This window comes from Castanea sativa, chromosome 7, assembly GCF_040712315.1.
Source record: "Castanea sativa cultivar Marrone di Chiusa Pesio chromosome 7, ASM4071231v1".
Lineage (NCBI taxonomy): Eukaryota > Viridiplantae > Streptophyta > Magnoliopsida > Fagales > Fagaceae > Castanea > Castanea sativa.
Genome location: NC_134019.1, coordinates 16,765,329 through 16,909,507, shown reverse-complemented (window position 1 = coordinate 16,909,507; position 144,179 = coordinate 16,765,329). Strand labels below are relative to the sequence as shown.

The window sequence follows — 144,179 nt, the reverse complement described above, 5'->3', positions numbered from 1 at the left end:
CATAACAGATAATTCTAAATAATTTTAACTACTATGATGGACAATAATTTTAAACATTGAATATTTTTAATAGATTACCTTCTTGTATTGCACATTACATATTAACACTACTTTTATATTTTAGTGTGAATGGTAGAAAAGTTGTTCATTTTTCTCATCCATTCCGATGGAATAATTAAACATGGCGAAAATGAGATTTATTACGAATGGTCACCTCCTTCTATGCTTCCATTAAGCAGGGTGTGACATTTGAAGATCTATGTGATAGAGTAGCATCCACGTTTCATATAAACAGAGAAGATTCAAAACTTACAATTTCGTATAAATTTCCTTTTTAATGTCATCCATATCTTGTGAATTACCAGTAAGTTTTGGTAGAAGATGATAATGGTGTCAATGCAATATTCGATATGTTAGACTGCCAATATGGTTTTGTAGGTGCAGAGTTGTACGTGGGTGTGGAGCCCATAAGAAGCCACTGAGATGTTTTTCCCATTCGATATGCCAATGAAGGACCGAGTGCATCGTTTAGTTATTCACATGGCGGACACTTTCATAATCCATATGCCACTCATACTGGTCATTATTCTGAAGATGTGGCTCGTTCTCCAATCAACATTGGTGGTGCTGACTATCATGCTCCATATACCCATATTGCAACTGAGGACCAACATGCTCCTTATCGGCCAATGAACACCAATGATGTTGACTATGATAACCCAACTGAGCATGTTGCACCAGAGTTTGAAGCTCAGTATGACCAAACCGCCACTCAGAAAGCTGCTAATGATTCCAATGATACACACCGCATAGCTGCTACTACTGAAAATGCGGTACATACATTATCAAAAAGGATACGAGCTATGGATAGTGATGACCAACTTGATAACGACAAGGTCCTTGATGATGTTGGAGATGAACAAGAGCTTCCCAATGAACCTAATCATGAAAGCAGTCCAGCAATGACGTTCCATCAACCTTCATCACTGAGTTTTTCACAGAACACGTGGGATAATATGATTGATCCAACCCCACCATTTGAAAAGCCCATTCAAAGTACTTGGGACCCTACCCAAGAGTTTTATGTGAGATTGCTTATTGCTGATAAGGATGAACTACAAGCTGCTGTCAAACAATATCACATCAAGAGGAACTAAACATTTAGTATAAAAGAGTCAGATCCAGCATGTTGGTCTGTATGTTGCAAAAATTGTTCTTGGCGTCTTCGAGCATGCTTCCGGGCTACACATGGGTTCTTTGAGGTTAGGAAATACAATAGTCCACACACATGTACGGAGTCCACGCTCACACAATATCTGAAAGTACATTTTTTACAAACCATCTATATAAAAAATTACAAACTAAGCAAATAATTTCCGATTAAATTAGGGGGCTGAGAAGCTTACTACAATTGCGATATGAAGTGAAGGAACGTAGGAATTATAGAGTGATACTTGCAAGAAAAGAAAGAAAGAACAAAAAAAAAAAACATAATCAAATAATCATAAATATCTTCTAAAAACAAAAGAACAATAATAAAAAATAATAACATTAATATAACCATATATAAAGCATATAATTAATTTTTATACCAACTAAACTTTAAAGAAAAAGAAACACAAATGTACGATTTATTGTACTAAATAAAAATAAAAATAATACACATACATATCTTTATTATAAACCAACAAACATATTAAGCAATATTTTTTTTTCAAGTAATAGATGTAATAACTGATAATAACAAAGTAAAATTGATTATAAAAATATCACAATAATACAATTTATTACAATTTTTTGTGGTCATATACTAATAATAATAATAAATAATATTAAATAATTTCAAAATTAACAAAACATATATGTAAATCTAATTAGAGAGTTTAGATGCTTACCACAATTGTGATATCAACTGAAAGAGTGAGAATTATAGAGTGATACTTGCAAAAAAATAAAATAAAAACACAATTAGATAATAATAAATAAATACAAAATAACAACAATACTAAAAATGTTTGTAGTCTTAACCATAAAAAATTCATTAATCTAAAATTTGAATAAAAACAACAACAACAACAACAACAATAATCATAATTGCTGAAGCAAAAAGCAAAAAAACTTACATTAACCCAAAATTTACAATCCTTAGTTGTGCATGATGAAGCAAAACAGAAGAAAAATTGAACAATCGGAAGAGATGAAAAGTAGAACTGTAAGTTTGTGAGGAAATTTCAGGAAGGACACTTGCCTTTTATTAGAAAGATGTGAAATAAAAAGGCAAAAAAAAATCACTTGTCACAGGAAGACCATAAAAAGTAAAAAGAATAAGAATCTCTGAAGATGGTTTTATTGGAAAGGATGAATGAAATCTTTTTAGGCAGAAAATAAGAATGGGAGGAAGAGGTGAATTGATTGGTTGATTGACTCCTCACAGGTACTTTTACAATATGAAATGAAAGAACATGACATATACACAAACCAGGTAAAAAAACTACTGAAAGATAAGAATATGTTTACTATATATATTTTTTATTTGGACAATATTTTCGCAACAAATTATAAGTGACAGGTTGTTGGTAGTTATTAATGTTGGGGCAAAAAAGTATCTTAGTATTAAGTTCAAATTTGAACTAGCAACAACTAACCACCTATGATTTGTTGTAAAAATATTGTAAAAATAAAAATGTTGTGGACGTACTTTTTTTTCCCTTCTTTTTCGGCAATGCTACTGCAAAGAATCTCTGCAAAAATCTCAGTTTTTATTTATTTATTTACAGTACACATCAATCATATTTTTCTTCTATAACTTTCTTTCATGTACTTTTTAGAATTTATGTACTTTTTTAGAATCTATGTACTTTTTTAGAATAAGAATCAAACACTCAGTGTACTTGAATTTGTTTCAGACAGACAGATAAGAATCAAACATTTAGCGTATTTCGGCAATGCCATTGCCACAATTGGTTTTCATTTTTTTACTTTTTTTTTTCTTCCGATTTTCAACAATGGCATTGCCACAATTTTTTTTTTCTTTTTCCCCCTATTTCGGCAATACCATTGCCACAATTTTTTTTTTCCTCTCTTTTCCCCCTATTTTGGCAATACCATTGCCACAATCTCCTTTTTTTTTTTACCTCTATTTCGGCAATACCATTGCCACAATCTTTTTTTTTTTCCTATTTCGGCAATACCATTGTCACAATTCTTCTTCTTTTATTTTTATTTTTACTTTTTCCCTTGATTTTCGGCAATGGGATTGCCACAAAACAAATTTTTTTTTTTTTTGCTTCGGGCACTCAAGCACGCACTTTGGGCATTGGACACTCACTCACTCACTCACTCGGACTGCGGCTGGAGCAAAAGGTCTTTCGGTAACAGTGTTACCGAAATTCCAAAATTTATCTCTCATACTTTTTCTTTTTTTCTCTCATACTTTTGTTAGAATTTTAGTAACAGTGTTGCCAAAATTCACTCTCTTTCCTCATTCCGCTAAATAACTTGGAACAGTACCTATAACAATAAAAAACTTAATTTTTTTGCAATATTTAGCCAAAAGACTCTAGATATATAGTCTCATATAGACATAAATAAAAAAAAAAAAAAAAAAATGAAGCAAAATGAAGAAGAGCACGGCCACAGTCTCAGTCACAGAACAGCTCTGTCTTTCTCTGTTGCACAAGTGCAAGACTCTCAAAACCGTGAAGCAAATCCACGCCATTATGTGCAAGACAGGCCTCGACACCGATCGCATAGTAGCCGGGAAGCTCCTCCTCCATTGTGCTGTTTCAATATCCGATGCACTTGACTACGCTCGCCGACTCTTCCATCACTTCCCAGACCCAGATGTTTTCATGTACAACACTATCATCCGAGGCTTCGCTGAATCCGATACCCCCCGGAATTCTCTTGTTGCATTCGTCGAAATGCGTAGAAGAGCATGTGTTTTGGATAGCTTCTCTTTTGCGTTTGTGCTTAAAGGGGCGGCCAATTATGGGTGTTTGAGAGGTGGGGTTCAGTTGCATTGTGGTGCTACGAGGCATGGCCTAGATACCCATCTTTTTGTTGCGACGACTCTTGTGAGTATGTATGCAGAATGTGGGTGTGTGAGTTCTGCACGGAAGGTGTTTGAGGAAATGTCTGAACCAAACGTTGTGGCTTGGAATGCGGTGCTTACTGCATGTTTTAGATGTGGGGATGTAAAGGGTTCGGAGGAAATGTTTGATAGGATGCCGATTAGGAATTTGACGTCGTGGAATGTCATGCTTGCTGGGTACATTAAAGCAGGTGAGCTTGAGCTGGCTAAGGAGGTGTTCTTAGGGATGCCTGTGAAAGATGATGTTTCTTGGAGTAGTATGATTGCTGGGTTTGCTCAAAATGGTTGTTTTGATGAGGCATTTGGGTTCTTCAGGAAATTGTTATGGGTGGGAATGAGACCAAATGAGGTGAGCTTGACAGGGGTTCTATCGGCTTGTGCTCAGGCTGGGGCGTTTGAGTTTGGAAAGATTTTACAAGGGTTCCTGGAGAAATCTGGATTTCTTTGGATGATTTCAGTGAATAATGCACTCATGGATACATATTGTAAGTGTGGGAACGTGGGCATGGCTCGATTGGTCTTTGAGCGAATGCCGGAAAATAAAAGCATTGTTTCTTGGACAACAATGATAGCAGGACTTGCAATGCATGGTAACGGAGAAGAAGCAATACAGCTTTTCCATGCTATGGAAGCATCTGGAATTAGTCCTGATGGGATCACCTTTATTTCTATATTATATGCTTGCAGTCATGCTGGACTAATTGAACAAGGCTGTAAATATTTTTCTAAGATGAAAGATGTATATGGCATAGAACCAGTGATTGAGCATTATGGTTGTATGGTTGATCTATATGGTCGAGCCGGTAAGTTGCAGAAGGCCTATGATTTTGTTTGTCAAATGCCAATTTCACCAACTGCTATTATTTGGCGGACTCTTCTTGGGGCTTGTAGCATTCATGGTAATGTCAAGTTGGGAGAGCAAGTGAAGGAAAGGCTTTCTGAACTTGAACCCAGCGATTCTGGCGACCATGTTCTTTTGTCAAATATTTATGCCATAGCAGGAAAATGGAAAGATGTTGCCACAGTAAGAAGATCAATGACTGACCAGAAGATCAAGAAAACTCCTGGTTGGAGCATGATTGAAGTTGACAAGATCATGTATACTTTTGTGGCGGGTGGTAAACAGGACAAGATTGCGGAAGAGGCCTATGAAAAATTAAGGGAGATAATCTCAAAGCTTAGGATTGAAGGAGGTTACGTTCCAGAGGTTGGGAGTGTTTTGCATGACATAGAAGAGGAAGAAAAGGAAGATTCAGTGTCTAGGCACAGTGAGAAGCTTGCTTTAGCTTTTGGTATGGCAAGATTATGTGAGGGAAGGGTTATAAGAATAGTGAAGAATTTGAGGGTGTGCAGGGACTGCCATGCAGTGATGAAGCTGATCTCTAGAGTTTATAGATTGGAAATTTTGGTGAGAGATAGAAGTCGCTTCCACTCTTTCAGAGATGGCTCTTGTTCATGCAGAGACTACTGGTAAGTTGCGACTGGAAGAATTTCCAGAAGGATATATCTTGCACATTGAGGAAAACAATTGAATCAATGTCTGCCTAGGATTATGCCAACTCTCGGATCCAAAAATATTGAAAAAGAAGAAAGAACCGAAAAAGAGATATTGAGCAAGAAGGCGACGATGAAGGTCTGAAGAAGAAGCCGGCAAAATATTTGTCTCGAGGTTTTTCTTTCTTGATATCTGGGGCAACCGGGTAAAAGGGATGGTCTGATGAATTTCTTTTGGGTTTCATAGGTCAATCTGTAAAAAATTTGAAATTTGGGGGTGGGGAAGTATTATAATTAGGGCGAAAAGTTAAATTTTGTGTGAAATATATATACTTCCAGTGGCGGTTTTAGGAATTTTTTCCGGGATGCTCCTCAACAAGCATAAATTACATGATCTAATAATAAAAAAATTTATATATTGACAATAACAACAATAAAAAAAAACGTAAATACATAAATTTTACAGTTACCTTCTACGAGTTTTCATATTTTGAAATCGTTGCATAATAGTCTTATTATCAATGGTACAAGCTACATGATTTTCTTATCAAGTATTTGTCCATAATTCTAGCATGTCCATAATTCTAGCAAAAGAATAAACAATAAACTATAAGTTTATTTGAAATATTAATAAAATTATTAATTATTGTTGTTTAGTTGTTTCATTAATTTGTTTGTTTTTTATAAACTATAATTTGTTATATTATTGTTTCATTAATTATAAAATTATTAATTGTTGTTTAGCCTAACATAATTTAATTTGTTTGTCTTTTATAATGTATTGGTTAATTAAATTATTAATTATTGCTTTACCCAATTACACTGCTTTAATTATTAAATTATTAAATTATTAATTATTAATTTAGCCTAACATAAAATTATTACACTGTTTTACCCAATTACCCGGCCCCATGTGCCCATCAGCCCATCCATCCCACTCAACAGACAAGCTTGCCTAATACCCCCAATCACAAGAGCCAACTGCTAATCAGAAGAGCTAACTGCCAATCAGAAAATTTCACAGTCACAAATCACAATAAAAGACAATTAAGGTGGTCTTCTGACCACCCCTGCCTTCAACATGGCGCCGCCACTGGTCTAAGGGAGTTATAGGGGTGGTGGTTATGGACCATAGAGTCGAAATTATAGCAGCAATGGTGGGAAATAGGTGTTGAGTTTGAGATTGTGGTGGCCCAACGTGTAGTGCAATATATTCTTGCCTGCGATTGGCCTACAAGATGTTTAAGAAGGGAGTGCAGGCTGGTTGCTGGAACGAACTACAATGGCGAAGACCTTTGGGTTTGGCAACGGGGCATCTTGATGAAGTATTGATGGGTTGTTACTTGTTAGAGAGTGGAAGTGTCAGTCGTGCCTGAAGCTGTGTGACAAGGCTGCTATAACATTGGTTCAATATGCTATTAAGGAAGATTGTCGTGGGATTTTGCTAGCGGAATGTCCTGATTTTATTCTCATCATCCTAACCTAGGAAATACCTTCTAAATTGCCTATTTTCTATACGACAAAAAGGTCACAACAAACACATTAATGCAAAACATCTCATTACTAGAAACATTTTGTCAACCTACAAACCTTTTTCCCCGCATGGTTTTGAAGCTTCGTATCAGATTAGGCTTAGGTGCAATGCCCTAAACACCCAGTGCAATTGCCCCCTCTCCGCTGACAAATTTTTTTTTACCACTTTCACTTTTTAAATGTTTTTTCACTTTATTTATTCAATGTAACCATATCATAGATATCAGGTGCCCACGTATAAAGAGTCAAATGAGATTCGGAGTTTGAAGGGAAGGAGGATTTTCTTGGGATTTCAAGAGATGGAATAGATAGGGCCTCACCTCGTCCACGTGTCTCACACTCCTAAAATATCTCTTTTATTTCATATTTCGTTTGAGATTGGAAATTACTTTTTTCGATTCTCAATCTCAGCCATTGAGAGCTATTACATTAGGTGCAATGCTCACCTGATCTCAATCATTTTATATAAATCTTAGCATTTTACAGAGTTAGAAAATTTTAAGTACATAAAGAAATTGAGTGATGAGAAACATGCAATTACATAATGTTACAAATTACCACATGATTCATTTGGTTATTATTATTATTATTATTATTATTATTTTTTAAAAGACTAAGGGAATCAAGTATATTGCATATGCTTTTGGCATCACACCATTTTTGGTAAAATTTGCTACTCTTTCTACTATAATTCCTACATGTCCGTATGAAAAGCATCAAATTGTACTGGAGGTGAATTCCATCTGAAGTGCTTTTGGACCTGATCCACAAAGAATTGAAAATTTGGAAGATTTTTTAGCAATCCTTTGTCTGAAACATCTCTAGGAGAATATTGCCGGGGAACATTTTTCAAATTTGACTTTCATAAGCTGTGAGCGATGGAATGACCCGACATTCATATTAAGAGTGATGCTGAGCTTGGGAATACTATAGAATTTACCATACAAAGCTTGTAATCTAGTGTTACTAATCATTTAAAATAAATTCAAATATTCATTTATTAGGTGGTTAAATCCATACCAATCATATTTATTATCAAATCAGTTTATAAGCTTTATATAGTAAAATTTGTAACAATTTTAACATTTTCCTTCGTATTAATTATCTTTTCAATTATAGACTTTCTTGTGTTAGTAACAAAATTTAATTACTTTCTAGAGAAACCCATTATGCTGGGATTAAGAAAACAAAAATGTTAAATGAAGCACATAGTTATTTAGATACCAGAGCATGATGCCATTTCAATGTGGGTAAGGTAAAAGTCGAAATATGGTTTTTTACCTTAAGTAAGTTGTGATGCAATTGGGTGAATTTAGGGGCATTCTGATGCATTTAGGGCTTAAGGTGAAAACTAATTATTTTGTTTTAGATGCAAAATTACTACTAATTAACATAAACCACGTAGAATTTTTTCTTATTTTAGAAAATTTATAGACACAAAAAATTTGACAAAACTTTTCACACTTGTTGATGTGACAGATTGATAGTGGTAAGTAAAAAAGTGATGTTAATGGTGGAGCTAGATGAGAACTAGTAAAAGTTTGCTAACTCAACTATTGTGAAAAATGTTTTGAATTTTTGTGTGTGTTTTTCCTTGGTTTTTTTTTTGGGAGAAGTGCAACATTCACAATATTTTTCACAACAAATGCTAGGTGTTAAGTTGCTTTTTGTTTTCTAATTGAACCCACTATTATAATTATTTTTTTGCCATTAATAATAGGCGATAACAACTTGCTACATAGGATTTGTAGTAAAAGTGTTGTGAAAAATATTGTGGGTGTAGTATTTCTCTCTTTTTTGTTTTTTTTTCATTTGATAAAAAAATATTATTTTATTTATTAGCTATAAATAACTTTATTGGTTAAAGTTTGGGGCATTTTTTTTTTTACTTGGGGCCTAAGGCGACCTAAGCAATTGCATCTAGCATTCAATCGGCACGGGGTGACTTTCCTGAGTCAGAAGCAAAATTTAATAACTTTGATAAAAATTATTAAGAAAACAAATGAAAAATGAAGCACATAGTTATCAAGACACTAGAGTATGGTGCCTTTTCAATGTGGGTATAAGGTAGAAGTCGAAATATATTAAGTTGTGATGCAATTGGGTGAAATTATCAACTTTTATGTCTTTAACCGTGAAAGATGGCCAAAATTTTGCATTAAAGTCAGTCAAGGCAAGGCTTGCTGGCCAAAGCCACTCCAGCCCAACCCAATGGCAGCCTCCTCCCCCTAATATAGTAAAGGTTAACTTTGATGGTGCTGTCTTTGGGGACTCTCATGAGGCAAGGGTGGGTGTTGTGATCCGGAATGAGCATGGGGAGGTGATGGCTTCGTTGTCAGAAAAAATTGCGATACCATCATTAGTGGAAGTGCTTAAGATGCTAGCTGCTAGGAGAGCTGCCATCTTTGCTAGAGAACTGAGCTTCAAGAATGTTTGGTTTGAAGGGGATGCCGAGGGGGTAGTGAGAAGCTTAAGGGATGGGGTCAGCTCAAATGCTTTTGTTGGGCACTTGGTGAAAGACTTTAGGTCTATAGTTGGTTTGTTTCAAACCTATTCTATCTCTCATGTAAGGCGGCAAGGTAATACTATAGCCCATGCTTTAGCTAGGGAGGCTAGAATGTCTATTCATTTACGTATTTGGATGGAAGATGTTCCTCCAAATGATTTGTCTGTTGTAACCAAAGATTTTTCCAGTTGAATATATTTTCCCTAACGGGATGGATTTCTCAAAAAAAAAAAAAAAAGTCAGTCGAGGCAAGAATCCCAGCCTTGTAAAGGCCTAAGGGGTTAATGGCCAAAAGAAATTCAACCCCAAGAAAAATATACTCCAAATTTCCACTATAATCTTCACTGTTTTATCATTACCAATAGTTGGGTCCATTGAGCATTCACATTAAGAATGACATATGTCATATGCCATATGCCATATGTAGAAAAAATTTAGTATAAAAGTCCAAAACTCCCCACACATTCAGACTTGTAAAAATCAACTATTGCAAAAATTTTTGTAATAGTGCTATAGTGCAATTCTAAAGGTAGAATTGCACGATAGTTCAATTCTAAAAATTAAAAAAAAAAAATTATTATTTTATTCACTTACTTTATCAATTCCTCTCTCTCATCAGGCTTTTAGGTTTTGGATTTTTGTTTTTATTTGGGTTTTGAGATATATTATTTTATTTTGTAGAAATATTATTTTAATGTGTTGTATTATAAAATAAAAGTTGGAATTTTGAAAGTATTGTAAAATAGTATGGTATAATTGATAAAGTAATTTTTTGGGATTGTAAAATAGGATGTGATAGAATTTTAGGATGTGAATGCTCTTATAAAATAACCCCTTGATGTTGCTACTCTGCTTGACATGATCCCAACATATTCTGGATTTCAAACTAATATTTCATGTATTTGTGTGTTTTTTTTTTTTAGAATCAATACCCAGTTGATTTATTTTTATTAAATTAGAAAATCTTCAACAACATAATTTAAAAGGTTAGGTAGAACATCCTCCATCCAAACTTGCAAAAGAAAAGAAAAACTAACCCCCTTTACTAAGGCATGGGCAAAATTGTTACCTTGCCTTCTAGGATGGGAGAAAGAGAAGGTTCTCAAGGAACCCGCTATAGACATGTGAAGTCTTTAACTAAGTGACCAGCTAGTGCAAGAGCAAGTCTCTCATAGACAGCTTTTATCACACCTGCAGCATCGCCTTCAAAAATAAGACGTTGAAAACCAAGCTCCACTGCAAACACAGCAGCTCTTCTTGCTGCCACCATTTCCAGTACTTCCACCGATGAAGGAAGGCCAATTTTCTCAGATAATGCTGCCATGACTTCCCCATTTTCATTTTGGATAACAACACCGACTCCTGCTTCTCCAGAATCAGCAAAAACTGCACCATCAAAGTTTGCTTTCATCTCACCTGAAGCTGGGGGCTTCCATCTAGTAGGGACTGGCTTCGGTTTCAGACCACGAATAGGGAGTTTCTGCTGGAACTTGGACATCAATGTAGAAGCTGATTCAAAGACCTTTTGAATGGGCAAACTCTGCTCATTACACCCCCGAATTACATCTTGGCCAAATAATACAATCCTCTTGCTGTGACATGCATAATGGAATGCCCATAATCCTCTGAGCCTCAAAGGGAAGAAATAAGGACTCAAGTAGATGGTGATTCCAGCCACCTGTATCCGAATCAATCGGCTGAGAAACTGTCCATTCTCCGGCCATGTCCACCTGTGGAGAAATAATTTTTTTTGACTATGATATATTCAAATTTTCTCTTTATTAAATTTTATATAATTTAAGTTTTGTAGTAACCACTCTAAAAAAAATTCCTAAAATTCCTAGAGCCGCCACTAACTGCAGGCTGCACTTCTATTCATAGTTAGTCACTGTATGCTAATGACTCTATGCTCTGAATTGCTTATGTTTTTTACCATATTCACTGCTTCGTCCCTGTTATAGAGAATTTGGTTTCTCAAAGTCTAGATTGTTTCCAATGTGATGGCCATTTTAAGGTAGCATGGTCAGCACTATTTTTATAAGATCTAAAACTTGGCCAAGATGATCTAAAACCATCTTGATAATATCAGAATTGTTGGTGATGTTTAAGTGTTAGTTCTCAAACTCCAACTACTCCTAATCCATATGGCTCTGGCCACTATGCAATGTGAAAGAAAAGCTAGAAATCTTTTGAGAGTGAAAGAAAACTTGTATTGCAGGAAGACTGAATTGCTTAATTACATTATTAAGAGAACTCTATTTATATAAGCACAGAGAGGAGAGAAGAGCTTAGCGTGTAAGGTGGAGTTTGTTATAACAGACTTAACAAACTAACCACCTGATACACGTGTGAATTAAATGCTAATAACAGAAACTTATAAGTGAAACGATGTGTTTTGATCAGAATTGGGCTTGGGCTTTGTCTTTATTTCTGGACTCACTACTGGTACTGGGATCATCACTGGGCTGTTGGCTGAGGCTCAGATAGGACTATTCTTCACAGTGAGAGAAGATGTCTATTATTGTTTCGCTGGCCTCATTACAAAAGGAACAAATACTATCAGTATTCAGCAAGTTACATTCTTTGATTTAGGTTATCTTTAGCGGTCAACAGATTGTACCCAATTCTCCATAGCAAAATCTTTACTCTTTCATGTAACCTCAACTTCCATAGTTTTTCCCTAAAACATCATTATTTGCATTGTCTAATTGTTTCTTGGCTCACTCTATAAGCCGATTTGACATAGAAACATGCTTTTGGATCTTTAAACCACACTAGTTTGTCCTACATTGGCATTAAAGGAATTGAGATTCTCTTGATAGCCTCAATAGACTCTGTATCAAAGAGATCCATCAAGTTGTCTTCTTTCCAATTATGGGTTCTTGGGTTGATGAGGCTTGACACCATTAAAGATTTTGCCGTAATTGAGTCATCCTTTGGTATTGGTTTCAAACCATCCTTTGGTATTCCTACATCTATTGTAATCCCATCCCCCACCATGTAACAGATACCTTTGACAACTTCCCTTTTTGCATTCCCAATTGCTTTCCATATAGGTGATATTGACTTAGCAAGACCTCTTCTGAGTCAATCATCTCTAACTTTATACTTGATTCTCAACAACATTATACACAAGCTATCCCTTTGGATGCTACCATCCAGGTCAATATTTCAATTAAGACAGTATTAAAGCCTATTGTTTTTCTTAAGCCAAGACCCCAACCTTCTTTGGTAGATATAGTTTATTCTAGGACTTTCAGGCTAAGTTCCTGCCATCAGAGCTTTTTGGATTCCACAAAAACCTTCTCATTAGAGTATCATAGTAGTTACATGCCTTTCAAGGGACTTCAAAGGTGGACATGGTGAATAGAGAAAGGCTTGAACCACTTACTTGATTATAGTGCATCTTCCTGCCTAAGACAGGCACCTTTTTTTTTAATAGGACAGGCACTTGATTCTCCTTCTTGTCAATCTTGCCTCTAGCTTTTCATGGAGAAACTTGAAGTCTTGAGTTTTGGCTTTGTGGTGACCAATATGGCATCTTTCTGGACTATTCATTTGTATGATTTGCCTCATTGCTCTAATTGTTGGTTGCTGTGTGGATTTGGAGAAGATCATTTTAGATATGTTCCTATTTAACCTTTAGCTAAACCAGCCATATTATTTCTCCCTGCATTCATTTATTTGCCTACCCTTTAAAAAAAAAAAAAAGAATAACCCTTCTAAATGTCTTATGTCAAAACACATTGCCGCGTGTGTGTTAAAAATACATAGTATTCTCAACAAAAAAAAAAAAAAAAAAAACTCTCTTGCTACAATATGAACAGGTAAGAGTAAGGAGATATGGATGGGTCCTCTTGGTCAAGACCATTAGTAGATTAAGATCCCCCAGTCTTTCCACCATGGTCCATTGATGAGAATTGCAAAGGAAACAGAGGAAACACACTCTGATGATGTCCAGTCCACAAATCTGCCATTAAACCCAAAATTTCCCACTACAAGACAACCCTTGGAGCATTTACATCTACAAAATTTTCTGTCTATTTTAGCATAAGAATCTATTTTTTATTTTATATACTCACTTTTTAAAACACCCCGCATCAAATTATCTATTTTACACTATATTTTATTAAAATATCAATTTTTCTTAATTTTATTAATTGTTTATTTTTCTTCACACACAACAACCACCATCCAATCTCTTTCTTCATTCTCAAGAATAAACAACTAATTGCAAAATGAATAATGTCATTGTAAATTTAAACAGTTATAGTGGCCAAAATGGCACAATAACACTGTTCACTGATATATATATATATATATATATATATATCAATTTATCACAGTTTCGAAAATATGTAAGGATCTACCACTTTTTGGGCACTCGAGTTCATGGAACTTGAGTACCATGATACTCACCATGAACTTGAGTACTCAAAAAGTGGTAAATCCCTACATATTTCCGAAACAGTGGTAGAATGATATATATTTCCGTAAACAGTGGTATTTAGCCATTTTGGCCCAGTTACAGTAGCAAACTTGTAAATTTACATAATCTGAAACTCTCATAATTTTTCACTTTAGCACAATATTTAAATAAAATTATTATATTTAGTTCAAACTTAACCAAGAGTGAAATTCTATTTCTCTAATAAATCCAACTTAAACTCAAACTCATCATTATCGTTTTTTTAAATAAAATTATTTTTGTTTAATCAAAACTTAAGAAAGAGTAAAAAAAATTATTATTTTTAGTTCAAACTTAACCAGAAATGAAACTCTATCTTTCTAATAAGTCCAACTTAAACTCAAACTCATCATTATTATTTTTTAAAATAAAATTATTTTTGTTTAATCAAAACTTAACAAAGAGTAAAACTCTATCTCTCTAATAAGTTCAACTTAAAATCAAACTCAAAAGTTAATAATCTATATAAAAACAAAAATTATGATAGAACTCAAAAAAAAAAAAAAACTAAGGTTGCGTGGGTTTGGTTTTTGGGTTAAAATTTCTACTAATTATTTTTTTATATTGTACATGGCAAATAAAACCTCTTTATTTTTTTGGAGAAAAATCAAAGATGCAACATATATCTTCCAACTTAGGGAGCAAATATTTTTATTTGGCATGTTATATATAAATTTGTTGAATTTGGTTTGGTTTTGAAGTAAAATTTGAGGATTCTATAAATTTTAAAGTATTAAGTATTGAAGTTTTTGGTATTTGCGTCTCAATAGGTTAATCTTGTTTCTTCACCTTAAATGTTTTTTATTTAGGTTTATGTGATTTTTGTTTTCTTATTAAAAACTATATTATTTGTTAATTAATTATTTGTTTGGATTAATTTTATTCTTTTAAAATATCTATTTACTCATTTTTGGAACTTTTTTTTCACAGTCAATAGTTTTTAGTTTTTCTGTGCATCTTACTCGTTAGCTACTAGATTTTTAGGTAAAATTGTAATCTCCAATTTTAACATGGCTTGTGAACGTCCAATTTTGTAGCCATTATTTAGCTTAGTTCACTCATTCTCACGACGACAAATCACACAACCTCAAATCAACCCCCCAAAAAAAAAAATCAAATGCTCTTTCAGTCCACAAAGCTCAAACTCAGCCAACTCTTTCAGTCCAAAACCCAAACTCTTCCACTCATCCTCTCTTTCTCAAGAACCCTCACAACCACGACCAATGAATCACCTACTAATAAAAACGACGCCGTCTCAAACAACGACCAATACTTCGCCGCAATCCACCACGTCTCAAACATCGTCCGCCGCGACTTCTACCTGGAGCGAACCCTCAACAAGCTCTCCCTCCGCGTCACCTCCGAGCTCGTCTTCCGCGTCCTCCGCGCCTGCTCCTCCTCCGCCACCGAGTCCCACCGCTTCTTCAACTGGGCCTTAACTCAGCCCAACTACCACCCCACCTCTCTCGAGTTCGAAGAACTCGTCAAATCCCTCGCTCGCGCTCGCAAATTCCAAACCATGTGGGACCTCGTTCACCGCTTCAACAAATCCCAATCCCACTCCTTCTCTCTCTCCCCCGAAACGGTGTCGTTCCTGATCGAACAGTACGGCAAGCACGGCCTTATAGACCAAGCCGTCGAAATCTTCAACAAATCGCACAAAGCCCTAAACTGTCCCCAAACTATTGAAATCCACAACTCCCTTCTCTTCTCTCTCTGCGAAGCGAAGCTCTTCCATGGCGCCTACGCTTTGATACGCCGCATGGTTAGGAAAAACCTCGCCCCGAACAAGCGAACCTACGCTGTGCTCGTCAATGCGTGGTGTTCGGCTGGGAAATTGAGAGAAGCACAAGACTTTCTCGAGGAAATGAGCCGAAAAGGCCTCAATCCACCAGTCCGCGGCCGCGATCTCCTCATGGAAGGCCTGTTAAATGCAGGCCATCTCGAGGCAGCCAAGGATATGGCAAGAAAAATGGCGAAACAAGGCTTCGTGCCCGACCTCGAAACTTTTAATTCGTTAATCGAATCGATCTCCAAGTCTAACGACGAAGAGGTCGAATTTTGCGTTAGTCTTTTCAATTCAGTGTGTAAATTAGGCCTTTCTCCGGATATTAATACGTATAAGATTCTGATCCCCGTGGTGTCGAAGGCGGGGATGGTGGATGAGGCGTTTAGGCTGTTGAATGATTCGATTGAGAAAGGGCATAAGCCGTTTCCGAGCTTGTATGCGCCTTTGATAAAGGCAATGTGTAGGAGGGGACAGTTTGATGATGCGTTTTGTTTCTTTAGTGAGATGAAGGTGAAGGGGCACGCCCCGAATAGGCCTGTGTATACCATGTTGATAACAATGTGTGGGAGGGGAGGGAAGTTTGTGGAGGCAGCTAATTATTTGGTGGAAATGACTGAGTTTGGCTTGACTCCTATTTCGCGGTGTTTCGATATGGTTACTGATGGGTTGAAGAATTGTGGGAAGCATGATCTTGCTCGGCGGATCGAGCAGTTGGAAGTTAATATTCGGGGCATCTGATGTACATGTATTATTGATTCAAGACTTGACAATATTCAATTTGCCTACATGAATTGTGGTTGAATTTTCGGTGTTTAGCAATTTTTACAAGGATTTTTTTTTTTTTTTTTCCTTTGTGGGTTCCTTGTAAAAGTTAATTTCTACAATGAATTTGCTATATGTTACTAGAAATTTTTATTTTTGTGAATGAAATGATACTCTACTTGCCTTTTGTCATTTCTCCAATTTGAGCTTAAGCCTTTAAGATTATATATCCGCTTGACGGGAGGTTGATTTTTAAGCTACAGAATGTGTTTTTGTGGCAACAAAGGAGGAAAACAGATGAATTTAGCACTCTTTACATGATATACTTGATCCAACTGTGGGAAGCATGAGGGGCAAGCTTGAAGTTCACTTTGGAGTACATGTGAAAGAAATTGAAGGTTGTAATTTCTTTTTCAAAAATCACTGTTTGATTTAATTGAGGCTGAAATAAGAATAACTCTAGTAAGTAATGCTGGAAATGTAGTTTGATGCTTGTTTATGATCTGCTACGCATTTAGTCTTGGTGATGTGAAGTTCTTTTTCTTCTCAATATTGACATACACAAGTAGTTCCAACTTTTAGTTCCAACTTTTATTAATTTATACCTCTCTCTCTCTCTCTCTCTCTCTATTAAAAAAAAAATTGTTAATGGCTGTTTTATTCAAAAAAAATTTATCTCTTTTGTGCTTTGCCTTTTTTTTTTTTTAGTAATAAATTAACATGGGTCAGTTTTTCTAGACCAGAATTCTAAGGTCAATGACACTAGATGCCTTAGTGTCTGCAAGAGTTGCCAGAGTGGCTTGGTTACTTTGAATAGTCCAAAGCATTCACTTCTGAAATAATCTGAACTAACCATGCCAAGGAGTTCTGCATCTCTGTCCAATTGCTACATAGATACAAATATTAAAAGAAGAAGAAGAAGAAGATATTGTATTAATGAATTGGAAAAAGGGAAGAGCAAAAAAATGGTTTTGCATTATTTCTTTGTGAAAGTGAATACTATATCTCTTTTCCAGAACAAGATTCTGTTCCTCAAACAGGGCTTGTTGAAGTAGTATACTCAAATGAACTCACAACAAAGTATCAACTGTAATGGCTTCCACGCACGAGGAGCAAGTTTAAAGTTCACTTTGGAGTATGTGTGAAAGAAATTGAAGGCTATATTCCTTTTTCAGAAGTCACTATTTGCCATACACTAGTAGCTCCAACTTATAGTTTCAGTTTACGCTACAGCGGAAAGTGTACCTCTCTCTCTCTCTAAAAAATAAAGATGTGATGGTTGTTCTATTTAAATCTGTTATCTATTTTGTGCATTGCCCTTATTTTTTTTTAGTAATAAATTGATATGATCAAGGTTTGTAGACCAGACTATATGACAGTAGATGACTTAGTTAATGCAAGAGTGGCCAGAGTGGCTAGGCTACTTTGAATACTCCAAAGCTTTCACTTCTGAAATAATATGAAGTGTGCCAAGGAGTTCTGCATCTCTGTCCAGTTGCTTGATTTGCTTCATAGATACCAATAGTTAAAGAAGAAGATATTAGAGGTATTAATGAATTGGTAAAAGAGAAGTTACAAAAAAATAAAAAGGATAATAATAAATAAATATAAATCTGTAAGCATTATTTCTTTCAGAAAGTGAATATCTGTTTTCCAGATCAAAATAGTCTGTCCCTCAAATTGGGTTAGCTGAACTAGTAAACTAAAATAAACTCACAACAGAATATCAATTGTAAAGACTTCCATGCACATTGAGTGGATGAACCTAAACAATATGCTCACATAGAAGTGCATGTTATATATGTTGCCCTGTAAGTTTAAAAACAATACTTTGCTTTTATGTAAAAAATAAAATAGAAGAAGTTTAAAAACAATACTAATTTTGTGGCCTGAAGAACTGCTCTTTGAAATCTGATACACAAGGCTTGGTGTCTTGTCACTTGTATTTATGCCAAGGAGTTGACATGTATTTATATCTCTTTTATATTACAGTCTCTTATGTTTTGTATTAAGAATGTGTTAATGATCTTAGCTGGTTAGTGGATCGCTCTTATCATCCAACTTTTGAGAGTTCTTGCAGATTACAGAGCTACTAAATTTAATTTATGGTAGATGGCAAAGAGGCTAATGCAAGTTGCAAAGGCAGAAGGCCTTCAAGTTAAAAACATATGGTATTCATGCCTAAGGGAACACAAGTGCTCCGCCTGCTATCCTCCGATATTTCACAAACAGGAAAAAATGGGGGGGGGGGGGTGGGCGTGACACTGTGACAGTGGGGATGGTAGTCTTTCAGTATTCTGTTGAAACTTAATTCACTGGTTAGTAAAGGAGATGGGGGCAGAAAGTTTTTTCAAATTGAATCAAAAACTTTTGAAATTGTCCAAGAAGAATGAGGACATACTTATGGACTTATGTTTTATAGAACAGGGCAAGGTTTTATGTGAAATTTGTTATTTGGGAAAGAGGGAGCAACCTGGCTTCAGTTAGCTCTCATGAATTTGATTGATTGAACCAGGATCAGAGGTTTCTGAGAAGCCTTAGAGAGACTGGCAGAACTTTATTGATTCAGAAAGGTCAAAATGAAGAGTTATAATTTATGTGTCAATTTGTAGGAGGCAATACTTGGGGAACACAGATAACACCAAAAAGGCGGAATTACAAGGAATGGAAAGATTTCAGCCAAACATATAACAATTTGGTGGTTCTCGAATTTAGAACACAACCTAATACTTTGTTTGGCTTCTTGAACGCCATTAAGCCCAATGAAAGCAGATTCAAAAGACCATTTGTTCGCCTGAAACCGTGAGCTAAACTACAGTTGCTGAACTTGGAGTTGGGGAAGGTCTGTACTTGGGACTTCCCTTGTGCCCCACTTTCAAGGCAAAAACAATATGCAATATGGATTTCATTTTGAAAAAAAATGGAGTAATGCTGGTTGGCAGGGACTTCTATCTTTGGAGGTAGAGGTGCTGTAATTTTCTTGATTTCTTATGAAATATGATTCACAACGGTTGGTGTCTTGTCACTTGTGAATTCAAAAGATTAGAGTCTCTCTAATCCTCCTATGTGTTTGTTGTTATTTCCTATACCAGTAAGTGTAGCTCATCATATTGATACTCACCGCGCACCCTTGGTGCGGTGGGGTGTGGGGGGACAAGAGCCGGGGTTCAAGTCTCCAGGAAGAAACTTCACACAAATATACACTTAAATTAGGCTAGGGTAGAAGTTCTATCTTGTAAAAAAAAAAAAATATATATATATATATATATATATATATCATCATATCGATGAGTTGCAACATGATTTCTTATGGGGTGGTGTAAGTGATGAGTTTGAGTTTAACTATGTCAATTGGACTAAAATTTGTGAACCTACGCAGTGTGGAGGGTTGGGCATTAGAAATCTGCTAACTTTTAATCAAATTCTTTTGGGAAAATGGCTTTGATGGTTGGCTATGGAACGAGAAGCCTTATGGCAAATCGTGCTGGAGAAGATTATGGTTGTATATAGGATACATGGGCTTAACCAGACACTGGCCTGATAGTGATTGTTTGTGGAAATACATTAGGAGAGGATGGGATAATTCTCTCCATTTATCACACGTGAGGCTTGTGTAAAATTTTGGCATGACATATATATAATGCTGAGATCAGGGTCTTAAGGAGGCTTTTCCAGAATTGAATCAATAAACTTGCGATAAAGAAGCCTCTGTGGTGGATAATTTGAAGTTTATCAACTTTGTTAGAGATGTGCAAGATCCTCTCCAGCAAGGGGAAGCCTCCATGGCAGTGTTCCATATTAATAGAAGACATATATGAATGGTTCTTATAAGTGATTGTGTAGAGGTATTTAAATTGGCAAGTGCTGCCTCCAAAGTCCTATATGAATGGTTTCTTTCATTACAGATGAGCTAGTAAAGAGGGGACGGGAGCATCAGTGCACTTTTAGAGACTATAATGATTGTCCAACTTTTGTTTATGAAAAATATGTACGTAACACTCCTTGCTAGTGCTCTATGGACAATGCTTGTAAGTAAAAGAAAAATGTGCAACATGAGGACTTTCCAAAAGGTCCTCTAGTCCTATGTACCCGTCTCTCTGTGTAATTAACAAGGGGGAAGGGGAAGGTGTAAATTAATTTATTGTTATTAGTGTTTCTAAATCTTATTGATATGCAATCGCGGCTAATATGACATTACTTGGGTATACTGTAAATACATAAAGTTTGGCTTCAAATATATTTGGAGCCAATGACTCTAACACCCACTAAAAAAGTTAACAAGATTATATTTTCAAGATATATAACTGCGTTAATTTTTTAAAAGGAAGTTGTAACCTTAAGTTTGGTGGATTTTTTTTTTTTTCTTCCTAGTTAAAAGAGGGTAGATAGATGAGGCAAATCTTATTATTCTCCTTGTTGAGACATTAATTCCCATACAGTTGATATCGTGATGTATGCTTTATTTTGGCAAATAGACGCCAAGGCAGACAAGGACGGAGACCGGGGGGGCTTAGGGGGCCATGCTCCCATAATTGATCTATTTTTCTGCAATATACTTTTCGCATTTTTTTTTTATTACAATTAATGAGTTGTTATACTTGTTATACTTCAAACTTCATTGAAGAAATTATTATGATTTTTTAGTGGAGTTTGTAGTGTATCTTTATGTTAGAACCTTATTTTCCATTTCTTGTATGTGTGTTTCTTAAAAATAAAAAATAAATAAAAATCCATTGACAAAATCTTTCTTATTTTATCAATATCTTTTAAGATTTGTTAAAAGAAATCAATAACTTTTAAATTTTAAAATCTATAAATGAAAAAAAAAAAAAAAAAAAAACAAAGAAGTACGAGTATAAATTAAAATGAAAGAACATTACCATTTCTTTTTAAAAGTGATAAAAAATATTGATAATATGATCTCGAATTCTTTATATAGTAATAATTCTTCAGAAAAAATAGTTTGTATAATGCAATTTAATTATAGGTATAATTATAAAACAAACTCCAAATTTTAATATTATTTTTAAGGGTAAATTACATATTTGGTCCTTAACTTTTACATTGTGTGTTAATTTGATCTCTGATCTTTTAAATGGGTTAGTTTGATCCATGACATTTTAGTATTGTGTTAAAATAGTCCATGTCGTTAAATGATGGATGGAAAATGCTGACGTTGCTAACGGCCAAAATAAAATATAATTCTCTTGCTACATAAATTGCCACTTGGACTGCCATGTGGCCTAAACTTGAAATAAATAAATAAAAATGCATGTGTAAACACATCTTCAATCTCTGTTTTTTTTTTTTTTTTTTTTTTTTTGCACTTTTTCATCTTTCTTGTAAACTTTACCTGGAAACAAACACATACAAAAAAACTCAAAACCAAAAGATTAAGCCCCTCATTTTCTCTTGGCATCCAAATAAATAATCCTCATAGCCATAGTCATAGATGCAATGCAACCTTAAAGCATCAAGTAGGCAGAGGAGGCCCCAAACCCCATTGTCTCTTAGGGTTAGTAGAGAGTCTGGGTTTGGGATTTGAGCATTGACAGTATTTGATTCTTAATTTCTATTGGGATGCAAAGAAAATGGCATTTCTTCTAAGTGGATGAGGCTTAATTTTTGGTTTTAAATTTTTTTGTATGTGCTTGTTTCCAAGGAAAGTTAAAAGGAAAGATTGGAAAGTGCAAAAAAAAAAAAAAAAAAAGAAGTTGAAGGATGCATTTACACATGCAATTGGTTTTTCTTTTTATAGTTCAAGTCATGTGGCACTCCACGTGGCAAGAAAATTTCATATTTTATTTTGGTCATTAGTCATGTCAGTATTTTCCATCTACTACTTAACGATAGAGACTATTTTGATACAATCATACAATACCAAAAAATTAAGAATCAAATTGACATGTTTAAAAGGCTTAAACTTTAGGGACAAAATATGTAATTTACCTTAATTTTAAATTAATCTTTATAAAATTCAGATGCTAAGATGTTCATTTTAAAATTTTAAAGCTAAGATTTAAAGCTATAACAATTTTAAAATTTTATAAATATATATTACTCAAAATAACATAATTTACCCATGTACTTGAGTTTTATCTAGCCACAAAACATCCTTATGAATCATAGATAGAATATTGACTTTAAAAACATGAAAATGAATTTTCATGTGTAAAAAACCTTAAAAGATAAACACAATAAAACACATATACCTTTTTTTTTTCTTTTTCTTTTTGGAGGGGTTTTTTGCATTAAAATATCACTTAGTATCTTTATGATTGCTCCATAAAAAATCTTTTACATGATTGGCCTTCTCTCTCTCTCTCTCTCTCTCTCTATATATATATATATATATATATCTATATATATGTGTGTGTGTGTGTGTGTGTGTGTGTGTGGGGACCCAAGGACTGAAGATGGGTAGCACCATCGTAGTTTTCAACTGTTCTTCTAGAAGGAGCAGCCACAGTCCGAGGAGTGAGGTGGTCTGAGGATAGAATGGAAAGTAGCAGAGCGCTCGTGGAGGATATAATGGGTGCAGATGGGTGCCTAGGGGTTGAATGGGATCTTTGTAGAACGTTTCTTGTAAAGTACCACATGTTCCTCCGCATTAAATGGTGGGTAACATCTTTATCAGCTGTATTAATAAGGAAGTGACCTGAACAGTGGATCCACAACTTGGCAGCTCCTTCCACCACCTTCACCAAGAGTCTAAAGGAACAGGTGTCTTAAGGAGGTTTGAGAAAGTTATAGATAGAGGGTTGGGATACAAGAGGCCATGAAATATATAAAGAAAAGAAGCTCAAAGATAAATGGAGGCCAGCAAGAATTAGGGATAAAAAATCACTGAGAGAAAGAGTGAACAGTATCCGTAACCATCAAGAACAATTGTCCTCGAGCAATATTGTAAAGAACCTTTCATCTATTAAATCCTTAGGCATTTAGACTTTCTTTCCCTATTTGTGTCCTCGGGCGAAGCCCACACTTGTTCATCCCATTCTCTATACAAATCTCTATTGTTTTGGGTTGGATTTAGGAACTCCAACATCATTGTTTTTGGTGGGCCTGGGCTACATAATTTCATACTCTTGCAATATATATTACTACTATTTAAGGAGCTTCCCTTGTTAGGACCGAATTTTTTTTTTCCAAAATAACCCTACACCCTATGTTTAAGTAGGGGCAAAATTTGGTAAAAATGCTTCTTTAACTCTCACGTAAAACACTATCTACAAAATAAAACCACACTTCCACTACACTCATGTTTGTTTTCAAACTCAAATTGCTTCTTCTTCAATTCTCCAATTCTCTCAATTCTGTGTTATTCTTCTTTACACAATTATCATCATTTTTTCTATTTGCTTTGCTAAAATTTGTTCACGGTATGTGTATGTCAATGTACATTAGTCTTTTCTATTTTAGTTTTCTAATTCATGAACAACTTCTTATATTCTAGAAACCGATCAAATATTTCAACCTCACCTTGAATTTCTTTCACGTATTTCTTCAAGGAACGTGCACTGAGGTGTTGATCTTCAAGATTTTCATGGGCTCTACCCTCCAACTCCAAGAGACTATTTGGACTTTGGACTTGAAGTGTAGTCAATAGCCAAAATGTAAGTATCTTTGATCACCTCTATTTTGGATGCTTATGCCTGTTGGGTTCCCTGTGTTACATTTACTTTTATGAGTTGCTATTTAGTATTTGCTTTCATGTATTTGGTTTATATTTGGTTTCCTTTACTTTGTTATCATTATCATTTCCATATCATAACCTTATCCTTAAAAAATAAAAATAAAAACTCTAACGCCCTCTCACGTTTTCTTTATATTCCTATTGTTTTGTTCACAACTTGTTAGAACTCTTTTGACATGAATATAAGAAAACATTATCAACTCATATTAGAACTCTTTCAACGTGAATATAGAAAACGTTTTCAACTCATATTAGTTGAAAACGTGAATATGAGTTCTTATATTCATGTTTTTAAATATGAGTTATATTTGAACTCAATCTTATATTCACGTTTTTAGATATGAGTTCTATTTGAACTCAAATTGAGTATTTTTTTTTTTTAAGAAAAAAATTTAGTGGAACGCTGACTTAGAGTTTTGGAAAAAAAAAATTATTCTTTTATAGTGATTTAGAGTCTTAAAAAAAAAAATTAACTCTCACGTTTTAACTATCTACAAAATAGAACCATACCTTTCTTTTTTAATCTTTTCTTTTATCTGGTCAGTTGGATGAGTGTTAATATTTTCTCTAATTAACGAATCTTTTTTAGAGTGGGAATAATATATATATATTTTGTGGTTATTGGGTTTGACTAATCATTTTAGTGTATGTGTTTTATGTGGTGCTCTATCTTCCTCCTATTATTTTTTTTAGTGGTTTTTCTTACATTTAAGCCTTACTCTCTATTTTTTTTGTATTTTTTCAGGGTAACATACCAATAATTTTGTTGGATTGCATAGTAGGCACATTAGATGAATCCGGGTGAGCGAAGTGGTAGTTAATCTATCAAGTAGTTGTTAATGACCATTTTTTGTGAATATCCTACCATATGAAATTTAATATTGATCTTTGTTTTTTTTTTTAATGTGAAAATTTTGTGTCTTCGCTTAATGATAGAGATTAATTATAATAGAACGGGAATAATAAAAATTACTTATCATATATTTTTTCCTTTTTTTATTATTAAAAATTGGTCTTTAAAAAATGGATGCTTATCTACAATGTCAAGTGTGTAGTATTAAAGAAATGGATTCCCCTATCCAAAAAAATAAAAAATAAAAAATTGTTTCCAAGTAAAACTTAGTGTGCACGTGATGAGAAACATAATAATTGTGGAAGAAATCTGTGAACTTGCTTTCATTCAGAATTGGAATGTGGTTATGGATGTGTACTAAGTGCCTATCTTTTAGGATTAAATAACTACCATTTTTAAAATTTTAATTAAAAAAAATTCTAAGTATACATTGTGAGAGTCTTTAGCATTTGAAATTTTTGTTATGGATGTGCTCTAACTAAGAGTCTTTAGCTACCTTTTAGGACTAAATGGCTGCCTTTTAAGATTTTTTTTATAAAAAAAAATTGATAACTCTCATTTTTTTTTAAATGATAATTATGACACTCAATTACTAGTATATCTTTTTATGTCAGTACAAAGTTCACAATCCAAAATAAATAATTTTCATTCATTAAACTTTTGGGCTTCAATTAAAAAAAAATAATAGATGCACCAAATAAATTATATCGCTTAATATTAAACTTAGAGAATATGTGACCTTATCAAAAGGTATTCTTGGTGCTTCAATAAATTAATACTATTTAAATTTTCTTTTACTTCAACTAAGCCTTAATCATATTTCTAGCTTTGTGAAAATTAAATCTGAGGGTATGACAAACATTGAAAATTACATATTACACTCAAAATCAACTACCAATCAATTTTAATCCAACCTAACAATTAAATAAATTTCTATACAAATTAAATCAAACAAAAAGCTATATGCACAACGAAAAATACACAAATGTATATATCCAAAACTAAGGTACTACACAAATGTATTCAAAAGTTACTAACCTTTCCGTATTCAAGGTGTTTTAAAAAAATTTAATACAAATTTAATTATTTTAGTTTTTTTATGTATTTTTTTACTAAGTGACTATCTTTTAAGATTATAAATAACTTCATATATAACTCCCATTAAAAATTATTAAGAAAAAAATTGATAACATGAAAGCCTTTTCTATTTAAAAAAACTAGCCTCTGAGCAAGCTCTCAAGCGCGTGCTTAGAGGCTTTTCTTTTCTTTCTTTTTTTTAAAAAGTTAATAATTTGCATAAATTATAATTTGGGATTACTACATTTTCTGATCACAAAAAAATATAAGAGTGTGATGAAATGCATAATACTCATCACACCGCAAATGCATAAAACTCATCACAACCCTAGATTTTTTTGTGATTGAAAATGTAGTAATCTCAAATTATAATTGATGCAAATTATTAATTTTTTTTCAAAAAAAAATAGAAGAGCCTCTGAGCACGCCCCTCTTAGAGGTAAATCTAGAGAATATATTAGGTCCAGATCTGGCATGAACTCCCTATTTTACGCCCTCCAATTGAAGTTGCCACATCAGCAATTTACTAAAGAATGAAAAATATTTGCCACAGAGAATCAAATCTCCAAAACCCAATTTCAGTAGAAACCCACCCAAAAGAATGCATCACCAATCTGGATCAAGTACTTTACGTCAAAACAAAGGGTGATATGGCAGATCTGGGACTAAATGGCAAGATTGGTAGTGGAGAAGTGAAGGCAACTTGGAGTTGGCTTGACAACTTGGGTTCACGGCAGTGGCTTGAATAGCTTGTTGGTTGCTGTTTGATGGGTTAGTGTCAATGGTTTGAAAGAAGTAGATATGTTTGCTAGGTTGTCGGCATGTGGGTTTGGATGGTGGTAGAATGTGTTGACAATGGAGGAATTTATTTTTAAGAAATACCTTATGGATTGATGACAACAAGCAGGTTAGGCAGCTTCTTAGTGGGTTTTTTTTGTTGTATCTGATTGGTGGTGGGATGGTTGCATCGGGGATGCATTCTTTTAGGGCATTCACATCTGGAATTTACAAAAAATTATATTTTACTATCTCAAAAGCTACTTTATCATTTATACCATACCATTTTACAACACACCTAATATTCCAACTTTTATTATACCATACTACACATTAAAATAATATAAAAATATTCTCACTTCTCTCTCACAAAGCACACTCATTCAACCATAACTCACAGCAACCCACGGATCTCCACCGCCCCACAAACCCCATCACAACCATCACACACGATCTTGCCATGATTCACGCCAACCATGCACAACCTCGCCGATCTCCACCGTTGCACCCACGAACAACCCATGACCATGACCTATCAAACCTAAAACCTAGCTAAACCCACGAACAACCCATCAACAAACCTCCATGCTAGGCCGATCGCCATGAGACCCATCAACCACTGTGAGAGAGACCCATCAACCACGCATGATCCACGCTGACCACCACGCACGACCTACGCCGATCTCCACTGTTGCACCCACGAACAACCCACGACCCATCAAACCCAAGAGAAAAGAGATACAGAGATTGATGAAGAGAGAGAGTCAGATATTTAAGGGTATGGATTAAAATATATTATATCGGTTTGCAATTGTGCTACAGTACCGTTGCAAATTGTATTGTAGCACAATTGTAGATTTTTTTGGGTTTATAAGTCCGGGTAATGGGGGTTTTTTGAGGCTTTGATGCTAAACATGCTAACATATGTGGGGATGGAAATTTAGATCTGACCTGCGGATACCCAACCCGACCCGACCTGACCCTAATGGGCCGAATTTTACCTGATCCGATAAAGAATAGGGTCGGGTATGGATTTTAAAAAAAAAAACCCGAAGTGAGTCCAAGTTGAGTCCAGGTTTTATCAAAAAAATCTGAAACCCGACCTGAAACCCAGCCCGGATAAATACCCGGTTATGTTAAATTACCAAAACCCCCCCTTATATATATATATATATATATATATATATATATATATATATATATCAATATATCATTGAGAATCTGAGTTTTGTAACCCTAAGTCACTACCCAACCCAGCCGCCCCTCTCATTCCCATCAGTCCTCAGCAGTCAGCAACCCTTCACGCCATCAGCTTCATGCCTCAGTGCCCTCAACCCCTCATGCCTCAGCCCCTCACAACTCATCACGCCTCAGCCCCTCACAACTGCCCCTCACTCTCCTCTCCCACTCTCGCTCACTCTCCTCTCATGTCTCGCCGTCAGCCTCTCTAATGCTTTCTGCCTCTCTCATGTCTCACGCCGTCAGCCACTCACAACTTTGACTCACGTCTCACTCACTCACTCTAACTCACTCTCTTTGCCGAAGAAGATGAAGATGAAATTCTAAGATTCTCGGTCTCACACTCGATCTCACTCTCTCATGCTCTCATGTTCTTCTTCCATTTTTTCTTTATTTGATTAGTGGGTTTGGGGATTTAGATTCTCTTTGTTTAACATGTGGGTTTGGGGATTTAGATTTTGTTGTCAAATTTGATGCTCCTTGCTTGTACTTGTTTTATATTTTGATTTCAAATGTATTTGGTTTATGTGAATAGTTTGATTTCAAATGTATTTGGTTTCTGTGAAAAGAAATTGGAATGGGTATGGTGGATTTGATTTGAGATTTATTTGGATTTGTAATTTGTGCTGCACTGCTGCTGTGATTTTTTTTTCCCAGGAAAACAATTTTTTTTTTTTTAAATTATTGGGCCACGAATTGGGCCACTGTTAGGGGCTGAAGATTGGGCCCTGAAGTGGCCTGGTTGGGCAGGGCCTATGGGCCCGACGGGGCAGGTCTAGGCCCCTGGAAAAAAAAATCCGTTTAATAAACGAGTCAGGTCCGGGCCATGGGTCCTAGCCCGCAGGTCGAGTACGGGTATGAAAAACCCGGCTCGAACCCGACCCGTTGCCATTCCTAAACATATGGCATTTGCAAAGTCCGGGTGTGAATACTCTTAGGTGGGTTTCCGCTGAAATTGGGTTTTGGAGATTTGAGGGTGTTTGGTAGGGGTATTTAAACAACAGTTTTCGTTGTTTAAACAACACAACACGTGTTTTCACAACACTTTTTCACGCACACGTGTTTTCAAAAAACTTATATAACGTAAAACAAAATTACCAAACAGGCCCTTGATTCTTTGTGGCAGATGTTTTTCATTCTTCGGTGAACTGCTGATGTGGCAACTTGCAATCGGAGGGTGTAAAATAGGGAGCTTACGCCAAGTCCAGACCTAATGTATTCTCTTTACTTTCTTTTTTTCTTTTTTTTGAAAATCTCTAAAGAGAAATCCTGATTCAGCCACTAGAGGCAACAATATTTGGTTATAACTAGTGTATCTTTTTTTTTTTTATCTCTTCTTTATGTTTTTTTTTTTTTATATTGTGTTTTATATATAATTGATGCGAATTTTTTTTAATTTGATTTAAAAAATAATTAGCCTTTCCTTTTAAGTAGTGGGTCATTCTATTTTTAAAATTAATTAATAAATAAAATATAACAAAACATTAAAGTGTAAAATTCCAAATTGAATAACAAAATGTCTAGCTTAATGTTATTTTCTTAAACGTAAAATTATATCAAGCTGTGATTTTGCAAAATATTTTCTACTTGATCATCCAAATTCCATGGGTACTTTTTACACTTTATTTAAGTTTATAAGTGAAGAATCAGTTGTTGCAGGTTGCAGCCTTGCAGGGTAGATGCAAATCCAGAGGAGCCCAACTCCGTTGCACACTGCATGCAAAATTGAAGAAGACATAAGAGTCAAGTGATACCGGTGTGGTGCCGACTTTAAGATCCTCCAACAATCAAGTTATAAATATTCTCGCTTCTCAAAAAAAAAAAAAAAAAGTTATGACTATTATCCCTCTAAGTTTTATTGGATTTTTCTCATACCTTGAGTACTTAACTCGCTGGATCCTCTATTTATTGGGCCTTTAGAGCGTTGATCTAGTCATGCTGATCATTTACCCTTGATACAAATAATGGGATTGAGATTTGTTGCAATAGCTAGGGTTATTGCACCATGCAATACCTTCTCAACAGTTTAGATCAAAAGTTAAAAAGTTAATCCCAATCTCAATTAATGACCTTAATCCCTTCTTTCTAGGGAGATGACATATTTTCATGATCTTCTCGTAAAAGATCCGTTATTTCCTTTTGTGGTTTTTTGTTTGAATTTCAAATTGGAGTGTTGGTGTCTTTACTTGGCACTTCGTCTTTTGAGGTTGTCTTTGTCCTTGATAGGTCATCAAATAAGTGGATGATTTTGTGCTTCATGAATAAGTGTTAATGTTTTAAAGTTTAAAATAGAAAAAGAAAAAAATTAAAACACGTGACAAGTTATGATGGCAAGTTATGATTGATGAGGTATGACGTGAAAAACAAAATTTAGTGAAGAGAATTTATATTCCGTTTGATTTGCAACCTAAATAGAATGTAGTCTTTTTGTGGATTGACTGAGAGTTTAAATGCCTTTTTTTTTCCCCTTTTTATTATTTTTTTCTTCTCTTATTCCCTTATCATTTCTTCTCCTCCACGTTTTTATCTGTACTCCATTACTCTTTCCAAAAACAACACCAAAGAACATTAAAGGTCTATTTATACCGCTTATTGCTGAAAAGTGAAAACTAAAAATTAAAGATATTGTAGTAAAATAATTTTTAAATGTGTTAATAGTACCGTAAGACCTAGTTTTAATGAAAATTTTGGTGAAAAAAGATGTTTGTGGATCCTGTAAATAGTGCATGAAACCTACTGGAAAACACACAAACGCAAACGTAGACGCGAGACGCTGTATCTACTATCACTAAATATAGAGGTTTCTATAAATTAAATAGCCATGAGCCCATGATGGCGATATGGTACTCCATGAGCGTATAAATTAATAATTATCCATCTGAAAAGTATAAAGCTATTCATCAATTTTTTTTTTCTCTGTCTACTAGTTCATCAAAGGAATCCAATAAGAATGAATTAATTGAAACTTATGCACGTAAACGTGCTAAAAAAGAAGAAGAAAAGATTTGACTCCAAACATGTTTGGAGCATGGTTATTAATACCGTTTCGGACCCCGTTTCGGTTTGTCCAGTGGAATAGAATATTTCGGTACCGGCCGATTTCGGCGTACCGTTTTAAGGTGTTTCGGGTTCCTAAAAATTAAATTATATATATTCTTGTAAAACATAAAATTGTCAATTCTAATAAATAAATAACTAAATTTCAAATAATACAAATCATTTAGTCTTAACTCTTAAGTCTTAAACATCAATATAACATCTATTTAACATCACACAATAAGAAAATTTACAAGACAATAACTAAACATCAAATAATACAAAACATTTAGTCTTAACTTTTATGTCTTAAACCTCAATACAACATCAAACAATAAGAAGATTTATAACAAGTCATTACTCATTACATAAGCCCATAATAATTAATAACTAATAAGCCAACAAAATTTATAACATAATATTAGTCATCAAATTTTTTTTTTTTTTTTCCATAGGCCAAATCATGTACCGGCCGGAATTCACATCTCGGCCAGAATTGGCCGGAATGGACCGGAATGGCCCGAAATCTGGCCCGAGGTGGAACGTTGGGTATCCTGGTACCGGTTTGCATACCGGAACGAAAAATTCCGGCCGTTCCGGCCGGAACGGAACGGAATCAATAACAATGGTTTGGAGCACTAGACTTTAACTACAAGCAAAAAGATGACACATGTTTTATTATGTACAATGTACATGACTCAATTTTTTTAAGGAAATATACATGACTTGATGTGAGACATAAACATTTATTTAATTTTTTGCAATCTATATAAGTTTTTAAAGAATCTTAGGTTTTTTTATATATCACGTATCTTACATCCGAACTAAAATTTAAGAAATTGGGAGAATCTTGATCCCTTCCCAATATATTCATACATACTATTCTTAAACCTTTTTAATTCTTGAGCCAAAAGACATTACAAGTTATTTTTTGTAATTAATAAATCTCCAAATACAAAATTTTCACAATCTTATTTTTTTCATAATGACTAATGTGGTACATAAATTTTTCATTATTAATTCATAATAATGAAAAAGTTATGTCAACAGTAGATGCATGTGAAAATAATGATACTCTAATTACAACTTTTTTATTTTTATAGTTCGGTAGTTATAAGACAAAAGAGGGGGAATTTAAAACTTTGATGTCTTGGATACCTAAAAGGCTACAAGACTCTTGGCACTCTAATCACAACTTTCCCCTTTGACAAGTTGTCAAAAATAATAATAATAATCTAATAATACTATCCTTTTTACTCTAAATCAAAAATACATTATCTAAAAGTTTAAATACCTTAAATAAATTTGGATAAATTTCATGAATTCATGCATTCACACCTCTTGAGTCAATCAGATCTAAGACTTTTCAAAACTAACCAATTTGGTCCCTAAAACCAATATAGTCTCTAAAACAGTTGAGAAAAAATAACTAACTATTTTGAAACTAAGTTGGCTTTAAGGATTAAAACTGCCACATGCAGTTTTGGTGTTGGCGTGTGAGTGTATTCTCTTATCTCATCCCTTTTTTTCTATGTGTGTGTGTGTGTGTTTATTAAATAAAAAAGATACTCAATGTTGTCGAGTCATTCCACATCGGTAAGGTGTGATATTAAGAAATGGTTTATCATTTGCTCTGCGACAATTGCCGCATATAGTTTTGGTGTTGACGTGTGAGTGTATTCTCTTATCTCATCCATATATATATATATATATGTGTGTGTGTGTGTGTGTGTGTGTTTGTGTGCATGTGTGTTTATCAAATAAAAAAAATTGGCTTTAAGGACTAAATTAACTAGTTTTGAAAATCTTAGATCTGATTGACATTAGCCTTATTCTTAGATTATATTAATGAAATTTTCCAAATAAATTTTAATAAGAAGAGCAGAACCATTGAAACAAAGAAGTGTTGATGTAAGGAGAGCGTGTGCACATGCATAAAATACAATAGAAAAAGTTGGCAGATGCACATCTCTAGCCCCTCCACCCCACCAAAAAAAAAAAAATTTGACACGACACGAGAAGTCGAGAATGTTGCAGTTGGGTTCGATTCAGAAGGTGCATGGGCATGCACGTGGCAAGCTTCCATTGGTAATAAGATTTTGTGGCATTTGGACCGATTATGCGAATCAACCTGTGGGCCCAACAAAAATTCTCGCTTTCAGGCTAAGAGCATCTACAGCAGTGGAGCTAAAAATTTAGCTTTTTAGCTCCACCAAAAGTTACTTTATCTATTTTACCTATTCACTTTACAAAACATGCTGCAGCAGTGGATCTATTTTAGCTTTTAACACAATAAAATAATATAAACATCACAATAAAATAATATATCCACTACAATAAAATAATATATTTATTACAATAAACAACCATCACAACTACCCGCAACCGCTACCATCGACTCTTCCACCGCCACCGCAATCGCTACCGCCACCGCCACCGCCACCGCTACCGCTGCCGCCACCGCTACCGCTGCCACCACCGCCGCCGATTCTTCCACCACCGCAACTGCCACCGCCACCGCAGTCGCTACCGCCGCAGCCACCGCCACCACTACCACCAACACCGATTCTTCCACCACCGCGGCTGCCGCCGCCACCGACCCTTCCACCACCGCCCAAATTATACTTATACATTTTTTTTTTTTACTAAAACAATTTCTCAATCATCATGATAACGTAACAATAATATTTTATTTTAACTCCAAATTATATATATACAAAACTCAAACTAAATTATGAAATAGAGGAACTTTATAATAAAACATATAAAATAAAACACATATTATAGCTGGAACAATGTAGTCCATAGATTACTCACATACATAACTCAAACTAAATTACAATAAAACTCACACACTCGCACAAGTTCCTAAGACTCGCCATGCAATTGCCATAAATGTTCAACAAGGTCCTTCTGGAGTTGAAAATGAATGTCTCGGTCTCTAATGCGTCCATACCTCTCAATGCATGACAGAAATTCATCATTTTGTTCATGTAACACTTGCATAGGAGGATTATCCACTCCATCAATTTGTTCATAATCCAAATTTACCACTTCATTATCATCCCGTTCATCTTCAACAATCATGTTATGGAGAATTATACACGCTTTCATGATCTTTTGGAGTGTTTCAAGATGGAAAAAGCGTGCGGTGTCCACGGACAATTGCGAAACGTGCTTGAAGCACTCTAAATGCACGCTCAACATCCTTCCTATGCGCCTCTTGGGTTGCTGCAAATAATTTTCGCTTAGGTCCTTGTGGAGATGGGATTGTTTTCACAAATGTTGCCCACTTTGGATATATGCCATCAGCAAGGTAATATCCCATTGTGTAGTCATGACCATTGATTGAGTAATGTACTGCAGGACCACGTCCTTCAGCAAGTTCATTAAATACATGAGACCGCTCTAACACATTAATATCATTATTTGACCCAGGTAACCCAAAAAATGCATGCCATATCCAAAGATCATATGATGCTACTGCCTCCAAAACAATAGTAGGCCCACGAATATGACCACAATATTGACCTTTCCATGCAGATGGACAATTTTTCCACTTCCAATGCATGCAATCAATTGAACCTAACATACCTGGAAAACCTCGGCGTTCGCCATGAGCTAACAGTCTAGCAATATCTTCATTGTTTGGTTTTCTTAAGTATTCCTCAGAGAAAACATCAATTACCACAGTAACAAATTTTTTCAAACTTTCTAATGCAGTAGTTTCTCCAATCCGCACATATTCATCTAGCAAATCCCCCGATACTCCATACACAAGCATTCTAAGTGCAGCAGTTATCTTTTGTAATGAAGATAAACCAAGTTTGTTGGCACTATTTCTTTTTTGGACAAAGTAAGAGTCATGAGCTTCTACCTTAGATTGAATACGGAGAAAAAGAGAACGCTTCATCCGAAATCTCCTACGAAATAAAGCGGGTGGATATACTGGCGTGGGAGCAAAGTAATCAAGAAAAAGCCTCTCATGGCCTGTTAAATGATTACGTCGAATAGAGCGACGACGTTTAGGTTGTGATGTTTCCATAACATGTTCTTCAATTATCTCATCCTCATCTGAGTCATCAAGAAGCAACTTGTACAACAAAGAGCGATTCATGGATGCAACCTTCAAGACAATTGAAAAACAATTATTACTATAGATCCAAGATTAAAAAGTCATGTGACATATTGAATATAACAAATTTACGCATAAGCCATAACAAATTGAATATAACCAAAATACTATAAAATACTTTAATCATAGCTTGCTCTAATTTCTATCAAAGCATCAGCAGCAACAACAACAACTCAGCAAAACAACAACAACTTGCTCTCATTTCTATCAAAGCAAAACAAGATAAACAATAAATTTAAAATTTTACTACCAAAATACTATAAATTTTAAGGCACTACAAAATACTACCAAAATATCATAAATTTAAAAGTTTACTACCAAAATACTTAAAGGCCTACAACCAAAATACTTAAAGGCTTACATAAGCCACTACAAAATACATAAAGGCCTAAGCTACATCCAAAATACAATCAAACCCATTAATTACGTGAACTTCGTTTTGCCATGATTTCCTCTTGGAGTTGTTCATAAAAAGCTTTTTGTGCTCCGGTCAAGCCACTTGTATCTTTCATCATGATTCTCTCCTCCTCTAACATAGATTGCATCTCAAATTTTTTCTTCTCAATCATGACTTTTTCCTTCTCAATCTTAAGTTTTTCTTCACTTCTTTCCTTCTCAATTGTAAGTTTTTCCCTCTCAATAACCATTTTTTCCTCTTCCAATCGAGTTGCATCCTCAATAAATTTCATTTTCTTAATCAAATATTCCCCTACATCTTTTCCGGTGGCTTTGTTCCTTCGGTTGGCTTTTTCGGCCTTCTTACCAATTGGCCTCTCAAGATTGCAACCGTCACCAAGTCCGGACCCACAATCCCCTTCGCCCCCTTCGCCAATAGATGTTGACTCTGGAGTTGGAGGCACGGATGCTCTTGATCTTCCATTAAGATTGGCAAACTTTGGTTGGTCCTTTAACATGAGCCAACAATGCTCAAGAAGAAAGGGTTTTAGGTGTATCTCCAAAAACAAAGCCTTCGCATTGATAATCTAAAAAAAAATATATATAACATGATTAGAATCTTCAAACTATTGATAAATGTGTATATTAACACTAATGCAATATAATTTATACCTGATCTTGTTCGGTTATACCACTTTTATGAAGTGCGTTAACTTTAGCTATGCACCCTGCAAACTTATTTGTCCTTTCACTGATCAATCCCCAACGACTTAACAAGGAGGTAATAGTACGTGTGTTACCGGATTTATTGTACTGCGTGAAGTATTCCCAAACTTTTTGACGAAATGTAGCTTGTGTTTGTTCATTACTGCTTACGGGATCAACACTAGTATTAAGCCATGCTGATACTAAGAGTTGATCTTCCTCTACACTAAAGTTAGCGCCCCGTTTTCCTTTTGTAGAAGAGGCATTCTCAATTTCAGGTGCAGAATCAGAAACTGACACAGGAGTATTTTGAGATGTTCCTAAAATTTGTGAGTCAATTTCTATATCCCCATTCATGATACCCGTGTAATATGGTAGGTCCCTACATGACTCCATGCCTCTACGTGACTACATAAAATTAGACAAAAAAAAAATGTAAAGTTCCTTTCACACAAAAATTTTCCAATCGAAATCATGGTTATGAAAAAAAATAAAAATAAAGAAACAGAGGATAGGATAAAATAGCACGTCATTGTTATCCATAGTAAAAAAATAGATTGATAAATGAAACATGCAATCAATTAGTCAATTGCATGACACATGCCTCTCACATCAAATACATGCAATCAATGATATCTATCATATTTCATTATTTAGATTAAGAAATCAATTGCATATATTAAGTAATCAATTGCATATATTAGTTAAATCCACTTGATGATTTTCTCTGACCAGCAAAAGGGTATTGCAATCTGGTCTCAACCAACAAAATCCCACCTTTAACATTGCTTAATAAACACCACCATCATAACTTCCATCCATGGAGATATGATATCCAACACACACATACACACACATACATATAGAGAGACCATTATTACTTGCAAACAGAAAAGAAAAAAATCCAGAATTGTGAACAACATTGTACAGAGAAAATTCCATACACACAAAATTCCATGCGGTTCTTTTTACAAACTTCATTTTGGTTCTTTTTTTAGTAATATCATGGTTATGAAATCCATATAAAATCCATAAATTCCTGCAAACAGAAAAATTCCAATCCATTCAGTACACACAGAAAATTCAGTCCAATACATTCTGTACCCACAGAAAATTCCATTAACACATAAAATTACCCTGCACACAGAAAATTCCCAATACAGTCTGTCCAATACAATTACGTTCTACCAATTCACAAATGTTCAACTGACTTGAATATGTACACACAGAAAATTCCATACACAGAAAATTACCCTGCACACAGAAAATTCCCAAATACATTCTGTCCCATACAAATTCGTTTTGCCAATTCACAAAAGCTGCAAACAAATATGGGCAGATTGTTTCATATATCCATTTGAGTACTTCTGAATAGGTGGAGAATGGGCTTCGTGCATTCCAACAGAAACTAGGTGGAGAATTCCTTCTTTTTTTGTTAGAGCATCCAACCCAAAAGCTTAAGCAAGTAGGTGGAGAATTCAACTGACCTGAAGTGAAACAGAGGGCTGATCGGCGGTGAGCTGAGAGGGTTGATCGGCGTGGGTCTGAGGCTGAGAGGGTTGATCGGCGTGGGTCGGCGTGGGTCTGAGCTGAGAGGGCCGGCGCGGTGAGCTTGAGAGAGTTTTGAGAGAGTTGAGAGCTTGGATCGGCGTGGGCTGAGGCTTGATCGGCGGTGAGCTTGAGAGAGTTGAGAGTTGAGAGCTTCGAGATGCTTGATCGGCGGTGAGCTTCGAGATGCTTGATCGGCGGAGAGCTTCGAGATGCTTGATCGGCGGAGAGCTTCGAGATGCTTGATCGGCGGTGAGCTTCGAGATGCTTGATCGGCGGTGAGCTTCGAGATGCTTGATCGGCGGTGAGCTTCGAGATGCTTGATCGGCGGAGAGCTTCGAGATGCTTGATCGGCGGAGAGCTTCGAGATGCTTGATCGGCGGTGAGCTTCGAGATGCTTGATCGGCGGTGAGCTTCGAGATGCTTGATCGGCGGTGAGCTTCGAAATGCTTGATCGGCGGTGAGCTTCGAGATGCTTGATCGGCGGTGAGCTTTGAGAGGGTTGAGAGAGAAAGAGAGTGAACTGTGAGAGAGAGAGAGACTTGCTTGTTCGTTCGGTGACTGTGGGAGAGAAAGAGAGAGAAGAGTGTGTATTGTTTTTTAATCCCAGAGCGTGTAAAATATTATTTTTTTTTTTAACTTTCAGCTACAGTGCTCATGTATCAATACATGAGCACTGTAGCGCAAAGCTAAAAAAATTTAGCTTTGCCTCCACTGCTGTGTAGGGGATTTTATGGTTTGAGTGGAGCTAAAATAGCAATATAGCTATTTAGCTCCACTGCTGTGAATGCTCTAAGGCAACGTATTACGTATCAAAAAGATTTTTTCTTTGCTTCTCAAAATAAATAAAATATTTCTTTTTCTGTCTTTTTCTCTTCCACTTCTTTGCTTATTAATAATTTTATATTTTGTCTCAAAGAGTGAGTTGATTTAGTAGTTTCTAAAGTGAGCATTTTGGAGCAACTCCAAAAGATTCTTTTTATTTTCTTTGCTTCTCAAAATAAATAAAATATTTTTTTTCTATCTTTTTCTCTTCCACTTCTTTGCTTATTAATAATTTTATATTTTGTCTCAAAGAGTTGATTTAGTAGTTTCTAAAGTCAGCATCTTGGGACAACTTCATAAGATTCTTCTTTATAATAATATGAAGTCAGATATTCAAAAAAGTCTAAACTCTAGATACTCTTGTTTGTCAAAATATTAATAATAAAATTGCATTCGATCACTCACAAAAAAAAAATTTAATAATTTTGCATTTGGGGTTTAAAAAAAAAAAAAACTGCATTTGGGATTTATCTCAAATATCAAATTTTCATTGTCTATATTCACCCTTTTAATCGACAAAATGGCTAACATGTCATTATATTTTTCTCTCTTTTTTTTTTCCAGGACATGTTAGTGACTTTGGGACCCAGAATATGTGGCCAACTTGCATCAAAATTGGCCGTGACCATTTTATATGGCTTACATTACATATCCAAGTCATCAACCTCACTTTTTCTGATCAGTGATCACCTTCATGTTTTTTTGCAAAAGGAGAATGGGGTAGAAGATGAGGTCTATTATGTGACTCCAAAATTTAGTTTGCATTATATATATATATATATATATATATATATATATATATATATATATATATATTGGGTGTAAAAGATACACCTTTGGCTTTGAGAAAGGAGAAAGGGTATTCAAAGTAGCATGGTGCATGTATAATGTATTTGCCTTTTTGTGTAACTTTCATGGTTACTTCCTCCAAAAAGCCATAAGATTATAAGGTTCAATTATTATTGACATATTCAGTTGATAAATAAATCTCAAAAATTTATTTTATAAATAGAGTAGTATATTAAATTTATGACATTTGCTCTTATCCTGGGAATGATACATATTACATAGTGACTGTGTTATAAAGGAAACATTATGAAGATAATTTTATTAAGTTTTTTTTTCCCCAAAATAAAAGTATTGCCCATCTAAAACCTTACCATCACTTGATTATTATTATTATTATTTTTTTATAATTCGATAAGCGGGGAGAGAGTATTTGAAATCTAGACGCCTCTATTTGAAATTCCAAAAGGCTATAAGGCTCTTGGCTATCCACACTAGATTCTATCTTATTAAAGTCTAAACTAAGGGTTGAAAATTGAACCACATCCATATTTTGTTGTCAAAGAAATGACTCTGTTTTTTCCTTGAAAGTATAAGCATGTTTCATTTTGACTAGTTATAATAAGAAGTCCAACTACGAATCCCACTTTCACTTACGCTTTGTTTGTTTCAGTATCAGTGTTTTTTGAAAAATGGTTCATTTTTCAAAGAACATTTTTTAGAAAACTATATCATTTTTCAATGTTTGGTAACGACCTTGAAAATAAACTTGAGAATGTTTTCTGGTGTTTGGTATGCAAATTTTTATATTTCCTATGTAATTTAAAACATATGTATTGTGTAAACCAACTAATGTAATCAATATAAATAATAATAAAAAACCAAGAATAAATTTGGTTTTTATACTAAAATTTTGACAATAGATACAATCAAAATTAGTTGTCAAATTTTCATGATCTCTACCACTCATCTTGCTTATATATATGGACAGAAACGTCCACACACACACATACATACATACATACATATATATATATATATCAACCATTTGTCTATATAAATAAAATTGAGAGGGGAATACATCTTTAATAAGTACAAATAACAATAACTTTTAATTGTCCACTCTTTTTGCTGGTATATTAATTGTCTACTAAGTAGGGATGGTAATTTTTTCCCGCCCCGCTTGACCCGCCCCTCCCTGCTTCACCGCATGCAGGTTTTCCCCGCCCCGCAAAGGTGATGGGGCGGGGATGGGGTGAGATTTTAGACCCGCACCACGGGGCTGGGCGGGGATGAGTTTACACTTTTTAGACCCACCCCGCCCCATCCTCGCGTTAATAAGGATTAAGTTGTAATTTTTTCATACTCTAAAATCCTGCTATTTAGACAAAAATATAATCAGCTTATTTTATTCTACCTAATATGATTCTACCTCTCTTTTCTCTCAAGCAAAGTTGGAAATAAGTTACCAATTTTAACTCTCTTTTTTGTCTTTTCATTCATGATTCATATGTCTTTCTCAACTTACTTTTCATCATTAACATAATATGAGATTTTTGTGTCATACTATGAGATTTTTGTTGTGACATTGTGTTGTTAAATATTTAGATAATATTATTTAGTTTTTGCTAAAAATTAGTTTGATTTGATAGGATAAATTTATTTATAATTTCAAGTATATTTTTAATATTGAAACATGTCATTTTATTTGAAAAAATGGTAATAATTATAGGGAAAATTAACAAGAAATAAAGTTTTACGATGTTTTCGCGGGTCTTCGCGGGGCCTTAAGGGGCGTGGATGGGGTAAGAAATTTTCCCCGTCATGCGGGGCGGGGCCGGGGATGGGGCAAGAAAAATTTATACGGGGCGGGGGCGAAGACCCCATCCTTCGGCCCCACCCTGCCCCATTGCCATCCCTAAGGTCAACTACAAGTTTTTAATATTACTCAAAATTATGTATTCATATAATGTAACTACATAATATATCATCACTACATAGTATCTGCATCATGTATCTGTCAACAAAAAAAATTATTCTATGTAAAAGCAATTTAGCCATATAGGCACCATATTTTAAATTTTCGGCTTTTACTTCATTCATTCATTCTTTCTTCTTTTTTATTTTTTATTTTTTTATCACTTTTATGTGAAAAAAAAAAAAAAAAAAAAAAAAACTTCTACCTGGAATCCATCAAACCAAAAATTTCTTAGAGAAAAAATAAAATCAAGTTTGAAATTCAAAGTAAAGAATTGGGATTTTGGTAGAGAGGAATGAAATAATTACTGCTGCAAATATGTTATCTTTTGCAAGTTAGTAGAGAGGAATGAAATAATTACTAAGCAATGAGAGAAAAAATCTACTTAGAGAACTGTGTTATAAAGGGGAAGAGAAATATGGAGAGAGAGTGAGGGAAAGAGATTTATGGAAGAGGAGAGAGCAAAGTTAGTGACAATGAGAGTGTAAGGAAAGAAAAATAAAAGGGAAGAGAGAGAGTGAGGGAGCGTACTGTGAGAGAGAGATTGTTTTCAAAAAAAAAATTTTGGAAAACAACCTATAAAAAATAAGCCTTCTTTTTATTAGGATTTTTCATTGACTAAAGATAGTTTTCCATTGGCCAGTTTTTTTGTGTGCTACCAAACACTGGAAAATGTGGAAAACTGTCTTTATAGAAAGTTTTCCAGCAAAACAAACAGAGCGTTAAAATTGAAAATCAACCTTTTTTAAAAAAATTGAGAAATATTATATATAATTATAATTTGAATCTATAATATTTGTTATATTATCATTATTCTTTATCATCAGATCAATATATCAATTGATTTTTGATATAGAGAAATTCAAACCAAGTATCCTTATTTGACGATAACAGTCTTTACTAGTTGAACTAACGATGACTAAGAAAAAAAATACTATTAAACTATAAGGACATAAATGAATAAATAAAAGAAGTGGGAAAATTACCAAAATACGCCACTCTTTTTTTTCTATCTTTTTATTTAAGTAACAAAGTGTTAGGAATTGTAGGGGAATGTATGAGAATTGTAGGGGAATTGACTTAATTCGAGTTAGTCACCTTCCGTAGAGAAATATTAAGAGAGAGGAAATGCACTAAGTAACAAATTGATTTATACTTTTTTTATATGTAATGTTGAATTACAATCATGTATTTATAAGAGATTAGTTCTAACTGTGTTTACTGAGTTATATATACTCAAATCCTAACTAACCCATCCTAATCTTAACTAACTAACTAACTAATTAAAGGGATTATAACCGTTATTATTTGATTCCTAACACACACAAGGGAAAGGGGATTTTTTTTTTTAATGAAAGGAAATGAGATTTTAATATAAAGGCACATCACAAACTCTAAACTCTACTTAAAACTTAAAAGATGCAACTCTTTGACATACATGGCTGACCTATTAGAACATCAAGACAATTGAAAATTAGTAGATATGGGTCATATACTCATATGGGATAAGAAGATAATTGGTAATAATCGCATCCTTTTGCATAGTTTTTTTTTCTTTTTTTTTTTTTTCTTTTTTTTTTTTTGCAAACAAGGGTATCTAAATCTCTTCAAGTATCTAATAATTTCCTTAGGGCATGTTTGGTTGACTGTAATAGGCGCTATAATGTAATAGTTTTTTTTTTTAATGAGCCGTAATGTAATAGTTATTCCTATAGTTTAGTTATTCTTTAATTTGGTTATATTTTTATTATAAGGAATAATCACTCCTTATGAATAGCTATTCTTCAAAATGAGGAATAATTATTCCTCTTTAAAAGGTTATATTAGCTATTCCTTAGTAAATGCAATAATTTCAAAACTTAATATATATTTCCAAATAAACAAACTTTCTATATACATCTAGCAATTATAAAAATAAAAAATCATAAAAATAACACATATCTCTCTTAAATTTAAAAATAACAAATTTTAAGGAGATATAATTGTATGAGTAAGATATTTCCTAAAATAAATGTTAAATTTCATTCTAATGTTATAACTCACAACCAAATTAATGAATAAGTTTAGTTATTACATTACAACACATTTTATTCTTAGTAATAAATATTACAATTCTTGTTATAATCTCCATAAAAGAATTATAAATTAGGAAATCTAGGTTTTTAAACACGTCTGTCCAATAACTGGAAAGAAAAAATATGGGTCTAACCTACTATGAAATAAGGAATTTAAGATATCAATATTCTATCTATCCAATATATATATTCTAAAAATTAAGGAACAATTTATTGGATTCCCACAGAAAATTAAATGAAATATATTATTGTTATTATTATTATTATTATTAATTATTGATGTCACACTTTCAAAGTAAAATTAATTTTTTACTAACATGTTTTTGCCTATAAATGTTTTACCTTATATATCATGTGTTTCTTTTTATATCTTGAGTATCTATATGTTTCTTTTCTTTAAATTAATGGAAAAGGTATAAATAATTTTAATGGTAAATTACTGTTTAAACTTTCAAAATGTTTTATTTAAACCTCAAAATTAAAAAAATAAAAATCATTCTAACCTTTTATCATTTTTTTTACACCCTCAAAGTGTCAAACATCTCATGATTAATTGGTTTAAATGAATTGACATCTCCCTATGTACAAAGTGCTTGAAGGTCTAAGGGGAAAATTGTTCGAGCTATGGAGTTAGCAGCATGTAGTAATTATCTCTCAAAAAAAATTTGAAGTTTAAATAAACTTGCCAAAAAGTCCAAGGTTTAAGTGATACTATTTGAAACTATAAGGTTTAAATGAAATGTTTTTAGAAACTTCAAGATTTAAAAGATACATTTTAAAAGGTTAAGGTTTAAATAAAACATACCCTACTTTTCTCAACAAAAAAAATAATAATAAAACATACCCAAAATTCTAAAGTTTCAAATGTAATTTACCCTAATTTTAAATTGTGATAATAGATATGTAAATATTAACATTTTATCAGAACAATATTTCTATACAAACAAAAAAATTATTTCCATAAAAAAATTTTATATAAAGATTACGTGTAGAATGATGTGGGAGTATTGGGTGGGGTAGTCATTTTTGCAACTGACCCAAACCTCATGCCTTATTTTTATAAAAAATTAACATAAAAAAATGATTTAACCACTTAAAATTTCAGTGAGTTTCAATAAACTCAATTTGTAAAGTTTTTTGAATAAGAGTCTTGAATTCAAATTCTGCCTACCATTTGATGTTTTTTATTTTTTATTTTTTTATTTGGAATTGGGGAAGGGGAAACTCTTTTTTTTAAAGAATACTAAATATTTGTAACACACACACAAGGAGAGATTGGAAACCTAGACTCAATGCTTAGTGGAATTTGATGTTTTTGATTTGATGATAAATAGATTATAAGTCCTACATTCAAATCTTATGGTTTCTAATAATAATAATAAATTTAGGGTAATAGCAACATTTTTTTTTTTTTGTTTGAGAATCAACGTAGTGGCAACTGGCAACTTGACAAGGAAGTAAGTGGAGAAATTTTGTCACCCAAAAATTCTATAAAAAATATAAAATAATTCACAAACACAATAAGAATTGCTTTATCCACAATAGTTTCACAAAAAATTATAAGTGAGTAGTTATTATTGGTTATAATTTGAATCTATCACTAAAATTACTTTTTTTTTTCTCATAATAATAACAACTTATAATAACTTGCCATTTAAAATTTATTATGAAAATTAAACAACAATGTCGTAAACATAATATTTTTAATTGAGAACCGATATTAGAGAAATAGAATAGGAAAGGGTTGTCGCAAAATTGGACACATAGACAGATCTCAATAACAGAAAGATCAAAGGAAAAAATCTTTACAGATTTTATATCCATCGATCATCAATTGAAATTTTTCCACGCGACGTAAGAAGATTTTAAGGTTCCATCAGTCAAAGAACTGAAGCAGCTCGGAGAGACAAACAAGAACAATGGTTCAATTTGCAAGGGACCCACTGTCACTGTCGTGCGTGTCATGCACGCATCCTTAAAGAGTGTCAGCTTCATGATTTTCACATAAAATAATAATAAAAAAATTTGCAAGAAAAGTATTAAAAGTAAAATAAATAAAAAAATGCTTTGAATACTGTGTTTTGAGACTCTCACAGTGTGTTTTTGTGTCTTTTGGATGCGTGTGCGAGTGTTTCACATTCATATATTTATATATATACATACAAAACAAAATAGATGTGTATTTTGTTTTTCTATAAGAAGCTATATAGGCTGTAGCGTCTCTTGCTCTCCAGCTTTAATGGCGTGAGGGAGCGTACAGGGTGGTATATCTACGGTCCCTTATAGTATAACCGTGTCTAATAATCCCTTCAATCTTTGCATGCTTCACCAACTCCTCACAAAAGAAAAACCCAAAACCCAAATGACATGAATTTTGTTGGAATGAAATGTAATTGAAATTTCTCTTCCATCATCACAAAAAAAGAAAGAGAAAAAAAAAAAAAACCGCCATTACCCAGATGATAAAAAGTGGTAATCTCTTCTGGGTATTTGTTATTTAGTCAGTTTGAATCGATATCTGATGTGGGTTTTCTGATTCTGGAGATTGGGATTTTGTTTGGTTTGTGGTCTCTATCTGTTTGGTGCAGAGTTTTATGTGTATTGTTGTTGTTTGATTGTTTAATTTTTTGTTTGGAAGAGTTTTGAGATTGGAGAGAAGATGAAGAATGATAAGGAGCTTGAAATGTTGTTGGATGAGATCCCTCATGCAACATCACACAATATACATAATCATCAACACCATCATCATCATCATCATCCTCATCATCTGCATCAACAACATAATCATACTCATCTTGTTGGTCATGGCTTGAATGGTATGTATGTTGATGATCCTTCATGTCATTATAATAATACTAATAAGTATACATGTGCCTCCTCTCCTGTGAGTATGTTGTCTTTGCATTCAAATGGCTCTTCATCAACATTGTGCTCAGGTGGGAATTCTTTCTCTGACAATGGATCACCTACCACACCTCCATCGGAAGAGCTTAAACCCCACATGCCTTGTGGAAATTCTAATTCTCATTACCCAGATGGATTATGGTTGGATTCCAAAATACCCGTTTCATCTGTTAGGAATAAAACCAATGAGAGTTTGATTGATGAACTGAGTCTGTGTAGGAATCTTAGTAATGTGTATATTAGCAATGGGAAAGAGGATTTTTCTAATTTGAGAGATTTCTCGGTAGACCGGGATAGGCTTCTGTATCGTGATTGTTCTTTCAGTGGGAGTAATCAAACCACTATTGACAAACATGGGGACTATGACAATGTCAGGAGAGGATTTTCTGATTACATGAGATTTCAATCCCCTGTTCCATCAAATGCTATGAGTTTTGATGGTCAGATGAGTCCGGCATTGTCGGGATTGCAGCAAGAACATAACATGGGCAGTTTATTGGGGTCAAGGGTGTCCCCCAGACAGGCTGATAAGTTTTTCCCTCAGTTTAATTACTGCAATAGCTCAATGAATTTTCCATGGCAGAATACAAAGGAGCAGATTGATAACTATTACCTTGGAGGTAGTCCTGTATCCAATTTCACCACTTCTTTGAGTGGTCCTCCAATGGCTGAGTCTCTATCCTATGCTCAGCAAGACGGAATGAATTTGAATGAAGCAAGAGGTGTACTGAATCTGCTCAATACTCCTCAAATGACTAGCCCAAGGCCTCATTTGAGTGTTGAAAATGCACTGCACTTGGGCCTTCCACTATCCAGTGGGAGGACTAGGACACCTTTAAATATTAGAATTCCACAACCAGGTCTCGAGTCTCTTACTAGTGATGAGAGTTTCATTATTCAAGGTGAAGCTTTAAATCATTCAGTCAACAAGGGATTCAATCCTTCAAGGGGTCGGAGTAAGGTTGCCTTACATGAAATTGGTATGAGCAAGCGTCTAGAAAGGTCACAGCTAGATGGCTGGCACCAAAGTGCAAGGATAAATTTTCCATTCTCTCTACCACCTAAGTATAACTCTCTGGCAGAAGCTCAAGGATACATATATTTGCTAGCAAAGGATCAGTATGGCTGTCGATTTTTACAAAGGATTTTTGATGAGGGTACCCCAAAAGATGTGCAAATAGTATTTAATGAGATCATCAACTATGTAGTTGAACTTATGGTGAACCCATTTGGGAATTACCTTATGCAGAAGTTGTTGGATGTGTGTAATGAAGAACAGAGATTGCAGATCCTGCTTATGGTAACTGCAGAACCAGGGCAGCTTGTTAGAATCTCTTTAAACCCTCATGGGTAAGTCATGAGCATATTAAAATTTTCATATCACCTTTTTTTGTTTTGTTTTGTCAACATTAACATGTCTTTTCTTTCTATCAGCACTCGCGTGGTACAGAAGCTGATTGAGACTCTCAAAACAAGGCAGCAGATTTCACTGGTTATATCAGCCCTTGAACCAGGGTTTCTTGCTCTCATCAAGGACCTAAATGGAAATCATGTGATCCAGCGTTGCTTGCAATGCCTTAGTCATGAAGATAACAAGGTGAAGATTTTAGTTTTCTTTTAAGTTGCTTGAGTTTACACAATAGCATGCTAAACATATATGTAATATTACCATGGTTGGTCTTCAGTTTATAATATATGCTTTAGCATGTCTGATTGCTCATATCTGTAATTTTTTTAATATTTATGATCCTGATCATCATTTGCAATTTTAAACCTTTTCACCTTGCTTTTTTGTATAATCTGATTTACTCTCTCCACCTAACAAACATCCAATTTTGTCACTACGAAAGAAATGGAAATCCATATCAATTTAATTGAGAAATACTACAACATCTGTTAATGATTTCATGTGATTAGTTTATGATTATACATTGTAGCCTAAATTTCTGAAAATTCAATATCATTGAATCTATTCTGTTGCAATGTTTGGTGATGTTCTGGTCGTTATTGTGTGGAATGGGTGTGAATTAACAGCACTTAAACAATTTCAAGCTCACTTTTTCTTGGAAATTTCAGTCTTATTCTACTAATGGTAGATAGGTTAAACAATCATCTCTCAATGTTTTAAGCTTTTGTGTTTATCCCTTATTTGAATGAATGGTATTGTGATGTCATTCTTACATTGACTTTCTGTGTTTTATATAAACTAACATTGGTGCTAGCTTTCATTTTGAGGAACAAATAATAAACTAAAATCCAGCCAGATGTTTATTTAGAATATACTGAATAATAAAAATATGCTCATGAGCTGCACTAAATTTGATTTCCTCCAACCTTGTATAAACAAGCCTATGTATTTGTCTAAAATATGCGATTCTTGAAATAATTGATAACACTCCACTTTCCTATGTGGTGTTCTCTTATTATGCAAAATATTAGTTCAGAAACAGATATAATCACATGCCAAGATCAGTTATTGGTGTGAAAAACATAATCTAAGATAGTTGAGTTGCTACTCCTCTGCTTTCAATACATTTTCATATTAACATGTTTAAGTCATCAGATTTCACTAGCTCAACAGAATATCTAAATGACTGTGTGTATACCTGAATGGCCAGTGACAGTCCACTAGATTGCCATATTAAGAATTCTTTTAGTTCAAAGTAACTAGACAAACAAGAAAATTAAGTTAACCAATAGAGCATTTGGACTGTTTGAGATTATTATTGATTGATTGATGTAATGGGGCATTTGTACTTGCATGAAGGACAATGACATGCCTTATGGCTTTCTTCTAAGTGTGCATTGTTTTCTTATGGTCAATAATCATCTAGTTGTTCTAGTTACCTTATGGCTTCTAATCATGTTTGTTCCCAATCTATCACCACTTACACTTTCAATGATACATTTAACAACTAAATGTCATTTGAGAACAAATTATGATATCATTAATCGCTATTAAGGTGTACAATTTGGTCTTACCGAGCAACCATGAAAAGATCATGGCATGAGAGCTCACAATTTGGTTGCAACATATAGAAGACTCTACATTAATTTTTAATAATTTACTTGAATATTTTTTTGGCCCTCGCTAAAGTTTAACAACAACAAACCTTAGTCCCATACTTTGGTATTAGTCTCATGTATTCTTCTTTGCCATTCTATCCTATCCAAAATCATACTTTCCATTATCTTCTTAATTAACATGAACTATTTTACTACAAATAGTGTTATTTGGGTCTTCCTCTACATAATTTTCTTTCCCGCGAAGTCTTACAAGATTTAAGTTCAGATTTTAGCCATGATCTAGACCTAAGCTTTTGCAAACACATCAAAGCAGAAGTGTTGTAAACCAAAAAAAGAAGAGTATTTTACAATGAAGAATTCAGTGGCCTGGTAGATGGACCTTCAAGAAAAGAATTTTGTGAAGCATTCCTATATTGGTTCCCTTTTTTAATTTATTGCTAGGTACCACAAACCACTGGGGAATCCCTCAAACCCCTCCTATATTGGATACATTTCAAGCTGTTGAACCTTCATGACAGAAGTTTGTGAAGCATTCCTATATTTAATACATCTCAAGCTGTTTCCAATAATTGGAGAAGTAGTAGATATAAATTTAGCCATTGAAACAGAGCATGTCCTTGTCAGAACACGTGATATAGGATAATGGTTTCATATGAAAAGTAGTTTATATTTATACTAACAGAATCACCATTAGAAAATTAAATTTTACAATGGCTAGAGAAGGAACAACTATGGTATCTGTCCTATATTCTACTTGCGGTTCCAGCACAAGAGTTACTGGAATCCTCAAACCCCTCCTTCTATACTGGAAACATTTCAAGCTGTTGCCAATAATTGGTGAAGTAGGAGATATAAATTTACCCATTGAAACAGAGTAGGTTTTCATATGGAAGTAGTTTATATTTATATTAACACAATTGCCATTAGAAAAATTAAAATTTTCAATGGCTAGAGAAGGAACAATCACAATTTGTTGCAGGAATACTAGGATAATCATGTTTTGTGTTGATTAGTTTGGCAAAAAATTTGACTCAATCCTGCCATTTTATGATTAAAAGAAAAGAAGGAAAAGAAGGACTTTACTTTATAGAAATCAATGGGCAATACAGTAATCAGCCATATTTGGTTGAAGTGGTCAACTGGGCTTTTCCTTTGTATACTTCCCATATGTTAGGGTTGTTCCCCTTTACCTCTTTTCTTTTAATGGATTTTTATTACGTATATAAAAACTTATATGTATTTAATTGAAGTGGTATCTGCCTTTCAGGGTCATGTGCACCTAGTTTAATGCTCCTTTAGTTTTAATTTGTAGCCTGGTCACACCCTTTTAATGTGTGCCAGACATTGTGGGAATTGTAGTATCAACATAAAATGATAAAGAGCTTTTATCAATATAAGAAATGGAGCAGCTTAAATGCAACTGCCCTGCAAGAGTCTGCAAACAATCTAATTTAGTTTCTTAGTTCATTAGTCTAGTAAGGAATTGTATTAGATGTGGCATTAGAAAAAGGCAATTGCTTACCAGCAAATGTAATTTGCTTTTTGTACCAAGATTGAGGCATCTAATCTGTTTAAGCTGGCATGATCATTGATAAAAAATGCATGAAAATCAGAATGTATTTATTTTTTTCTTTGAACAAAGTTATAATAAGAGAAAAAAAAGCCTTTAGATGCAAAAAAGGCATGCCTGTCAGTGTTTAGAGCAATAGACTCTCTCCTCCCCATATCTGTGTGCCATTTTTAGTGGGAACAAATAAAATGGTGTTTAGACTCATAATTTGTTTGCCATTTCTGCATTTTCTTTAGTCATTCTTTCTCTTCATATAAATTTACACTTTCTTTCTTTTCTTAATATGTATCTGGCAGTTTATATTTGTTGCTGCTGCAAAGTATTGTGTTGACATTGCAATTCATCAACATGGATGTTGTGTTTTGCAAAGATGCATCAGTCATTCAATTGGGGAGCATCGAGAGAACTTGGTCACAGAAATTTCTGCCAATGGACTTCTGCTTTCTCAAGATGCTTATGGGTAATCAAAGAAAATATACCGCTCTATTAATATCACTCAAATGATATTTTTACTAGTAGTCATATTAAGAAAAGTTATTTTTTTCGAATATCAATAAATCAAATTCTTCTTGTTTAAGTTTCTCTTAGTGATGAAAATTGTATCCATATTTAACTGTCATTAACTCATGATAGTTTTATCAATCTAAAGCTACATATATATGTTCAAGCTTTTAATAAAATGGAAATGTGGTAGACATGTACACTTGAAATTTATGTTCAGGTTCCAGGTTTAGGAGCTTCTACATATGGCACAGATCTACTATTAAGCTAATGGTTGATAAATCACAACTTGTCTCAAAAGCTTAAGATGTTAGGAAAGGAAGGATTTAATCACTATTTATAAATTTAAAAAAAATGGTGAATTTAATCATTTAACTATTATTCTAATATTCCCCTTCACATGTGAGCCTGGACTTCCCCTCAATAAGCGAGCCAACACATGAAAATTTTAATTTCTTAAATGGAAGGTAGAGTGGGAATAGGGTTCAAGCTCAACATCTCATCTTTGAATCCATGATAGATTACCACTTGTACCAAAAGCTTAAGTTGTTAGAAAATGATGAAGCTAATCATTTAACTATTATTCTAACATGTTGATAACTAAACTTTAGTGTGTGTGTGTGTGTGTATTATCAACAACTTTTTTTGAATCGTTCATATTCCAATCCAAATCCTAATTTGTGTGTAATAATTGTGAACATTGTTGTCTTGTTAAAATCCTTGTAATAAAATGTCTTATCATAATGCAAACATATTTGGAAAAATTATATATGTAGCTTCAGGTTCATGATTTGGTTTATAACACAACCACCTTCTTATCTTTCTCTTCCCTTCCAACCCAACCTGCTCTTCTCAACTGTGTTTTTGAGTAAACTGAGCTTGTTTGGTAATTTGGCTAATTTGCTGTATATTTTAACAAAGCACCTTTTCTATTGGTGGCCTGTTCTTTGGAAGGAGAAATATATATAGAACTAGAACCTTGTGGTCCTCAAAGCTTATTGAAAATCAGAGGCAATTATTATTATTATTATTTTATTTTTGACAAATGAGGGTATCTAGACCTCTTTAAGTATCTGACTATTTCCTCGGGTGTATGCAGTCCCCCCATTCCACACACACACCAGGTTATTACAAAGAGGAGTCTCATAGGAGTGGCCCCAAAATGTTGGCAAGAGGTTTCGAACACAAGATCTCATGAAACCTTAGGAACTACTAAGCCAACAGTATCCATAGCTTGAGATTAATTTGAGACAAGTTGTGATTTATCAACAATTAGCATAATAGTAGATCAGTGGCCCCAAGATGAAAATTGTTTCCATATTTAACTGTCATTAATTAATGATAGTTTGCTCACCTGTTTCATGTAAAGTGCATTGGTGCAATATGTTTACCTTTTTGTGTGTGTGCGTGGTTCTACCCTTTCTTCTGAATGCAAATTCTGTGTTTTCTTTTTGGCAGAAATTATGTCATTCAGTTCATCTTGGAGTTGAGAATCCCTTCTGCCACCTCAAATCTAATCTCTCAATTTGAAGGGAACTATGTACACCTCTCGAAACAAAAGTTCGGCAGCCATGTGGTTGAAAAATGTCTTATGGTATTTAATGATGAATGCCAATCAAGACTTATTCATGAATTGCTATCTGTTCCTCAATTTGAACGGTTGCTTCAAGACCCACATGCTAACTATGTTGTTCAAACAGCTCTTCGAGTTTCTGAGGTATGGTAATCATTTGCCTGTTATCAACATCTTTTTTTAAGCAACTCCCTGTGATCACTCTTTAGTGTTGTTGCACATGCTCGTGTCCCCCCTCTCTCCTCCCTTGGTATACCGTATACTTATAATCTCTCTTGTCCAAATCTTGTTAGTCACATCTAAGACTTTGGTCATCTTTTCCTTTAATAATGTCCTGATTTTTCCTTGCAAACTAGGGTCCTATCCATAATGCATTGGTAGAAGCAATCGAGTCCCGCAAAGCAATTTCACGCAACAGCCCGTATTCTAAGAGGATTTTCTCGCAGAAGCTTTTGAAGAAGTGATGTACATTCTTCTCTTTTCGGTTTGAATTAGTGTTGTTATACGCCATTACTAGCATGTTAACTACCACTATCATTGCAATCATCGGAAATTCTAACTGTAAATTCTGAAGCTGGTAGCCAGTCAGAGTTTGTCTTCTCAGGACTTCATAAAATATCCTCCACATGCTCAGCTGAGTAAGGAAGATAAAGCAATTTTGCTTCCAGTTTAATTCTGGACATAATGTATTATTCTGTTGTGTTGTTGATCTTTGTGTTGGATATTACTATTCTGTTTATTGTGGAATTTTCACTGTATTTACTATTTAGTGTATAGAAGGTTAGGATTTGGCTGCTGATACTGTACACTATAATGCGGATGCTTTTTCAATTATTTTACTGCATAATGTTTATGCATGTGAATGCATGATGTTTGCCCTCTTGCACTTCCTGATTTTAGTAATGTCAATTTATTTTCTTGTTTGAGAAGAATGTAGTGGAAATATTGCCAATACTGAAGTGCAATTGGGGAGGGTGTCATTTGGTAGTTTGAGATTCTCCTTATATGAAAGTTCTGAGACTGTTCCATGAATGAAGCTGCTTGTGGTTGTTTTCTTCAGAAGCCCATTCAAACTCACTAACAAATCAAAATGCAGCTCTGATCTTCAAGAAAATCATATAAAGAACCTGGGAAACCAATCAAAGTCCCTAGCAGCCCCAAAATTGTGTTTTGGGAGTTGGGACTTCTATCTTAGACTCTGCAAATTTGAGTTATGCTAGTGCTTGTGCTTGTTGAAGTTTAACCAACCAAAATTTGCACAGTACCTGCTCAATTGAGCTTAAATTCATTTGATCTACCACTTGGGTCTGAACCTTTGGTAGAACTATACAAGCTCTCTTTTATGAAATGGTATATGTCGCATCTAGCATATGTAACCACCTTCTCACATAGGGGTGGGTAATATGCTTGTAAGGTCCACTCTTATGTGGAAGGGTGGTTATATATGCCCGACAAACAATGGGTTTTCTCATATTTCAAATGGTTATCCAATTACCTAGCATTGACTGACAAGTTGTTATGACCTCCACGGCCACATGAAGCACCCCTTCTTCTGCCTTGTGGTGCTATGGTGAACTAAGAGGTGAAAATGGATCAACACTCACAATCAAATGAAAGAGTGTTCGTCTACTTCGAGGAAAGACCTTAGTCTCCTATTGCAATTTCTTGCTAAGTTGGCTTCATCAATGGTCATATATATATAATGGGCCTAAATCACTTTTAAGTTTTATGACCCATAATGGATCAAGTATCAAAATTAGTAACTGTTATTTACACAAAATGGGCTATTAAGAGATAATCAATGGGTGGTTTAGTCAAAAAAAATTTCAAGCCCATTCGATTCTCCAAAAAAAAAATTCAAGCCTATTCTCTCAAAGCCTAATGGGCCTAGGGTGGCTAACAAGCTAAGACCTTGATCATGATCACCTGCCACTAAGCTAGAGAAAAGAAGAGATACAAGTCGTGTGCCCATGCCAAAACCATCAAAATGTATAATTTCTTTAAAAAAAACAAAAAAATTTGCTGACAGCCATAGCAAATCAAGCTAATTTTATTTTCTTGGTTTTAAATCATAGATCAACCCTATGTATTTTCGCAGTGCTAAAATGGGATGTGGATTTTGAAAGGTGTGAGTGTTGTTTAGATATCATTAATGTGGCGTTTGGTACATAGTAATATTTTAGGATTTTCAAGAATGTTTAAAGAATCTCATGTTTGGTTGCAAATTACGCTAGGGAATCAGATGCCAAGAAAATCTGGATTCCCCCCTTAAACCCCTCTCAGTAGGAATGTGGATTCCCTTTAAAACAGGTGGAAATCCAGATTCTCAAACTTAAAAGAAATTGTATTTTTTATAAATTGACAATTTTAACTATTTTTTCTTATCATTTAAGCAATTAAGATAAAATATAAAACAAATTATCAATATCTTTCCTCTTATCTTTATCTTTTCCCGCCAAAACAACATAGATAGGATAAACAACTTTGTTAATATATTTTTTAACAAAGTTCTATTTAGATTTTACGTATGGAAAAAAAAAAAGTTTGAAAGAGACTCTCCATTATTGTCAGGTATTTATTTGTATCTCAGATCTTGGTTTTGTTTAGTTTCTAGAAATATAGATCTAGCTGGTAGCTTCATCTGGTTTTTTTTTTTTTTTTCTTCGAATTAATGGCTTTGTTTCTAGATTCATATGTTACAATACATGTCAATAATTTATCCTATCTAGTGCTTTTGATGTTTGTTTTACAATGATACAGAATGTGTAGATTTTTAACAACCCATCATATTTGTATGCAATGATGGTACCAAAGTTAAAAATCTTTAGATTCTTGCTGCAGTAATGGCTATAGCTCAAAACTAAACTCAAATGCTACTTTTTTTTATTCACACTCTCGTTAAAATAATATTTCTTTCTTTCTTTCTTTTTCTATTTCTTTTTACTCAACCCCCAGCTATCTCTGTTTCACACTCATTCTCTCCTTCTCAAAGTTTGGGGTTGTGTTATAAATGTGGGCTTAGCACATGAGCTCATAAGAGTATTGGCATTGGGTGTGTCAAAATGATAAATTTTTAACATTTAACACATTAAACACCAAAAACTATATCTCATGAGATGTGTCAAATACCAAATAAATTTAGCATTTGCTACAGTACAATTCTACTATTGGAATTATATGATAAAAAATGCTAAAAATATTTCCTAATATCTTATTAAAATTTTCTCTTCCCTCAACACAGATCTATCTCTCCCTCTCCCCATCCCTACTTGTCTGCTTCTCTCTTCTCTCTCACTCTCTTCCTCAGCCACGCTCTCGATCTCAACATGCCAAGCAACTGGCCTCATTGCGTCATCCACCATGCCACTCTACTGATCTTGCCACGTCATCTACCATGCCATGCCACCAACCTCCCACGTCGTTTGGATCTCTATAGTTTAGATCTTCAAATCTCTTTTAATCAGCAGTTCTAGGTAATGACAGTGGTTATTGCAATGGTGCTTTTTTGGGTTATTGTTATGGGTTGATCTTAATGGGTTGTGATGGGCTAATTTTGGTGGTATGGCAGCAGGTGATGGTTAGGTTGATTTTGGATTTTGGTTATAGTGGTCAATGGTGGTTGGTGGTAGTTTATTAATTTTTGGTGGCGGTGGGTTTGCGGCGGTGGTGGTGGGCTATGAGTTTTGGATTTATTTGCTTTTTGTTATATTGTAAGAGTGTTTTTAGGTTATTTTAATGCGTTGTATGAAAGAATAAAATGTGTGATGTAGGTGAATTATAAAATAGTGTATTAAAATAGATATATAACCTTTTGATGTGTGAAAATATAATTTTATTTTTAGCACAAGTAATGCTGATGCTCAAATTTAGGTTGACACAATGAAGAAAATTTGATTGGCTTAATTCCCTATCACCAACTAGTTTTAAGAACCAAATTTCCTATGATTTTTCTAGTTATATAAACATCAATCTCTTCCTAATTCTTGTCAACTATGGTTTTTGTGTTCAACAAATGAAGTAGATTCTCCCATATTTTGGGTTGGAAACACAGCAATTTTTCACAATTTATTTTTCATATGTTATTAAGAATTTGAGATAGTGCAATGTAATTAGTGCAACATTATTTTAGAGTGAGATTAGACATTATATTTTTGTTTTTGATAAGGAGATAGCTTCTTAATCTGTTGAAGTTTGATGAATTATCTTTTCTTTTCTTTTTTCTATACAATCGTTGTTTGTTTGTTTTTAATATCATATAGGTTGGATTATGGATAGACGAATTTCATTTTGGTATGGCCAATCTAATAAATGAATGGAGAATTTTCTTTTTCCTTTTTAGGAAAACAAATGGAGACGAAAAAAAAAAAAGTTGATAAACTTCAATAATAGATTAATCCCTTTTTTTTTTTTTGGAAATAGTTACAATATGTTGCTAATTTCGCAACTTGAATTATTTTCCTGCTAGACTCCTAAATACTTTGTGCATAAAGAGGTGTCAATTAAGTTACAAGGTTTTTAGCCAATAATAGATTAATCTTAATAGAAAATAGGAGAGAAAAAAAGATTTTTATAAGAAAAGAAGTGATAAAGTAGTAGAGAAAAATTGATAAGAAGTAAGAACAAATGAGTTGCTTCTATCTAAGAAAAGTTGTGCAATTTGTTGCAGTCACTTGGCACAATCACAAATTTACTTATATAATATATGATATGTTATTATATGATATAGTAGATCTTTACCCAAAAACAGAAAAAGAAAACTAAATTCCTAAAATTTATAATAAATTGAAAAAAAAATGTTATTGGAGCTCTATTTGTTTTAACATTAACATTTTCTAACAAAATGAGTCATTTTCTAAAAATATTTCTTGGATAATTATTTTCTTATACTATTTGGTTGGCAAAGTCCTTAAAAATGAGACAAGAGTTATTTTCAATCATATTCATATGGTTTTTAAATTTTTTTTTTAAAAAAATTTAGTGTAGTATGAAATAAACATATTTTTCAAAAAACTTTAAAGAAAAATAATCTCTAAAAAACAATATATTTTTAAATGAAATTTTTATTTATTAAAAATAGTTTTTCTTTTTAACATATTTACTTTCATTCTAAATTGTATATAAACAAAACTATCTTTAATAAAGGTTTTCTTCGAAACAAGCGTAAACTATTTTTATTTTACAGCTTCTCTCTCTCTCTCTCTCTCTCTCTCTCTCTCTCTCTCTCTCTCTCTCTCTCTCTCTCTCTCTCTCTCTCTCTCTCTCTCTCTCATAAAAAATCAAGACATTGCACAAACACAAACAATATTCTTCTCTTCGCCACTTTTCCTCGCTACACACATCGTCTTGCACCACCACTGCTTTCCTAGACGATACATGTTAAGAACAAATGAGTTGCTTCAATCTAAAAAAAGTTGTTGCAATTTGTTGTAGTCACTTGACACAACCACAAATTTACTTATATTGTATATGATATGTAATGATATGATATAGATAATCTTTACCAAAAAGAAAAGTAGTAAAAATAAATTCCTAAAATTTATAATAAATTGAAACAAAAAATTGTTATTGGAGCTCTATTTGTTTTAACATTAACATTTTCTAAAAAGTGAGTCATTTTCTAAAAATATTTCCTGGATAATTATTTTTCTTATACAATTTGGTTGGCAAAGTTGTCAAAAATGAGATAGAGTTATTTTCAATAATTTTCATAGTCTTATCATTTTTTTTTCTTTTTGATTTTTAAATTTAGTGTAGTATGAAATAAACATATTTTTCAAAAAACTTTAAAGAAAAATCATCTCTAAAAACACAATATATTTTAAAATGAAAATTTTATTGATTAAAAATAGTTTTTCTTTTTAACATATTTATTTTCATTCTAAGATGTATATAAAATAAAACTATTTTTAATAAAGGTTTTCTTCGAAACGAGTGTAAACTATTTTTATTTTACAACCTCCTACCTCTCTCTCTCTCTCTCACTCTCTCTCATAAAAAATCAAGACGCCACACAAACACAAACAGTATTCTTCTCTTTGACACTTTTCCTCGCTACACACATTGTCTAGCACTGCCGCTACTTTCCTAGACAATACCTTATGGTTGTCAAAAATCAATTTGGATCCCATAATCCTAAGATTTTACGATCCCACCTGCCCAAAACGATCTAGATTTTTCAAGGATTTTTGCAATTGTTGAGGATCGATAGGATCGAACAATTGTGTCGATCTCAAACGATCCTGGTTTCTTGTAATCTCTTTTAGCTTAACAAAAGGCTCAATTAGACCCAAATGAAAAACAAAATTTCAATATACCAAGTTTTGCTATTCTAATATAGAGAAATAAAGTGTCAGTTGGATCCACATAAAAAATAATATCCTAAAAAAGTGTCATGTTTTGAGGTTTTTGGCATCTTCAAATAATGCTTACAAATGGATGTAGTGATGTATGGTAATTACATCAAACAAATGCAATTTTTTTGTTTTTTATGAATGAATGTATAATTTATGTGATTATTTAACATACCAATGTGTACTTTTTTTTCCCCCTTCAAATAATGTAAGATCTTATAATCCACAATCTGAACGTACGATCCACGATTCCATTTACCTTCCACAATCCTACATAAAATCCCGATTTTAACAGCCTTAAGAACAAATGAGTCGCTTCTATCTAAAAAAAGTTGTTGCAATTTGTTATAGTCACTTGACACAGTCACAAATTTACTATATAATATATGATATGTTATGATATGATATAATATGATATAGTAGATCTTTACCCACACAAAAAAAAAAAAAAAAAAAAACTAAATTCCTAAATTTATAATAAATTGAAAAAAAAATGTTATTAGAGCTCTATTTGTTTTAACATTAATATTTTTTGAAAAATGAGTCATTTTCCACTAATATTTCCTAGATAATTATTTTCTTATACTATTTGGTTGGCAAAGTCCTTAAAAATGAGATAGAGTTATTTTCAATAATTTTCATATTGTCTTTTAACTTTTTTATTTATCTAGTGTAGTATGAAATAAACACATTTTCAAAAAACATTAAAGAAAATTAATCTCTAAAAGCACAATATATTTTTAAATGAAATTTTTATTGATTAAATATAATTTTCTTTTTAACATATTTATTTTCATTCTAAAATGTATATCTGTGGGGGGTAAAAGTGTTTGAATCAACGTTTGGGCTTTTGGCCTGATTGATTGGTATAAGTCTATTTGATTAGAGCCTCTAGGCCCACAGGTCAGTCCGCACTATGGTGGTCCGAGGATTTGCTAAACGACTTAAAGGCAGAATTTTGGAAGAACTGGTGGGTAAAAGTGTGATCCAAGCACCCTTTAGAAGCAGGAACGTGTGAGAAATATCTGAGGAAAAAGCTACTACCACCACATTAAAGGCCCTGCATCTACCTTCCTGGCCGCATTAATGGAGAAATGACCTCTGAACAGTAGAATTTAGCCTTCTTGCTATTATTTGAAGACTTCAAAAAGGTGGTGGATGGGACAAGTATCTAAGAGGAAGATTTGTGTAACACGTGGATGAAACAGGGAAGAAAAAGAAGTATATAAGAAGACAAGAGAGGAAAGAAGAGGAGAATCGGCTTCTTGGCTGAAAACCAAAGAATTATAATCTTTTGCTTAAGAAAGGAAATACTATATAAATTGTCCTCGGCTTACGTCCAAGGAGGGTTTTTTATCAGGACCATCTATTACTTGTATAGACAGCGGCATTCTAACCTGTTGATCAACTTTCCAACATCCCGAACCTAGGTTTCAAACCCATACTCTACAAATTTCATTGTATAAGGCTCTTTGGACCTGAGTCCATCGCTTGTTTTGGGTCCGGGTACAAATTGTGCACTTACAATATCTTTAATAAATGTTTTATTCGAAATGAGCATAAACTATTTTTATTTTACAGCATTCTCTCTCTCTCTCATAAAAAATCAAGATGCCGCACAAACACAAACAGTATTCTTCTCTTCGACATTTTTCCTCGCTACAAACATCGTCTCATGCCGCTACTGCTTTCCTAAACGATACCTGTAAGTCTGTCTTTTTTTTTTTAATCATTTTTTTAAAAAAATAAAAATTCTCATTCTCTACTAGTTCTTCTGAATTTTGGTTATGTAGTAATATTTCACTTTCTTGGTTGTTTGTTTGATTAATTTACAATAATTTTTTGGTTCTCTAATTAATAAATTTTAAAAGTGAGGCTTTGATTTATGTTTCCTCAAAATTTTTCTTAAATTAGATTACATGTTTTTTTAGTATTTGTCCAATGTGTAATTTTTGGTCCAATTAGATTTCCAAAAGTGCTTATATGGTATGATATTACTGCACTAGACATGTAGTTCAATTTCAACTAGTATTAACCAATTGGTGTCTAGTTTGCTCAATTGTGGTCGAATAAGATATCTAGGGTTGAGCTTGTAATAGTACCCACAATTCAAAAGTCTCTCTATAGCAGAAGAATGAGCGTGTTCTTGAGAGATCTTGGGGTTGAGCTCTTAATGGTACTTACAATTGGGTTCTTTTTTGATTGTTTTGTTAATTGATGACTTTATTCTATTTCTTTGGATTCGTTTGTATCAATTTATCATCTCTGGCTTTTGTTTTGGTATCATTAGTGGGTTTTGCCCTTGAAGTTTTGTGTTTAAAAGTCAATTTCTCTCTTTCATCATTTTCCCTGTAAATTAAAAATCCTTCTTACCCCATCATTTTGCTAAAACACAAATTTTTACAGTGTTTTCTGTCAAATACGACACTTGGGGGTATTTTGCAAGTAGAGTTGATTGATTGATCTGATAGGTTAGGATGCCCTAATTTTCCCCTAGGAAGCATGGGTGCGGATTCGAGTTCGGGTGTGGGTGTAGATGCAATGCGGCGACACGACAATTTTTGAAAAGTAGGACACAGGTGCGGCATGATATGTTTATTAATTAATTAATTATATTATTATTTATATTTTCTATATATTACTAAGCATTTTTTTTCATATGATAGTAAACATGTACCAATTTAAAAGTAATAGTAGATAATAAAGAGAATTGAGATGATTTTAGGGTTTTTCCTTTAAAGTTTGTTGACAAAATGGGGTTTTTTGATATAGGGTGGGTTTGGACAGGGAGGTTGCGTCTACATTTCACGTTTCTGACTTTTTTTTTTTCCCTTGCACACAGATTTCAACAGCAGACATGAAGCACTGTTCACACTGTGTGTGAACAGTAACCGCACAGTGGTGCACTGTTCATGTACTTTTCAACTTTTTTTTTTAATTAAAAAAGGGACCTGCAGCACTATTCACATATTTAAAAATTATTTTACTACAGTATTTTCAGTTTTTAGTTTTTAGCTGTATCCAAACGGACCCATAATATTTTAAGTTTCTTTTTTAACAAGAAATTTGGCCCATATTTGACCAATTTAGAACTGCTTCAGACCAAATCGAACTGAATTGGGACGACTCAGGGAAAAAAAAATCGTCCATGGACGCGCATGCAACCACGTCTGCATCGCGTGTCCGTACAAATCAGACTCGAGTGTGTTGATCAAATCTACGCACCCGTGCTTCCCAAATTTCTCCTATGTTTATTTCATATATTAGATTGGATTTTTTCCATTAATATATATGGGGCTTGACTTGGTTTTGCTTTGCAAATTTTAGTCAACTATTTTTTTTTTTGGTTGATTCAATTAATTTTTAGTTACAGCTTTACAACGTTCTTTGCCATATAAGACACTTGGGTGTTTTGTAAGAAGAGTTGATAGATCAAACCGATAGGTTAGGATCGCTTGACTTTCCCCATATTTATCTCATATTTTAGATTAAATTTTTTTGATTGTTGTATTTGAGTTTGTATTGGTTTTGTTCTGCATATTTTTGTCATCTTTTTAAAAGTATTTGGATTCAATTAGTTTTTATTTTGGATTGAACTGTAAAACTGTTATGATTCCATTAGGTTTTTCCCATAATTTTCTAGTAGCAAAATATGTTGTTAGGATTCTTTTTTTTTTGGGTTGGGAGGGGGGGGGGGGGGAGGAGAATGCTTTCTAGTTAGTTTACCTAATTTGTATTTCTGTGGTTTTTAATTTAGTTTACCTCAAAGATTACATTGTTGTGATTTTGAGGGATTTGAATTTCAAATTATGATGATTCTGAAATTGGTCATTGCAATTTCAAACCGAGTTTTTATATATGGTTTATGATCTCCATCATTTTTTCCTACCGGTGTTTGTGGGTTTTGGTGTAATAATTGATAGTAGTGGAATACCTATAATGCTGAAATACGTATCTTAATTCTTGAAATTATAGGTGACATCTTGAATTTGGTTTTACTCAACCTTCAAATGTTTTTATTTTTTATAGTTCATTTATTTAAACCTACCATGTTTTATAGATTTCAAATAATTATAATTGATTAGAGCTATTGAGTTAAATTGAAATGTTAGGATAGCCTAATTTCCCCTTTGTTACTTTTATTTTAATATGAAACTATCTCATTTGTTGATGTTAAAAAATAAAAATAAAAAATAGCACAAAAACAGTATAAGAAGATTTTCAAATACGTGCTCTTTGATTCAAAAAACAAACGTTAAAATTACTTTTGGTCCTTTACCATTTTATAATAGAAACAAAAATGGATAATGCAACAACCGCACGACAAAGAAAGCGAATGATAATGTTTGAGTTTTTTTAATATTTGATTAAGTCCTTACTAATTGCTTGATTCTGCACATTACTTTTTATTATTCATGACTAAGATTTTAGATTATGTTTATCCGATTTATATATCATAAGTTGTCATTAGAATAAGGAAAATATTATAATAATTTCTTATAATAGCTTCAAAGTCAATATACAGTACAAAGAATGCAATCTAAATTTGAACTTGATTTAATGTTAACCATTTCTTGAGGCACCATTTAATTAAAGTGTCGATCATTGCAGGGCACAAAAGATGATTTTGTATGAGAACTTAAGAACAACAAATCCAAGAAAAATAGAGATAGCACAAACCTATTTTATAGATAGCACACCTACAAGCAGGCAAGGACATATAAGTAGCTATACAACTTGAACTGAACAAATTTTAAAGTATTTTATTTATTGTGTTGTTATGTTAATTTATTGTTTTCTAATACGTAAAATGTTCCTACTTGCGCGGGATAAATGCTAGTATAATATAAAAGTTGGATCCTTAAATTAGAGGATGCACGTAAGAGTGACACATGTTCTTTTGACAATTCATATAATAATGACACATATAAAGCTGGAAGGATAACGTTATGTGACAGATAATTATTGGCACATGTCAATTTTTTATTTATTTATCTATAATATAATATAAAAGTTGGATCATCAAACTGAAGAACATGGGCGAAACCAGGATTCAAATTTAGGGAGGCCAAAGTTCTTTGTTCAAAAATTTTAAAAAGTTAGAATATTAATACTAAAGGTTGACAACAATGCATTATTAGCATTAATTTTTATTAATTTTTTGTAATTTTTTTAAAACTCAATAATAGATATTATAATCAATAATAAATTAATGCTAATAATGCATCGTTAAAGTAAATTTTTAAAAGACACCAACTGATCCAAGTGAGTAGTAGATCTTTAAAAAAATAATTTTTTTTTCAAGGATTGAGTTAAAGACACCAATTGATTTAAGTTGCTAGTGATACTAATTGGTGTGTGGATGGAGTGATTAGTGGCATAGAAGTTGTCTTTGTGACTATAGGGTGGAGTTACTTGAGAGGGACAAAAAGCTTTTAAATGAGAGGTAGAAATTGGGTAGAGGTTATTGGGCTTTTGTGATTTGTTTTGCTAGGATTTATAATTAATTTGTTATATTTTTTTTAACTTAGACCGTGTCTAAAGAATTTTTTTTATTAGCTGAAATGTGAATTTTTTTTGTAGATTTTCTTTGTTGTTCGGATTTGTAAATTGTCCAAATGTTTAGCTAAATGTTTTTCTTGATATTTTTGGGACAACTAGACAAATGATGATTTGATACTTTTTTTCATTTTTGTTTCATGGGTTAGCTTGTAAATTGTTTGGAAGAGAAGGACCAAGTATATTAATTTTAGACTCAAAAGTATATTTTTTATGCTAATATATATACTAGGGAATTTTTTTTCAAAGGTTGGCCCCCCAGAGCCTTAAGGTAGTTCTGTCCCTACTGAAGGATGCACACGATAGTACACGTTTTTTGTGTATCGCACGGTTAGCGATTAGTTAAACTAAAAGTACAAGTATATTAGTTTCCATGCATCACAATAATAATAATAATAATAATAATAATAATAATAATAATAATAATAATTCTGATTAAAAAAAAAACTAAATTACTAAAATTTATAAAAAATTGTAGTAGCATTCATTGCATGTGTGTTAAATGCCAAATATCCAAACACAATCTCAAACTCATATTTTTATATTTTAAACAACTTTACACACATTTTCACACACTTTTTTCCTCACTCAAATTTCAAAAAACTACAAAAATTTCATCTCAAACTACTCTACCAAACACACCTTAGCATTTAGCAATGTAAAATATACTAGTGATTAGATTTTATACCCTAAAGTTTAAGAATTTGGATTTCACTTCCTGAAGTTTAAGATGTTTAAATTTTACACCCTGATATTTCAAAACATGAATTTTACCCTCTAAAATTTAGGATTGTTTGAATTTTACGCTCTAAAGTTTTAGAATATATTTCAAAACATGGATTTTACCCTAAAAAATTTATGATTAGTTGAATTTCACACCCTAAATTTTGAAACTTTAAAGTATAAAATTTAAATACTACTTCAAAATTTTACGAATAAAATTTAAAAACTTCTATAATAGATGGGTAAAACCTAAATTTTAAAATATTAAAATATAAAATCTAAACATCACCAAATTTCAACGAGTGACGGTCAAATTCTGAAACTTTATCGCGTAAAATTCAATAACCACGAACTTATTAATTTACAATTTACCCTATTTTTTATTCGAACTTTTCTCTCTTCCGTTCTCAGCTTTCTCCCACAGCCTCGCATTCTCAAGTCTCAGCCTCTCCTCTCTTCCCCTCTCTAGAGTACACCGTTGTCCTCGTCTGCCGCCGATCTCATCAAGCAGCAGACATCACAGCGCCGCCACGTCGCTCCCCCCGCCTCCGATCTCACCAGCTAAAATTTTGGTACCAAACAAAACCATCTAAAACTATTCTTATTTTACATCTCTCTCTTATTATTATTATTATTTTTTATTATCAAAAATAGCACGCCGCCGCACAAACACAAACGCAGTGTTCTTCTCTTCGACCTTTTTATAGTTCTTCTGAATTTTGTTTATTATTTCATTTTTCTTGGGTGTTTGTTTCATTAATTTACAATAATTTTTCTTGGGCGTTCTCTAATTAATAATGTTAAAAAGTGAGCCTTTTTTATTTCTGTTTCCTTAGATTTTTTTCTTAAATTAGATTACATGGTTTCTAGTATTTGTCCAATGTGTAGTTTTTGGTCCAATTAGATTTACAGGAGTGTTTATATGGTATGGTATTACTGCACTAGACATGTAGTTCAATTTCAACTAGCATTAACCAATTGGTGTCTACTTAGCTCAACTGATAAAGTCTCCTGTTGTGGAATAAATTATCTGGGGTTGATCTCGCAAGAATGAGCGTGTTCTTGGGCGATCTTAGAAACATAGATAGGGTCAAATACATTTCTGTTTAATCCATTGACCTGCAACTAGTTAGGAACCTGGTTGAGTTGGTTCAGGGCATCGCTCTTTGATGATAAGAGTCGAACTCATGTATAGAAAGTAGATAATGATTTGTATTGTTAAGTTGACTCATGCCGTGCGTGCTTATCTCTCTAAGTATAAGCTTTTGAATGCTAAATCTAGTCTCAATCTCTTGGAGCATGATCCCCCATTGCTTTGTGTGTGGTCTTTGTTTGAGTAGATAGATGCTTTTGGGTTGTTTTCCTTTACTGATTTTGCTTAATCAATGTACTTTTAGCGTTTAATTTTGGTGTTTTGTTGTACACTCCTTGTGTACTTGGGTGGCACCTTTTCAGCCTTTTTTTTAATGAAATTTTACTTTTAAAAAAAAAAAAATCAAGTCTTTATACCTTGTTTAAAATATTTATTCGCTTCAAATTCTCGACATAATTATAAATCCCATTTGGCTGGCTGCAATTGTTTCTCTGATTCCAAGGGAGTATACTTTTTTGTGCATTACACAGAGTAGAGCAGGTGCCTATAACTATAGTTAGGCTTGGCTGGCCTTTTGTAAGTTGAATAGGTTCATTTTAAACTGTTTTTAAATAGTTTAGAATAATTGAATCAGTAAATAGGTATTCTGTGGCTGCTGTAAGCATTTGATAGCAGCAGCCCATGCATGATATCCCCTTGGGTTCAAAAACTGTTTGTGGACTGGCGAGGTTAGGTGTCACTAATATACAAAATCTGTGTTACCTTACTCATCTGTAGTCCACTTCTTTGTTATTTTAACTTCAATTTCAGTGATTTTTATACAATATTATTCTGAATCTGATTGCTAGGCATAATAGGAAGAGCTAAAAGGGAAGAGTGAGGGAGCAATGAAGCTGAACGTGGACGCCTTGAGATATCTCTCCAAAGATGATTTTAGGGTTCTTACTGCTGTCGAAATGGGGATGCGCAATGTCTGTTTCTCTCTCTCTCTCTCTTTATTATTTTTTAGTTATTGTTTGTTTTGTTTTGGCTTTCCTTTCCATTATTTAATCGGGTAAAAATTATCCTTTGCTTTCAGCATGAAATTGTACCTGCAGAACTTGTTGACCGCATTGCCTCTCTCAAGTACGCCTTTCCTTCTTTTTTCTTCTTACAAATATTGTCTTTTTCCTTCTCAACCCCTTGCTTGAATTGGATTCTTAAATCCATAATCAGTGGGCTAATATTTCACTAATAAGAAACGTTTGTGAAGTAATATTTCATGCTCATTATATTTGTATTGTCTCTTCCCTACATGCAGGCATGGCGGCACTTACAAAGTTTTGAAGAATTTGCTCAAGCATAAGCTCTTGCACCATGACTCTTCCAAATGTGAGTCTGCGTGCTGCTTTTAGCTTGAATTGTGTAACATAGGTGGACCCAATTTATGTTTTGCTATCCTGTCTTATTATCTGTTCTTATCTGCTGCTAGATGATGGGTTTCGGCTCACCTACCTTGGTTATGATTTTCTTGCTATTAAAGCACTGGTTAATCGCGGAGTGTTTCTGTCTGTTGGACGTCAAATTGGGGTTGGAAAAGAGTCTGGTATTTTTTCTTATCTTGCTAGGCAAAACCTCTTCTAGTATATTAGCGGTATATTACTTGATTAATCGTTGCATTTTTTTTCTTTAAGATATCTTCGAGGTTGCCACGGAAGATGGTACAGTCCTAGCCATGAAACTACACAGACTTGGAAGAGTTTCTTTTAGGGCTGTCAAATCTAAGCGAGATTACTTGAGGCATCGTAGCAGTTTCAATTGGCTGTATTTGTCCCGGCTTGCTGCAGTCAAAGAATTTGCTTTTATGAAGGTTCTTCACTGTTGTAATTTAGCCATTTGTGTGCTTTACCTTTTTAATTAGATGATTGTCATGCCTATTGATGTTGGTTTCCCACTTGTGCTCTGCTCAATCAGGCCTTGGAAGAACACGGTTTTCCTGTTCCAAATGCTGTGGACTGTAATAGGCATTGCGTGATCATGTCACTTGTCCAAGGTTACCCTCTGTAAGTGTTTCCAATTCATTTTACTTTGAAACTCATATCTCAATTTGTATTACATGTTTATTTTCCTTCTAAATTAACCTTCAGATGTAAATTTCCTTACTACTTTGATGATTATGAAAACCCAGTCCATCGTGAATTTAAAATTATTTTATGTTTAATTACATGTTGAAGAACCATAGATAGAAAAACAGTCAAACTTTTTTTTATTTATTAAAATGTAACAACTTATAGGCTTCTTCATATTTTTAGGTTTAAAAATAGGCAAATTCTTTTATAGGTGTCTAAACTAGTGTTGCACATCCAATGAGCTCTAGTTTTATTGACACTTTCTTCCCTGACAAAAATGGAGGGTGAGATCGTGGTTTCAAGACCCATTGCGTGTGTGTAATGTACCAACTTTATATATATGCAAGCCAGATACACCAAATTTAAATAGAAGACATGTCCTAAAAACATAGGAGATTTCCTTCCAAACAGTACATAAGCATGGTTTTCTCTTACTCTAAGTTGTAAGCATTCTCCATAACCTGCATCATGCAGCATTGTCATTTCACATATGCAGACATGAGGAATATATCCTACAATCTCCTCAAATAACTTATTTTATGTAAGCCATTTGACATAAGTTATATTAATTATAAAGTTGTGCTTTCAATTTCATGTACTCTTTTATTTTATTTATAAAAAAATAAAAAAATTCTTTCATGTTTTGTTGATATAGCTATTTTCCTCCTTTTTCCATGTGATAGGAATCTTGACAAGTGTCAGTTGAAAATTCGGTGACATGGCATTTGTCAACAATTATTAACTGAAAATTACCATGAAAGTTATTGTGGTCAAATATCAAAAGTGCTGTAATCTCAGAATCTGATTTTTATAGTAATGTTACAATGGATTCCTCCTTGTCCTACATGTCCTCCCTTTCTCTCTTCTTTCCTTTGGCTCCTTGTTTTTCCTACTGTTTTGGATTATTTTCCTAAAGATAAACAACAACTCCATTGAGCAATGGGAGATTGCATCTTATCAATCATTTCTATCTGATGCAGTGTACAGGTTAAGCAATTGCAAAATCCAGAGATGGTTTTTGAAAGGATCATTGGTCTTGTTATTCGTTTGGCAGAACATGGTCTCATTCACTGTGACTTCAATGAATTCAATATTATGGTATGCAATTAAGGCACTCTGCAGTACCATTTCTTTGCATCTTAAGAGCTGTATAATTAGGAACCTAACAAGTGGTTTGCCATTTTCTTGTCTTATTTCTCAACACGTGTACTGGTTATTATTGCATTCATTGGATTGGCTCGTTGGTTTATATCCAAATTCTTTTTATCAGCTTCCACATTCAGTTTATTAGTGAACTAGTAATTATTTTTCAATTTTTGTGCTTTGTAGATTGATGATGATGAGAAGGTTACCATGATTGATTTTCCACAGATGGTATCTGTAGACCATCGTAATGCACAAATGTAAGAAAAATTGCTTCTTCCAATGCAGTATCAGTTATCATTTCATTCGTTTATTTCTGATCACTGTTTTTTCTAATAGCAAATCACTACATTTGATATATGTGAATTTTTTGTTGGAAACATTACTCTCATCTCTTAATATGTTCACATTTTTCAGGTATTTCGATCGTGATGTTGAATGCGTCTTTAAGTTTTTTCGCAAGAGGTCAGTAGGTGTTCTGGTGCAATCCTTGGATGCATTGGCTCCATTTTAGATTATTGGGGATTTTTTTAATTGTCTGAATTATAATATCTGACTCAAATTCTTAAGAGCTATTCTAGTTATCTTCTTGAGACAAGTCCGATGGATTTTTTGTCGCCATCTAGTTGATAGTTCTTGGAAATTAGCTTTTCCAAAAAAATATTGGGGCGTAAGGCTGTGTACCAATTGAGATATTATCAAGTGTAACGGGCATACATAATTCTCCCCCTTCCCAACATGGGGGTGGACCCTGCAAGCATGGGACCCACCCCAATGTGAGGGGGTGCTGTATATGCCTGTTACACCAGATATCAACTCCTACCAATCACCTCTATCAGACCCCACAGAAGTGTGAGCTTTTGTGCATTATTACACAAAAGCTCAACTGTTAATTGCTTTAGAATGTATTGATAATAGATTGAAGACCGGTGTTCTAGGTGTGTTGTGTAAGTTGGATGAGAAGGCGTATGACCATGTGAGTGAGGGTTTTTTAATGTATATGCTTCAGCGTTGTGGGTTTTCAGACAAATGGAGAAAATGGATAATGTGTTGCATCTCAACTGATAAATTTTCCATTTTGCTCAATGGTATACTTCTTTGGAAGCTCTAGGGGGATTCGGCAAGGGGACCCCTTGTCTCCGTTGCTATTTGATATTGTTATGGAGGCTTTGAGTCGTATGTTGGATGTGGTGGCCACTACTAGACAGTTCTCAAGCTTCTCTGTAGGTAATACGGCTGGTAACTCGGTGATGGTGTCTCACCTTTTATTTGCTGATGACTCCCTTATTTTTTTGTGATGTTGATCCTACGCAAATAGCTAGTTTGAGGGCAATTTTGGCTAGATTTGAGGAGGTCTCAGGCTTAATGATTAACTTGGGGAAATTTGAGTTGGTTCCTATTGGTGTGGTGCACAATATGGATGTTTTGGTGGGGATGTTGGGTTGTAGGCAATCCTCTCTTCCATTGAAATATTTGGGACTTCCATTAGGTGCTAAATTTAAGGAGTTGCCAATTTGGAATCCCATTTTGGAGAAGATGGAGAGGAGATTAGCAGGGTGGAAGGTTGTATTTATCGAAGGGGGGTAAGGTAACTCTTATTAAAAGTACTCTTTTCTCTTTACCTGCTTACTTTCTTTCCGTTTTGCCTTTACCTAGGACGGTGGCAAATCGTATAGAGAAATTACAACGAGACTTTCTGTGGAGTGGTATTAGTGGTGAATCTAAATTGCATTTAGTCAATTGGGCGAAGGTTTGTAAGCGGCTGCAGCTTGGAGGGTTAGGTATTAGACACTTGAGGAGTTTTAATTCTGCCTTGTTAGGGAAATGGTTATGGAGGTATGGCATGGAGACCGATGCTCTATGGAGGAGGGTTATTGAGGTGAAATATGGGAATGATTGAGGTGGTTGGTGCACGAAAAAGGTGACCAGTGCTTATGGTGTTAGCTTGTGGAGATATATTAGAAGTGGTTGGCTGAATTTTTCTAGACTCCTTTAGTATGATGTGGGGGATGGTACTAGAGTGAAGTTTTGGAAGCATGTGTTGTGTGGAGATCGTACTCTCCAAGAGACCTTTTCAGAACTTTATTGTATTAGCAGGACAAAGGATTCTTCAGTAGCGGAGGTTATGTGTTGGTCTGGGAGGATTCATTGAGATGCTAAATTCCGTCGTCCTCCACAAGATTGGGAACAAGAATCCTTTGATCTGTTTTTGGATATGGTCTACTCTTCGACGGTACGAGGATTGGGTCTTGATCGGGTTTGTTGGAAGCCAGCTAGGAGTAGAGGTTTTGAGGTTTGAGGATTCTATCTTTCCCTCTACCCTCGTATCCTTCCCTTGGAGAATGATTAGGCATTCGAAGGTTCCTCCAAGGGTAGCTTTCTTTTCTTGGTCTGCTTCCTTAGGTAAGATTTTAACAACAGATAACCTTTGCAAAAGACGTGTGCTAGTTCTTGATTGGTGCTATATGTGTAAGAGTTGTGGGGAGTCAGTGGATCATCTTCTTCTTCATTGCCCCATAGCTTGTGAGTTGTGGTCGTTGGTGCTCTATTTGTTTGGTATCCACTGGGTTATGCCTCACAAGGTTATTGGGTTGTTTAAGTCGTGGCAGGGTACGTTTGGACGACATCGTAACATAGATTTGTGGAGACTCGTGCCTCATTGCTTGTTATGGTGTATTTGGCGTAAAAGAAATGCTAGAAGCTTTGAGGGATGTGAATGCTCTATGTTAGAGATTAAGGCTTTATTTTTACACACTCTCCTCGATTGGAGTGTGGTCTTTTGTCATATTTCTTGTTCTTCCCTTCCTGTTTTACTTGATCATTGTAACCTTGGTCCTTGATTTGTGCCCCCTTAGTACATTCCCTATGTACTCGAGTTGGCTGTTTTTCGTTGTTAATAAATTTTTCGTTACTTATCAAAAAAAAAAAAAAAATACAAAATATTTTATCTTATTGATAATTCACGGGATTTTTGAATTTCTTATTAGGTTGAGTTCTTTTTTTTTTTTTTTTTTTTTTTGGGATAGGTAATAAAAGTTTTGTTGATAGCCAAAATGCAATGTGTTGACGATTGTAAACACACAGCAAAGAAAGAATACAACTACAACCTGTGCCCCCCTCCCTTGGGTGATTACCTGTCAACAACTCCTGGTTTTACAGGAGTTGTGCATCAGTCAATATGGGGTTAGTTTTAGGGTTGAGAAAAGTTTGTAAATCATGGAATATAATTAGGAAAACATTGTGGACAACTGGTGGTAGGGAAACATTGTATAAGTAGACTTTGATTTATGTTTAAATTAAAGCATGTAATCGGATATATGGTGTAGGATTATTTTAGTCTTTATACCATAAAACTGTGTGATTCCTCTCTGTCCAGAAATACTAAAGAAGGGCAAAATGATAACTCAGTCATAGGAGTTCCTATCTGCAAGGCAAAAGAAATTCGACTGCTGATTAAAGAAGTGTTTCTTTGTAACCAATGAGGTTTGCCTCACATGGTGTCTCCCCTTGTAAAAGCAAGGTTAAGGGTGATGTAATGGGTTCAAGACCTATCCCATGTGTGTAATTTATCAATAGAACAAACAAAGAATATCTGTGGAAAATCCAAGCAATACGTATTCTGTAACTGGTTGAAAATCCAAGCAATACCTATTTTGGAGGTGGATGGGCTGCTATATGAGGAGGAATCAGAGTTGGTTGACCAAGTAGTATGTTTTTATCAGAAATTGTATCAGGAGACACAGGAGTGTAGACCTATGGTTGAGGGCTTGGAGTTTGAGCATGTTGTTTTACTCTTCTTTGTACTTCTTGGCTGCTTTTTGATTTTTCGCATGAAGTAGTTTTTTTTTATGATAAAATTTTTCTTCCTTATCAAAAAAAGAAACTCTATGACACAAGTTAATCATTGAACTCTTCATAGAGCTGAATGAGAGTAAAGAGTTCTAAATAGCTAAAAGATTTTATGTTTGGGTTCAACACTTCATTGTACATTTTATACATGTAAACTGGCTTCAAGCTTAGGTTTTTATGCTAATGGCTTTCATAAAAATCCCTTTTCTTAATTTTTTGTATGCATGGTCAATCTCTTTCTTTGTCTTTCAGGTTCAATATGTCATTTCATGAAATTCCAGATGATATTGATGATTCAGAGGTAGACATGGATGAAAGTGGCAGGCCTTGCTTTTCTTCAATAGCAAAAGGTTCTGGTTTTCTAGACAAGGACCTAGCAGCCAGTGGGTTTACTAGAAAGGATCAAGAAGACATCGAGAAGGTATGGACTTGGAATTAAACCAATTTGAGCATTAATCCATAGACTTGGAATAGACCCTTTTTGCACCAAAATATGCACTGGATTGCATCCATTTGCAACAGTTAGATTAAGCTTGAGCACTCACTTTTGCTTTTGTTTTGCCCTTTTTGTTCAACCTGGTCAACTTGTTTCAGTGTTTGTCTCTAAAAATCCTCTGGTGGAATCCTCCAAATAATTTCCTCTAAATATTGAAGATGATTGGTATAGATCATGAAGATGAATGTCTTGGAGGCAAGTTTTGTGTGAATGGTTCATGGGGTGGTGCTTTTAAATTCAATTTTTTCTTGTCCTGTAGTTTTCTTTGGCTGGGTTTCTGACCTTAGTGGTTGTTGAAAATACATGTATGTTGTCTCAAATCATACCCCCCACTCCCTGTATGTGGTATAAATTACAAAAATTTCAATTTCTACCATTCCTCTTGTTTTATTTCCCTTTCTTATAAGATAAAAGACAAGAGGCAGAAAATAAATTGAAAGCTTTATCTTTTTTATTTAAATAAATAAATAAATAAAAACTTCACTGATAAAAACATATATAAGATAAAAATTACTACATAAGTCAAATAGGATACTCAAATACTTTTTTGTATCTTGAGTTAAAAAAAAAAAAGAAGCTTATATTATATTCTATTAAGTAAAAGAGTAAAAGAAAAGACGACTAAATAGTAATTACAATTATATGATAATTAAAGGGCTAATAAATAAGAAAGGAGCAATAATCAACTTCTTGTTTTATCAAGAGGAATTCCATTTCATTTAGAAGCTGGTATGGGAATTAGTGTTGTGAGTGCAATATCCCAGTGGGGATGTGTATATGGGGCTGGTTGTTGTTGGAGCAGCCTAAAATCAATGCCATTGATTATCTTGACCCCATGGGCCCTCCATCAGAAAAATAACATGGTACTATTTATTGGCTTTCAGAGGTTTAAGATCTATAGATATTTTCCATTTGATGCATTCTTCCTTCTTTTTTGAGAAAATTTGAATCACCTTGGAGATCCTAGTTTGCATAGTTTGGCTGAATAGCTGTTAGGATCAGCTCAAGTTCAAGATATCTCTCAAATTTTCTTTCTTTGGAAGATTAAGACAACTGTTTGTAAGCAAGTGTTCTGCTGGTTGCCATTGGGTAACGTACTGTGGGTTATTCTGAGTAGTAGGTTCAGGTGATTGTCTGCTTTTCCAGTTTGTCACTATTACTATCATGGTGATATTATTTGTATTATAACCAAAAATTTGTCTGTCCACTTTTCCTGCTTTAGTTTCAACTCTTTTATTAGTTCCATGCATTTTTTATTTAATCCTTGTCTTGTCCATCACTCATTTTTGTGTTGTCATTTAATTGACACTCATTGAATGAAGATGTCCTTTTAATTTCTAATCTTTTACTTATCAAAAAAAAAAATTCTAATCTTTAGACCAATCACTCTAATTTGATGGGGCCATGTGTTAATCACACTATGGAAGTACTTCTCCATGCCATCAAGCTACTTTGTATATTAGCAATAATCTTTTCATTCTTCCTAAAAAAGTAAACCAAATTGATGAAATTAATTACTTGTGAAAGTTGAGAGAAATGGTCACATCTTGGGCACTTTTGAGCACAAGTCTTTAATCTTCCATGTATCTTTTGTAAGTTCAGGTTATCTCTCTCTCCATTCTGTTACCACAGCTGAACCTCTGTAGTGGTCTGATCAACTAGTATAACGACACAATCGTAGGCTAAGTGACCAATCTATCAAATCAATATGCATCAAACACACCTTCTATATGTTTGTCGGTTTGTTTGTAACCAATACAGATCCAGATTCATCATATATAACTTTTGTGTTCTTTCTGCATAATTGTTGGTTTGAGTTATGTTTAGTTAACGGTAAAGGGTGTAGATGCTTTGCTTGTGGAGCGTGTAGCCAGAAAGGAATTCCGAAGTTTTACTTTTTTGGATATTCTTTTCTTCTTGCACTGTTTCTTAAATGTGCATGTGGTAAGCTCTAAAAGGGGCTCCAACGCCCTTTCCTTCCCTTGGAAAGAAATTTGGGGTGTGAAAGCCCCACTATGGGTCTCCTTTTTCGTGTGGACAGTGGCATTGGGGAAGATTCTTGTGATAACCTCATTAAGAGAGGCTATACATTAGTAGAGTGGTATTGTATGTAACGGTTTTGTGGAGAGACGGTGGACCACCTTTTGATTCATTGCATGGTTGCTTAGAATTTGGGGAGTTTTGTCTTTAGGTGCTTTGGTATCCATTGGGTGCTATTGGGGAAGGTGATGTATGTCATGTTTGGTCGTAGGAATTGGGTGGGTAAGTATTCCTCCACTATTTGGAATATGGTGATTTTGTGTTCAAAGTGGACTATTTGGAAGGTATGTAACCAATGTACATTTGAAGTTGTGGAGTGTATGTGGATCCTGTTGCTAGTAACTTTCTCTAGTTCTTTATTAGCTTGGTCCTGAGCATGGGGTTTTACACATTGTGTTTCTATTTCAATGTTTTTGGAATCTTTTCCCTTTTGTACATAATTTTCTTTGTAATTCTTTAGACTTCTTCATGTTGCTCATGAGGTTTTTTATTTTATTTTTTATTTTTTAGTAATACTATTCTTATCCATCTAAAAAAGTACGCATGGTAGGCTTTCTATCAGTTTGTAGGGCTATTTCTTAGCATGGCTTGCACTTCGCTTATTATGAAATATGTTTGAAAATCATATTCCTCATCTATGATTCTGAATCAATGCAATTGAACAATTAATATTGTATGCAGTTCGTTGAAGGAGGGATCGAGAAGGATGCAGATTCGGGTGATGAAGAAAATGAAGATGGAGGACTTGCATCTGAGTTAAATGAATCGGACATAAGTGGTGTTGATTCTCTGCATTTGGTAGAGCAGGTAAATTTTTTTGGACAATTAGAGCATGCATATTATTCGTAAGTGTTCACTTTAATGGAGCAGTTTGTGCAATCTATCTCGCAAAATTGTCCATGGCTGAGGCCTTAAGGAAAGATCTAATAGATGGGATGAGGATGCTTATATGTGTGAAGTTTTGCTTCGTGAGAAAAGCACTGTTAATGCTAATTGGCAATTGCATCAACCTTTGAATTTGCACAGAATAAAACTAAACTCACTTCTTTTATGGGATTTATGGGATAATATTTACTGATTGAGCTGTGAACAATTGAATTATAACTTGTAGAATTAAGATGTTTGGGCTTGGCAAGAAAGGTGGGTTGTTAAATGTATAAAAATAAAATGTGGGCAATTTGGTGCTAGATAAATAGTAGAACATTTGACAGAATTGAGCATCCTAATCATGTCATCAGTCTTTGCTGAGGACATTGTATGATTGGAATTCTGCCCTGGTTAGCACTCCCCACATTATTTTTCTTGAGTTAGAGTATTCTAATGTGAGATTGTTATTTTTTAAGTGGTTCAATCTACATCCTGTGTATGTGAACCTTATCCTTTTTTGACTAAATTGATTTTTTATATAATAAAAGTAGTATTCTGCTCATTCAAAAAAGGAGGGTGTTGGCCTCTCATCAAACACCCACTAGGTAATTATAGGGAGGAATCCCTGGGGTGGTTCCAAGATGTTGGTTAGGAGTTTTGGACCAGGATCTCATGAGGCCTTGGGAGCCACTAGAACAACCCCTTTGGGTTGTTAATCTATGCTCTTGGTCCAGAATAATACCATACTGTTTTGATCTAATTTAATCTTAACCTGTATACTCTAATATGACTTGGGCAACTTGCTGATTTCTGTTTAGAGCAAGAGAATAAGCATCTGGTCGGCTATGTGTGTTGTGTTTATCAAATTTGGGCATGGATACATGGTTTAAAATTTGGTGATGTTTTGGAAGATCTTGCAAAATAATGAAAGATGGGTAGCCTAGTGAAACCCAGTTCTTGAGTCGAAACATGTGAATATGTTTTGCCAATAATTTTTAAAATTGTATACTACTGTTAAAAAGTCACCTCATTTGTAGCATCCATAGAGCTTAGTCTTTATTTTATGATTGTATAGATTATATTGTTCGATTGCTATTGTAGATGAATTTTTTATATTAATGTATGCCAACGTAATACTTTCCAGTTTCCACATAGAAGTCTACTATATTATTCTTTGAAATGCATAAATAGGGAGATTTGTGATCTTCCTATTACTTAGAAATCATAGAAATATTCTGTAGGATTAATGGAAATTAATGCGTTGCCATTTGCACAAGACATTTGTTCCGCTTGCAAAATAATCATTGACTAAGGTATTGGAATCTTTGAATTTGGAAGTACCCATTTGAATGGCCAAATAAAGCCTGATTTAATACTTTGCATGGTTTGGGATTGTTTCAGGGCGGTAGTTTATTTTTTAATGTTTCAACATCAAATTCTGCACCACATATTTTCTTGTTTTTTATTTTTATTTTTTGAGCCTATAATTTCTCTCTTCTGTATCGTTTTCTTTTAGATTATCCTCATTGAATATTGTAATTTCTTATGTGAAATAAATTTCAGCCGACATTAAATTGTGATGTGGATGGAAGAGGAGAGGAAAATGAACAAAAAACTGAAGCAGGTCAAACCAATGGACCTGAAACTCAAGATGCAAGTGACGAGGTATACTTATCATTTCATGATCTCTTATTGCTTTTTTAAAAATCCTAGATTTTGTTCATGACTTCAGTTTTTTATCTTTAGTAAAGAGTTTAGGTTCTCATAATGTATGTTTGATGTCATATGCCTAAAATAGAATTTTACTGTTCACTGCCAATATTCCTCTTTTCATCTTCAATCTTTTGAGTCCAATACACTAGCTCATATTCTCAGTCCTAAGAAGACTATTTGATTAAAGGAAAAATACTTTAGAAGCCTATGCGTTGCTCATTCTCTTCCATTGATCTAGGGAAAATGATATATAAATAGTAGTTCCAACTAAGAAAACTGGTATGAGAAAAAAAACATCATTATTGTTAATATAAGGGGAAAAAGCTAGGAGTTGTTACATTTTTTTATTGGCAATTTAATACCGGTGGGTCTAAAACCCACGTCCTTAACCTTCACATTGCTTTTACAACAGGAGATGTCATTTTAACTAGAGCTCATTGGCTAGAGCTGCTATGTTGTTTGAGATTTTTCAAACATCTTTGTTATCTATTAAAAGCCATTGTTGGAATGCAATGCCAATTTAATGTTTGTTTTTCCAGGAGGAGGATAATGAGACCATGATTAGTAAAGACGCTGAATTGACAAAGCGTTTGAGAAATCAAAATCGCCGTGTCATAGCATCAGTGCGTGGAGGACGAAAGAATCTTGCCTCTAGAAATACCTACAAAGACAAGGGTGGTAGGTCCTCTCATAATTCTAAAATCCAGAAACAATTGAGCAGCTGGTGAAGTTTGTGGAGAATAACCACGTCTTCCTAGGCATGGATGCATGCCTTTCACTTTGAAACAAGATCAGTGATGGGAAGAAAATCGATTGGATTTACTTTTGTGTCTATCACGGGCTTGTTTCAATAATTTTTATGAAAATTGTAAGGGCCTTGATTGTATAATATAGGCTATTAGGGGTAGTAGCTTGCATTGTTGAGAGTATGTATTACATAATTATTATCCATATAGGTTGTACTAATCCACAAAGCTCCAAATTTTGCTGGTTATTGGAGAGGTGATTGGTAGGCAGCTTCACTCCTTACTTGTCCCCTTTTTTTTTGGTGTAAGGCGCCTTTCATCGTATTAAGGCTCAACCTTTGATCTTCTTTGTTAGTTAGGGTAATCTATACCCTCTTTTTTATTGAATAAATCTGCTTATTCATAAATAAAATATAAAGAGAGAGGAAGAGATTGTTAGAATAATTTAATGGGTCTGCTTAATTGATGTCCAACTAATGTAAATTGTTGTTGAGAAGAATAGAGAGGAAAAAAAAGGTTGAGAAGAATAGAGGGATAATGCCTTGTTTAAATCCTTTTTATTTATTTATTCAGATTTTGAAAACCTTGGGAGGACTTGGAATTTGGAAAATTTTGGAATATTGTTAAAATGTCTACACTTAAATTTTGCATATTATTTAACCTGAAAATGAGTAAAAGTATGCTAAATCATTCTCCTATCCTATGTGGTCAACTTTTGCATATTAATGCTTGCTACAGTACGTAGAAGCAATAATTTCCACCATAATATATGTTGTTGATAAGTATATATTGTATATTAGAAAACTTGAGGTAATGAAATTATATTTCAACTCCACTATCGTTCTTAATTTCTGAAATGTTTTCTACTATAAAGTAACAAAGCAAATTTTAAGAAAGTAAAATAACTTGGAGTAACACTATTTATTTTCTGAGATATTTTCTACTATAAAATAACAAAGCAAGTTTTAAAAACGTAAAATAACTTGAATTAACACTTTTTATTATCTGAAAACATAGAGAGCTTGTGACAGACTTCTGTTCAATGGAATTGCCTAATATCTTTGCTTTGCAGTAATATAACCTACATTTTTCAGTTGTAGAGAAATGCTACAACTAGGAAATGTTTTACAAAATCTTATTTTTTTTAAAGTAGGGCATTGTCTACACTTGTTAGTGTACATCGTCGGTACACATCACACATTTCATTTGTTAGTTTACATATATTTATTGTTTTATAGTTTATCCAAATCAATAAAGTAGCATTCTTCTCATTTGTATATTTGTTGAGTTGAGTGGGCTAAAATTCTCATGCATTTCTTTGGCTTAAAATGAGAAGGCATTTCCTACATCCATTCCTTGGTACTAAGATTTCAATTCAGAGAATCCATGATCACTATAGGTTAAACTAAGTTGAATCATGACATTTTTCTCAACAAAATTTTTTTTTTTTTTTGAATAATGACATGTAAAAGTGTCAAGTATTAGAAGCTTATATGAAAAAATAGGACAAAGTCAACCAAATATAAAATTTTATTTTTTAATTTTAGGTGAATGAAGGGAAGATATATGGAATGTGATGAAAATGTGCTGCAATAACAAAATTACTATACAATATATTAACTTGAAAATGAATCTATTTTTGAATACAAAAATCTTACTTGATTTTTGAAAACTAGAATAGTACTTCAAACTTTGATATTCATTTACAAATTTCAAAATGTTACAATGATAATTTTGGAGGTTTTGATAAATATGTGTTTGAAATGAAAGGGAACTTAGGACTCAGATAAGTTGTTGTTTTTTCAATTATGTCCCTTAAAACTGATATGAATGCCTTTTAGGCTTACAAAAGTGAACACGAATGGAAAAAATATCAATAATACAATGAACAGTCATGTACGTTATTGAGCAACAATGAACAACTTCTGTCAGCTATGATTTCTTGATACATCCAAAGCACTGCAAATAAACAGCAGTCAAAATAATTACTGCAATGATTTGTCTTCAGTAATTTCTTTATACTATCAAGACGGATACAGTATTTGTCTTCACTTCAAGTTTTATGACCGAGCATCTAAAATTAGGGTCTCTTTAGATACCACTTATTACTGAAAATTAAAAATACTGTAGCAAAATAATTTTTAAATGTAAGAATAGTACCGTGGGACCCAGATTTAAAGTTGTTTTTGCTGAAATTCATACTTGTGGGTCCTATGAACAATGCACGGGACCCATAGAATAACGCCAAACGCAGAGCAAAATAATTTTTCTGTGCAATCCAAACATACACTTAAGGTATGTTTAGATACCGCTTATTTTGCTAAAAACTAAAAATACTGTAGCAAAATAATTTTTAAATGTGTGAGTAGTGCCGTAAGACCCATTTTTAATGAAAGTTTTGCTAGAAAAAGAGGTGTGGGTCCCGTGAACAGCGCATGAGATCCACTGAAAGTGCATTGACTTTGCTGAAATGCACTTCTCAAAAAAAAAAAAAAAATGCAAAAGCAAGGATAGTGCTTTTCAGCACTATCCAAATGGGTATTTAGTAGTCGTTATGGAGTTAATTCAACTAATAAATTATATTATTGTCTAATAAAGTCATTTCGAGTTTTTTTTTTAAAATTTTTTGTAAAAAGTTTCTTATTAGTTTTACTAATTGTTTTAAATTTAAAATATTAAAAAAAAATGTAAATACCACCTCATTTTGGCATCTAATTGTGTGATTTGGACGGATAGTAACAAAGCGACTACATTGATCACAAGTAGAACCTATATGACTGAAATAAATATTTAAATTAAATATTTAAAAAAATTAAATGGTATAATTTATAAGGGTATGCGTTAGTAAATCTCATTTATAATTTAGTATAAGAATATTTATTGATAGGTCCATCCTAAAATTGGGCCTAAGATCTAGGTCCATCCGACCCAATGAATGCAAGCTACTGCGGCCCGGCAAAGAAAAAAAAAATCATTTTTTGTCATCATTTCTTTTTTGATAGGAAATGTTTTGTCATATTCAGTCACTGGTCAGTGTAAAAACGAAAACGTCAAAATCTTAAATCCACAAGTTGGGCTTATATTATTAAGTCAATTAGGTGGGCCATACAGCCCAAGACCTTTGAACACACGGGCGGACAAGACTGTAGCAGAAAAAAAAAAAATGATAAGAGAGGTCGGCAACTGTGTCTGTAACGACTAGTCGATTGCCAAACTGCCAAACTGCCAAACAACCCCTCCTCTAATAATTATTATAAAAAAATTTAAAATTTAATTTCACAATTTACTAATTTGTGCTATATTTTTCTACCCATTAATACTCTATGCACTAGACCTGTTAAAATATAGACAGCAACATGTGCTTGACATATGTTCATTTCCAAATTTTGACAAGTCATCGAAACCGGTTTCATGAGATTAGGTATAAGATTAGTAGTGTTTTTGTATTGAAAATCTTAGGTAACAATCTATTAGATTAAAGAATCTATATTACGATCCTCAAAAAAAAAAAGAAAAAGAAAAAGAAAGAATTTATACTAATGTTTAAGAGGTTTTTCCTATTTAAATTTCTCATTTTTTAGTTAAAAAATGTCTCTATAGTCTTATGTTTAAGTAAAGACAAAACTAAAGGACAATCTGGTAAAAATACAACTCTAACTCCCATTAAAATATTTCTTAAAAAATAGGACTACTCCTGTATTCACTTATAAATTAGATTTTTAAAATAAAAATTATATAGATATAAAATAATTAAAAACAATTTTTTTTTCTACAAAATAGGACAACTAAAATAATTCCTCATAGCATGTGCAAATCGCATGTGATGAGGATAGTAATTTTAAAGAGGGTATCTCATGCGTCAAGTGCATGAGACCAACCTCTCACAAGGAGGTGAACCCTACTCTCATGTACTTGGCGTATGAGAGATTTTTCCATAATTTTAATAGTAATATAAAATTATAACTAGTTAAAATATGTGTCTTACAATTTGTTATAAAATTATGAGAAATAATATGTGCACAATATTTTCACAACAAATCATAGGTGGTTGATTGTTATTAGTTCAAATTTGAACCTAACATTAAGATTACTTTTTTTTCCTAACAATAATAACTGGTAACAATTTAACACTTAAAATTTATTGTAAAAATATTCTAGATATATCATTTCTCATTACTAAACATTTTTTTTGTTTTTGTCGGAATAAAATATTATAAAAAAATTGCGAATAAATCCCCACCACGGCACGATCCACGCGCGCACTCATACCACGACACGACCCACTCCCACCACCACTATATTCTCTCCTCTTCTCCTCCAACATGTGGTCCGCACGGGACACGTGTCAAGTTTCCAGAACCTACTTAAATTACGTGGACCAATAAAAACATCGAAACTGATCGGATCTCATCGCCCACCTCTCGTCCACGAATTCTGATATCCACCCCCTCGATCTCCTCGCCACGTGTCCTCTCCTGCGTCACCCTTTTTATTCACCCTAAATAAATTATTAAAATATTCTCTCCACAATTTTTTTTAAAAATAAAAAAATAAAAAATAAATTTTTTTTCCTCTCTCTCTCTAAAGCTTCTTCTTGTTGTGTGAGAGAAGAAGAAGAAAACTCTACTCTTGAAACTACGAGAAAGTTACTTACCTCATCGAAAATCGGAGAGCCAAAATTTTGATTTTCTCTTTCAATCCTCAGACTCTGAAATATTCGGTTTTTCCGGGAAACAAAGGCTTTTGGTTTTTTTTTTTTTCTTTTCACTTCACAGGTGAGTTTTGTTGCTCTGAGCTAGATCCATTTTTGTACTGCAAATTCTCTGCTTAACTTTTTTTTTTTTTTTTTGCATGTTTGAATTGTTTGGTTACTGATGTATATGCCTTGATTGGTGGCTGAGAAAATACTGGAAATGAAAAGGATGCTATTTTTTTTTTGTCGATTTAATTTCTTTATAATGAACAAAAAAAAAAAAAAGGTCAAAATGAGTCTAATAGTATCTTCTGATTAATTTTTTTTTTAAATACTGAAGTATAAATGCTCTGATTGGTTGCTGAGAAAATCTTTGGAAATGAAAAGGATGCTAATTTTTCTTGTTTATTTAATTTCTTTGTATTGAACCAAAAAAAAAAGAAAGGTTTAATTTAAATTTGATTTTCTTTCTTTCTTTCAACTCAGAGACTCTGAATTTTAGTTTTTCTGGAAAGAAGTTTTGGTTTTCACTTTTCAGGTGAGTTTTGCTGTGAGATAGATCCATTCTGTTCTAGCAAATTTCTGCGTCTGATTAAGTTATTTATTTATTTATTTTTTATAGAATTTTGTGCATGTTTGAATTGTTTGGTTACTGATGTATACTTTGATTGGTTGCTGAGAAAATACTGGAAATGAAAAGGATGCTATTTTTTTTTTATTGAACCAAAAAATAGGTCAGAATGAGTCTAATAGAATCTTCTGATTAATTAATTTTTTTATTTTAATATTTATAATTTTGTGCATGTTTGAATTGTTTGGTTACTGATGTAAGCTTTGGTTGGCTGCTGAGAAAATATTGGAAATGAAAAGGATGCAATTTTTTTTTTTTATTGAACAAAAAAAAGTAAAAAATGAGTCTAATGTTTTTACTGTTTCTGTTTCATTAATTTGTGCCTTTTCCTATTATTATCGTTAAAAAATCAAATTAGGACAGAAACTGTAAAGCTTTGTTTGGTTGGATTTTTTACCTGCAGTTAAGTGTTGGAAAATTCACTTAATTGAACTTCATACAGTTATTATTAGTTTGGTTGCCAAGAATATTTTCTCACTCTTTTTTCTTTATTATTATTACTTTAATTTTCAGTAATCTTAGGGTTTTGGCATATTCTTCTTCTTTGCTGTTCTCAGAATTAAAAGAATCTGAAATTATTTATCTATTGGGTTGTGGTTGGAAATAAATTTCTAGTTAAATTTGATAGAAACAATTATAATGCTTAATTTGATCTGTGTTTTTCCTTCTCAAAAAAAAATAGGACTCATAGCACCCTATTTCTCGGAATCCAAACTGGTATAACTGTCTGAGTATCGGATTGTGTTTCAGGGTTTTTTTTTTGGTAATTATGTAAGATTGCACAAAAAAAATTCTATGCTTATTAACAATCACGTTGCTCCTAATTGGCTAAATTGAGTTTAATTGTTTTTGATTGAATTGCACTGCCTTTTCTTTTATAATCAAGTTACTTTAGTTTTATCGGTTTTGCAATGTGATCACCACTTATGTTTCCTTGGTTTATTTTTTGATGCAGGAAGCAAAATTTGGCAATAGAAATTTCACTATAAACATGACATCATTTCAATCAACTGCATGTGTCTGGGGTGGTGGATAGAGGATCTAAAGGAATGTCTGACTTGTACATGTGTGAGGTAGTATACGTTTTATCCATTCAGATTAGTTCCATAATTTGCAGATTTCTTTTCTATAATTCCCATAGATTGTAAAACTTGGCTTGAAAGATTTTAATTACGTGTTTGGCTTCATGATTTTGGGTGGTCATAATAACCTTTTATATTGATGGTTAGGAAGATTACCTATAAATAAAAAAGAGACTTGAGAATTTTTAAAAGAGCCTTGAGATTTTTCAACAAAAATATAACCTTTATGGATCCTCCCATGCTTTCTTGAATGAGAAAAATGAGAAATATATATCATGATAAGCTCTTCTGATCTATATATGGGTACTTTAGTGCAGTCTAAAACCAATGAATTAGCTTTTGGCGCTTTACATGTGGTGGAAGGTTATTTGAAAATGTTTCCTCATGTTAGTGGTTGTGCGGCTTCTCCTTTTACTGATTATCCAAGAGGTTATCAATCTGGTTTTCCTTGCTATTTATCTCTAAAATTCTACTTTGAATTAACATAATGGCACATTAGGTGGAAGGCTATTCCATTTACATATGTCTCATCTTGTTTGTTATATGGTCTTCTATAATTTTTTATTCTATATGAAAAAAAAAAAATTCCTTTGAAGGCATAGTTCTGTCACCTAAGGTTCTGAAGGAATAGGTCAACTTTCTCTTTAAAGGGTAAAAAGCTGTTGATGTGGTTATTTCATTCTTATTTATTTTTGGTGCTTGTTAAGAGCGCTAGAAAAATGATTTCTGTAATGTGTAATTAGATTCTTTGGGGTACTTGAGAACTAGTGTTATGGAGGAACGATCTACCGAATACCTTTTATTGCTCAGCTATTTTGCTTGGAAGAATTAAGAACCGCTCTGCAGCCCATGCTGTGTGCTTTCTCATCCTCTAATACCACATCTATTATTTCATTTTAAACTTTTAGTTACTTTTATGTTACTCATACGGGTTATGATAAATTGTCTGTATTCTAATTAATTGGGATCTTCTAGGCCTTCTCTTTTTTTTGCTTGCATTACCAATTGTGTTACCTTCAAGCACCATGTACGATTTTGTATGTTATTTATTTATTTCTCGGATAATCTTAGTTCTTGTGGTGATTGGTTTACATCTTCCATCTTATGCTGTTATGCATCAATTAGTGTAAATTGTTTTATTCTTTGATGTCTTCTAGATGTTATGGCTTTACTTTGATTCTCCTTATAGATCCCCTACTGTTGTTTTAAGGGTCTTCAGTTATGTATGATAACCTTGGTTATAAACTACCTGATTAAAAAATTCCTTAGCATATAAATTAGTATTTATTTTAGTTTTATGGTCAAATCTTGTTGGCTCCATTGCATAGATGGATTTATGTATGCTTGCATATCATACCTATGGTCAAAGAGAAAGATAAATTTGTGTGCGAAAAGATGGATTTATGCATGCTTGCATATCATACCTGTTTTACACAGCCTGTATAGTTTGTAGTGCACTATTCTCACTATCAGCATATGGACTCTGCATCATTAAAAAATAATACTCACACTTTTATCTTAACTTCTTCTATAGCTGTTGCATTAAATTAATGATTGTATCATGAAAATCTACTTGAGCAAGTGTTTTTTTGCTCCCCCCCTTGTATTCATCAGGTTACGAGCACTAACTTGTATCATTCTGATTTGTGTGCTTGTATTGCAATACTGCTTAGTGTCCCTTCTTTATTGAAGGTCTTGACTTATATGTTGGTAAGACTTAAGATTGTTCTAGAACTAGTCTCGCTATCTCTTTGACCTAGTTTTATTTATTTATTTATATTATTATAAAGATTTGGTTTGGTTAAGATTGTTACTTGTTATATTTTAATAAATTTGAGATTAGTATATGTGCTCATACTAAAAATAAATATTAATTAATTAATTGCCGTATCTCTGCTGTGTTGTGTCCTAGTTTTTCATGAAATACCATGTCGGGGTGTTCTGTGTTGTGTCTTATTAACCGCATGCCTTCCATATTTTTTGGTGGTCAAATTCCTCATGTTGTCTTATTTCCTTATACACCAATGTTCCATTTGTCTTAAAATTTTTGGGTATGTTTGTTATGTTCATACTTTAGTTCTAAGGGGTGATAGGTTTGATCCCATGTCTATTAAGAGTGTTTTCCTAGGATAGTTGCATGCTCAGAAAGGATAGAAATGTTATTTTCAAATCTTCAACATCACTTCATTAGTGCTGATCTCACATTCTTTGAATCTATTTCCTATTCTTCAATTATCCAAAAGCTTAAGCTATTGGGATTTGATAAATTAATCATTTAACTACATACTTCTAACAAACCTCATGAAAGGAGGTATGGTCTTTGTAAATCAATGTGTAATGTGCAAACTTGCAGAGATTTGTATCACTTGATTTTGGTGTAAGGTTTGTCAATGTTGGCATCTTAGACCTATTTCTTTTGGAAATAGGGTTCAAAATGTAGCTCCATTTTGTTTGATGTGTCAGATTAGAACAAAGTGGGTGATGCCTCAAGCAATGGGAGGAGTTCTTCAATGTTGGCATCTTAGATCTATTTCTTTTAGAAATAGGGTTCAAAATGTAGCTCCATTATGTTTGATGTGTCAGATTAGAAACAGGAGGGTCATTGAAGAGTTAGAGTTGAATATTAAGAGGTTGAAATCCCAATTTGTGGGGTCTCTCTTCTTTTGGATGTCCTTGGATGGATTGACTGTGGAATATGTATGATTTTATTGACTCTTTGTACTCTTAGGGTATGTTTGGTATACATGGTTGATTATTACCTGAGAATAGAAATGAATGTTTCTAGGAATACAAGAAGTTGGATTGGAATAACTACTCCTATTCATCCATTTGAATATTCCTATTGAGTAATAGAATCCTTATTTTGTATTCCATAGTTTGGTACAATATGATAAGATAGTATAATGTAATCACATCCCCGACAAATTTCAAAAGAATATTCTAAGCAATAGAAAATAAAAAGGCATTTTGAGGATTATGAGTGTTAGAAAATAATGGTTAAGCAATTATATTCTCAATTTCCTATAAGTTTAAGCTCTTGCAACTAGTTACTAGTGGTTGTTTATCATGGTTTTAGAGCAAGTCGTAATAGATCAAACTTTATTCCCACTCTACCTCTCATTTAAAAATTTCACATGTTGGGTTCCGCTTATTGAGGGTGAGTTTGAATCTACATACAAGGGAGAGTGTTAGAAAATAATGGTTAAGTGATCATATTTACCATTTCCTATGCTTTCAAGACTAGTCGTAGTCTATCAATTAGCATGTTCTATTTATTCCATTTTGAATAAATTTTTTTTTATACAGTCCTTATGTTATAATAAGTTTCCTATTCCCTTGTGCTTTTGCCTATTTTCTGTGTATTACGATGTTTTTGAAATCTTACTATTTTCTACCTGTTAGAATAATGGTAAATGATTAAATTTTTCATGTCCTCTTTGTTTAAGCTTTTGGGAGAAGTTGTGGTTTATCATGATATTAGAGTAGGTGGTCTTGTGTTCAAATCTTGTCGTCACTTTACCCCTTATATAATATTTTAACATTTCATGTTTTGGGGCCCACTTATTGAGAGGGAGTTTGGGCCCACACTTGTAGGGAAATGTTAGAATAATGGTTAAGTGATTTAATTTACTCTTTCCTGTTAGCTTAAGCTTTTGACATAAGTTGTTGTTCACCTCCATATACCAAAATAATTCATTGGAATGAAATATGGTATCTCCATCATGGACTAATACACGAAAACATCTTTAACTTACATCTTCTTCCTGTATTTGTCTGAATCAAATTTATTTTTATGCGAAGTTAAGTTGACCTGGAATTGTTGCACCGGATAAAACCAAATTCAAGTTAAGCTTTAAGAAAAAGATGATTCATTTAGATTGGCCCTGGGCTTATTATGAGCTCCTCTGTAATCAAATATATATATATATATATATATATATATCTTTTTATCCTTTTCTTTTTTATTGGGTTATCCACTGTTCAGATGATTTTTTTTTTTTTTTGTGTGGTTTTATTCTGATGAATATTTCTTTGACTTTTTCATAGTTCCTGAATTGTATCTAAGATGATGACTAAAGTTTCTGTCATGATGTTACAGCTTGAAGACAATGTGTGGGATGACTTTGATGAGAGTGGTGATCATATAGTGCCTCGTCCTGGTGACGAATGTAGGGACCAATTTGCAGTACAGGGTGATAACCATAAGAAACCACGGCGTGAAGTAATTGGTGTTACAATTAATGCTGCTAATGCAATTAAACATAGTATTCGGGAAAAGGAGGAAACGAACTTACCAATTCTGACCAAGGAATACGCAATGCTGGAAAAAGGTTCATGGTCTCAACCACCTGACGGCATGTTTTCTTCTTCATGCGATAATGACTCACTTAAGGAAGTGACAAGTAATCAATCTGATGATATGAGGATGCCTAGACATTGTTTCAAAAGTGGAAATATAGATTCAGGTGGCAGTGAGTCGTGTGCCGATGATCCTATCTTAAGTGACAAGTGTGCAGCAGTTGATGATAATCTGTACCGTTATTCACTCAGTAACATATCCCAAACAGATGATGATCTCAGCTTTCTGGACAATGACCGTGAAGACAAAGAAAGTAGTGATCTCTTGTACTATTGGTGGCCGAATATAGAAAATTTTGAGGATGTTGACAAGATGTTTAGGTAGTCTTCAAAATCCTTCTTTATATAATTTATATTTTCTATTGCTTTCCTTTTTATGTGACATTAATACTGGATCTCTTTGAAGTTAATGATTTAGTATTGATATCCGTTCTTTTGATCTTGCAGAAATAGTGATTCAACTTTTGGATTAGGGTCTCTTGGTAATGAAGAGGAGTTGTGCTGGTTCTCATCTTCACATGCTACTGAAGTATCTGAAGATGCATTGAAGTCTGACAAGAAGTTTCCAGGTCATGATGCAAGTGCAATGAGAAGTATACCAGAACATCATGAGGTTTCCAGGCCAAACAATGCAGTTATTCCAATCAATGATTCCAGCAAGAGGTGTGTTTCCATGGGTGAGCAAATGAATTCTGAGACCTCAGATATTGATGACCCCGCCACTCTTAGTCAGTTATCATTTGTTATGGGATCAGATACAAAAAGTGAGAGTAAGAATGGCTTAACGCCCAAAGACCAGGTAAGCTTCTGTGAATTCAAATTGATGCTTATTTTTATCCAAAAATTAAAAATGATTGTTTATTTTTAAAATATACTCTATATCTTGGGAAAAAAAATTGTGAGATTCCACAATATATATATGTGTGTGTGTGTGTGTGTGTGTGTATATATTGCAGTCACTTGACTTCAGTGATAGTATTAAATTCAACATTAAATGTCATCCAAAAAGAAAAATGAAGTTCAATATGAAACCTATCACCCTGTTTAAAGGCTAACCCCCCCAAAAAAAGGATTACAGTAACTTACAAAGCAATTTGTTGTAATATCCAGACCAGGACCACTAAATTTTCACTTCAATTATGCTTTGAGACTGTGGTTGGCAACAAAATATCAAAATAAAATGCATCTAGTGTATCTGACACAAAATTTGCGATTCAAATTCATTGTAACTTTTGGTGTTTAGGTTCTACTTTTCTTGAACTTGCTTCCCTTGTTAGTACCTTTTCCTCCTGTTAGGTAGAACACGCGTATATTATTTTAATATTCTCTCTCTCCCCCCCCCCCCCCCCCCCCCTCTTTCCCTTCTCTGAAGCTAACATATCTTAATTTCACATAGTTCATCTTTGAAAAGGGATTTGGTATTTTTCTTACATAGAAACTTAGAATGCTTAATCTATTTGAACATCTGACAATCACATATCTGTTCTCCCTTTTTTCCATGAAGAACCTTCAAAATTTTAACAATTTTATGATTACATGACAGATCAATTTTCATCGAAAGCAGTCAAAGAACCAGAACCAAACAGAAGGGAAAAGAAAAGATCGTCATCTGGAAAATGGTGTTTCGTTGCAATCGCATGAAGTTTTTTCTTCCCTTGGAATTCATCAACATAAACAAGACATAGGACCTGATACCTTGAGTTATATGCAGACGCATGTACCCTATATGCACTTAGACTATCGTCATCCTTCAGATATTTGTCAAACATCAGGTAACAGATCTGATAACAATGGCCCCCCATCCCCTTCTCCTAAGGAGTCTTCCTATGCATCAAATCCAGTCCGGTCCATGGAGAGTTCTCATGGTCCTTCACTTGAGGTTCCTGTGAAAACAACGAATGAAAAGAGAGAAAAACTACATTGCTGCCAGGATTTACAAGCTCCAAGTACTAGGAAGTCTAAACATGTAAATATGACTACTCCAATGGCATTTGGTCTACCTTCAGCTCAGAAGCAAGCACAGCTCTCTGAAAATGAGGGTGAAGCCCATAGTGAAGTTGGAGTTACCAAAGGAATTCCAACAGAATTTGATTCTTCAAATGCACAGGAGAGCTCTTGCATGAGCTCTGTGTTGGATGAGATCTCACTAGAAGCAACTAGTTTTCGCCAGCTTCAACAAGTCATGGTACAGGTAAATGATATACTAAAGTTTTGAGTATGTTGTTACTATTAAATTTATCATGGTAGCATGAGAATCTATGAACACTTGAGTGCTGATGTGTGAAATGATATATTACCTTATAATGATATAGTATTCGTCCATTGTACTTAAGAGCTGAATTACACCATTAATATCTGATACCTGAAAATGTAGAAAGTGCTAAAATGCATAACTCTACTTTTCTTAAATATTTCAATTTTCTCAACAAGTGGCAACAGAAATGTGGGAGGGTAAGTAATTTGGGGTGGTTTGAGGATTGGGATCGGCATTCTTAATTCGGACCTCAGGCTAATAGGAACTGTCATGTCCTTCTGTCTTAAGCTCAAAATGGCTTTTCATTTGCCCCTCCAGTCCATGATTAAAAATAAAAAAAATCCCAAACCAACAGCCCATCTTGCATGATCAATCACATACTCAATGTCTATTGGTATTTTCCCCCAATTTATGTTTTCTCACAATAATGAAGTTATATAAAGATTTACGTACTCAATGTCTATTGGTTTTTTCCCCCAATTTATGTTGTCTCACAATAATGGAGTTATATAAAGATTTACGAGAGAACTTCAAAAGATCAAATGACTAATAAGCACATATATTTGTAGAACACAAACTCCATGTCTCATTATTTTTTTATTGTACAAAAGTTATCACGTTAATTTTTCTTTTTTTTGCACTATTTTTTCATCATATGCTAATGCATTGCACATACATTAATAGTGTGCTATTTTATACATATATATATTTTTCCCTTTTTTGATAATTTTCAAATTGACTGAGCTGAAATCCTGAAACTACTTGAATTCAGTTGGATATCAGGACAAAACTGTGCATAAGGGATAGTCTATACCGGTTGGCTAGAAGTGCTGAACAAAGGCATAATTGTGCAATGATTGGAGGCAATGGAGATGACAATGATGGAAATCGGGCATTAATGGTTCAAGAGACAAATAAGTATGCAATAACTGCTTACTCTCAGTTTCCATTTTAAATGCTTGCTAAGATCTAATAGTATTGTCTGAGTTTTTCCATTGCTTCTTGGTCATGTGTTTTTACAACCACAAAGTTGTTTTATTACCCATACGTGGGATGGGTTGAACTCAATTTGCCAACCTGTGATTTAAAAATTGTAATTTACCCACTCTAGGTTTAATTCCTTAATCATAAATTAGCCCAAATTAGTTAAAACTTGCATGTTTAATCTTGTTTTTTGAAAAGTAAACGTATAAAACAAAATAGCAACCTTATAACAATCTGAATAATTAAATTCTTGAACCTAAAGTATTTACAGTATGTACTTGTTAGTACCCTAGTCGTGAATGGACAATAAAACCAAAATGTACTCTTTGAATCACAAAATTTGGCAACCCCAACGAGGTCATTGTTGTTGTTGTTTTTATTTTTATTTTTAAAATCATCTCATATGTTTTATTCCTCTCCAAAATTAATGGATGGAAAGCCCCGGAGCGTATTACCTATGCAATAAAAATGACAATGGTCAAGCATATCTAGACACTAAAACTAGTTTTACATTGGAGACAGATTGATTCCTTCATATATATTAGAAAAGAAAATCTAAACAAGCTATATGAGCCTGCCCTATTGGAACCATGATTTATGATAATAGTGTCATGCGGAGAACCCAAAAAAACTAGTAGGTTCACCTACTATTATTTTATAATTACAGTTCAAGGTACAAAGCTCCAGCACACTAGTACATAAACAAGGAGACTTGGACATGCGTTACATTAGCGCTCACACCAAGATCATATATCCTCATATACAACATAGACACCTTCACATAAAAGCCTGTCCAGCTGACTCATCATGGCAAACAACCTACCATTCCCTCACATCTCATCAACACTCATGGCTTGCATGAAACATAAATGCCTCTGTTAATAGTTATAAAAAAGTTGGTAGCTTAACTAACTTTAAGTTTCCATATTCATGTTTGTAATAGGTTCATTTCTTCGCAACTTAGGAAAAAAAATTCTAAATAAGCCATATGGGCCTACCCCATTGGGACCATTTTTTAGCTTTTAGAATAATTAGTGTGTCATGTAGAGAGCCTACAAGAACAACAAAACTCACCTATTATTATTTTACAAATACAGTGCTAGGTTCAAAGTCAAGCACACTAGTGCATTAACAAGGACACTGGACACACATCACCTTAACTCTCTCACCAAGATTGCTTGTCCTCACTCCTCATATATGGTGTAGAAACCCTTACACAAAAGTGTGCACGGCACACTTGTCTCACCTAATAACTTACCTAATTCTCTCTCACCTTCACTCAAGACTCAAGGCTTGCATGACACATAGATGCTTCTTTTCATAGTTATAAAAGGCCAGTGTCTTAGCCAACTTTTAGTTTCCTTATTGCTCCAATGCGGTTTTATCTTCCCATGAGAGGAGATTTCGAGTGGTAAATGAAGATACTGCAGTAGAGGGGAGGCTGTGGATTTTCATCATCAAAGAAATATAATATGCAAAAATATTATTAATCAAAATTCTCTCTATTTGCTGCCAAAGACCAAATCAAGATCTTATTATGGAAATGTTAAAATCCTTTTAACTAAAAGGGGAAAGTATCTCTTAATAACTGAGAAAATTCAAATTATACTAAAAGAAGAATAAAAAATAAGTCTCTTGACCAAACAATTAGAAATTCCATAGTCAAACAACTAAGTCTCTAAGATTAGTAAAGAGTACCCATAAATGTAGAACTTCCTAATTTTATATTTGAAATTAAGACACTAGACCTAAACTTGTTGATCTGGCAAACTTTTTGATCCTGCCAACACTAGTATGATCTTTAGGGATTTATTCGTGAAGCAAATGATGTGGGTGACTACTTACCAGAGGCTAAATAAATGGCATGTTTGAAGTTTTAGGATTAGTTCAATTTTGACATGAAGCCTAATTCACTTGGCAAAAATTGAGGCCTAGTGCACTTAGAAAAAATGAGGCCTAAGCCTAAGGCCCCTTCTACCCCCAAGATTTGAAAAGGTGTTAAGGCCCCCATTACATTAACAAAAGCCCTTCCCCCAAAAAAAAAAAAAAAAAAAAAAAATCCCAAAAATGTAGACTAGAGGTGTGTTTTGCATTCTTTCCTTTACCTCCAAAAAGGCCCTCGATATTTAGTCAATTTAAATCCAACCTCGTTGAAACCCTAAACAGTTTCACTAAAACAAGTGTTATAAGTTTGCCTAATAATCATTGAGAATCAATTTTCCCGTCAACTAGAGGTTTTGGTTTTGTAAATCAGTCTCCCGTACAGTAGATTACACTTTTTAGTGAAGTCGAAATAATTTCTTTAATAAGTGTAATTCTATTGTCTATTTAGTGACGTTGAAAGAACTTCTTTAATAAGTGTGATTCTATTGTTCTACACTTTTAAAATTTATTTTAGTCTTGTCCTATTATGATTTTACATTATAATTTTAAGTGGATTAGCTACTATCAATGGAAAAAGAGATGCTAATAAATCCTAAATACAGAAACTTAATAAGTATTATTGTATCTCATAAAACGAGACATTGAATGGATTAGCCACTATCAATGGTAAAAGAGATTTTAATGAAACCTAAATACAAAAACTTAATTAGTAATATTGTATCTCAATTCTCAAAAAACAAGACAATTGGTTTTAAAAAAAAAATAAACTATGATATATAGTTAAACAAAAAATATTTATACATTAAAGAAAACTCCACTGAAATTTAGTTCCTTAGGCCTCAAAAGGCCTAATGAAGCACTTTTGTTGACTAATTTGGATGCAATTCAGTCCTCTATTTACATTTTGTATGTAGCGGGTGGTTCATTTTGTTTCTGTTTTCTTTCCATCTAGGAGTTGAGGGTTTGTCAGTGATTTAAAAAACTTTTTGGACATGGACGGTAGTGGTGGGCAATGGGTCTTCATATGTTGGTTTTTGTTTGTTATGTTTTGTGTACAATAGTTGGATTTTAATACTAACTTTGTTAGCAATCAAAATCCTACTAAGTTAGGAAAACATGAGTCCATGAGCACTTTTATACATAAAACTCCTGAAGGGCTTTGGTGAGATTCCATGCTGTGGGGATCAAAAACACAAGAGCTGAAGAACACTATGGCTATTCTTGATCCACACAACTAATTTATAAAAAGTATGAGTCGGAACCCACAATGGGAGAATCAAACAGATGATTAAAGACAGAAAAGACTGAATCATATCTTTATATGGACAGAATAAGTATTCTTGAGGGGAATACAGAGATAAAGGAAGATGAACACTGCTACAAGCTCCTCACTTTCTCTCTCCTAGTTTTTCTCTCAATTTTTCTGGATCCCCCTTCCTGTTGCTCCCCTTCTCCTTTTATAACCCCTCTCCTCCCCCAGCTGTCCTGCTCTTTAGCTGAATTTTTGGGGTGATACGTGTCCCATCAGCATACATTTCTGCCATTTTGTGATCATGAGGGCAGACTTTGGGGGTTGTCCTCCCTGTTCAGGCCAGTCAATTAGCAATTAATGTGGCTAACATTAGGTGGGAGGAGTCTTAAATGCGGAGGTGACTGCTGCATTGGGTTTTGCGTTTTTCCAGAAGTGTTCCCGTGGTAATCCGATGAAGTGAGGCCTTCTTGGTAAAACGGATGGGTATACCTCGGTATGATTGCACATCGTCGGGAACACGGGTTCCATGGGCTTCCGGGGCGCGGTCCCCAGCTTGCATCTTCTGGACAATAGACTCCCTTAAATCCCTCCAGGTTTTCGGGCTAACGCCTTACCATGGAAGGGACGTCTTAGCTTTTCTTCCTTGGGTCAGCGTCTTCAGAGTAGACTCAGGTCTATTCCCCCACAAATACTTATGTCTTTCTCCTTCATTTATTTATTTGATTTTGTTTTCTAAAGATCTCAACAATTAACTAATTATATGTTATTTTTATAAAGCAGAAATCCTTTCAATCAGATTTGAACTAGTGTCAGGATTAGGGTGTAATCCATGTACACATAGAGCTTATCACCAAGTTGTATACATATTCAAGTTGCTACTCACATGTATTGATGTTGGAGAACAGTTCAATTTGGATTTTATGGTTTCCCTGATTGATATTGGAAGTTGAACTCGTAAAGGTTATGGGTTTGTTGATGAGAAAGCTATTCTAAGAATTATTAAGTGCATTAAAATCAAAACACTGCCCAAAAAATTAAAAAGAATTCTTGCCAGGGGCTACTCATAGTGCCTATAAATGGTGTAAACTTTCTTTATTTTTTAGTCTTGATTAATTATGCGTTTGTTGAGGTTTTCTTGCATAGATTTTATAATTGAATGGGGTTGAATGGGGTATAATTGGGTCTAGTTGTAGTTTAAATTTAAAAGTAAGTTGAAGAAGTAGAAGAAAGGAATTGGAAAACTTGGAGTCTCCCGGGGATCTTCTAAGTCTCTCTCCTAAAAGAATTTCAGTGGAATCTTACCATTAAAGAAAACATCATATGCCAAAAAAATTTATTGATCAATGTTCTCGTAAATGAAACATATATAATATATTTTGACTGAGTGATGTTAGGGATACTAACATTTTTTTACATAAAGCTTACAAATTGATGTGCCACCGATCTTAAAAAAACAATTCATTAATTTATTAGACGGGTGAAGCCCACTAATCACATTCATTATCCTATCATTTTGTAAGCTTTATGTAGTAAAACTTTTAGTACTTTTAACATTTTTCTTTCTGAATTCTCTTACTCCTCAGTGCTAGGACTTGGACTCCTAAGCAAATTAAATTACCTAAAATGGATCACAATAAGATCCATGTACCATTAGTACAGTGCACTTGTAGTAAATTTGAAATAATTAAATACTAATAACTCCTGAAAAAAAAAAAAAAAAAGGCGCTTGCCTTCAGCTATAATATGAAAATAAGACTATAATATTTATAATAGTCTATAGAGATCTCACAGTAGGCCTCACTTAGAAACTAAACCTAATTTGAAAAAATCTTCGCTCATTGAGCTTGCTTTTTTCTTTGAACTTCTGTTATCCTGTGCTTCCTAAAGTATTTAATGGAGTCTTAGATTCAAGCATTTAATTGCAAAATTTTATAAATTGAAGCATAATTGCCAAAATTTCATAAATTGAAGGTAATTGTCAAAATTTCATGAGTTCTCTGTTGTTTCTATTATAAAACAAAAATACATATATAGAAGTAAAATCCTAACAGAATTTAGAAAAAGATGAAATTCTTAAATATGAAAGGAAATAAATCTATTTCCTCATATGTTCTATTAAGCAAACTCTCCGGTAATTTTCCATCTTCAACTTTTATATAGAATATAATTAAAACTTTCGTTTTCTTCTATTTTGTAAATAAAATTATCTCTTAGTTGCTCTATTTTTGTCTCTTCTTGTGCATAATTTCTCCTTCGTCTCTATCTAAAAATTGCCTCTGCCACATGCCTGCATGAGCATAGGTGTGTGCTGGTAGACTAGTAATTAAAAAAAGAATCTGAAAGATCAAAGTAAACCCTTTATAGGGATAAATTAAAATGGACTCACAACTAAATTACTACTAACCTAGGAAGCACGGACATGGGTACGGGTACAACATGGTGATACGAGCAATTTTTGAAAAATTATAACATAACCTAGCGGGTATGACATTGTACGACACGGGTACGGCATTCCAAATAAAGTGTCTGTGCTTCCTAGTAATAACTCCTATGCTAAACCACTAGTTAGTAAAATTAATAACTACCTCAAGAATTTGTATCAAATTTTTAAGGCAAGGGACTCTACTGAAGTCACATTCACATACTGTACATTGTTTCAGTCAAATAATAGTTATATAAAAGGTATGGGAAAATTTCTAGTCTCTCTCTCCCCCCCCCCCCCCAAAACCAGACTGCCCATACATCAAGTTCAGTAGTTTTTAAAGGAAATACATATTAATATTTTGAGGAAAAGAAAGATCAATGCTTTAGGTACAAAGTTTTGGTCACTGGTCAAATCAATGTGCTGGTAGACAGCTCCCCTTGCTGACGGAAGGATCATCGTTGAAGGTATTACAACAGCAAAAGGAAGTGGTTATTTACAAGGTGTAGAAGTTAAATACAAACATAAAAGAGAACTCATTGAAGAGCTACTGTAACTTGCCTCGAGTGTCGAAAGAAGAAATGTTCAATATGCATACTCTCTTGCTAGGGTTGAGAAGATTGAAGGAATGCCAGCCAAAATGAACCCATTACAAATAGCCAGTCTTTTGTCAAGCATGTAGATTGTAGTTTAGCTGATTGATTGATAGGTGTTGCTCCCAAATACAGGGTGATTTTTTTTTTTTTGGCAGAGTAGGGGCACATAGTAAGAACCTAAATAAAAAGTAAGTACCCTATTTATCAACAAGAATAGGCCCATGGGTCTGACAACTTATTAGAAGATTTTTCATGTCTGTCTCGTTTTTTCCCCTCTAATAATCAAGTGAAAAAAGCTACCATAGTTTGGATATTGTACTTGCTATTATAGTTGTGAGCGAATAGGGTGTTTTTAATTTTAATTTTTTATTTTAAAATTGGCTTCTTTTATTATTGTATTGGTCAGTGGTTTTTGTACAATTTATTTAGGATTCAATGTTTTATGCAGTTTTTAATCCCTTCAGGGTTTATTACACAAGTCTTGATGAAAGCCGTTTAACCCATAAGTTGTACTTGAGTTGATTTAACATCTCTCTCTCTCTCTTTCTCGTGCGCACCTGCATAACTTCCTCTATTACTCTAGATTAAAGAAGTAATTGGTGAAGTGGTCTATGGTTCTGTAGCTTGGAATCTTTAAGTTAATGAGTTCATTGTTCGTGCTAATTACCCTGAATGATTTTATCTCTTGTAGTTGCTGCGTAGTTGTCAAATTTGTTCTTGTTGCACAGTAGTTGTTGAATATCAGCTAAGAATGTACTTCAGTCTTGGATTAGCATTTTCATGCTTTTGATAATGACCCTGTTCAGGTGCGCTGGCATTGATGATATGGAAACTGGCACAAATCCTATAGATCGCTCTATAGCACATCTACTATTTCATAGGCCTCCAGATGCATCCGTAATGCCTGCCAACAATGCAATGTCTCTCAAGTCTCATGCCTTGGTAAGCTTTCCCACTTTTATTGCTTATACTGGAAGTTACTTCAGATGCCTTATTTAAAACATTAGGCTTATTTGTGGATCTTAATTAACAGATTCATGGGGCTGTTACTAGTCCACCTGCAATGCCTGAGACACAGGTTTTTCAGGAAGATACTATTACCAGTGCGGATAAAAAGACGCTGATGACTGACAACAAATAAGAGAAAATAAATAGCATGAGCTCCATTATTGTGATATATGTCTATTTTTTAATCAACTTCAAATCCTCATGTATAATTATCGTTCGAGGTCCACCATAGATGTGAGGTTTGATTCCATGGTTTGAATCTCATGTGTTAGATATGCTTTTTTGTCCGTGTTGGTGCATATCCTTAGCATTTGGCAGGGCTATAAATTGTCCATCTGTTACTAATATTTTCGCACATCTCAATCTCACCCTGGTAGTACTAGTAATTCCTGTTAATTCTACCCATTTGTATTGCTACTTGTCAGCATTGATATCTTGAAGTGTCCTTAAGACATGCCTGATAAATTCTTCTAGATTTCATTTCTTTTGCAGATATTGTTGGCATCCTCCTATACATGGATGAACCAATATTTGAGGACCAACATACTGATGTAATTTTGTTGAATTTGGTGACTTGCATTACTCACCTTGAAAAAAATTGGAACAAAATGGTTACTTTTAGTTTAGCTTCAAATATGCCACATGCTTAGGGCTGACATTCTGATCTAGCACATGCCAACTTTAGTATCGTGCTCAAAAAAAGAAAAGAAAAGGTGTCATCATGTATACTTGCATAATGCCATCTAATGCTTCCTTTAGGTTTGATACACATACATTATACATGTTCACTTATCTCCGTTTCCTCTATCATTGTTTTTCCTTCCAATAACATGGCTTCATTAACAAACTAAAAAGCTCCAGATCGTTCATAAGACAAATTGGAAGTATCAGCAGCAAGTGATGGACAGATAGAGCTGTATCAGGTGTGCAAAAATTGGTGAGGTATGAAAGAATCTGGAGTCTAGATTCGTCCAGGCTTCACAAGGTAAAAGGATCTTTTGTTTCGATTGCAAGCAAGACAGAATGTGGGAGTCTCTTAATGCATGCAGCCGAAAACTCAGGATACCACTTCCTTAGAAAGGGCATTATACAAGATATGATCGAGAAGGTATCTCTCTTGAAATGGTTTCATGAGACTTCTCTTACATGTGGGATCCAAATGTGTGGGACTCTCACATGGTGTGAGAGAGGTTTGACTGTTTCATGAGGTAATTTTGTGTTACGACCACTGCAGCAACTAGCTCAACTCAATCATGACACTGGTGGCGGGACTCCCTACCTAGCGCGGGTGCAAGATTACCTAATGACAACAATAAACTAACGTCAATAAGGCTGATTATCCCACATTTGTATAATGCAATGCCGTGCAGAAAGATTGATCATCTACTTTTGGTACTATTGACGTGAAATAAGAGAGAGGACTAGGTTGTGCTCTCTGCCTATCGTAGTTTGTATGTGGTCTCCTGTACCCTCTATGCGAAAATGAAAAAAGAAATAAAAGAAAATAAGAGGATTAGATTAAGCAAGTTCTTAAAAAAAGGGTTGTTCGCATTGTTCTAACCTGTTGAAAGAAAATCTAATTATATATGTGTAGTGACGGTGCCACATATAGGTCCCAAGACCACCCTGACCTGAAAAAAAAAAAAAAAATCTATATATAATAATTATTATTATTTTTTTTTTACTTATCTACCCTAAAAAAAAAAAAAATTAGGAACACCCTCAAATTTTTTTTTATGCCAATAAAATAAAATTTTGGTGGATTATTTGTTACATTTCGGCCTATACTAGTTTTTAGAAGAAAAAAAGAAAAATCCCTAAACTGACAAACTCGTCAGTAGGGGTGTGTGCGGGTCGGATTGGGCGAGTAAACGTCAATATTACTATCCAATCTGCCACTAGTGGGTTGAGAAAATTTCAATCCGCTACCAATCTACCAAAGTTTAAATTTGACGGATTAGTTACAAATATTGGTGGTTTCAACTTGGTGGGTTGGCATTAACAACATTTAAAAAAAAAAAAAAAATCACAAACTCAAAATTTTTACTGAATAATCTCAAAATATAACTAATGCACAAAAAAAAAAAAAAAAACTTAAGGTAGATTTCATTGAATAATCTCAATTCTAACATAAACATAGGGTCAATGAAGTAGAGATATATCATCTCTAGCAAAAGTAGGCTCTACCTTACATCTTAGGAAATTAAAAACAGTAGGCTTTGCCTTACAACTTAGGAAAATTAAATCAACAAAATCAAAGTTTTAACATTTCTAAAGTCACATCAAGGATTTAAAAAAAAAAAAAAAAGACAGACAAATAATTAGATGCACTGTATTCTTATGTAATATATAACATATTTAACTTGAATATACAATGAATTACTTAATATACAATGAACCTGCTTGCCAGAATGGCTTTACTTGTAATACTATATCACATTTTTATAATATATAAATCAAATGACATAAACCAAAATAAAAAAAACAAAATATTTAAATAGTAGAAGACAATAACGCAATTACGTACCTTTGTGATTATCGGTGAAGAGTTGAAATGATAAGAAATAGGCTACAAAAAGGTTAAAGAAGAAAGAGGAAGGGAAAGACAGTGGTTGAAGGTGAAAGCCAAAAGTGAAAGGTGAGAAGAAAAAGTGAGGCCTAGAGCCACAAAGTGTATATTATACATACGGCTGAAGTAAATGGGATGGGTGGTAGGTAGAGGTGTTTAGGGTTTTAATGTTGACTTTTTAGATTTTGTTTAAGGAATTTTTTGAAGGCTAGTTTTGTTTAAGGAATTGATTATTGATTAGTTGTAAAAATTTATTAGGTGAATTGATTAACTTTAAATACTTAACAATTTGAACTAATATATATATATATATATATATATATATATATATATATATATTATTTATGTATGTATAATTAAGTGGGCAGGTCGCGTTGTAATAGGTTGACAATTTTTTAAATCATAACCCAATTCAATCCGCAATTTTGGGGGTCTAACCCGCCCAACCCAAACCGCCTAACTTAATGACCCGCACAGGGCGGGCGGGTTGTCGGGTTAAGTGGATATTTTACACCCCCTACTCATCAGCACAACATGTCATTACCTGTGTCGAACACCTAAAAAACAAATCCAGCCATCGCAAAGGTTGCCCCTTCTTCTTCTTCTTCCTTTTCTTCTTCTTTGCTTCGTCTCAGACGCTTTGCTAGTTTGTCTCTTCTTTCTTATTTTACTCTAGTTTTTGCTTTGTCAAGTTTTTTCTTTAGTTTGCCTTTTAGACTTTTAGCTTGCTGACCCCACCCACGTGACACAAAGCTTTGGAAATGACAAAACTCAAAAAGTTGACAAAAGAGTTTTGATTTCAAACTTATTTATTGAGTCTTGCCTCAATAAATTTTTCGGTTGTTGTTTTTTATTATTTAATTACATATTTATGTTTTAATATTCTAAAATAGTAATTGAGTGTCAAAAAAGAAAAACTAAATGATTTGTTTTATTTGAAGTTTACTTATTTGGATCAATAATTTTATGTTGTATAAGAGAATATAAATATATATTATTTTTAATTTTTTTAGAAACTCTAAAATACCCTGAAACAGTACGTCGAAATAGATCGATACCGAAATATACATTTAGCAGGACGTGTATAACCGTTTTTATAAAGAATCTTTATAAAAACAGTTATACACGTCCTGCTATATGTATATTACTAGTTGTTAACTTGTGCTATGCACGGGAACCTACCTATTTGTGAGGTAGACTAAAATAATTTTATAAAATCTTAAATTGATTAAGAAACTACATTATTACATGATTTGCTCTTGTATGACTTCAATTGGGGTTACAATTTGATGAAGAAGCCATTGCTTAAACGTGCAATGGCTTACAAAAAATTTGTTAGACAATTTCAGATACTGCAAAAAATAACTTTAAAATTCAAATATTAAAAATTGTGAAAAATTAAAAAATATTAAAGAATCAAATGATTCACAGCTTAGAAATTATTGAAACAAAACAAAATATATATGACTAAAAATTAGAAAAATATAAGAATAAGATTGGGTTATATTCAAAAGAATAATTCATAGCTATAAGTTTGCACTCTATCATAAAATATCATGTTAGTGAAGTAGATAGATAATAATAATAATAATAATAATAATATCAACTTTTGAGTTTAAGTTTAAGTTGAACTTATTAAAAAGATAGTGTTTTATTCCTTGTTAAGTTTGGATTAAACAAAAAAAATTTTGTTTAAAAAAAATGATGAGTTTGAGTTTAAGCTGGACTTGTTAGAGAAATTGAGTTTCATTCCTTGTTAAGTTTGGACTAAACAAAAATAATTTTATTTAAATAAAATGATAATTTTATTTAAATTGTGCTGACGTGGAAAATTGTGAGAGTTTCAGAGGTTTTGGTTATATATATATATATATATATATATATATATATATATATATATATATATATATATATATATATAGATTACAGACTTAATTATTTTTTAAACTGAAATCCGAAGTTTAATACATGTTTTTAAAACTGAAATTATCTTCAACTTATTATTTTAATTCAAAAAATATGTGTGTAATAGTGCATATTTATTAGAGTGTGTGTGACAAATACTACCTAAAATTTTTTTTTTCCTTTCTTAGCACTCATTGCTTTCACAATCCATTCAATATAACAAAATTCTTCTTTCTTTTTCTTCTTTGTTTTCGGTTCTATTTCTGTTTTAATTTCTATTTATTTATCTTATGATTTATGAATTTATTTATTTTTACTACAATTGTCTAATCTAGTTGAATTTAAATTCTATTTATTTTATGATTTTTTATATTGATTTTATTATATTTAATTTCTATGAATATTATTTATTGATAGGCCAAAAATGTATTGATCCATTGTGATGAATTAACCAATTAATTAGCTAAGTGAATTAATCTAATTAATTAGGTTCAATTACATGTAATGAGCGTGACAGTACAAACAAATCACCAAATAACTAAATATGCAGCGGAAATTAAATGACACGGTGATTTGTTTACGAATGGGGAAAACTTATACGGCAAAAACCCCATTGGGTGATTTTAAGGTCATCACTCCCGAGAATCCACTATTATCAAAACAAGTAGTTACAAGTAAAGAACTCCCAGTACCTTACACTAACCTACAGTTGAACCCTTATCCCAATACCCAATTGGACTTGCTCTGTAGTGACAATCTCTCATTGTATTGCATGGCTCCTAGTACGTGACTAACCAAAAGATGCGCGGATCCCAGTACGCGACTTGATCACCGACTTGAGAAGGATATTGGCTGTAAAGTTCTTTTGTTCTTCAATACATGAAGATCACAAAGTTGCTTGGTCACAAAACCTTATGGTGTACAAACACAACGGCTTCTTCAAGAATTAGGGCAAATATTGTCTTCGGTCACAATTTTCATGAACAAGACTTTGCTTAATACTTGCGCAACCCTAGACGGTCCTTAAAATAATCCTTAGATATGTTTAGGGTTGTGAGAAAAGAAAGCCCAAACACATAATCACAGATTGAATGGAAAGCAGTCTTGAAAAATTGAGTTTCATAAATCTCGACAGATACCCTATCTATCGAGCAGCTGTCAAGCCTCGGGCTGAAACAGGTCTTTTAAACCTTGATAGATACTAGTTGTCGAGTTTTAATGAACAACACTTCTTCACTTGTTTCTTGAACAGACTTGTATGGCTTTAATACTTAAACTTGAAATCTTATTTCTTGAAGCATTAAACACGTCATAGATCTACCAAATTACAAGTAAAGTGCGTTTTGTTAAAGTATTAGCCAATACATAAAATGTTGACATATGTTCCTAACATCCAATCACATATGTCCTAACATTTATTGTAATTGTAAATATAGTCTAGTTATGTTATATACTAATATTTAATTTCTATGAATGCTATGGATTTATAATTTTTCATAAGAATTAAAGAAACACTTGATAAAAAGAAATGATTTTAAGATGCTTAATTGGGTGTTTAGCTTGTTAGTATTTTTAAGTGTGGTTAAAAATTACATTAAAAAAATAACAACAATCTTGCATATTATATATGAGTTATGACTTACTTTGGATTTAAGATTTTTTATTTTAAAACTAATGCACAAAGACATGTAATATGTATGTATATAGGAATATCATGTTTGATTTTTCTTGAATTACAAATCAATATGATAGTTTTACTTCAACCCCGCAAACAAAACTTCCGGGCTGCACCCTGACTACTACCCATTGCTAGGGCTAAGCGACTTGATTGAAGGGTTTTGGGTAAGTTGGATTGAAACACAAGTTGGGTTTGGGTCAATCATTTGGGTTTTTTTTGGGTTTCGAGTCCAACCCGACCTACTCGTTATTAAAAAAAATAGCAAGGATCTTTTAAGCAAATCTAAAAGCTTGAATATTGAGTAATACGTTTTCAGGTTAGAGTTAATTAGGGGAGGGAGAGAGATAGAGAGTTGTTAAGGAAAAAAAGCACAAAGTGGAACAAAGGGTCCTTGTTCTTCTCCTTCTTCCTTCTCCAATTCCTATGTTTTACTTTGCTTTCTCATGAAAGTTTGATTTTTTTTTTGGTGAGTGGAGATAAACCTGAAAGTTTGATTGAGTAAAGCAAATGGATCCCAAGAATGAGTAGGAGATGAAGAGGTAGAATCATGTTATGTAAATGTCAGAAAATAATATTAATTATGACTATAAAACTCTTAAAATTCATAAATGAGCAACTAAAAAGAGAGTAATTTGATATAGAAATAAGTGAAATTTGAAAAGTCATTAATTGGTTTATAGTAGCATAAATTCCGGAAAATAAAAAAGAGAGCAATTTGATATAAAAATAAAATAAAATAATATCTATATTTGAGCTATTCCTTATCAGGTCTACTCTTCTTCAAGCAATTAAAATATTAAACAATTGTTTTAAAAATGGAAAGAAATTAATTAAAAATATATCTATATTTGAGCTATTCCTTATCAGGTCTACTCTTCTTCAAGCAATTAAAATATTAAACAATTGTTTTAAAAATGGAAAGAAATTAATGTATTTAAGGATATATGATATTTGTTTAAACATGAAACATTGTAATCAGTTAAAGAGTGGTAAAAATGGCAAGAGTAAGTTAATGAGTAATATTGCTCATTTATGTACATATACTTAAGGTATCTATACTATTTATAAGAGGATTTCCCTCTTTAGACTGGACTTTTCTGCGATATTCTAAGGTTTTTGAGAATTACAGTATTTATACCAAAAAGAGAAATAACAGTAGTAGCTACTACTACTACTACTACTACTACTAGTGTGTAGTAGTGTATGCTTTATCGAATGAGAGGCAGGAAAATGGAGCGAGAGCGATACGCCATTGCTGGCTGAGCTGTTTGGTTTACACCTGCATTTTTGTAGCTGAGTGAGTGAATGATTGATGGCAAATACCCATTTGGGTGGGTTATGGATCGGATACTAGGATTTTTACCGGTTTATTTCTCATTTGAAAATTTAGGGTAAAATGTTATTTTGATCTTTAAATTTTATTTTTATTCATAAATTAAAAAGTGTTTTTCAATAGTTTAGAGATAAAAATAAGAATAAAAAAATCATTTTTAAATTTTAAGAATAAAAAGTGAAACATTTTCAATAGTTTAAATACAAAAAAAAAACTTTTCAATATTTTAGAGAAGAAAAACAGATTTTTAATTAAGGATAAAAAAAATACTTTTGTTGAAATAATATTTTTGCCAAAAATTTATTATGTATTTCTTCATATTTATCATCTATGTAAATGTCTAAAACATGTGTATATTTTTATTTTTATTTTTAGAAAAAAATACATATAATTATAAAAAGTTATTCTAGTATAAAAAGTGGTGAAAATGAAAGAATTTAAATGTGGCCTAGGAGTTTGAAATTTAGTATTTTCTTTATTTAAACTTATTGTAATTAATTGCAATAGCATTTTAGACTAGACACTAAAGGTAATAACAAAAAATAATACATACTGAAAATAGCACATGCACATATTGTTTTAATTGATCAACACAAAACTTTTCAGTACTTCAGATAAAATTATGAGAGGAAGAGTGAGAAGTCATACATTCGATGATTGTCAGAATAAAATTAAGGAGAAATTACACTTTTGCAGTCTAAATTATACTCATTTTACACTTTTGCTCCTTGAACTATTAAAACACATGATCAACCCCTCAAATTGAAAACTTTGTAACACTTAATCTCCTATCGCTTGTTTTGCTATTAAGTTTGATGGAAAATGCAAGCACATGCACTACACGTGAGCTGGACTCTACACTTGAAGTTAAAAGACAAAAGTACCCCTTTGTCATCACTATTTGTCTTAGGAAAATCTAATGGCTAAAATCCTGGGGGGAAAAAACTTAGAACAAAACACATTATAACAAAAACAAAATCACATATACATTACAAAAACGAGTAAACGGTGTCTAAAATCATCCAAAATTACATTGTTAATCACTGTCTAAAGGAAAAAGAAACCAAATTTAAAGGAAAGAAACCAACAACTTCTTAGAATTACATCAACCAAACATCCTATCTACAAGCATTACTTAGCTAGCAAAACCAAATTTAAAACAAAATGAAACCAACAAATTCTCTAACAAAGATTAGTTTTTTTCCCTCACCATCGTAACAACCGTTGAAATACCCAAAATCCCTCTAGATTCACTGCAAACCCTAAAAACCTAGATTTGAAAGCCATTCCTTAAAGTGAAGAAAGGACCGATTTCTTAAAGTTGCTTTAAATGTGACGATGACCAGTGAAAAGAGTCACTGTGGAAGTCATCCTTGAATAATTAGTAAGGCCCACTATAATTAAGGGATGGAGCATTTCTCTTGAATAATTACTCTTAAAATAGAAATCATATATGTACAAAATTAGACAATAATTAGAAACTAATTTAAATCCTAATTGTTATTTGACATTAATGTATTATATATATTAATTTTTTTTAATATAGGTGAAACCTCCCCCTTTTCCCTCGAAATTCCTTAAATTTCTAGATTAAAACTGATGGTCTATAAACAAAAAAGAAAAAAAATGGTTCTTGACTCTAGAGTTGGCTAGATAAAATGGGACACGGCTAAATGTTGTGATGTTGACGGTTGAGATTGCATTATAAAACCAATCAAACTGATCATACAAAGTCTCTATAAAACCAACATTTCCTGCTCCCACAAACAAACCTAACTACCTTCCTTAGTTCCCAAGAGATTGAACTCCAAACTCTCCCAAGAAACTCCATCCAAGCAAGAAAGAAACAGAGAAAAAAAAAAATGTTCTGAACCTACAATCTCATCATTGCTACCTTTGCCATTTTTCTAGCTCTAAACTCCAATTTCAACATTTTTAGCTCTTAACAGGTACATACATTATAACAATCTTGCTCCATGATTTGCTACCAATGGCGATTAAAACATGACTTGTAAATTGTAGGCCTTGGAACCTGATCTCTCAAATGTCTTTTTAGACCCGGGGAAATTCTTGCGGGAGTATGAGCTAATGAAGAGGGACTTTAAGATATATGTATACCCAGATGTTGGCCCCAATGAGGACTTCTTCTTCAAGAATCTTAACGAGAGTCAGTCCCTCACAAGTGATCCTAATCAGGCTCACTACTTGTTTATCCCCATATCCACCCATCTAATGCAATTCGAGGTATAATGAATTAATTTTTAATCCTATGGAGGTTTAGTTGTATGTATGTATGCATGTATGTATATTCTTGCAAAGAAATACCAACACATTGTTCTTGCTTTGGACAAATATTATTTAAGTGATTCTTGATTTAATCGGATAACAGAGTAATTTTGATGAGGTACTAAGCACAACCATGAAGAGGATGTCCTCAAAAAAATGTGTGTGTGTTCATGAGGCTTACATATAAGTGTTATTCCATCATCTATCAAAAAAAATCCAAACAGTTACAAAGTATTAGTGTGTGTGTTCATGAGGCTTACATATAAGTGTTATTCCATCATCTATAAAAAAAAATCCAAACAGTTACAAAGTATTAGTGACTGTTTGATTAATCAAAATTCATGTCAATGAATTAATTTTTTATCCTATATGGAGGTTTAGTTGTATCTTGTATGAATTTATGTATGTTTATGTTTGTATTTATATTCTTTAAATAATACCAAATCGTTGTTCTTGTTTTTACTAAATATTCTTTTTGTGGATTGCCACCATGGTCTGATTTGGACCAAAGGATTGACATTACTTGAGAATGCAATTCAAGTTGTGTGTACATCTTGGGATAGTTCAAAATTTAATTCAAAAACGCATATTGTCAACCCAGCTCAAGAAGCTCAATCATGGGTTGAGATAGAAACTAGGTAATTTCCATCTAGTGCTTTGACAAAGCTATTAGACTATATCTTTGACCAAATAATTTGCAGCCATATTAGTTACTAGGTCTAGACCTCATATCTTGAGGTTCAATATGCATGTTTTTAAGATAAAATTCTCCTCTTTTAAGAGGTAGTCATCTTTGTACCTTTATAATCTTCCACACAACACAAAGACTTTTATATTTTATTGATGGAAACATTTTTGCCTCTTTAAATTTATTGTATATTGTAGGAAAATAAGACTTAGCTTGTCAGATTATTTGGAGGGTGGTGTAGAACTTAGTAGGAACTTCTGTTCATGCCCTACAACCGAATACTTTGCTGTCTATATAGCAGAATCGATCCTTGAAGAATGTGTTCCTGGTAATATCATCTTCCCCTAGGTTTTCTATAAATTAGCCTTAATTTCTTTTTTTGTGCTAATTTCTTCATCAATCTTATTCATGTCCTTCTAGTTTCCTTCCGTTGGAAACATTTTTTGAGAATGTAGAGATTCTTTGGCAAAGAAAGTTTAGCCATAAAATAGAAACTTAAAGCATAAGAACAATCTCACCTAAGTTATAAAATGACATGAAAGTGTTGCCCATGAAGGTTGATTTGTGCAGCTTAGAGTAGAACTCGGCATAAAATAGTTCCTTGGCTGAACAACTTCTTAGGATCAAACTATAGCACCAACCTTTGTGTTGGACACACCTCCACACACAAAAGTTCAAGAACAACTACAAATATATCCTTTCCTTTCCACACAAGAGAGTATTTGGTTCTAATGAGTGTATTTTAGTGAATGCATCCCTCTTGCTAGCTCAATATCTAACTAAGGAAAGTTAACTCAACGCATAAGCTTTAGGTTTATTTTCACATTATAGTATTTCTTATATTTTTAAAGTGATCGTAGATTGAATTTAAGACATGTATTATGATTTTGATTTTCCTTCTTTAAGGGTCATTTTGTTTTACTTTCTTTATCTTGCTGCTAAGACTAGATTTACTTTATTATTTCCAAGATGATTATCTTCTAATTTCTTTTTGAGTAGTTTATGTGTCACTTTGCAGTTGTCTCGTTAAGCAACCTTGATTTGCCATTCAAAAAAATTCTTGATTGGTCAAAATTTTCTATAATAGCCCCCGAAGGAGAATTGCACACTGTTAAGAACATTACAGGGGAAAAATTCATTAACTTGCATTACAACTTACTAATGGTAAAATAATATTCTAACTTCTTCTCCCATTGAAAAATTTATGCTCCTATGTCTTTGTTTGATATGATTTATATTTAACTATGTACTTCATTTTACTCTTTTTTCTTAAAATTTATTTTTATTCTGTTGCTGTGGAAATGTACATTCCTTGGTTAATGAATTTTGTTTATGGCATAAGAAAGTCTATAAATGAAACATAATTAATATGAATTTTGGGTCATGCATTATTGTTGGAAAAACTTGTTTTGCATCTCATACAAAACACACAGTGAAAACAACAATCACAGATCTATTTTATTTATGAGAGATAACATGTAACCTTGAATTCTAGAACAAAGAATAGAAAGCGTACCTTGATGCAGTGAAATTCAAAACCAAGACTTAAGAATACCTCTAATCTTCATCTCAATTCCACATGGTGCCCAATAAGTGTGGTCTCTCAATCGGTTTACATGTATGTGTTCAAGGGAGAATAAGAGAGTGGCTTACACTCACATACACACCATTTCCATCATCTATATTATGAAAATTTTGTATGTTTCTCTTCTTATACAAAATTGATTATCTAATTGGGCTAGCCTTTTGGGCCTGCCCAATTGGGCTTTAGTTTGTGGTTTGAGATGGGACCAAAGGGGACAAATAAGACTCTAGCTCTAATGGGCCTTGGGTTTTTTTTATCAACTCTTGACAAGTCCAAAGTTATCATTAATTATATTTAATACTACTATATAAATATAATTGCATTCTAGGTCTTATTAATAAATTATATCCCAAGACTCTAATGATATCATTTGACTCCTCCATGAAATATCCATAGTGAACAAAGTCATAATAAACTGTTACTTTGTAAACAACTATTTTATTCTTGACTACCCGGTTTAATCTTTTAGTTATTCACATTTATTGAAATCCAATTTCAATAAATATAAGTTTTAGTAACTCTTTACTAAAGTGGGCGCCCTCAATAACCAGTTCCCATTAAACTTATCTCAATGAGATATTTCGTGTCTCTATAAAAAGAGATTATGGATTCTATCTTGAGAATATGTGTTCCCTCAACACTACGTTTGGTTGCCCAACATACTGGGGTTTTGACCGTGAATATTAGATTTCACTCCTGATATATCAAAGTAACCTACATTTCATGATCGGGTTCACTATCCTCTCAGGATTGAGAGTCTATGAAATTAGAAGTTGTGAGATTAATTATTCACGTGACAGTTGTTGATTGAATAATTAATCTCACAGCGGACCAGTTCAATATGTCTTAACTTTTAAGACACATCAACACATCAACTAGAAGTCTCCACTTCCATGATCAAAACAAATTATTTTAGTTGTGTTATAGTCTTCGCAGATGAAACGCCTAATTTCATCACCGACTACAAACTACATTTTGAGTTTACAAGGAATTTGTGATTTACATTTTCTATGACTAAATCACATACAATGCATCTCATGGATTATGATAATGTCCTATTAGTTCATTTATAAATAGTCTCATATAATTAAACAATTTAATTATTTATGACATGCCAATAAATTGGATTTTAGGGTATAAACTCCAACAATTAGGACATTATCTATTTCTTAGTTCTCTGAAGAATAATTAAATATTTAAATTACTGTTCCCAGCACTAATTATATTTCAAGAATGCATTTTAGCTAAAATAATCTTTTATTTTTCATTTTTCATACAACCTGGTAACTTAAGTTTACCAATTTATTTGATTTGCTTTTAGAAAGAAAATGTTACTAGATCAATTACACTACAATAATTGATTTAAAGTATGTAGTGTGATGATTAATTCACAAGTACAAGTTCTTGTGGAGTAGGGGGTAAGGGTTGAAGTTTAACTCTAGAGGAGCGAGTTTCACACACATACATCCAAAATATGTTAAAATAAGATTTCTATTTTAGATATATATATATATATATATATATATATATATATATTTAAAAAAAATATATAAAAAAGAGAAGAGAAGAAAAGAGTAATGCGAGTTTCAAGTGTTCATCTCTTGTGGAAGTTTGATCTGGAAAATGTTTCACAACAACTTGGGAAATGATATATTTCCTAAAATGTTTTAGACCTACGATTACAAATTGCTTATCTTCTATATAAATATATATTTTTTTCTTTATGAATCAGGTCCAGAAGTACTTTAAAGGAATTCACCCCCAATCAAATTCGATGCTTTTCATATGGCCATGTACGAGCTATGGCTGCGCAAGGACGTCTAAATTATTGGAAACTGTTCGAAATTTTGTGAACATATAAGCATCAAGTAAAAAGACTAATAATAGTTACCTAAATTGTGTGAAGCAAAATTATATTTGATACCTTTATTTTTTATTTTTTAAATATGACATGAGGAGTCATAACATAACTTCACTTGACTGCATGTTTCTCACCACTCAGATTCTTCTCACACACATAAAAGTTATTAATACTTTTACCATTTTTCTTTTTGCTGAATTATTAATACTTTTACCATTGTTCATTGAGATAAAGGTCTGTACATTGACACAATGTTTCTAGTAATGATATATGTGCAACCAAATAAAGTAGAAAAGAAACGATACTCACCCTTTTTAAGTCTTGTTTGATGATCAAAAAAGTCTTGTTTGTTTCTATACTTATGAATGATTACCAGTGGTGGCTCCATGAATTATTTTTAAGGTGGTCACTAAAAAACTTAAATTATACAAAATTTAATAAAGAAATAACTTGAGTATATCGATATCACCAAAAAAAGGAAAAAATACACAAAGTGTTACCATTTTTTTCTACTAACAAAGAGGGAAAAAAAAGGATTGATAAGAGATAAAATGAGAGTTGAGAATGCTGAGATAAGAGTAATAAAGTAATAAAATTGTAATGATTATAGAGAATAGAAAGAAAAACAGATGATGTTTACTACAATTGTGAGCTGAGTCGCTAAGAAAATAAAAATTATTGCCACTAGCATTGAAAGGCCGAGAGAAGTATAATTATCAGCACTATCATGGAAAACTCATAACTATAATATTTTTCTTGAGGGGCCATAATTATTTTTGAAGTAATACTACATCTACAACATTTTAAAAACAAATCTTGTACAACAATTTGTAATTAGTGGTTTAAAAAGTGATGTCAATATTGGACCCAAATTATAATTAGTAGCCAATTTTCACTTATTACATAAGATTTGTTATGAAATTATTGTAAATTTTTTGTGAAGGTAGCATTATTCTTATTTTTATTGAATCAGAATTCTTATAATTCTCAAATCAGGGTGATCAATATTTTTATTAGGATGGTCAAAATAGTTTAGTTTAGTGCATATATATATATATATATTTGCAAGTATATATATATATATATATATATATATATATATATATATATACATTTTTTGGCAAGTCGGGGTGGTCTTATGACCACTCTGAGATACATGTAGAACCACCCCTGACAACTACCTTATTGATTTACTTGTGAACTATGGATTGTGCCTTTTTGAACTATTATTCGATAGCAATGTTTGCTTAAGCAGTGATCAACAACAGTGCAACTAAATGAATCACCTAACCGCACGTACTACCATTGTATCAATTACAAAGTGCAATATAATGAGTATAGCCGTGGGTTCCAGTTAGCTCAACTGGTAAAGTCTCTGATGGTTGAATAAGAGATCTAGGGTTCAATCCCCGCTTACACCAAAAACTGATTGGTGTCATGAGTCCATGACACAATTATATATATATATATATATATATATATATATATATATATATATATATATATATAGAGAGAGAGAGAGAGAGAGAGAGAGAGACAAAAAAGAGGTTATTTTATTAAAAATTATTAAAGTGATGATAAAGATTCTATAAATTTTATTACATAAACCTTAAAAATTGTAGTGCCACTAATAAATATGTCAACATTTATTAATTGGACAATATCCTTTTACACTTTGTTTACAATTATGTTAGGTTATAAGGATTTAGGATCTAAATGTTTTAGAACTTCAATATGTAATGTTGGCAAACCATGATCAAAATTTAGAGTCTAGATTTAGGTTGCTTAAAGTAATGTATGTGTAAAGTTGGAATCGAGTAATTACAAAAAATTACTGTTCAATTTCTACAAGGCTCGATCGATCGAAGCTCGTGTAGAATGTTTTTTCTGCAGAATTTCCAACTCAGCCCAAGCCCATATGACGTGTAGGTTTTTATGTTTTGCCTTAAGTATAAAAGGAAAAACCCTAGTCACGTTTTGTGGTTGTTGTTTATGCTGTGTGTGTGAATCTCTTGTGAGATCTAGAGATGTTTGCCTTCATACACACTTAGGGTTATCAAGATCGAGATTGATGTCGAGAGCTTGATGATCATTTCAGTTCCTGCATAAAGAGCTTAAAGAAAAACAAGTGGTATACTTGTGGAAGCTGTGGATCTGAGAAAGAAGTAGTTTGTAGACTCGGAGTTGTCACGTGGTCGTGGTAGTAAGTTTTCTACTCGAGGTAGTATTAGGATGTTAGTGGTCTAAGTCACTATTGTAAAACTTCAATTCTTTCATAGTAGATCTGTTTTACCTTGAGGATAGCTAGGTTAAATCCTCCCCAGGTTTTTTACCGGTTTGGTTTTCATAGGTTATCATATCGTTGTGTTCTTTATTTTCCGCACTATTTCAATGATATGATTTACTTGTGTTAACCTAGATTTGAATAATTTACCTAAGTAATCACTTGGCTAAAAAATTAGGTTAAACAACTTGTGTTTTAAGGGGTCTAAAAACGTACAAGTGGTATCAGAGCAAGTTAGCTCTAGTGTTTAGATCCTTTGATCTAAGAGTTGATCCTTGACCCCTGTTGTCATGGATTCTTTGAAGTTATTATTGCTAAAACTTCAATTTATTTACTTTTGGTTTGTGTCACTTGTTGCATGTGTTAAGTATTTCCTTGAAAATTTTGTATAATTACATGTGATGATAATTATGTTGGTATAATACATGTATGCATTGCATACAAAACATACGCAGCGGAAAATTAACGGATCTACTTCATTTGCAATTGTTAACATGTACTATGCAGATTTCAGAATTTAAGAACAAGAGAGTGTACCTTGGTGCGGTGAAATTCAAAACAAAAGATAAGAAGTATTCGGGAACACTTTTAATTTTCACTTCAATTCCACTTTACGCCCAAGAAGTATGGTTTCTCAATCAATTTTCAAAGGGAGAATAAGAGAGTGTCTCACACTCACATACACACCATTTCACGTTTATCTCATAAAAAAATATGTATGTTTCTCTCCTTATAATTGATTATCTAATTGGGCTAGCCTTTTGGGCATTTCCAATTGGCCTTTAATGTGTGGCTTAGAGTGGAATCAAAAGGGACCAATAAGACACTAGCTTCAATGGGCATTGGACTTTTCTGTCAACTCTTGACAAGTTCAAAATTACTATTAACTATATTTAATACCACTATATAAATATAGTTGCACTTTAGGTATTATTTATAAATTATATCTCAAGACTTTATTATACATGCAACCCCTTCTTAAAATATTCGTAGTAATACAAAGTCATAAATGTAGACTGCGACTTTATAAATTACTACATCTTAATCCTTGAGTACCCAGTTTAACCCTCTATGTTAGTCATCATATATTTATGAAATCCAATTTCATAAATATATACTTTAGTAATTCTTTACTAAAGTGGTTAGGCCTAACACTTTGAATAACCAAACCCATTAAGAGACTATGAATTCCATTTTGAGAATATATGTTCCATCAACACTAAATGTGGTTGCCCAACATATTGAGGTTTTGATCGTGTCTTTAGATCTCACTCCTGATATATCAAAACAAACTACATTTCATAATCAGATTCATTATCTTCTTAGGATTAAGAGTTCATGTAAATAGAAGTTGTGATATTTATTATTCATTTGACAGTCGTTAGAAGAATAATAAATTACATGGCGGTCCAGTTCAATATGTCTTAACTCTTAAAACATATCAACATATCAACTAGAAATCTCCACTTCCATGATCAAGATAAATCATCTTAGTTGATATGTTATAGTTTTCGCAGATGGAATGCCTAATTTCATCACTGACTACGAACTATAATTATGAGTTTACAAAGAACTTGTGATTTATATCTTCTGTGACTTTTCACATAAATCACATACTATGCATCTCATGGACTATATGTTAATGTCCGAATATTCATGTTACCATTATTTTAGATAATAATAAAGCAACTTTATTAATCACAACACTAAGTCATACATAATGTCATGCATAGTATCATACATAACATCATACAATAGAATTTAAAGACACTAATCCTAACAAATTATGTGTGTTATACTGCTTTAACCGCCTTAAAGGCACATGATTCTTGTCTTTGGTATTTGGATAGTGGTTGTTCTAGGCATATGACAGGAAATAAAGCTTTATTCAAGACACTTTTTGAAGGAAAGATTGGGACAGTCACGTTTGGAGATGGAAGCAAATCTGTGATCAGAGGCATTGGAACTGTGGACATTCCAGGGTTGCCGGTATTTGAAGATGTCTGGTATGTTGATGGGTTGAAGGCTAACTTACTCAGCATCAGTCAAATTTGTGACAATGGACTGAATGTTCTCTTTACAAAGTACGAATGTGAGATACTTGATGGAGGAGGTGACTGTAAATGTGTTGGTACTAGGACTGCTGACAACTGTTATGGTATAACCCCAAGTATAAGCAACAAGTGTTTTAGTGCAAAGATCAATCAAGTAGACTTATGACATCAATGGTTGGGACACGCAAGTCACAAGCAATTAGAAAATATTTCCAAGTGTGATGTAGTGATTGGGTTGCCCAAGTTTGAGAAGATAGAAAAGTGTATAGGTGGACCATGTCAGATGGGTAAAGAAGTGAAGTCCAAGTATCCGTCTATAACAGAAGTTCAAACTTCAAGACCTTTAGAGTTGTTGCACATTGATCTCATGGGTCCTGCCAGAGTTCAGAGTTTAGGTGGAAAGAAATATATTCTAGTTGTTGTGGATGATTTCACTAGATATACATAGGTTGTACTTTTGAGAGATAAAGCTGAGGCTCCTGAAAAGATGATACACTTGTGCAAGAAATTGCAAGTTGAGAAAGGTACTGTTATAGCCAGAATTAGAAGTGATCATGGAAGAGAATTTGAAAATACAAAATTGGCTACCTTCTGCAATGATCAAGGTACACATCAAGAGTTCTTTTCACCCAAGACATCACACTAGAATGGAATAGTGGAATGGAAGAATAGGGTTGTTCAAGAGATGGCTTGTGTCATGCTACATAACAAGAAGATGCCCAAGGCCTTCTGGGGAGAAGCAGTTAACACTGCTTGCTATACACTCAATCGGGTGTATTTCAGACTTGATTCCAAGAAAACTCCCTATGAACTCTGGAGAGGAAAGAAGTCTGTTGTGAAATACTTTAGGATATTTGGCAGTGACTGTTATATTCTGCATGATAGGGAGAACCTAGAAAAGTTTGATGCAAAGAGTGACAATGGATACTTTTTGGGCTTAGTAGAGCATACAGAGTGTACAATTTAAGAACTAAAACAGTCATGAAATCTTCAAATGTGGTGATCAATGATGAACTATGTTCTGAAACTCATTCAAAAAACACTCTTTCGATTCAAGAAAAGACTATGGAGGTAGATGACTCTATTCTTGATGATTATGTTGGGAAGCATAGTGATGAAGAGCTACTGCTGTTGAATGATGCTATTTCGGCACCATCATGTTCAGAACCATCCACACTGGTTTGTGAAACTCAACAAGAACAAAGTGAGCCTACTTCTTCAACTAAACAAAAAGGTACCTCCACATCTCTAGTCAAAGGTCCATCATCTAGAGTAAAGTTAAATCACTCTGTCACAAACATATTGGGTAGTCTGAATGATAACATGAGATTGAGATCCAAAGCCTTGAATGTAATTACTCACTTATGCTATCTATCTCAATTTGAATCGAAAAAGGTGGATGAAGCACTTCAAGATGCTGATTGGGTTAATTCTATGCATGAAGAACTTCATCAATTTGTTTGGAATGATGTGTGGGAATTAGTTCCTAGACCAAAGGGAGTAAATGTGATTGGAACTAAGTGGATCTTTAAGAGCAAGTCGGATGAAAACGGTATTGTCATTAGAAACAAATCAAGACTTGTTGCTCAAGGATACACACAAGTGGAAGGGATTGATTTTGATGAGACTTTTGCACCGGTAGCAAGATTGGAATCCATTAGGATACTATTGGCCATAGCAAGTCATTTGAACTTCAAGTTGTATCAAATGGATGTCAAGAGTGCATTCTTGAATGGGATGTTGCAAGAAGAGGTATATGTTGAACAACCAAAGGGTTTTGTTGATCCTCACAGACCGGATGATGTCTACAAGCTGAAGAGAGCTCTCTATGGTTTAAAACAAGCTCCTAAAGCATGGTATGATAGGTTAACTGCATATCTCACTGAGCATGAATTCAAAAGAGGATTTGCAAATACTACTTTCTTCATACGAAAGGATAAGAATTATTTTGTAGTAGCTCAAATTTATGTTGATGGTATTTTTTTTTGGTGCTACTAATGATTCTCTTGCTCAATCTTTTGCAGTTGAAATGAAGAAGATGTTTGAAATGAGTGTGGTTGGTGAACTAACTTATTTCTTGGGATTGCAGGTGAAGCAAACGGATTCTGGAATTTACATCAACCAAGCAAAGTATGCCAGAAATCTTGTCAAGAGATTTGGACTTGAAAAGGCTGCACATGCTAGAACACCAATGGTTACTAATGCAAAGCTAACCAATGATCCTTTAAGTGAGTCTGTTGATGTTACATTATACAGAAGCATGATTGGTTGTCTTTTGTATTTGACTGCAAGTCGTCTTGATATTGCCTTTAGTGTTGGTGTATGTTCCAGGTTTCAATCTAATCCTAAAGTTTCACATTTAAATGCTGTTAAAAGTATCATAAAATATGTTAGTGGAACTTGTGATTATGGCTTATTTTATAGCAAAGAGTCAAATCTGTCGCTTGCTGGATACTCAAATTCAGATTGGGCTGGCAATGCCGATAATAATAAAAGCACCACGGGTGGGTGTTTTTATGTAGGGGCCAATCTTGTTGCTTGGATGAGTAAAAAGCAAAATTCTGTCTCACTATCTACTGCAGAAGCAGAATACATTGCTACTGGAAGTTGTTGTTCATAGCTTCTTTGTATGAAAAAGCTTTTGAGTGATTATGGGATATCACAAGACACCATGGTGGTCTATTGTGATAATTTTAGTGCTATCGACATCTCTAAGAACCCTATTCAACACTCTAAGACTAAGAACATAGAGATTATGTGTCACTTTATTAGGGATCTAGTTGAAAGAAAGGTTGTGGCTCTTGAATATATCCCTATTGAACGTCAGAATGCTGACATCTTCACCAAACCTCTTGATAGAAGTAAGTTCGAGACGCTTCCTCAAGTAATTGGTGTAATTCTGTGCCCTTAGTCATTCTTGGCTTTCATGGTCCTTGTGCTTCATCTCTCTATTCTTTGTGACCTTTCCTCTTTTGTTGTTTTGGTTTGTTTTTTGTTTTTAGGATTTGCATTGAATAACATTCATGCATTTCATGCTAGGTTGTTTTTGTTTTTGTTTTCAAAAATTTTAAAAATAAAAAGAGAAAAAGAAAAAACAAAAAGTGTTTTGCATCATTTTTCTTGGATTTGATATCAAGGTTGGCCATATTAACTTTACATAACTTGTTTATGTACTCTGTTTAGTTTGGATGAGCTTATTTTATTGCACTTTACTAGTTTGAGCTTTGTAGTGCATGTTGTGTGGGAGATGTTTATAGTTTTTGATCACTTGATCTTAATCTTGAAGTCACATGCTTTTGATTGTTGGACTTATGTTAGGACATATGTGATTGGATGTTAGGAACATATGTCAACATTTTATGTATTGGCTAATCCTTTGACAAAACGTACTTTACTTGTAATTGGGTAGATCTAGGATGTGTTTAATGCTTCAAGAAATAAGGTTTCAAGTTCAAGTGTTAAAGCCATGCAAGTTTGTCCAAGAAACAAGTGAAGAAGTGCCATTCATTAAAACTCGACAGCTAGCATCTATCGAGGTTTAAAAAGAGCTGTTTAAGCCAGAGGCTCGACAGCTGCTCGACAGCTAGGGTCTCTATCGAGATTTATGAAATTCAGATTTTCAATTCAGATTTTCATTCAATCCGTGATTATGTGTTTGAACTTTCTTTTCTCACAACCCTAAACATATATAAGGATTATTTTAAGGGCCGTATTAGGTTGCACAGCCAAGAGCACAATTGCACAAGAGCATAATTCCACCGGAAACCTAGTTTGCTCTAGTTCTTGAAGAAGCTGCTATGTTTGTACACCGTAGGGTTTTGTGACCAAGCAACTTTGTGATTTTCATGTGTTGAAGAACAGAAGAACTTTGCGGCCAACATCCTTCTCAAGTTGGTGATCAAGTCACGTACTGGGATCCGCGCATCTATTAGTTAGTCACGTACTAGGAGCCGTGCAATAGAAGATTGTCATTACAGAACAAGTCCAATTAGGTATTGGGGTAAGGGTTCAACTGTAGGTTGGTATAAGGTACTGAGATTCCTTTACTTGTAACCTCTTGTTTTGATAATAGTGGATTCTTGGGAGTGGTGACTTTAAAATCACCTGGTAGGGTTTTTGCCGTGTAGGTTTTCACCATTCGTAAGCAAATCATTGTGTCATTTAATTTCCTCTGTATATTTAGTTAATTGGTGATTTGTTTGTGCTGTCACGCTCATTGCATGTAATTGAACCTAATTAATTGGTTAATTTATCACAAGGGGTCAATACATTCTTGGCCTATCAACTTAAACTTAATGAGAAAGGCATAAATAACCATCTCACCACTGTTTACTAGCCAATCATGAACACCTTAGTGCATATCGTAAGATATTGTGCTTGAAAAAGTGTAGCACATGCACAAAAAGACCATAAGGTGTAGCCTTGGATTAATGCTAAAATTGGTATGTATATTATTGGGCTATAATCAATTCAAAATGAAATAAAATTGGTGTGTACATTATCTTGACTATTCTAATAATTTCCAAATCTAATAAAATTAGTGTGTACATTATGAGGCAACATGAGAAACTTACATGATTTCAAGCTTGTTTTCTAGGAGATGTAGGAGTTATATGATGTAACTCTTTAAGTGATAGTCTCTTTCAAATTTATGTGATGAATTTCGTAGAAATTGTGATTGATTTCTATCTACTTATCACCTCACATATATCTCAAGCTCTTGCTAGTTGCACACACTATACAAGTTACTCTTTGCTAAACTTAGTACATTATATGGTGTGTGATCTTGTTGTGGTCATCCAAGATTAGAAGTCCTTTGATTTTAATGCAAAATATGTTTAAAGTTTGTGTTTTGAGGACAAGTTGGTTGAAAATCTTGTTTTTGGAAGATCTGGGTTAAATTCAAGGGTTTTTTTGAAACACTTTTCATCTCATACTCATGCATTTTATTCATAAAACAATATGCTTTGAGGAGTTTCTGCATTTAAATGTGCTATTTTTCAAAAATTTGATTTTTCCAGATTTTCGATCGATCGAATTTGTTGCTTGATCGATCAAAATTGCGATTAAAAATTTGGTTTGAATCTGCCTGGCTCGATCGCTGCTCGATTGATGCTGGATCGATCGAATGTGTTCTTCGATCGATCGAACCTATTTTTCGACTGATCGAAAATCGTTCAGAGAGTTTTTTAAAAAACATAAGTTTTTCACGTGTTCTTCACTATTTCAAACTTTTCAAAAGCTTTTCTCTTTCTCTCTTCGACTGATCCAGATTCAAAGCCAATTTTTTTGTCGTTTTCCCTCAAATTTCTCTCAAGGTTTTTATCTTCTAGCATCGGTAAGACCATTCTACCCTTCCTTTTTAGTTTAATTTCATTTTTCATGCATTTTTCATGCCTTTTAGGGAAATTTTCGAACCTAGTAATTTTTGGGGTTTTTGGTGTGGGATGATTTCTTTCAAAATTGATCAATGGGGGTTTTTCATTGGATGTTGTAAACATGTTTCTCATAATTTATTTTGATCAATTTGATGGATTGGAAAGAATTGAAAATTCTAGGGCTTGAAACTCACGGATTTGGGGATTTTGTTTAATTGAGATTACTTTGATGAAATTGACTTGTTTAATTGATTAATTATGTCATTATATACTGTTATCTAACTTCTGTAATGATAAATTGATCAATTTGTTGGGATTTTTGAAATTGGGTTTTTCAAAGTTTGGGTTTTTGTTCTAAAACTCTAAGTTCAAGTCAATTCTGTGTTTTTAAAACATAATTGAATTATTCTCAATGCATTAGAGCATACATCATTTAGATTGTTCCTTTCTATTTTTTTTGTTCTAACCTTGTTTGATGCAGTCTGCCTCTAGGTTTTCTTTGTTTTCTTTCTTTGATTTCTTTTCTGTCTTTCCTATTCCAACCTTAGCATCATGGTTAGGAAGACTAGAGCCCATAGGACATCCACCTCCACCTCAACTCTAGCTTTTGATAGTGAGAGGTTTCTTAGTGAGAAAAACCATGAGACTTATGAGAAGCTGAACATCCTTAGGTCTGTGTGGGCTGAGAGAAAAGTTGTTTTAGATGAACTTAATCCATTGATTAGGAGGAACTTTGAGCGTAGGGGCTGGTTACCTTTGTTGGATATAGATCATCCTCCTCCGGCTACCTTGATTAGAGAGTTCTACTTGAACCTCTCTGTTCACTCCACTTCATCTAACATTCAGTTTGTGAAGAGTTGGATAAGGGGAGAAAAGTATACCATTACTCCTTCAGTAGTGGCTTCTGCTCTTAGGGTGCATGTGGTACAACAACTTGTGTATCCTTATGATGAGACCCCTCCTCTTGATGATATTATGTGCTATATCACTGGTACTTCCATTTAGTGGGGTATGGATCCTCGGATTACCTCACATGAATTGACCGAGATTCATTATTTGTTTTTTCGAATTTCTTGTCATTCCATCTGGCCCATCTCTCACCTTCACACCATTCCTATTGAGCATTGTGAATTTCTGTATGCCCTTGTGACAGGTGCTCCTATGAGTTTTCCTTATCTTTTCATTCGATCCTTGGTTGAGGTTCATAGGAGTAGTTCTTTTGCACATACTCTTTTTTTCTCGGTTTTTATTCATCGGATTTTATCACATTTAGGTTTAGATGAGTTTCCTGCTTCTGAGCCCGTACACATTATTGCTCCTATAGATGCCACCTTCCTTAGGCAGAGAGTTGCTCAGATGAGAGCTAGCTCTAAACGCCCTAGAGTTGAGTCTTCTTCGGGTGTTGCACCTCCTCCTCCTCCTTCTTCAGGTGATCCCACTGCTGAGGAGTTTGTTGATCCAACTACTATTGCTGCTGCTCCTCCACCTTCTACTTCGGATGATCCTAGCATTCGTCGTATGTTGGACACTGTCATGACCTTTTAGGCGGCTCATGGTCATCTTTTGGTGGACGTGCTCACGGAGCTTTAGGCATTGCGTGTAGATTTGGTGAGCTTTAGACGGTCACCTTCACCACCTCCTTTTGATGATGAGTCACAAAAAGAGGGAGTACATATGGATGGAGATAGGGGAAAATTTTTTGTTTTTGTTTTTAAGCTTTGGAGCTATAGATTGCATCTAGGTGCTTCATTTTGTACTTATTTTTTTTGGCTCATGATGTATATGTTAGGGGAAGACATTATGTTTTTTATTTCTGTTTCTTGTCTCACATTGTGCTACATTGGCTATTGATTTATGTTATAAGGTTATTCATGATGTATGTCTTTTATTTTATGTTATGTGAAATCAAGAATTTAATTTTGTTTTACTTGTATTTTTCCACACATGTGTTTATTTGTTTGTTGAGTGTTTCAAGAATATACAGGTTGATTCAGTCGTGCTGCTGTCTACACTTGCAACTGATAGATAGTAGTTAGGTTGAATTGTTTTGGTTGGGCAATTTTAATTTAATGGGCTGTTTTTGTAATTTTGAGCATTTTGTTTTATTATGTGTTTTGTCACGGATTGCCAAAGGGGGAGTTTGTTAGGTTCTAAGGATTTAGGATCTAAATATTTTAGAACTTCAATATGTAATGTTGGCAAACCATGATCAAAACTTAGAGTCTAGATTTAGGCTGCTCAAAGTGATGTATGTATAAAGTTGGAATCGAGTAATTGTAGAAAATTACTGTTCAATTTCTGCAAGGCTCGATCGATCAAAAATTAGACTCGATCGATCGAAGCTCGTGCAGAATGTTTTTTCTGTAGAATTTCCAACTCAGCCCAAGCCCATATGACGTGTAGGGTTTTATGTTTTGCTCTAAGTATAAAAGGAAAAACCCTAGCCACGTTTTGTGGTTGTTGTTTATGATGTGTGTGTGAATTTCTTGTGAGATCTCGAGGTGTTTGCCTTCATACACACTTAGGGTTATCAAGATCGAGATTGATGTTGAGGGCTTGGTGATCGTTTCAGTTGTTGCATAAAGAGCTTAAAGAAAAACAAGTGGTATACTTGTGGAAGCTGTGGATCTGAGAAAGTAGTCTGTGGACTTGGAGTTGCCAAATGGTCGTGGTAGTAAGTTTTCTACTCGAGGTAGCAATAGGATGTTAGTGGTCTAAGTCGCTATTGTAAAACTTCAATTCTTTCATAGTGGATCTGTTTTACCTTGAAGATAGTTAGGTTAAATCCTCCGCAGGTTTTTTACCGGTTTGGTTTTCCTGGGTTATCATGTCGCTGTGTTTTTTATTTTCTGTACTGTTTCAATGATAGGATTTACTTGTGTTAACCTAGATTTGAATAATTTACCTAAGTAATCACTTGGCTAAATAACTAGGTTAAACAGCTTGTGTTTTAAGGGGTCTAAAAACGTACAAATTACAACCATTATTTTTTTTCATATCCATAATTAATGTGGGGATGTCCACATTTTAACATATGAAAATAGATGTTAAAAAAGTATTAGAAATCGGATAATAATTGTTGTAATGTTGCATTTAGTTACTTAGTTGGTTAGTTAGTTACAATTTCAATCATGTTAATCACATTTAACACATATTAAAATTATTAATGCACATGAGAAATAATAGAACCATTAGGATAAGGTCATGTGGGTTAATAGAATAGTTTTTTGATTCTATAAAGACTTACTTGTAATCGCATTTTCATTCATTGAAGAATAAACCAATTGATTGCTTCTCTAATGGTTGAATAAGAGTCTGAGATTCAATCCCAGCCTACACCAAAAACCAATTGATATCTTGGTCTGATAATAAAGAGCAAAAATCGCATAAGCAGATACCATAGGTTGAAATTCTATTAAGAAAAAAAATTGATTGCTTAGTGCATTCTCTCTCTCTCTCTCTCTCTCTCTCTCTCTCTCTTAATATTTCTCTATAGAATGTGACTACCTCTTAATTATGACAATCTCCCTACAATTCCTACCCATTACCATTAAGAACTGGTCCTAACGGTAAGGGTATAAAAACTTGTTATTTATATATTGTTGAAGTAGTGCACACTAATCACATTCACTATCACATAAATTTATGGCCATTTTTTAGTGAAATTTGTAGTATCTTTAGTTCCTAACAGTAAGAGTATAAAAAATATATTGTTGAAGTAGTGCACACTGATCACATTCACTATCACATAAATTTATAAACCTTTTTTTTAGTGAAATTTGTAATTATTTTAGCATTTTCTATGTTTTCAAAGCAAGTATCTCTTGGGTTACAATAGCAAGAATAACATCAAGACATTCCTAAAGAGATTTCTTATTACAATCTTCCATATAATGCAGTAAAATTTGTAGTATTAATACTATCCAGTCTATAATGTTGAAAAAGAGATGCTAATATAAGGTATTGTAGATAAATTCATTAATAAGAATTGTGTATGTAGGTTTAAAAATAAAGGATTATGTGCTAAATATGACATTTATTACATAGTAACCGTAGCATAGATGGCAACAAGCCAATAAAATTTATTACTAAATATTAAATTCAACAAACATGAGAACAACATGGCTGAAAATCTTAAATTTGGTCTAAGTTGAATTTTCAGCTCTTAAATTTAAAATTTGAAATTAAACCAAATTTTCCAACATTTATTCACTATTATTATCAAATACTAAATTCGGAAATTGGCTTTGTAAACCAATCAACTAGCTCAGACTGCTTTGCTTTGTTCAGTATCTGACCGGAATTTAGAACTCAGCCTCCCAGTTTGCTGCAATTCCAAAAATTTTCTATACGTCATTTCAACATATGCAGGTTGATCACCTTCATTGCCAACTAACTCTGGTGCTGGCCTCATTACTGTGTCCAGTGCTGGTCCATGTGCCAGAGCTATGGACATCCGTGTAGCTTTGTTATTCACAAGTGCCCGGTGTGCAATACTCTTGTATTTGCCATTGCTCAAAATCTTGTAGGAAACATTATATTCAGAAAATTTTGATTAATACAAAAAAAATGTTCATTTACTTAAATATATATATGTCAAGAACACGATAAGTGAAAAACATAAAGCCAATGATATTTAAATAAAAATTTATATAATTACACATACATATAAAGAAAAAAGAAAACGATCAATCATTAACCCTTATTTGTGTATTTGCTTCATTGTTACGATCACTTATCCTTTTTATTAATTTTTAAAATATTTATAGGGTTAGTTCTTCATTTTGGCCATTTAGGCAATTATGTAATTTCTCACATCAAATTTTTTTTCATATTTTTTGTTTTATGAAAAAGGTCAACCCTAATATGTAAGTTGGTACTTACCCCATTCCCAACACCAACTACCTTTTTTTTTCTTCATCTTGGCATTAAGGCTAGTTAACAGTTCCTTTTGGGTATTTAGACAATTGCTTTGTGTCACAAATGGAAGAAAACCATATAATTTTAGTTCTATGTGTTCTTAGTCCTCATTAATTTTTTTTTTCCAGAAAGTGGTTCAAATTTGGCTAAAAGTAAAAAATACCCCTCTCTTTCTCTCTCTCTCTCTCTCTCTCACAAAAAGCAACATTTTTCAACAAGTCACCATCAAAGCACTATTATTCTCTCTTGCCTTTAAACATATTCACACATGTCACTGGTCACGTTTAACATAAATAAGTTGGGTAATTTCTAATTTCCATTATGAAATTTGGCATAAGTTTGATCATGTAACCCTTCAAATTTTAAGGGTTTTATTTAGTCCTTATAACTATATAAAGTGCACAATCTTGTCTCTTCATTATTTTTCTCCTTACATGACTAACAGAGTGTTGAAGCAACCCGTATTTATTGACTAAAATCAAACCAACCACATATTTAAGAGTACACAAATTTAAGTAACAAAATTGAACCGACCTCATCATAAACGAAGAACAAAATTACTCCCCCTACCCCCTCTCTTTTAAAGAATTCAAGGATAAAAAAATATATTGATGTTTATGGCAAATGTTTTATCACCTTAAACCTAAAATTGTATCAAACCGATCTTACTAGTTAACTTTAGCTGGCATAGTTGCAAATAGAGTTCAAGAAGCATGACAGAATGTACCTCCAAGTGATCAGCAACTTGAACAAAGAGTACATTGGGAGGGATGTTGACATTAAACCATTTTTCATTGTGCTTTACTTGAAGGCCAGAGACGCCATTATTTACCAAAGTGGTTAACAGACCATGGTCATAGTGAGCAGGGAGGCCAATTGCTTTCTCTGGCTCTGGACAAGCTGGATAATAGTTAGCAGCGAGCAATTGTAAACCCAACTCGAAATTGGCAGCCTTTTCTACGTAGCTCTCTTCTAACCCCAAGCTCTTTGATATAGCTTTCAGTAATATTATTATTACTTCCCGGTTTCTTTTGCTGAACTCCCTTGCAATCTCACTGTGTCAACAAAAACATAAATAATCCATTCATTATGAATTGCATTGGCCATGACCTGATTTTTATGATTGAAATTTTAATTGAAAAATAAATTCATCATAATTAAAAGAAGGAACTAGCAATGTAAGATTAAAATTGTAGATTGAACAAATTGCATATAACGTTGTATACAATTTCATGGGTAAAACTCACCCTTGAAAACCCTTGAAAAGAGAGTGTCCAAAAACTTATATACACATATTTAAGTTTACACTTAAACAATTTGAGACACTCTAGTTAGGGGTGGCAAAATCTGACATGACCTGCGAATCCAACACGACTAACCTGTTTGTAAACAGGTCATGGGTTAAGACTAAATGAGTTCGGGTCAATACGGTTGACTCGTTTACTAAAATAGGTGGTGTTTGTGTTCAACATGTGAACCCGTTTGACCCGATTAACTTATAAAGATAATTTTACCAATTTACCCTTATAAACCTAGGTATATAAGCTTACCTATTCACTTATTCTCATCTCTTACTACCAGATTTCAGTCATGCCTCTCTCACTCCCTGTCTCTTCGTTTTTATCATCAACCTTAACTCTCTAACTCTTCTTCTCCTCAAAACTCCAACTGCTCCTCTTTCATCTCTACAGATTCTACACTATTTAAAATCAAAACCCTAGTCGTCCCCATGTCTCTCAACCCCCTACTCTTTCTTCCCCTCAAATCCCTAGCCGCCTCCTCTACTGTCTCTTCTCCTCAAAATTGTAGCTACCCCTCTGATCTCTCTTTTCCTTCACGAGTTCATAGCTTCACCAGTTCACCTCTTTCTTCAGCTTTCAACCGCCGAATCCACTAGCAACGTGTATGAACAATGTCTTTTTATCACTCATTTATAATTTTACACACATAGTATACACACTCACCACTTTTGCGAAAAAAATTGTTTCTTTTCCAAGTTGAAAATCATGAATTATTTTAGTCCAAAAGGAAAAGAGTTTGTAACTAATAGAAATTTCACTAAATATATAGGGAAACTAATTTTTTTTATAGCACTGATCAAAAGAACGTGGTTAAGATGATGAAGCGTAGATGGACTCACTATCTCTAGTATCTAATGTCATTGAGATACAAGCTAATAGATCCTGTACATTTATTTAAAAGATATATTTATAATTCACAATGACTCTAACAATACTAGTAGTAGCAGAGACGAATTGTAGATTTTATTTTATTGTGTTTTATTTTGTTATTTTTTCTCTTAGCATTGAAAAATAAAATAATTGTAAAATTTGTTTATTGTGCTAATCATTATCATGTTGATTGTTTACTAATAATAGTATATATATATATATATATATATATTTTTTTTTTAAAAATAAAAATAATTGGGTCTTGCTCTATGATTTATTTTTCAAGTTTCTTTGTTTGTAATCTCAAAATAAAATAATTGTCGATCTATTTGTTTATTGTGTTAATCACTATCATGTTGATTGTATAGTACTAATAGTTGATTTTAAAATAATTGGGTCTTTGCTCTATGATTTATTTTCAAGTTTATTTGTTTTTTCATCTTAAAATAAAGTAATTGAAGATCCTTTTGTTTATTGTACTAATCACTATCATATTGATTGTTTAGTACTAATAGTTTTTTTTTTTTTTCTTGCATCTTAAAATAAAATAATTGAAATCTGTTTGTTTTTTGTGAACATCACTATACTGTTAACTATTTAGTACTAATAGTATATTTGTTTTTTTATTTTTTTTATTTTTTATTTTGTTGATTTCAAAATTCTTTGCCATGCTTTATAACATCTTTTCAAGTTCATTTGTTTCTGTAATCTTAGAATTAATAATTTCTCTTTAAATTTTTCTAGATGAAAAGTGATGAGATGCATGCAGCTTATTAAATCTAAAGATGAACTTGATGAACTAGCTGAATTTCCTCCGCCATAAAAGGCTAAGTCTAAGAGTAAGACAAATAACAAAGACAACAAAAGGAGGAAGACTTCAAGTATTTGGCATTTCTTTCAGATGCTTCCTACAAAAGATGGAGAAAAGCCTACTTGCAAATGCAAGAAGTGTGGAAATGAATATATTGCTGCTAGAGCATATGGTAATGGAAATTTGAAGCGTCATTTGAATGTATGTTGAAGATATAATGATCATGAATATCAATAAGGATGAGCACAAGGAAGACACCTCTTCAATGGAACCCTCAATCTCTTCTAATCTAGTCTCTTAATCTGGATGTCTTTTAGTTTTTGATATGGCACTTGAATGCCATGTAATAATTTTGGTTTTTTTTCATTATGGAACTTTGACATATTATTGAATTTAATAGTACTAATTGGAACCTTTTGGACTAGTAATTTAATTTTAAAGGAATGAAAAAATTATTTGCTTTTGTTATTATTACTAGATTTATTATTGAAAGTTGAAACTAAATGTTTTTTACTTGATTTATGGTTGTATTATAATTTTAGATATATGAGAATTGATAATAGGTTATTCGGGTTAGGTATGACCTATTAATCAAACAGGTTATTCAGATTAGTTATGACCTATTAATTAAACAAGTTATTAAACAGGTTATTTGTGTCAGCCCTAACATGACCTAACATGACCTACTAATTAAACGGGTTAAAAATGTCGTGTTGGGTTACCCATTTAATAAACAGATTTTGTTAGGGTTAAGGAAAATGGGTCTGGTTCATGTTGACCCATATAACATAAAACTCATAACTTAACTTGTCCTGAATGTGACACGTGAACATGAATTGCCACCACTAACTCCAGCCTCTTAGTCGACCCGTCAACCCTGGTGGTTGGAAGTTCAAACCCATGGATAGGAACTTACCTTTGAAAAGTGACTTACAAAGTAAGTGTGACCAAAAGTTTATATACAAATGTTTAAACTTACACTAAAGTAACATGAGACACTAGAATCATAATAGATTCTTAATTATTTAGAACTTAATTTTTTTATTCATGATATGTGATATGATTTAGGAGGTTAAATCTGAAATGAAAAGAAATGTACCTGAACCCAGCTGGTTTGTTGGGTGTATGAAATTCAGGATGGGCGAAGCACTTGAGAAAATCTCTCCAAAAGTTTGCTTTATCCATTGAAGGATTAAAGCCTGTACCACACCTGATTGGATCCATGACATGGTTTCCTTGATACTCTTTCTTCTCCTCCTCTGGCAAGTCGAAAAATTCTTGAAACGAAGCTATCATTGCCTTCGTCAGACTCTCCGTCACATCATGATTAATCACCTAATAAGACCCTCATCAAATCTCAGTAACATGCAAAAACTATAGACACGTAAAAAAGAAAGCTCAAAACAGATAAGATAAACTGTACCATGAAGCAGCCCCAGTCTGAGCAGGCCTTGCTGAGTTGATGGATGATTTGGGACTGTTGTTCAGGAGTACCAGAAACAAGAAGAGAGATGTCGATAATGGGGACTGAATATTCTGCATCACCGGCTATTGGTTCATCACGGAGATAAGGGGTGAAGTTGTAAAACGAAGGGATGGAGGAGGAACCAGTTGATTCAACTAGTGCTTTCACGGTTGTTATCTTTGGTGGATGAACAGGTGATGCCTTCATGGACATTGCTGAAGCCATTGATGAGGATTGAGGAGAAACGAAAAGAACACTAGAAACAAAGGGAGATAACTGAGTAATCGTGACAATATTGCTGTGCTCCTTATATGCTATAATCACGTCTATAAATACTAGGAGTAATAGTGGCAGCGCCACATACAGGTGAGGTAGTCCTCATGTCTATATATACTAGGAGTAATAGCAAGGAAGTCAATATCGTACCGGAGGCAGTACCGGTTTGGCCACCGGTATGATATATTTCGGATACCGGTCAATACCGGTGTACCATTTCGGGTTTACTGCTATTTTATATACACACACACACCAAAATCTCTAGAACCATGTTTATAAACATATAATATTTCACTTATATTATAGTAAATATAACACTTTATCATAAAATATTACCTCAATTCAGAACAAATTATTTATAATTTTAGATTTTAGTATCAATTAAAAGAAAAAAAAAACACAATATAAAAAATAGAAAGCTTAGTTGTTCATTGCATACTAAGAAAACAAATAATACTAATAAGTTAATGTAAATAAGTTACCATTATGCCTTTACAAAAATTCAAAAATTACAAAACTAAAAAAAAAAAAGCTTTTTTTAGTACCAGTCGGTACGCCCGGTATTGCTTGAAATTGGCCTGTATGGCCAGTACGACCGGTATTTTTTCCGGTACAATATAGAAGTGTATCAATACCGGTGTACTGGCCGGTACCAGTATGGTATCGACCACCCTGAGTAATAGTGGCGGCGCCACATACAGGTCAGGGTGGTCCTAGAGTAATAGTGGCGGCGCCACATCCAGGACCACCCTGACCTGAAATTTTTTTTATATATATAATAATTAAAATTTTTTATTTATCTACCCTTAAAAAAAATTAGGAACACCCTCAAAATTTTTTATGCCAATAAAATTAAATTTTGGGGGATTATTTGTTACATTTCAACCGGTACCAGCTTTTAGAAGAAAAAAAGAAAAACCCTAAACTAACAAACTCGTCAGTAGGGGTGTGTGCGGGTTACATTGAGCGGGTAAACGTCAATATTTCTATCCAATCTGCCACTAGCGGGTTGGAAAAATTCCAATCCGTTACCAACCCACCAAAGTTTAAATTTGGCGAATTGGTTACAAATATTGGTGGTTTCAACTCGGCGGGTTAGGCAGGTTAGGTGGGTTGGCATGAACAACATTTTAAAAAAAATTATCACAAACTAAAATTTTTTATTGAATAATCTCAAAATATAACTAATGCACAAAAAAAAAAAAAAAACTAAAGGTAGATTTCATTGAATAATCTCTACTCTAACATAAACATAGGGTCAATGAAAAAGAGATATATCATCTCTAGCAAAAGTAGGCTCTGCCTTACAACTTAGGAAATTAAAAAAGTAGGTTCTGCCTTACAATTTAGGAAATTAAAAACAGTAGGCTCTGCCTTACAACTTAGGAAATTAAAAAAGTAGGTTCTGCCTTACAATTTAGGAAATTAAAAACAGTAGGCTCTGCCTTACAACTTGGGAAAATTAAATCAACAAACTCAAAGTTTTAACATTTCCAAAGTCACATCAAGGATTAAAAAAAATTAGACAAAGATAAAGAATTAGATGAATTGTATTCTTATGTAATATATAACATATTTAACTTGAATATACAATGAACCTACTTGCTAGAATGACTTTACTTGTAATATTATATCACATTTTATACTATATAAATCAAATGACATAAACCAAAATAAAAAAGACAAAAAATATTTAAACAGTAGAAGACAATAACGCAATTACGTACCTTTGTGATTATCGGTGAAGAATTGAAATTATAAGAAATAGGGTACAAAAAGGTTAAAGAAGAAAGAGGAAGGGAAAGACAGTGGCTGAAGGTGAAAGACAAAAGTGAAAGGTAAGAACAAAAAGTGAGACCTAGAGCCACAAAGTGTATACTGTACATATGGCTGAAGTAATGGGATGGGTGGTAGGTAGAGGTGTTTAAGGTTTCAATGTTGACTTTTTAGATTTTGTTTAAGGAATTTTTTGAAGGCTAGTTCTATTTAGGGAATTGATTATTGATTAGTTGTAAAAATTTATTAGGTGAATTGATTAACTTTAAATACTTAACAGTTTGAACTAATATTTTTTTTTTTATGTATGTATAATTAAGCAGGCGGGTCAGGTTGTAACGGGTTGGTAATTTTTTAATCCATAACCCAATCCAATCCACAATTTTGGGGGTCTAACCCGCCCAACCCAAACCGCCTAACTTGATGACCTGCACGGGGCGGGCAAGTCAGGCAGGTTGGCGAGTTAAGTGGATATTTTGCACACCCCTACTCGTCAGCACAACATGTCATTACCTGCGTCAAATGCCTAAAAATCAAATCCATTCATCGCAAAGGCCGCCCCTTCTTCTTCTTCTTCCTTTTCTTCTTCTTTGCTTCGTCTTAGACACTCTGCTAGCCTGCCTCTTCTTTCTTTTTTTACTCTAGTTTTTGCTTTGTCAAGTTTTTTCTTTAGTTTGCCTTTTAGACTCTTAGCTTGCTGATGCCACCCACGTGACAAAGCTTTGAAAATGACAAAACTCAAAAAGTTGACAAAAGAGTTTGATTTCAAACTTATTTATTGAGTCTTGCCTCTTCCCAATATGATATATATACACACTCTTATTGTACTATTTTTGGTTGTTGTTTTTCATTATTTAATTACATATTTATGTTTTAATATTCTAAATAGTAATTGTTATGTAATAACTAAATGATTTGAGTGTCAAAAAAGAAAAACTAAATGATTTGTTTTATTTGAGGTTTACTTATTTGGATCAATAATTTTATGTTGTATAAGAAAATATAAATATATATTATTTTTAATTTTTTTAGAAACCCCGAAACACCCTTAAACGGTACATTGAAATAGATCGGTACCGAAATATTCCGTTCTACTAAACAAACCGAAACAGGGTCCAAAACGGTATTCAGAACATTGCTTTCAAGCAAAAAGAAAAAACTAAAAAAAAAAATTGTACTAAAATCTAAAAAAGAAAAAATTGTAACAGAGAATCTGAAGAAAAAAATTGTAACAGAGCAAGCCCACCCAGGAACACCCTGAGAAACATTCCTGAAGCCACCACTATGTGTGTGAGAGAGAGAAACATATGAGGTCTGCTAATAGAAAAAACGGAGCCAAAACAGAATAACTGTTGATGAATTTTAGGATTTTAGTGTATCTTCAAAATAAATGTTGTTTCTTCTTCTTTATTTGATTTCTGGTGTCTTCTCAAAAAAAAAAAAAAAAAAAGAGATTTCTGTTGGGTTGGGTCGAACCCATGGCTTGAGCATAAAGCCCAAGTGGGCATAGGATCTCGACCAGTGCTTCCCAGGTTGGGTTTTGGGTTGATCTATTTTTCCATGTATAGATTCTACGCCCCTTCTAGTTCCGGGTGTAATATTGAAGATGCAATTTCACAAAAGGTTTAAATAGCGTCTTCAAGATGTAATTGGCAACTCAACATAAAAATCACATCATGAAGATGCAATTTCACAAAAGGTTTAAATAGCATCTTCAAGATGTAATTGGCAACTCAACATAAAAATCACATCATGAAGATACAAATTTACTTCTAGTAAAAAAGAAGTGTATTTTTGGTAGAAAGTGGGAATTTATTTATTAATAAAGAGAATTTTTACATACGACACCTGTGGTGAGTGCCTAATTGCAAAAGATTTCATAAGGGGAAAAAAATACAATTTAACTTGGAGCTCACATTTTGAAAATGGGAATTCACAAGTGTTGTATTCTAGAAAGTGGGAATTTATTTATTAATAAAGAGAATTTTTACATCAATTTTGTTCATACGACACCTGCGGTGAGTGCCTAATTGCAAAAGATTTCATAAGGGGAAAATACAATTTAACTTGGAGCTCACATTTTGAAAATGGGAATTCACAAGTGTTGTATTCTGGCATTATCCTTCAAGTAGTTGGTAAAATGGGCCCTGAAGGGGGAAATAACGTTATTGATTACAAACAGTTAAGTTCTTTGGAATATTAATATTAACCTCACATATTTCTTGAAGACAAACTTTCAAACGAGTTAAATATTGTGTTTGGACTACTAAACTATGAAGTTATAAAACCCAATATTTCTTGAAAGGAAGATTAATTTTTTATTAAAGATAAAAACATCTTCATGGTAGCAAATTTCTAAAGAAATCTCTTCATCCATAGCAAATAAATGTGATTTTCCATTGCAAGTAATGATTCATGGTCCAAGCTAAGTATTCGTGGGAATCTTTTTTCGGATTGTGGTTTGGAAGACCAAATCATGTATTCAAGTAGTTCTAGAAATTGACTATACACCAAGGAAGTTAATACCGTACCGGAGGCTGTACCGGCTTGGCCAGCGGTACGATATATTTCGGATACCGGTCAACACCGGTGTACCGTTTCGGGTTTACCGCTAATTTTATATATCCTTACATAAATTGAAATTCCTTTAAGTATATATATATAGATGAATATATAAAAATATTTACATTTAAATTTATTTATTTTTTTATACGTTGGTTGGTCAAAATTCATATAATTTGTAAGTTTATACTATTTTTTTTTTTTTTAAGAATATATGATTGTGCTTATCTAAAGTCTAACAAAAATAGCAGTAAAATTTATCTAATAAGAAAAAAGAAAGAAGATCCTCAGAAAGAAAAAAGAAAAAAGTGGTTGTAAAATATTTTAAATTACCATTTGTCCTTATCAAAAGTTGTTCTTTACAGTTGGATGGTAGTAAAATGTTTGAGTCTAACGTGTAGCTGTAGATTATCTCAAAAAAAAAAAAAAAAACAGTGTAGCAGTAGTATTAGTGTGGGCTGTCAGTGGGAGTATTATTGTTTAATAAGAGGTGTTACGTTCTTAATATTTTATATTATTTTCACAATAAATTTACCTATTATTACTGATTTGAATTTGAACACATCACTTAAATATTTTTTTTATCAGTATTAGTTAGTAACAATCAATTACTTAAGATTTATTGTGAAAATATTGTAGTAATATTTTTCAATTTTAATTTCTTATTCTTTATTTTTTTTCCTTATCTTTTTTTTTTTTTTTTTACATCCACACGCTTCTTTTCTTTATTTTTTTTCCTCTTTTTTTTCTCCTCTACACCTTTCCCTTATCTCTGTCTTCACGTCTTCTCATGCTCTCCTGACTTTTCTTCTTTTTTTCTTCTTCTTTCTTTTCTTCTCTGGCACTTCATCAGTTCATGCTCTCTTGACTTTTCTTCTTTCTTTTCTTCTCTGGCACTTCTTCATCAGTTCATCTGCAGCTATCTTCAACTTTCTTTTTTCTTTTCTTCAACAGCACTTCGTCTACTCCAAAGCATTGAAGAATGTCTCTCTAGTTTTGCTCTCCCACCAGCGCAGGTCCTTCTCCCCACCGAGCTCAGATGGGTCAGCTTTGCTTCTTTTTTTTTTTTTGGTTCTAATTTGATTAGTTTTAAAATTGTGATTTGAGTTTGTATTTTGATTGAGAGCTCCGTCGATTTTGTGCTTCACCACTATTTTCTGATGAGAAGCAAATAGAGAGTTTTGTTCTTCTTTTTCTCCTTCTTCTCTGCTTTCTTTCATTACAATGAGACTTTTTTTGTTTCGGCCCGATATCCATTTACCGGCCGAAACAGCCGGATTTCGCCGGTACGCGGCCGGTATGGTCGGTATTTTTTTCGGTACGAAACATGGGTATACTTGTACCGGTGCACTGGCCGGCACGATATATACCGGCCGTACCGGCCAGTACGGTACGGTATCACCCACACTGCTATACACATGAAGCTTGACATGCCACAAATGAATGGTCTATTAGATTTTTTAAAAAGCTAGTGCACAACAATGTTTTATTGGCCAAAACACCTAATCACTCAGCTGGTCTTTAGGAAAATAAGTTTCCATCCTCTCTCTAGTTTAATTGGCATTCACTACCTTTTATGAGACTAAATATATCTGCCCTAGTATTCAGAACATTTTGCATCCTTTGGAAAAGTAGGTCAAATGGTTTAAACTTTCTCAACTTACCCTTTTTAGCCACAGACTAAGTTAAGGGGGTTGTTGAAACCCAATGCCCAAAAAGAGGCAAACCACTCTTAGTGTGCGTTTGGTTTCACTTTGGTTTCACTTTAAGGAGCCAAAAGGCACTTTTTCAAGTTGAAATTTCAAATTGAGTTTGGTAACATAATGCAAAAGTGCATTGGAAGAAAGTCAAATTTTCAAATACAAAGGACTCGCAAGTTAATGTGTGGCAATTAGGCATGAGCAATTGCAAAAGCCACAATACTTTATTAATATGGATTTTACTAACGTGTGCCCTAAGGGCATACAATAGTATACTATTTTAGAAAAAAGTTTTATCAGGAATTGAACCCGACCCATTTAATAATCGTGTCATGATCGTTCAACCCTAACCTGACTTGTTAATAAGGCGGGTTGACCTGACCCAACCCATTTGACACGCTTAATAAACGAGTCGTGTTGGTTTAACATGAATGTAATACAACCCATTTCAACTTGCATAATATTAGATATAACATCCATCTAGAAATAATTTTTTTTATCTCCCAAAAGCAATGCATACACTTCAAGTATTCAACTCACATTGTTGTAATCTTTAAAAGCATTACCCATTAGATCTAGTTTATAAACTATCTCAATAAACCCACTTGCAAGATATGCAGACGGTGTCCAACACTAATACAAACACAAAAAAAAAAAAAAAAAAAAAAACACATGGCCCAAGACAAAAGCAACAACTGTGGCCTTAATCAACAATTAATATATCTCATATATTAATAACGACACATGGGTTCAAAGTTTATAAAACAAAAACATTATGCAGAAAAATAAACACATTAGAGAGAGAGAGCAATAACTGGTTTGAGGCTTTGAGTTTGAGAATTGGGAATGAAACTATAAGATAGTAGAGTGAGTAGTACGGCTGAAATTTAAAAAAAGAAGAAGATATTTATAAGAAGGTTTAGAGATTTAGGGTTTGTAGGGTTTAGAGATCTAGGATTTGTAAATTTTCAATTGCCAATTATATCCTTTGTAAGTTTTTGTAATCACTCACTTTTCTTTTTAAATTTAAAATATATGTCGAATATAAAGGTATTTGACAAATCTAACATAAAATAAATATTTATATGTTATTTGAGTTAAATAGGTTGCGTTAAGTGGGTCATTTTGGGTTGACACAAATAAATTGGCATGTCAAACGTGTCTATTACTGGTTACGCAGGTTGACCCGCTTATGACACATTTCTTGTCGTGTCATTTTCAGGTCGACTTGTTTATGATCCAAACCGATTAAGGCCCAACCTTAACCTGAAAAAACTCGTGTCGGGTTCGTGTCGTGTTCGCGGGTTGGGTCGAACATTGACACCCCTAATTGGAAGCCACAATCCATTTCCCGATTTGCCCATTGTGTTTTCTTAAAAAGCCAATTGTACCCTTTGATAAATCAAGACAGATCACGCCATCTACATATTGAGTATTCCCTCCCTTTACCTACTTGCCTTTTGTTTTCAATCTTGACCCTTTAATTTTATTTAAAGGGACCAAGAAAAACACTAAATCCAACTCTTCATCATCACCCACTCAAAAAAAAAAAAAATGCCATCATAGCTTTAACACGTCATAGAAAATCATCCTCCCATCATTTCTCACTTAACTTCACTAAAATCCCTTCTTAAGCAAGGCAAAAAACTCTAACTGAGGAGATCCATATTCTTCAATGTTAGTGATCAAGAAGGGGGTCACACTCTCTCTTCATCACACTTGAGTTTGCCCCTTTAATCTAAAATTATCAGGAAGAACTTCTCTCCTTTACTATTTCTCTACCATTGGATCTACAAAATTTGTTGTCATTGAACTTGCGCGTGCTCATATCTCGGTTAATGGGCTAACTATTGTGTTAGGCTCACAATTTACTTGTTGTGGTGGGTGTATGGATATCTAACAATGGGAAGCTCTTAAAGGCAAAAGCCTATACTTGAAATACAATTACCTACCTTCTTCCCAAGTTGGCTTGCTCTCAGTTTTTCTCTCTTCCTCCCTAATTCTATGGTTCCTTACTTTGTAGTGTCTAACCCTTGATTCCTCTTCTCTTTCCCTATTTATAGGGTCCCTTAATGGGTTAATTATGTTTGCACCTCATGATTTTTCGTGTAGGTGGATCCCTTTAGGATTATTCCTGACGGAGGGATACCACACTTTTGAAACAGGTATGTTAGCCTTGGAACTTGTGATAGACGCCAAATAGTGCTCGACGGTGACCTTCCTCAAGGCATTACCAAGGCTCCCTAGAATGGACTTCGAGCAACATCGGGCCCTGAGGTCCGTGTAGTCCACGGTACCCTGGGCCGAGTAGCACGAAATAGGCCTAACAAATGACTCCTCTCTGATCTTTAGCCCATGGGCCATCTTGTAATGGGCTGATGACCGCACAATACCCCCCCCCTTGATTCCTTCTCATGTCATCGAGAATGGTATCAAGGACTCACATTAAATGGCCAATCACTCCTTGGGTACATAAACCGTCATGTATAAATTACAGATAAGACGGCCTGTGCTTTTGGCGCACAGGGCAACAAGTTGTCATATCAAATGGTCATTATTGCCTGACGGTTCATATACCGAGGTCACGTGTGCAATGGTCACAAAAAGAAAAATTAATGCTTTTCCCGCTTAAACCCATTTAATGCTTCTAAAGGTACCCCTCCTATAAATTGACTCTCTGGCTCTCTTTGGACATTTCTTACTTCTCTCTTCTCTATTTCAGCATTCACACTCCCCGAACATCTCTCCTTCCTCATGAGATTGTTTTTCTTACTGTAAGTTCCCTATTCTTTACTCTCTCATTTAAATTCTCCTCACGTTTCCTTATAGAAAAATAGGTTTTTTCACACCTTCTTAGGACCGAGGCCACTCTAGCAACCTTTAGGGCTAGATTTGAGGTTCCTTTAGATGTAGATATAGAATATTGGCCTGAGGGAAATATAGAGAATGATAGGCATCCCCGGGTAGTATTTTTTCCTTTGATGGCTATCTTAGAAAGGGGGTTTAGGTTTCCCGTGGACCTCTTATTATTTAGAACCCTTAGTTTCTACGGTCTTTGCCCCGACCAACTTCCACCAAATTCCTTTAGAGTTGTGAGTTGCGTAAGTTGGCTTAAAAATTTATATGGTTTATGCCTCAACCACCATGATATCAACTTTATGTACAACATGTGTGGTAACACTAGGTGAGAGTACTACCTAAAAGTCTGAGACACAGTAGTCCGAATTATATCGTGTCTCCCCGACTCCAACAGGAACTTGACTGGAGAGTATGTTAAAGTGAGCGGCAACTGGCTTGCTGGTGAACACCCCTGCCCGACCTTACCCCGGGAAATTGGTCGATATCCCTTTCTTTTATTCCCCCTAGCTCTCTCCTTCTATTTAATTTCTTCTCTCTTTTTTTAGTTTTTACTTGTTTACGTAGGCCATAATTGCTCGACGCTGTTTTGCTAGTGTTTTTCGAGGATTCCTCCCACTTCTTGCTTTATTCTATTGTATTATCTGATGATATTTTACACTCCTAACATAATGTATTTCTTTGTCTGTGCAGATACTAAACATTTTAAGTGGGATCTGAACGTTGCGTGCTCTTGGGACCTAAACTTCGTATTGTGCTCGGATATTTTTGTTCATTTCTATGGCTAGCTAAGAGCATCCCATGTTATCCTTAACTGCATCCC

At 33.5% G+C, this 144,179-nt stretch overlaps 8 protein-coding genes across 12 annotated transcripts; 6 read left to right on the top strand and 2 right to left on the bottom strand.

Annotated features, from left to right (window-relative positions):
- Nucleotides 1-3,617: 3,617 nt before the first annotated feature.
- LOC142642862 (pentatricopeptide repeat-containing protein At1g74630) lies at nucleotides 3,618-5,946 on the top strand. Its single transcript, XM_075817301.1, has one exon. The coding sequence runs from the start codon at nucleotides 3,618-3,620 to the stop codon at nucleotides 5,565-5,567; it is 1,950 nt and encodes a 649-aa protein (XP_075673416.1). The 3' UTR covers nucleotides 5,568-5,946.
- A 3,296-nt stretch (nucleotides 5,947-9,242) lies between these two features.
- Nucleotides 9,243-9,818, top strand: LOC142644052 (uncharacterized). The gene has a single exon (XM_075818738.1). The coding sequence runs from the start codon at nucleotides 9,243-9,245 to the stop codon at nucleotides 9,816-9,818; it is 576 nt and encodes a 191-aa protein (XP_075674853.1).
- A 5,356-nt stretch (nucleotides 9,819-15,174) lies between these two features.
- Nucleotides 15,175-16,831, top strand: LOC142642385 (uncharacterized). The gene has a single exon (XM_075816732.1). It carries the CDS (start codon nucleotides 15,212-15,214, stop codon nucleotides 16,619-16,621), a length of 1,410 nt encoding a protein of 469 aa, XP_075672847.1. The 5' UTR covers nucleotides 15,175-15,211; the 3' UTR covers nucleotides 16,622-16,831.
- Nucleotides 16,832-34,453: 17,622 nt separating this feature from the next.
- LOC142644051 (uncharacterized) lies at nucleotides 34,454-36,955 on the bottom strand. Its single transcript, XM_075818737.1, has 3 exons — nucleotides 36,527-36,955; nucleotides 36,103-36,441; nucleotides 34,454-35,449 (listed from the first exon to the last, which is right to left on the bottom strand). Exons 1-3 carry the CDS (start codon nucleotides 36,953-36,955, stop codon nucleotides 34,454-34,456), a joined length of 1,764 nt encoding a protein of 587 aa, XP_075674852.1.
- Nucleotides 36,956-46,300: 9,345 nt separating this feature from the next.
- Nucleotides 46,301-54,232, top strand: LOC142642594 (putative pumilio homolog 7, chloroplastic). Of its 2 annotated transcripts, XM_075816987.1 has the most exons (6): nucleotides 46,301-46,587; nucleotides 46,708-48,025; nucleotides 48,110-48,272; nucleotides 51,569-51,732; nucleotides 53,232-53,490; nucleotides 53,703-54,232. In XM_075816987.1, the coding sequence occupies exons 1-6, from the start codon at nucleotides 46,431-46,433 to the stop codon at nucleotides 53,808-53,810; spliced, it is 2,169 nt and encodes a 722-aa protein (XP_075673102.1). In that variant the 5' UTR covers nucleotides 46,301-46,430; the 3' UTR covers nucleotides 53,811-54,232. The 2 variants fall into 2 exon arrangements, with proteins under 2 accessions (XP_075673102.1, XP_075673101.1); XM_075816986.1 differs by having other exon boundaries at nucleotides 46,301-48,025.
- A 12,132-nt stretch (nucleotides 54,233-66,364) lies between these two features.
- Nucleotides 66,365-80,445, top strand: LOC142643703 (serine/threonine-protein kinase rio2). Of its 3 annotated transcripts, none has more exons than XM_075818411.1 (14): nucleotides 66,365-66,550; nucleotides 67,920-68,042; nucleotides 68,150-68,196; nucleotides 68,372-68,442; nucleotides 68,594-68,656; nucleotides 68,745-68,920; nucleotides 69,025-69,113; nucleotides 70,160-70,277; nucleotides 70,509-70,582; nucleotides 70,740-70,787; nucleotides 74,424-74,592; nucleotides 77,389-77,514; nucleotides 79,138-79,239; nucleotides 79,827-80,445. In XM_075818411.1, exons 2-14 carry the CDS (start codon nucleotides 67,959-67,961, stop codon nucleotides 80,013-80,015), a joined length of 1,356 nt encoding a protein of 451 aa, XP_075674526.1. In that variant the 5' UTR covers nucleotides 66,365-66,550; nucleotides 67,920-67,958; the 3' UTR covers nucleotides 80,016-80,445. The 3 variants fall into 3 exon arrangements, with proteins under 3 accessions (XP_075674526.1, XP_075674524.1, XP_075674525.1); XM_075818409.1 differs by having other exon boundaries at nucleotides 68,543-68,656; XM_075818410.1 differs by having other exon boundaries at nucleotides 66,399-66,550; nucleotides 67,929-68,042; nucleotides 68,543-68,656.
- A 4,159-nt stretch (nucleotides 80,446-84,604) lies between these two features.
- On the top strand, nucleotides 84,605-101,819 carry LOC142642955 (protein LNK1). 2 transcript variants are annotated; one of them, XM_075817421.1, is made up of 9 exons: nucleotides 84,643-84,808; nucleotides 85,213-85,264; nucleotides 86,313-86,430; nucleotides 90,539-91,119; nucleotides 91,246-91,597; nucleotides 92,342-92,989; nucleotides 93,825-93,970; nucleotides 100,997-101,132; nucleotides 101,224-101,819. In XM_075817421.1, the coding sequence occupies exons 3-9, from the start codon at nucleotides 86,407-86,409 to the stop codon at nucleotides 101,329-101,331; spliced, it is 1,995 nt and encodes a 664-aa protein (XP_075673536.1). In that variant the 5' UTR covers nucleotides 84,643-84,808; nucleotides 85,213-85,264; nucleotides 86,313-86,406; the 3' UTR covers nucleotides 101,332-101,819. The 2 variants fall into 2 exon arrangements, with proteins under 2 accessions (XP_075673535.1, XP_075673536.1); XM_075817420.1 differs by lacking the exon at nucleotides 85,213-85,264 and having other exon boundaries at nucleotides 84,605-84,808.
- Nucleotides 101,820-128,838: 27,019 nt separating this feature from the next.
- On the bottom strand, nucleotides 128,839-134,462 carry LOC142644638 (2-oxoglutarate-dependent dioxygenase 19-like). The gene is made up of 4 exons (XM_075819214.1): nucleotides 134,145-134,462; nucleotides 133,821-134,056; nucleotides 130,467-130,794; nucleotides 128,839-129,341 (listed from the first exon to the last, which is right to left on the bottom strand). The coding sequence occupies exons 1-4, from the start codon at nucleotides 134,409-134,411 to the stop codon at nucleotides 129,087-129,089; spliced, it is 1,086 nt and encodes a 361-aa protein (XP_075675329.1). The 5' UTR covers nucleotides 134,412-134,462; the 3' UTR covers nucleotides 128,839-129,086.
- Nucleotides 134,463-144,179: the final 9,717 nt, after the last annotated feature.

Bases quoted from the DNA above. Each gene is read 5' to 3' on its own strand.
- LOC142644638 (XM_075819214.1), bottom strand. From the start codon at position 134,411: ATGGCTTCAGCAATGTCCATGAAGGCATCACCTGTTCATCCACCAAAG. The intron at 134,057-134,144 runs GTACAGTTTATC...GGGTCTTATTAG, and splicing joins CAGACTGGGGCTGCTTCATG to GTGATTAATCATGATGTGAC. The intron at 130,795-133,820 runs GTACATTTCTTT...TTGTTGACACAG, and splicing joins AACAAACCAGCTGGGTTCAG to TGAGATTGCAAGGGAGTTCA.
- LOC142644051 (XM_075818737.1), bottom strand. From the start codon at position 36,955: ATGGAGTCATGTAGGGACCTACCATATTACACGGGTATCATGAATGGG. The intron at 36,442-36,526 runs GTATAAATTATA...ATTTTTTTTTAG, and splicing joins GTATAACCGAACAAGATCAG to ATTATCAATGCGAAGGCTTT. The intron at 35,450-36,102 runs GTTATTGAGAGG...ATTGTCTTGAAG, and splicing joins GATTGGAAGAGGAAAAAATG to GTTGCATCCATGAATCGCTC.
- LOC142643703 (XM_075818409.1), top strand. From the start codon at position 67,959: ATGAAGCTGAACGTGGACGCCTTGAGATATCTCTCCAAAGATGATTTT. The intron at 68,443-68,542 runs GTGAGTCTGCGT...ATCTGCTGCTAG, and splicing joins GCACCATGACTCTTCCAAAT to ATGATGGGTTTCGGCTCACC. The intron at 70,788-74,423 runs GTCAGTAGGTGT...TTTGTCTTTCAG, and splicing joins TTTAAGTTTTTTCGCAAGAG to GTTCAATATGTCATTTCATG.
- LOC142644052 (XM_075818738.1), top strand. From the start codon at position 9,243: ATGTCTTTAACCGTGAAAGATGGCCAAAATTTTGCATTAAAGTCAGTC.
- LOC142642594 (XM_075816986.1), top strand. From the start codon at position 46,431: ATGAAGAATGATAAGGAGCTTGAAATGTTGTTGGATGAGATCCCTCAT. The intron at 48,273-51,568 runs GTGAAGATTTTA...TGTATCTGGCAG, and splicing joins TTAGTCATGAAGATAACAAG to TTTATATTTGTTGCTGCTGC. The intron at 53,491-53,702 runs GTATGGTAATCA...CTTGCAAACTAG, and splicing joins CAGCTCTTCGAGTTTCTGAG to GGTCCTATCCATAATGCATT.
- LOC142642862 (XM_075817301.1), top strand. From the start codon at position 3,618: ATGAAGAAGAGCACGGCCACAGTCTCAGTCACAGAACAGCTCTGTCTT.
- LOC142642385 (XM_075816732.1), top strand. From the start codon at position 15,212: ATGCTCTTTCAGTCCACAAAGCTCAAACTCAGCCAACTCTTTCAGTCC.
- LOC142642955 (XM_075817420.1), top strand. From the start codon at position 86,407: ATGTCTGACTTGTACATGTGTGAG. The intron at 86,431-90,538 runs GTAGTATACGTT...ATGATGTTACAG, and splicing joins CTGACTTGTACATGTGTGAG to CTTGAAGACAATGTGTGGGA. The intron at 91,598-92,341 runs GTAAGCTTCTGT...ATTACATGACAG, and splicing joins GCTTAACGCCCAAAGACCAG to ATCAATTTTCATCGAAAGCA.